Source organism: Monodon monoceros, unplaced genomic scaffold (assembly GCF_005190385.1).
Source record: "Monodon monoceros isolate NGI ecotype Baffin Bay Population unplaced genomic scaffold, NGI_Narwhal_1 Super_Scaffold_7, whole genome shotgun sequence".
NCBI lineage: Eukaryota > Metazoa > Chordata > Mammalia > Artiodactyla > Monodontidae > Monodon > Monodon monoceros.
Genome location: NW_021703784.1, coordinates 86,652,678 through 86,796,856, shown reverse-complemented (window position 1 = coordinate 86,796,856; position 144,179 = coordinate 86,652,678).

Below are 144,179 nucleotides of genomic sequence, written 5' to 3'. Positions count from 1 at the left end.
CCAATTTATAGTCCGTTTACAACCCCAGGACTTACAACCAGCATCTGAAGTGGGGAGTAGTCTTGTAGGATTAAGCCTTTTACCTGTCGGATCTGTGGTCACTCCAGGTAGTTAGTATCATAACTGAATTTTAGGACACACAGTTGGTGTCCAGAGAGTTGGAGGATTGGCTGGTGTGGGAAAAATGCACAACCATTTGGTGTCAGAAGTATTGTGGGTAGAGTAAAAGAAATAGTGTTTTTCTCTTAATACTCCAGCATGCTTGTTTGTAGAAATTGGAAAACTGTTTCTCAAATATTACATATGGATGTGAAAAAACTCTGTAACCGTGGGGCAGGGATTATACAGGAAATCTCTGTACCTTGCTCTCAGTTTTGTTGTAAGCCTAAAACTGCTCCAAAAAATGTAAACTCTTAAAACAAAGAACTCTGTAATAGCTAAAAAATTTTGCAAAGAGAACAGAGATGAATAGGTTAAACTCCTGGATTTCAGGATTTTCTAGAAAGCTACACTAATAATGATAGTGGACAGAAATAGAAATAGTGCATAGAAATAGACATATAGGTCAGTAGAACAGATTAAATTGTCCCGAAGTTAATCCACACAGGGAGTGGATTCCTCACAAAATTTCAAGGAATTCAATGGGGATAGAATGTTTTGTTTTTTTATTTGTTTGTTTGTAAACAAGAGGTGTTATAAAAATAATAGTGAAGAAAATGTTGCTTGAGGTAAATGTATTGATTAATAGAAAATAATTCAGTGTCCAGAAAGAGTCTACACATAGACTGTCAGTGAACAATGGTGCAAAGATAATTCAAACCAAAAATGATTTTACTTGCAACAAGGGTTCTGAAACAACATTTTTTAAAAAATTCACTTTTATATTACATCGTGCCCAGAAATGAACACAAAATGGGCCATGGCCCTAAAAGTAAAAAGTAAAGTGATATGATTTTTGCAATAAAATATAAGAGAAAAGCTTTATAACTTTGGGATAGCAAAGGGTTGCTTAAATAACATAAAACAACAAGCATAAAAATAATCAAAATAATAATGATTTGGACTGCATTAAAATAAAACTCTGGTCTTTACAAGATGCAATGAATAATATGTGATTAATAAAATTAAAAGGCAAACCACAAAAATACATATGCATATATACAGGATAGAAATATAACAAAGACTTATATCCGTAATATATAAGTAAAGCACTCTTAAAGCATAAGAAGAAGAAAAATGGTTACAGGATTTGAAAATATATGAATATCTAAGAGGTCATGAAAAGATGTTCAACATCATTAATCATCGGGAAATGTTGATTAAAACCCCAAAGAGAGGGCTTCACCGGTGGCACAGTGATTGAGAGTCCGCCTGCCGATGCAGGGGACACGGGTTCATGCCCCGGTCTGGGAGGATCCCACATGCCGCGGAGCGGCTGGGCCCGTGAGCCATGGCCGCTGAGCCTGCGCGTCCGGAGCCTGTGCTCCGCAACGGGAGAGGCCACAACAGTGAGAGGCCTGCGTACGGCAAAAAAAAAAAAAAAAAAAAAAAAAACCCAAGAGATAAGACTACTTACCTAAAAGGAAAGATAAAAATAAAAAATTGTTAATATTAAATTTAGGCAAGAACATTGAGCAACTAGAAATTTTATTCGTTGCTGGTGGGAGTGTGAAACTGTACGATCATTTTGATTCAAAGTTTACCAGTTACCTTTAAGTTATATACTTTTCATGAGACCTAGCAATTTCACTCCTAGGTACATGACCAAGGTGTATATATATATATATATATATATATATATATATACACACACACACACATATATATATATGTGCAAAAGAACCTGTTCATGAATATTCACAGCAGCTTTATTCTTAGTAGATCCAAATTGGAAATACTCAATTTTCTACCAAAAAGTAAATGGATAAACAAATCACTGTACATTCATATAATGGTACGCTACTCAGCAACAAAAAGGATAAAAACTACTAATACACAAAAGAATTTTATGAACAAAAAAAGTGAGACAGAAAATAGTATATATTTGTTCTGTGCTGGTCTCAGCCTATCAATAACCAATGCTGTGGTTGGATCAGCTCTTGTGATTTTTATTATGGTTGAAAGATGCCCTTCAGCAAAAACCATCAGGAAACTTTGAAAGAAATAGGGGTTTATTACTTACAAGATTTGGAAAGTACACAGCACACCTGGAGCCACACAGCAAGTTCATGGAGAGAGAGAGAACCCATGGACCTAGAATTCTGCTTTTATTGGGGTTGAAGGTGGGGACCCACCCAGGGTTTTTCAAGTTCATTCTTTGTCAGGGAATTAAAAACCTAAGGGTGGGAATTTAAAGCGTGGGAAGAGAATAAAACAGGTTGCCCAAATGGCCTCTTATTGAAATCAACCAAGATTTCTAAAACAAAGAAGCCTCAGTGGGGGCAAGTGGCCTCTTTATCTAGTGGAGTGGCTGGCCCTGTGTTCATTTACCATGGCCATCTTTGAAGGAAATATCTCTTTGTAATGGATTCCTCAGCAATTAAACCTGAAGTTATGCCCTTGTATTGCAAAAAATAAAAAATGTCAGGGCTTACACTATAATATTGTATGATTCTATTTATATAAAATTCAGTATAAGGCAAAACTAATCTATGTCAAAAGAAATCAGAATACTGGTTTTCTATGTGATAGGGATTAAGAGTGGTTTATACATACAGGATTATTCTGAGATAATGGATATGTTCTATTTCAAGATTGGTGGGATGGTTGTATCTGGGAGTAATTATCAAAAACTTATCAAACAGATGCGAAAAATGAATGGGTTTATTTTATGTAAATAATCTCTCAGTGAAGTTGACTTAAATAGCAAAGAATTAAATTTATATGTTATGGCATATTCGTTACAAGAACCATTATGGAGGATTATTGAATTCTGTGAACTGTAACAAAACTAAAAGCTCAATACAAGTATTAGCATGATGAGTATTTGGTCAATTAATTTCAAAATTGGTCAAAATCTGGTGTCATTAAAAACAATGCATAACTACTTTGAATACCTTGTTAGTTAAAATACATAGGATGATCAATAGCCAGTTTTTTTTATTGTAGGGAAAGATCTTTCCAGTGCACGTTTCTAGTGGTGTGGTTCTGCTGACTCCAGTTTCACTTCATTTTCGTACATAACATAAATTGTTATGTATAAGAAGATTATTAATTTGAATTTTTTGAAGAGGTAGTAAGAATTTGAAGGCATTACAAACTGAGGACAGAATCCTTCCAGATTTTTACACTATTTCCCCTCAGTATTTTACACTTCCTTCAACCATATCTAATTTATAAACTTTTCTTTAAAAAAATCTATTTACTTTCAAATTAGTTTTCATAGAAACATCAGAAATTAAAACACTTGACACATAATTCAACATTGTGAATAACGTTTTATTAATTATCTAATTATAACAAGCACAACAGACATTAAGTGGTTTAGAAATTCATGTCCTCTCTTTTGGAGGGAACAAAAGTACATAATGTACCTGAGTCACAGTTTTCATATATTTTGGTCTCAAGATCCATTACAGTCTTAAAATCTATTGAGGATCCCAAAGAGCATTTTTTTAAATGTGGTTTTATCTACCAATAGTATCTGTATTTGACATTACAACTGAGAATTTTTTAAATACTTTATTTATTTAAAATAAAAAACCTATTAATCGTTGACATAAATAACATAATTATGAAAGATAGTTGTAGTTTTCAAAACAAAAATAACTAGTGAGAAGAGAAACATTCTTTTATCTCTTTTTCTTTTTTTGCAAATCTCAAGTCTTGAAGGACTTGTTTAATAGAAGACAGCTGGATGTTCAGTCTGCTGTGATACGCTACTTAGGTTGAGGTATGTTTAAAAAAAAAACAAAACAGCCACACATACAGATATATATTTAGAAATGGAAGTAGTACTTGTAAAATCTGTTAATATTATTTTGGATATCATTGTTCATGTTATGAGAAAAAACACCAAGGGATAGTTTCTTAAAGGTTAGTTTTAATATAGAATCTGAGTCCCTATCAGTGAACTTTTCTTGCTGTATTACATTAAAATCCATTGAATAGATCTTTTACTCCTGCAAGGATCTGTACCAACATGAATTTTTCAATTAGAAAATATTGGTTCGCTGAGTTACATACAACTTCCAAATATTGATTCAATTCATTGTATCCAAAATTGCAATTGTTTAAAATCCCACAGATATTATCAGATACACCTTTAAGTACTGAGAAGTTGTCAGTCTCATATGGCAGATATAGGTCTTCCAAAATTCTAATTCTCACTTGAAATATCAAATTGTATCTTTGGTTTAAAAAGTCTACTGTTTTCCTTATGGGAATAGGCTGACTTTTTGTTCCTTTTTGGAGAAAAGTCCACAAATACTTGTCAATATGCATAGTTCCCCTCTCAGATGCTTTTTCAGGTAAAAACGGTGTTGTGTGAAAAAAGCAGCTAACTCAGCACGACTCAAACGACTGTACAAGCGTTTTTCCTATAGACAACCATCTACTACGGTTTTCAACAAAGTGCTCCTCATTTTGTAACACAAAATACTAAATAAAATAGAATAAAAAATAAAATGTACTAAAGTTTTGAGATTTCATAAAGTTAATATTATTCACTTTCATTAAGGACATTCTTGTGTATTACTGGCATAGCATTCTGTTAGTGTGTGGTGATGGAGAACACGGTGATTACTTAGCAGTCTGGTGTGGCTGCCGTGATTCTTTCTATGGCATTGTTTGACCACATTTGCTTTTGTAACATCAGGATAAATGTCAACACAGTGAAAAAAGGCCACTAATATCTTAGTGTTATTATGAAAATAACTATAATGTTTATGTTTATAAGCTCATTATCTCTTACTGATCAACATTGATGACAGTAAAATATCCAGGAGACCTTAGTTCAAACAAAGACGTAACTGTACTTAATTGAAGGAGGTCATTGTTAATCCTAGTCAATAAAATGGCTAATAGATAAATCCCTTTATAAAGATACCAGCTCAAATTCAGTCTTTAAAATGACACCTTCTCCTGAATATCTGTAAAGACAAAAGACAAAAACTTAAAAAAAAAATTTCATTTTTTACTTTAAAACTGAAAGTAACCAATTCTGTCACTCGAAGTTTCTTTAATGCAGTTTCCTCCAATACAATGCATTACTTCATTAATCTCATTGTTTGGTATTCTAAACCAAAATTCTATTATTATATTTGTTTGTTTGTACTGGTGCCTGCTCTAGGTAGAAAATTAGTTATTGAACAAATTCAATATATCTAGAAACAAATTAAATGTCCTGAATTTCCATTATGTTATTCGAGCAGAATTTTATTTTTTTTGCAGGTGAACTTTGCAAGTGTCAATGTCTTGAACTTCTGGGGCTGAATCACAGCCTCTTCATCCGCAAAGGGAGAGTTTATAGAGATGTAAGTACTTTGGCCTTTTGTTCTGTCCTGTGCTATATTCTGAGATATAAATATAGGATGGGAAAATAAAAGTTTGGCTCTAAAGAGAAGAATCTTTGCATTATGCTCATGATACCTAAACTACTGCCCCCCCGACATCAATCAAATGGGCTGATACAGCATTCTGTGCAAAAAATAGCCAACATGTTCATTGGAAATTCTCACTTCATAATTGCTGTGCAGTGACTGTAACAGCTCTCATACTTTATATGTAGATCCACCCTTGATGTAAGTGTAATCAGAACCCAAGCATTCACGTGAACCTGAAGTTGGTCTAAAATTCAAAATTCCCCCACAACTTTAGTGACATCATTCTTTAAGGTATCTTCCGTTGTATAAACAACTGTAGATGACTTAAAGGTACTTTCTGTTGATAGTCTTGGTTACCTTGCATGGCCATTTCCAGCATCCTTCAACTCCCATTTAGGTTTACCCTTTCTTCCCATTGCTTTTTATCTAAGAGTCAGGGTTTTGGGTTTTGGTTTTTTTGTTTGTTTGTTTTGGAAGGAACTTTCCCTCATTTTTCTCTATATATCTCTCAATATGAACATTTAAAATTTCTCCTTCACTGAAGCATTGAAAACCACACCCTGAAGGCAGCTGGGATAAAGTCTTCAGATCTCACCATGGACTCAATCTATAATTATGACCTATAAAGTGAGAGAGGTCAAGTGACAAATTGGCAGCCACCAATTACACCAGAGAAGTGGCAATTGGCTTGATCATTCACCGTGTGCTTTGCTGATGTGCAATAACCTTTGCAGATACATTAACCAGCCCCAAAGTAAAATGTTACAATTGACAGAAGCTTGACTGCTGTCGATTTCAGTGCTTTTCATCTGCAATAACATCCTCGTGAAAATTCAGTGGCAATTCTTAGCATTTTAATAGGAAACTAAACTGAAGACCATTTGAGTTGTTTCAATAAATTGGAAATTGTAATAGTGCATCAATTTCCTTCCATTTTTCTTGGATCTATACTGCTTTGTTATTTTGAGGTTAAAATCCTTTGTTCCTTTAACAATTATTTCCTTCACTTATTCATTACTTCAAAAATGTCTCAGACACTAAAACCTGTGGAATCTAGTAAGACGAGACACATGCCTTCAAAGAGTTTTAAGCTAATTGGATAATCAGTAGATAGTGTAAGTGCTATATGAAAATAGCACCTGCAATTGCGCCAAATAGCATCTTTTGGATGACTTTTGACAGATGTGACCCTTGTAACATCATAGCTATAAATTTACCTAATTAGCTTGTGTGGGATGAAAAAAAGAAACAATTTAAAAGCATCATTGTCAATATATTCACAATACTGGATTTAGCACCCCGAAAGTGCCCTGTTTTTAAAAACCTGTAATAAGTCACTTTTAATGTCACTCAATCCTCCTAGCCCTGCCCGAAAAAATACAGGGAACAAATTATTGAACAACCTCCCTGACAGTTCCATAGATTTCTGACAAATGGATGCTTCGGAGTCCCCATTGTTTACCATCTCCACATACAGAACTCAGTTAATGAAATGGCTAATTAGATTTCTGTAATCCTATAGTCATTGTGTGTGAGGTGACATTTTGTCGGCATTTCTCTTGTGGCTCCTTCAATGTGATATGGAACATTTTCCCTTAGCCAACTTGGCTTTTGTTTTTTTGGAAATGCAGTTCCCTCTGTCGGTGTAATGAAATCATTGCCCTCCCAAATACAGCTCCGCCACTCAGCACTTAAATAGAAAAGAATAGAAAAATGATCATCTCATTAGTCAAACAGGCCATGTTCAAAATCCACTTCCAAAATCTAATATTAGAATTGGATTGAGTTCAGAGTGGAGGAAGGACTTAGGTATTATTACATACTGTAGTACATATTCATTGACCAGCAGAATGTGGAAGATGAAGTCCTAAATTCTTATTCTTATAATCCATAAGTAAATTCTTCAAAAAAGCAGCGGCAAGGGGACTATTTTAGACAGATTTTTTTAGACTCTAACACCCATATTATAGCCAAGAAGTGAAAGGTCAGGACCAAAGAGACAATCCCAGGACCAAAGAGACAATCCAAGTACCAAATAAAAATTATTTAAAATACTGGGGTGATAAGTAGTACTACCATTTAGAATTTAATAATTATTAAGTATGAAAAATCATAGAGATTTTATGTGTTAGAATTTTAATTAATATAAGTTTATTTTCTAGAAGTTCTACTAACTTTTACTTTGAGCTACATTTCCATCAGGGTGGCAGAAATTTGGTATTAATCATGTTGAGAGTCCACACTTTTCTAGGAGATTGTGTCAAAGTTTATAGTTTTTAACTTGATTTGGGGATGAATGTTGGGTATAATTCTCAAAGCCAGCAATCCACTCAAGCTTCCACTGAGATATCTTCAATCTATTCAGACTTCAGGTCTAAGCCCAACACAAATTACACTTGAAATATTCCTTCAGGTCCAAGAATGCCACCCGCTACTTCTGTACTGTTCAGATGCATGGAAGCCATCTACTCACCTTCAGACCAGGCATAGGAAATATCTTTGATTCTAAGAAACTATACCTACCTAGATACAAGATGGAGTGCGTACATAACTTCCGTTCCTGTCGCCATAGCCACTTTGTTCATAAGCCCATTGAGCAATGACAGGGGTAGCTGAGGAAAGACTGGTAGCTACAGAACAGGTCATCCTATCCACTTGATTATTAAAATCCTCCTCTGCTGAGGCCATCCTTTCATGAGTTCCGACATAGGACATAAATATCTTCAAGTCTTTTGCCCATTCAGAGGGGTCTATTCACATATCTCTTCCCCAAATTTCTTCTATTACCAGTTTTCCAATCATGTTCCCTTTAAGTCCCTGACCTTCAGCTAAAACACTGGCTACAGCCCATGAATCAGTGTACAATTCCATGTCTGACCATTTCTCCTTCTAAGTGAACAACCACTTTGTTCCTTAAGTTCTATCCACTGTGAGAATTTCCCTTTATCACTATACTTCAGGGTTGTCCCAGAGAGGGACTTACAGTGCTGCAGCTATCTACTTTGGAGTGGCGCCTGAATATTCTGCAGAACCAGCTATAAACTAGGCCCTCTCTTCCTCTACCAAGTGATTGTAGGGAATTTCCCACAAGACCAGCGGTGCAGGCTGAGGGAACTAGAGAGAGATAGCAATGTAGCAGGAGTGGGGACCATGGGCATTTGGACCACTTCTTCATGTAAATAACGTGTGCCTTCAGGTCCTCTCAGGCTATTCATTATGGAGGCCAAGAAGTCCCATGATGTGCTGTCTAGAAGCTGGAGAACCAGTGGAAAGACAGAGGCATAATTCATTCTGAGTCCAAAGGCCTGAAGACCAGGGGAGCCCAACAGTGTAAATCCAGGTCCAAGGTGAAGGCCTAAGAACCAGGAGTGCTGATGTCCTAGACAAGAGAAGATGGACACCCCAGCACACACAGAAAGCAAATATATTCTTCCTCCAATTTTCTGTTCTGTTCAGTCTACCAATTCAAATGTTAATCTCTTCCAGAAACATCCTCACAGACATACCCAGAAATAATGTTTTACCAGCTATCTGGGCATCGCTGATCACAACACAAAAAAATATATATTTCAGAATCCAGGCTGTTCTCATCATCTGCATTGGGTAGTCCAAGACACTCCGCGTTGCCTAGAATGCATCCTACTTCAAGGTCATTATTTGCCCAGGAATGTTTTATGTGGTCTTTTTCAACATTATTGAATTTTTAATTTTATCCACCTGTTTTAAGACTTTAAAAGAATTGTATTTGGGGAAAAAATCTAGTGTACATTTAATTAAGCGGATTCTCAGAAAAATATTTAGACATTACTGTTCCTTATATGGCCACTGACATAAGTATATTCTTGATAAGATGACTTAGAAAATTGTAGAACAAAGCAATAAAGAAAATAATCCATGTAAAGGGGCTTAGTAAAAGGTCAAAAACAAAGTAATCACCCCTCCAAATTATTATTATTATTACTGTTTTGTTATCACTACTTTCTTTTAATAAACATTTTAATGAAGAAGACTACTAAACATTTTGACAGAGAAAACTCATTGAGAATTTTCCCCTTTACATTAACAAGGGGGAAGTAAGAAAGGAAAGGATTTTTTTTTAAATGAATGTTTATTTATTTTAAGTGGGCCATAAATATTGCTTTAAATTCCAAATGGAATTTTCAATATTGGCAATGAAGGAAAAGTATCCTTTTACTTCGGGGGGAATAAATATAACATGGGAGATACTTGAGAAAATCGCCTCAAAATTCTAGTACACAATTTTACAATCAGTTTTCAAACTACAATCACACTTAAGGAGAATAAGATTTGAAGAAAGTAAAGGACTCCAATTAAGAGTCATTACTATTCAAGTTGAGTAGTCAACAATCACTTTTATTTTGATGTATTTAGTCCTTGGTTCACTTCTAATATTTCTGAATATGCTGAAATGGACCGGCGAATAGCACAGAAGAGAAGCTACTTTAGTATCTGTTGAAGGGAGAAAAATTTTTTAAATGCCCTATTAAGTGATTATTAAATCTTTTAATTTCCCTGAATCATAATAGTCTCCAATTCACATACAAAAATGTGAATAATAAAGCCATCTTACCATTTGACATTCTTTCTAAGCCATTAACACCATTTTTTTCCTGTTGAGATTACTCCCATAACACTGGGGAAAACACTATTTGCAAATAAATAGTATGTCCTTTAAATCTCTACTGCTGTGCAGTTTAGGATAAGGAAATAAAGAATTTATCTCAAAAAATATTAATGGGTCTCTACTAGAGCTTATTTCAGATAAATTCCCATTACTTGCAAAGAGTTTCTGATATCTCTTAGGATAGTTTTAAAAAACATGATTATCTTTTTTCTTAGTGACAGAGTCATCTGTCAAGCAGCATCTCCAGCAATGGCATGTACCCTGAATACCTTAAAAATAGATCAGAAGTAAAAGCACGTGCAATGTAATGCCTTTTTGCAAATTGGGTTCCTTTTAACTAACTTATCTTCCTACCTTGATGCTGTGGCTTTTAAAGAGATTTATAAAAGGAAATAAGTGGTTTTATATTTTTTGAGATTTCTTAAGAGCATTTGTATCTTCTTTATTTGGGCTCTTGCATAAGAATGGAGTTGGGAAAACGTGGTAATGTGCAAGTAAGTCAAGTTATCCACACAATTTTTGCACTAAATAGAAAGTAATTTCAGGTGTGGCCACTTTTATGATTTAAATACTCACGATGTGCATTAAAATCCATAACCTTCTTTTGGATTGATCCAGACACAGATAAAATTTTAAAATAAGAGAGCATAAAAGAAAGAAGAAGTGAACAAATGAACTTCATATTAAATAATGTTGAATTCATCCTAGTCATCCTTTTTTGAGTACTCTATCCAAACTCTGTTGTGTAACTGTTACATTTGGTTTAGTGGAATGAGCAGAAACTATGAAGCAACACAGAGCTGAATTGAACAGAACTTAGCCAGACACTGGGCAAAATACTTATCCTTTAAAAACCTAAGTTTTGTCATCTACAAAATAAGTGTAATAATGGCTGTCTTATATATTCACTATTTGTATTGCATGAGATAATCATAAAATTACTGGGAAAAGATTAATGTAACAAGATTAAGAGCCAGAAATCAACCCACATAATATAGTCAACTGATCTTTTCATAAGGATATGAAAAGATACTCCATGTCATATGTCATTAAGGAATTGAAAATTAAAACAACAATATGATACCACTACACACCTAGTAAAATGCTGTACATTAAACGGGGTGCTGATGTGGAGCAACAGGAACTCTCACTCATTGCTGGTTGTAATACAAAATAGTACAGCTATTTTGGAAGACAGTTTGACAGTTTCCTAAAAAACTAAACATTTTCTTACCAAAAGATACAGCAATCACACTCCTTGGTATTTACCCAATGAGCTGAAAACATGTCCACAAAAAAAACCTGCACATGATTATTTATGATACCTTTATCCCTAACTGCCAAAGCTCAGAATCCACAAAGATATTTTTCAGTAGGTAAATGGATAAATAAACAGTAGTACATCCAGACAGTGAAATATTATTATTCATGGAAAAAAGCAATGAGCTGTCAAGCCATAAAAAGACATGAGGAAACTTTAATGCACATCACTAAGTGAGAGAAGCCAATCTGAAGAAAACTCTATACTGAATGCTTCCAACTATGTGATATTCTAGAAAAGGCAAAACTATGGAGACAGCAAAAGCTCAGTGGTTGCCAGGGCTTAAGGGCGAGGGAGGGAGGAACAGAGGATTTTTAGGGCAGTGAAACTATTCCGTAGGACATTATAACGGCAGAACATTTGTCAAAACTCGTAGAATTACACCAAAGGTGAGCGTTAATGTAAGCTATGGACGTTGAGTGATGATGATGAGTCAATGGAGGTTCATTGATTGCAGTGCATGTGGCACTCTGGTGCAGGAGGTTGACAGTAGAGGAGGCTGTGTGGAGGGGGCAGGTGATAACGGAAACTGCCTGGACTTTCCACTCAACTTTACTCTGAACCTAAAACTGCTCAAAAAATAAAGTCTGTTTATAAAGAATAGTTCTCTAAATCGGTAGTTATAACTAACTTCTTAAGATAAGAATATTAAACTATCAGAAAAAATTTATTTTTTTTCATTTGCTCTATTAGAAGGTATCATTTGGCCCATTTATTGGTAGGAAGAAAAGGATTTTAGTCTTCTGTGAAAAAGACCACAGACCTAAATCTTCTTTCTGAGTTTAGAAAGGCTTTGCAATCTCTAACCTGAAAACGGGGTTCTGAATTTTCTATTGATTATTATTTGTATGCCGGTTTTAATGGGCAATTGGCCTTTTGTTGATATAGCTTGAAGTGTTACTCGGACAAAAAATTGTAAAGAGTTCGATAAATCTTAAGAAGCCAAGGGAGGACAGGGAAAAGGGTAGCAGAGCGAAATAAAAGCTATGATTTCTGAGCAAGAAGGTTGCCCAAGCAAAAGATCTTTGCCTAAGTGGGGCTGAGCAGGAATGGTAAAACATCCACATGCACAGCAATGTTTAAAAATCCAAAGAGGTAGTAAAATCAAAGGCCTCACTTGCCAAGTGTCCAAGATGTAAACCAAGGGAATCCTACTGTACCCAGAGTTCTCACTCAATTATCAGTCTCCCTAGGAGTGGGACTTATGTCACAAAGCCTTACTTTGCAGCTATCTGCCAATGCCCAAGAGAGTATGTCCATTAGTATCTTCCTGGCAAGTGTAAGTTCAAGGACATCCATCAATAATAAGTGACAAGGCCCATACCTGTTGGTGGGAGTTTACCTGAGGATGTTAGAACACTTCATACTATGAGTGTAAATACAGATACCAGGCAAAGAAGGAGCACGGGACATAAATGGAGTTCACATAACATAACCAACTTTGTATAGGGCAGAAACTAACTCTAAAAACTGGTACTGTAAACAAGGGCAAGAAAATGTGCTCTTTAGAAAAGGAGCACTGCACTTGGATTGGAATTTCAGCTCCAAGACTTATTAATTGATGTCTCCATCCATCCATCCATTCATTCATTCAAAAAAGTATGTTCAATTTTCCAGACACTGGATTATATGACTTGAAGCTAACATTAGCCATTTTTCTAATCCTCATTTTTCATCATTTATAAGAAGGTTAATAATAATTGCCTGCCTAAATCAGTACAGTGATATTTTTAATTGAGTGATATAATATGTTGTCAATACTTGAAGACTATACACTATGAATATAATGGTTATTGTTGGATAATAATAGTCATGTATTCATCAGTTTCGATACAAACACAATTCACATTTAATCTTTATTTTTCCTAACTTGTGTTATTGATATACAAGTCACATTTTTCCCTAGTCTTGGAAGCTCATTTTTTTCTACGATTACCTGGAATTGAAAGAATCTTACTACATTTGATACTCAAAGTTTCTTTTAATTTTTTGTGAGAGTGAGGTAGGGTCAGGTGTTTATTTGTATTCAAGAGCACCAAATTCCATACGACAAATGACACAGTTGGAAACTGAAGTCCTAATTCTAGGCTACTGGGAAACACAAAAGAAGTGAAATTAAGGATTAAGGGCTGCCTGCTACTAAGCTGCAGAACACTCCTTGTTCTAGAGATGAAATGATTTAATTCAATTCCACTGCAGAATGATGTGAAAATAAAACTGATGGGAGAGCAAATGGAAACAGCTGTGTTTTACTGCAACACAGGCAGTCTGCACATTTTGCTGCTTATTTATAATGAAAACAGAAATTGTAAGTGACAGGCTGGGGATAGTTCATAAAGCAAACATTTTGAAGCCTTGGATGTACTATTGCTTTATGAAAGGCAAGCAGCTTTTTAACTTTTTTAAAAAATTATGCATGGTCACTGAATTCTCTTAAAATGATGGAAAACCTTTCATATCGAAAGGAAAATGCTTGGGATTAGAGTAAAACAAAGTTTCATAGAGCCCAAAATGTATGTTATAATTTTCTAAATTCTGAGCTAGAATAATTTATTGATCAGAATTTACCTGGTTTAGAGACCTTGGGCACTAGACCCTTGGAGTGTAGGGTCTCTTCTGCCCACGTGATGAGAAGTTCAAAATTAGGCAGAACAATGCTGATGCCATGATTCAATGATCTGGATAGTGATCTAGGAGGGAATTTGGCTCAGAAGTTGGTCAACTACAACCTTGCACTATGATTGCCAACCATTTTCTCTAATGGTCAGGCTTGCAGCTGAGTCTGGATGCATTCTTACATACTTTTATTATTCTGCAAGATTTGTTTTCCAAAGGCCTATTTATTCCCTCCTGCTTTGTCAAGACAGGTAGGAGGCTCTTCAGAAGCCACCCCTCCCTGCCCTGCCACACACACTAGATCTAAGTGATGTCTACTTGGTGATAAAAAATGACTACACTCAGAAGATTTTAATAACAATCTTAAAATCTTAACAATAATAATGTGAGATATTATAATCCAACTTGGATTTTTAAATGCAATCTCCTTCAGAGCAAAGTGGAGGATGGCTTAGAAAAGGCCTAGTATTTGAAGGTTGGAATATTTGTTAGGCAATTATTCACAATGAATCTTTTTTGAAGATTAATTGTTCTAGAAAGAAAGCATTTAAAACAAGTGGTATATAAAACTTTCATTTTTATGTCATTTTTAACATAGTCCATGTTATTAGGAATATCATTCTCTAAGAGTGGTTACTGAAAAGGGAAAATTTTTTAATTCTAGTTTTCAACCCACTGTGTCTAATGCCTTCTGTACACTCAAAAGGATAAAACTGGATATTTGTGTTACTATCTTTTCTTATATTCAGTGTGTAATTATCTTATCAATATTTCTTTGCCAAATAAAGTGTCTACATCTCGTAAGTTTTATTGCAGGCCCCTATAATTATTTTCTTGTAAATTAAAATTCCTTTTTATTTTGACCTCCATATTTCTTTGGAACTAAATTACGAGGATTCAAATTGAAAGTGTGAAGCAGTCATCCAGAGGAGAAAGATTTCAAATGAATCCATTTTATTTCATTAATATAGGGAAAATAAGGTTGTATAATAAAATAAATTATATTATTTAGGTAATTAGGAGCAAAATTTCACAGAAGGACTGTTTCCAACTGCTTATGAGACTAAGGATGACTCATTTCACCCTGATGGACCTCAGCATTTGAAACTTCAGAGCTCACAAATGTAGAAGTTCAGCCAAACTTCAGAAGGTTTTTCCTCTGAGGCCAGAGATTGTCTAACAATGTTTCTGAATGCTCTGCTCTAGTATTCACCACAAATCCATTAAATTTGTTAGATCTAAAAACTCTCATTTCTTTTCCTAGGCTGGATAGGATCTAAGGAATCTTCTAATTTTAAATATACATCTAATTCTAGTAAACTTTGTTCATTCTAGTAATCCTTGTTCATTTAGTCAACATTTATTTAAGCCTACCATTGATGCAAAATATGCAGGGCACTAAGATGAAGAAGGAGGAAGAAGAGGAAGAGAAGAATTGGTCATGGTCCCTTGTTTCAAAGAACTTATAGACTAATGGTGGCAGAAGCAAGAGAGACAGGTAAAGAATGACCACATGGCTTCCAAAGGACTAGCTAAGTATTTTTTTCAAATATCTGTATTTTTCCTTTCCTCAAAGGTTTATCTTGTTTTGTTTTCTTTTGACTTCTAAATTAGAAACAATTGTGTGCACCAATTTGCCACACCACGGTGGTTTTTCTTCCAATATATGGTGTACTATTTAACAATAATCAAAACCATGAGACTGAAGAATGCTTACAAGAGGGATACTAGAATTCACATCAGTTGCCATGATAGCGGGAATCTCTGTGACTTGTTTACCATTGATGAAACCTGTTTCAAATGTTAAGCCATCTATCATATAGATAAATCATTTCCACCATGTCTATCAACACAAAACATGAAGGAGTGAAAAGAAAGGGTAGGGGAGCCTGAAGAGTATGGTGTTTGTGGCAGAGAAAGAAGCATATTTCTGAGCCAATTAAATCAGTGTTGGAGCCATAAGTAAGTTAAATCACTGCCTGAAACTATATATTAAAATATGGAGCAATAACTGGTTGAGAAACTGGGCTTCAAACTTTAAAACACTAAGAATATAAACCAGAAGTTCTCAGTGGAGAGGTAATATAAAAATTACCTAGGTAATGTTTTAATATATTTAAAAATATGTCAATGTAATAGGGAAGAATAAATCTGACTCCATTTTGGATCTGTTTCTTTTACTTTAACCTTTGTATTCTATTGCTTTTGCTACAAGTTAAGAATGTTGCCCCTAGCCTGAAATATACAGGATAGCCCATTCTCAAGGCTCTGACATTTAAAGGTATAACGTTTTCCCATTAATATAAAGATAAAAAGTTGCAGAACAGAGAATAACATTTGTCTTGTTGGAGGTTTACAGGAACTTTATGACCTGACCTATGTGGACAGATGTAAGAACAAAGGATTCTGACACCAAGAAGTTTGCAACAACCAACAACACCCCTTCTGCTTTTAGTATAAAAGAGCCTGAATTCTAACTCAGGTAAGATTGTTCTTTGGGATAATAGTCCACCATCTTCTCAGTCTGCTGGCTTTCAGAATAAAGTCACTATTCCTTGACCCAACAACTCATCTCTCAATTTATTGGCCTGTTGTGTAGTGAGAAGTACAAGCTTGGACTTGGTAACATTAATAATGCTCAAAATTAATTGTGACAAATGGTGATCGATTGGACTAGGGTAGAGATAGCCACATCTTTTATTTATGTCAGTTTTAGATCTCTGTGTCAAAACTTATTCACACATTGAGCTGACAAAGCAACAGGATTAAAATCATCATGATAACTGTGTTCTTCTTAAAGCATAGTTTATTTATTGAATTGTTGTTGTTGTTCAGGGTGATTGACTTTCCATTTTATAATCACCTGGACATACTATGTCCTGTCTTTGTAATCTGGATATATTTTCCTTAAGGAAATGCTGATGAAAATAAATGATATTAAGTTATCACGATCTATTGAGCTAGTGACTATCTTAAATTGCTGCAAAAAGACAAGAGAAGAGAAGAAAAGAAAAGGAATGATTATTGAGATACACAATAGTAGGGTATGTATTAATTAGAAGTCCAATTTCTGAAGTTAGATACAGGTAGGTTCTAGCCTCCATTCTACCACTTATCACTAGTATGATTGACCTAGTTACTCAAGCACTCCAAACTTTAAATTTCTCATGTGGAAATGGAGAGAAGTATAAACCCCATTAATTTTTTGTGAGGTTTACGTGTATACTATGTATAAAGTATTAATGCAGTGCATGTCCTCAAAAGAGTGGTGACTGTAATTTACTCTCCAATAATACACCTCCCAATAGTGGAAATTTGGAGACAACAAAAATAGCCTTTGACTCATCCTCTACAGTTACTCAAAATAATCATTTCATCAACCTTAACAGTGCATGATATGTGACTGAATGTTTCAGCAAGAATTACAACATTTTGGGAGGGTTTTACTCTATGCTATATCCATTAAATTTAGGAGAAGTGTCTGTGTTTTTGTAGTCAGGACAGTAAATTCCCTTATCTTGCACAATGCATTTTTGGACAAAATATCTCATAATCCCGATATGGTTTCTTTTTTTATATAGATTTTTTTAAAATTTATTTATTTAATTTATTTATTTTTGGCTGCATTGGGTCTTTGTTGCTGCGTGTGGGCTTTCTCTATTTGTGGCAAGCAGGGGCTACTCTTCATTGCGGTGTGTGAGCTTCTCATTGCGGTTGCTTCTCTTGTTGCAGAGCATGGGCTCTAGGCTTGCGGTCTTCAGTAGTTGTGGCTAGTGAGCTCTAGAGCGCAGGCTCAGTAGTTGTGGCACACTGGCTTAGTTGCTCCGCAGCATGTGGGATCTTCCGGGACCAGGGCTCGAACCCGTGTCCCCTGCATTGGCAGGTGGATTCTTAATCACTGTGTCACCAGGGAAGCCCCCCAATATAGTTTCTTAATCTTCAAAATGGGAATAATCACACCTAATAAACTTAGATGAACTATACAACAACTGATGTAATTCTTTTCCACCGACAACTCCACTTTAGAGCAAATGGACTGTAACTTTCTGATATCATTTTTTACTGTGAAAGGATTTTCTGTGGGTTCTTGGATTTACAACAACACTAATTATTCATTTTAGCACATAGGAAGTGTTAACAAGTTCAAGGACAGTATTAGCACTGTACTTTAGCAGCTGGTTTCTTGCTGCTCTACAAATATATATATATATATTTATATATATTATATATAATACATATATTTTATATATATATATATGCTTTAGCTTCACTAGACTCTTCAGAGAATTTTGTCAGTCCAGTCGATTTAACTTCAACTGAAGTTTCCTCTCGAAATGAATGAAAGATGAAATTCAAATTACCTATTGAGTATAGCTGCATGATTTATGAAGAAATCACATTAAAAAAAACTAAATCAGTTAGCATAAGGCTGAAACAACTAACATGGAAAAAAAAAAACCCACCACAGTTGATTAGGAAGTTATTCAGTCTTTTAACAATATATGTTTTTCTATTAATATAATTTAGGGCCAGGCATGTATTTTGACAGATTTTTTTCAGTCTGTCTATATATTTTTTGCATATTCACTAAAGAATTAACATCCCCCATTATTTTTCTTATTGATCTAGTTCATTGATACCACATCCACAGTGGATATGTCAGGTTGATGAGAGCAGCTGTGGCAAACCACTATTTCTTTCTTGTTTTGAATGTACTGATTCAGCCAACTGCACTGTATGATTTAGGAAAGAAAAATACCCTCTGATGGGCCTAAGACTGCTTAACAAACATCACTGCAATTCTGAAAATGTTTTTACTGTCTGTTTTGTGTCAGCCTCTGCCAAGAATACCTATACCTATACCTATAGTATAATCTTAAACCTCAACACAATGGGAGAAACACTACAGCTTAATATCAAATGAAGTGATCTTGGATTCTTTGTGTCTATTACAATACACTTTTCTACTGATGCATGCCTCACAAGTTTTATTTCACTTTTTGGCCTTTAACAAAAAGGGATTTTGATTGTTTTCCCCTTCAGATGCAGCTGCATTTTTACTTCTACTCTTCTTGCAAGCGATTCAAAATGCTCCTCAAAAGAACTGAAACTTTCAGAGGAAGAAATGGGAAATTCAAGAAAAGGGTAATAATAATTGAGGTGAAGCTCACCCTCACACACACACAAAACATAAATATGTACATATACATACATGCAATTATTTGCTTTATTAACAAGCTCTACTCTTCAACATCATTAGGTGTTGAATTTTCTACAGATACATTCATGGATTTAGATTTACTCTTTTTGCAAATTATGATATTAAGAAAGTAATATTACTATGATACCAATATGAAAGTTACTGGTGATTTATATTATTTTTGTATCTGTGTACATTTCCCCATGAAATATCTCTTCACTTTTTCACTCATTTGTTCATTTAACAGTTATTTATTAAAAGCCTAATGTGTTGTACTAGGCGCTACACAGATCCTGGATAGATAATAAGCAATATAGGATATATTCCTCTTATTCTCCTGGGGTCTTATTCTTTGGCAGGGTATACAAATATTCATCCAATAATCACAGATATATGTAAGTACAGATGGCAGAAAATGCTATGAAGGAAGAGTAGTCATTTTCGTAGGAGCTTTTAACAAAGGAGCCTGATCAGGACATGAGAAAGTTTACTCCAAAAATAAATAAATAAAGGACATCAAAGGATATAAGTGGATGCTAATCAGAAAGACAGGAGAAGTTCATTTTATGTGCAGAAATTCTATAAACTTATATTTTTAAATGCCCTGTAAAATGGTATTGGTGGATTTGAGAGAATAAAAGATAACTGGCATGGGCTAGAAAGAGAGGAAAACTACCCAGAATGCAATTTGAGAAGGTGGCAGGAGGCCAATCATGTAGGAACTCATAGGCCATGGTAAGGATACTGTGTTTTTCCTATAAGCAAGCAGAAGGCACTGAGAGGTTTGAATCAGAGGGTTCAGTTGAGGTGATTTATATGCATGTGTATTTGTGTGTGTCCATAATATTCATTTTTTGTTTGTTTTTTTTTCAAAGGACATTTGTGTTTCAGTAGGGGGAATGTATTTCTTTCTTATAAATTCATAAATAATGACTTTTTGTTTCTCTTTACATTTTAAAATTCCATTACAATTGCTTTCTTATTGGAAAAGATTTTGAAAGTATAATATCATATATTTTAAAACTATGAATATATAACAATATGAGTCAATACATAATAACCTGCCAAAACACAAAGTACCAGTCCCATATGGTTTCAAGGTGAATTTTAGCAAACATTTAAGGAAGACTGTATAAAATTTTCCAGAAAATAGAAGCAAAGGGAACACTTACAACTCATACTATGAAGCCAGTGTTACACTAATACCCAAACAAGGTAAAAACACTACACACCAATATCTCACATGGATATAGATGCAAAAATCCTACAAAACTGTTAGCAAATTGAATCCAGCAATGTATGAAAAGAATTGTACTAAAAGATCATGTGGGATTTATTGTAAGTATGCAAGTCTGGTTCAACATTTGAAAATCAGTTAATGCAATCGATCACATCAGCAAACTCAAGGAGAAAAGTCATATAATCATATTAATGGATGCAGGAAAAGGATTTACAAAATCTAACACCCATTCATGTTAAAAACTCTCAGCAAATTAAGAACAGAGGGAAACTTTCTCAACTTCATCTAGAATATCTGCAAAAAAGCCTCATGCTAACAAGATGGTTAATGATGAGAAACTAGATGTCCTTCCCCTAAGACTGAGAACAAAGTAGGGTTCTTCCGTCTCACCATTCCTATGCAACATTGTACCTGGAAATCCTAACTCAATCAATAAGAGAAGAAAAACAAAAACAACAACAAACGAAACAAAAGGTATACTGAATGAGGAAGGAAGAAATAAAACTGTCTTGTTTGCAGATAATATGATTGTCTATGTAGAAAATCCCAAGGAATCAAAAACAAAAAGCAAAACTCCTGGAACTAACAAGCAATATGAGCAAGGCCAGAGGGTATAAGTTTAATATACAAAAGTCAGTTGTTTTCCTATATACCAGCAGTGGATGATTGGAATTTCAAATAGACCCCGCACCATTGACATTAGCACCCTAAAAATGAAATACTTAGATAAAAATCTAGGAAAATATGTACAATATCTAATATGAGGAAAAATACAGAACTGATGAAAGAAATCAAAGAAGAACCAAATAAATGAATGGCATTTCATGTTTATGGATTTAAAAATCTTGATATTGTCAACATGTCAGTTCTTGATTAAAAGCATTCCTAATAAAAAATTCAGTATGTTACTTTGTGGATATCAACAAACTGATTCTAAAATTTATATAGAAAAGCAAAAGACTCACAATAGCCAATACAATACTGAGGAAGAACAAAGCCAGAAGACTGACATTACCCAGTTTCCAGACTTACTATAAAGCTACAGTAATCAAGACAGAATGGCATTGGTGAAAGAATAGACAAGTCAATGGGACAGCACAGAGAGCCCAGAAACAGACCCACACAAATATAATCAACTGATCTTTGACAAAGGAGCAAAAGCAATACAATTCAGCAAGGATAATCTTCTCAATAAATGGTGCTGGAATAACTGGACATTCCCACCAAAATAAAAAACAAAAAAACCCAAAAATGAATCTAGACACTGACCTCACACCCTTCACAAAATTAACTCCAAATGGATTGTAGACCAAAGGTAAAATGCAAAATTATAAAATTTCTAGAGGATAACATAGGAGAAAATCTAGGTGACCTTGAGCTTGGTAATGAATTTTTAGGTACAACACGAAAAGCATGATCCATGAGAGAAAAAATGATAAGTTTTAGACTTCACTATAATTAGAAACTTCTGCTCTGTAAAAGTTACTGTTAAGAGAATGAAAAGACAAGCCATAGACTGGGAGAAATCTTTGCAAAACCCATATCTGATAAAGGACAGGTATTCAAAATATATAAGGTACTCTGAGAATTCAAAAATAAGAAAACAAAAAACCTAACTAAAAATGGAGCAGGGCTTCCCTGGTGGCGCGGTGGTTGAGAGTCCGCCTGCCGATGCAGGGGATACGGGTTCGTGCCCCGGTCCGGGAAGCTGCCACATGCCGCGGAGCGGCTAGGCCAGTGAGCCACGGCCGCTGAGCCTGCGCATCCGGAGCCTGTTGCTCCGCAACAGGAGAGGCAACAACAGTGAGAGGCAACAACAGTGAGAGGCCCGCGTACCGCAAAAAAAAGAAGCAAAATATCTGTACAAACACTTCACCAATGAAGATATACAGATGGCAAATAAGTATATGAAAATATGCTTGATATCATATGTCATTAGGGGATTGAAAATAAAAACAATAATGAGGTACCACTACATACCTGTTTACCTATTTCAATGGCTAAAATCCAAAATACTGACAACAATTATTCAATTGCTGGTGGGAAGACACTTTGGCAGTTTCTTACAAAACTAAACCTACTCTTACCATATGATCCAGTAATTACAGTCTTTGATATTTACCCACATGAGTTGAAAACTTATGTCCACATGAAAACCTGTGCATGAATATTGATAGTAGGTTTATTTATAATTGCCCAACATTGGAAACAACCAATGTATCTTTTAAAGGGTAATTGAAAAAGAAAAACTGTCATTTATTTTTTCCGTAAAGAGCAAAGTGAAAAAAAATCACTTGGATTTTGAAAGAGGTGAGCAAATATCTTAAATCCTATCAGTCCAATGAAAGTAATTAATATGCAAGAGGTTTCCTAGGATATGAACATTCAGACTTGACGTTGAATTGTTTATAGAGATTATTACTTTATTTCTGAAAGGTAAAAAGGGCAGCACCTTTTATAATTATTATTATTGTTTATCTTATATTGAAGTATAGTTGATTTACAATGTTGTGTTAGTTTCATATGTACAGCAAAGTGATTCAGTCATACATATACATATTTTTCTCAGATTCTGAGACTATTACTTTGCTTAAAACATATAAATGTTATAATTTGTCAAATAAGACTAAAGATTTTTTATTATGTAAATGTACAATATACTTTATACCTGAGTTTCCTGAGAAGATAGTAATGCCCATTCTTAGAGTCATCTTCATGAGTAAAAGGGAAGCAGTATACCTAATTAGTACTTGTCTTGGTTTCTTTCACTGCTCCTGTGTATATCCGAACACCATGCAGAAGCACACTTACATACTCAAACACGATCTTATATTCCTTATAGTTTCAGAATTGTGGTTAGGGGAAGAAGCACAGCCCTCAGCTGAGGTAGGGGTCAGCTTAATATAAATGCAGTGGTAATTAGACTGAAAGCGCTCAGATCTTGGACAATCAGCTGTAGAGGGAGGTTATACACCACATGCTTGGAGAATGCAGAACACTTCACAGTTCCATACCACATGTAAACTCTATGAAACCGGCCTCTGACATTCTTCTATTCACAGAGGCTCCAGAGAATTGGAGGGGGTGAGCACTGTGGATGACTGAAAAGAAGAGGCGAAAATCTCCAACAGGGGGTGGTGGTCAAGCACTTTCATTTCCTGGGAACAGTATAAAAGATTTTGCAATCTAGATAAGCCTCTTTTCATAGATTGAATCCTCTCCAAAGGGCATGTGAACTGTGGGTAGCCGTCAACTCCCCGAGCCAGTTTATTTTCTAACTACCAATGCCTTGTGTGTCAAATACCCACTTTCATTTTCTCCTCTTCTGGGAATAATGTTCACGTTGTTCTGCTGTCAGTAAAATGTGCAAATGGAAACTGAGGAGGAAATTTGTTCTGACACCATAAACAGTGAAAAATGTCGGTCTGTTTATACTGATGAGGAAGATGATGTGTCTTCTGTGTCATTTCCCTCTCGGCTGTTATTACTGACATCTAACTTTGAAAGAACGGTCTGTGATAAATGATAGTGGTCGCTGGCATGCTTTAGAGAGGTGAGTTTCTCATTTTAGGCATGGACACCAGATTTGCAGATAGCCTGAGGGTGTTGCAAAGTACCATCCAGCCCTCTGTCTTCTAGTATGTTAAATAGCAGCCCTGGCATTCGTAATTCCAGTTGTTTATTTCACACTCTATCTGCTGCAGAACCATTCTCTCACTGTCCCCTGACCCCACATATTAAGATAAAAACATCACAGGATGAATACTCCACAACCTTTGTGAGGTCCAGTAATTTATCCAACACTCAAAAAAGAAAAAATGTTTTTTATGCACCTACTACCAAACAGGCAATGGGTTTAGCATAGGAGCTACAACAATAAAAGAAGTATAATCTAACCATATGAAGTTGACATCCGAGAGACAACAATAGATGATAACTGAATAGATTATTGATATAATGGTTATATATGTTATAAAGAAGAAAACAAAGAGCTAGAATAGACAATAATGACATAAATTGGGCAAGATTTAATTCAGGTGAGGGATCACTAAAATTCAGTTAGAGGGAACATTAAAGCTGAAAAAGAAGAAAGCAAAACAGAGAAACAGGGAGTAAAAACCTTCCAAGCAGAGGTAACATCAGGTAAACCATTGCTGAGCCAGGAAAGAGCTTAGTATACCTCACATCTGAAAGAAGATCAGTAAGGATGTAGTCCACGAGTGAAGGTGGACATTAGACAGCATAAGTTTGGAAACACAGAGGATCATGTCAGGAAGGACCGGTCAGATTGAAGGTTTAGGGACGAAATTTCATGATTATTTTCCAGCAGAGCATGGAAATATTTAAGCAGGAAGTGATTGACATACGTTTAGATTTTAAAAAATGAGTTCTTGCTACTAAGTGGTAAATAGAGGAGGGTGAGATTTGGATAAGAGTAGTTCATGAGAGTAGTTCATTATAAGAAATGAACATTATAAGAAAATGCTGGTTTGGATTTAAATAGTAGATAATGGGAGATACAGAGAGGACGACCCATTCAAGACCTACTTTGGAAGTTGAATTCATAAGATTTGCTGATGGACTGTATGTAAACATGAGGAAAATAAAATAATTAAATAAATGAAATTGATAAACTTTCCCCCAAATCCAGAAGTAGCAAAATTAAAACCACCAACTCAATAAATAGTTCTTTGTAAGAGTTTATTGTGCATATAAGAACAGTTCACAAACTGTTGGGAGCTTTCCGATTTAAAACCGATATGAAGCTCAGGGGCCTGATGTTACAGGATGGCTTATAAAGCGAAAATAAAAAAGTTGTTTAATCTTTACAGTGATTGGCTATTGCAGTGGCGGTTGCCAGATGGCGGGGGATTGGTTAAAAGTGAGTACCTTATACCATTTTTAGGAAGATGATTTAAGTTTCTCTTATGATTATCAGAGGCATGACAAGAAATAACCTAAGTTAAGTTTCACTTCTGTCCTAGTTTATTAAGCTAGATTTAGCTTTGCTTATGTGGCTTAAACAGTTTTGTCTCCTCAGAGAATTCTCAAGTCCAGCCTCAATTTGTATTTTTAATTTTAACAATTCCTACATTTCTGGCATGAGTAGTTGGGATATGGTGGTGTCATTTCCTAAGGTAGGAAAGCTTAAAACAGAGGCAGTGGGAATCAAACTCATTTTATAGTCAATTTAATTTTGAGGTAGCCCAGAAACATCCACTAGTATAACCAGTACAGTGGCATATCTTTGCAACTCAGATGTAAAGTTGAGTAACATAAAAGAGATTATTTATGTGTTTATGACAAAGCACAGCTTATGTTTATGTTGTTGAAATGCTACAGATACTGTCCTAAGTTTAAATTCATATTTCTTTAAGTCTATAAAAAAGTTGCATTTTATGAAATCATGACACTGTCCAGGTTTTTCTATTCAACCCTTGTCTTTTTACTGAATAATTGTACCATGTTTAGTTTTCTTTGGCTAGTGGAGGCAAAAATTAAATTTTAAAAGCTAGGACACAGGGGAAGAGAGGTGTTCTTTCTCCAGAAAAAATATGCACAAACCGAATTTTGCTTTGCAGTTTCTATTCCCCTCTAACAAAGGCACACTTCTCAGGAATAACACTGTATATAAATCCCTTTATAATACTGGTGCTTGAGGTAAGGATGTTCCAGCCAGATAAGTAGCAGCCGCCAACCGTGTTAGGAGATCAATGTGTTATAATAGATTTTGACTGAATATGGTAGTTGCATTTGGAGAAGAAATAGCATCTGAGTGTTTTTTGAGATAAAAGGAAATTTACGGTCCATCTAGTCTCAATTTTACAGAAGAAGAAACTGAAGTTCATGAAAGTTATATCAGTTTCTCAAAGTTATACAGATAATTAGGGGCAGATGTGGAACTTGAACTCAAGTCTCCAGACCGGAGGCCCCATAGTGAACACACTGATTGACCCAGCATGCATTTCTATCTGATGGAACAGCCATTTCATGAGTGAGCTCCTACTGATCCTGGCTGACTTTTGGTGATACAGTTGCTTAATTAGAGTTATAATCCTTGCTACAGGCAAAAAAAAAAAAAAAAAAAAAAATCTCTGAGGGCCTAAGGGAGGTCTCTTCAGAGTTTAAGAATATAGGATCTGTATATCTTCTTTGGAGAGATGTCTCTTTAGGTCTTCTGCCCATTTTTGTATTGGGTTGATTGTTTTTTTGATATTGAGCTGCTTGTAAATTTTGGAGATTAATCCTTTGTCAGTTGCTTCATTTGCAAATATTTTCTCCCATTCTAAGGGTTGTCTTTTCATCTTCTTTTACATTTTCCTTTGCTGTGCAAAAGCTTTTAAGTTTCATTAGGTCCCATTTGTTTATTTTTGGTTTTATTTCCATTTCTCTAGGAGGTGGGTCAAAAAGGATCTTGCTGTGATTTATGTCATAGAGTGTTCTGCCTATGTTTTCCTCTAAGAGTTTGATGGTGTCTGGCCTTACATTTAGGTCTTTAATCCATTTTGAGTTTATTTTTGTCCATAGTGTTAGGGAATGTTCTAATTTCATTCTTTGTGGCACATATACACAATGGAATATTAGCCATAAAAAGAAATGAAATTGAGTTATTTGTAGTGAGGTGGATGGACATAGAGTCTGTCATACACAGTGAAGTAAGTCAGAAAGAGAAAAACAAATACCATATGCTAACACATATATATAGAATCTAAAAAAAAGGAAAAGAAAAGAAAATGGTTCCGAAGAACCTAGGGGCAGGACAGGAGCAAAGACGCAGATGTAGAGAACAGACTTGAGAACATGGGGAGAGGGAAGGGTAAGCTGTGATGAAGTGAGAGAGTGGCATGGACATATATACACTACCAAATGTAAAATAGATAGTGAGTGGGAAGAAGCTGCATAGCACAGGGAGATCAGCTCAGTGCTTTGTGACCACGTAGAGGGGTGGGATAGGGAGAGTGGGAGACGCAAGAGAGAGGAGATATGGGGATATATGTACATATATAGCTGATTCACTTTGTTATAAAACAGAAACTAGCACACTATTATAAAGCAATTATACTCCAATAAAGATGTTAAAAAATAAAAGAAATAAAAAATAAAAAAAGAATATAGGATAATCTTTGGGGCTGAGGCAGATCCAAAAACATTTTTACTTCCTTCCACTGCACTAGTTGCCATTCCTTCCAGGTTTTGAACAACAGCTTCTTTGCCATTGTGACTCTGAGGTTAAGAGTATCAGGATTTAGAAAAGCACAAAAATCAATCATCTCCACCTTGCACGTTGCTGAGGGTTTTTGAAAATTTCAGATGTTGGGAAGAGCTTTGGATACAAATCATAGTACATAAATTTAGACATGCAAGAAATATGATTTATTTATTATAATTGATGACAATTTTTGTTAAGAACCTCAATTCTGACACATAGTGAAAATCCAATCTTGGTCACTTGAATATTTCTACCCATTCTCTGAATAACATACAGGGTACAGTAGCTGACTCATGGTACTGGGGAGGGGCAGGTGTGGAAGTTGCGGAGGTGTGAGGTCGAAGGTGTGGTGAATTGGAAGAAGGGACATTCTCTTTCCATCTTGTCTTCACTAATTGGTCCATGAAGATTTCTCCTAAATCTTCCTGCTCCTCACCTGATGCTGAGTATCTCAATGTTATTTGAATTGCATTAATCATATGACAAAACTGGGTCTCTCAATGGTGAATGTGATCTGGTGGCAACACTCCCAATAACTCTTAAACTGTTCACCAGACAGCCATTTCTACTATGGGATCACGTGTTTTTTTCAGGTTATATCATGCAATCCTATGGTGGCCCAGTTCTGTTCTTAAGCTTCCAAACCTGTGTGTGTGTGTGTGTGTGTGTGTGTGTTTCTCACCACCATCCCTAGGACTTTCTAGAAAGAAGAGCCTGGTGAACAACCAGCATCTAAGTTCTTTAATTCTCCTCCCACTTCTTCACTGATATCAACTGAAATTGTCACTGAGCCTGAGGCCAGCATAACCTGGCACCTCATCTCTTCTTCCAAATCTGTTTTATAAGCTCAAAATTCATCAGGATATGAAGTTTTGCAACCCAAAAACCATTTCCTTATTTTTCAGCAAAAGCAAATCATTTGAAGAGCAAAAGACTACCTAAAAGCTGAGTTTTTGTTTCATTTTTGTTTGTTTTTCCACATGTTCTCAAACTTCTACTTGTTTAGAAATATTCAATGGAATATCTTCATTTGTGGTCTAAGTATGTTAATTTATGGGAAGATGATTCTTTCCCCAGAAGTGTCACTTTGGTGACCTGCTGTGCTACAAAGAACTTAAACTTTTTTTTAATTTTAGAAAATTTGTAAAGATAGTACAGAGGTTTCCTATGTACTCTAGACCCAACTTCTCCTCTTGTTAACGTCTTATATCATTATGGTGTATCTGTCACAACCAGTGAACTGAAATTGGTACATGGTTATTAACTAAACTCCATACTTTGTTTGTATTTCCTTAGTTTTTCCCTAATATCTTTTCATTTTAATTGTTCCAGGATCCCATAGTACTTTCAGCCGCTGTATCTCCTTTGGCTCCTCTTGGATGTAATAGTTGCTCAGACTTCCCTTGTCTTTCATGACCTTGACAGTCTTGAGAAAAACTTTTTGTCTTCCTGAAAAAGGAATTTTGTAGCTCAAAACCTAGATTTGTCTGGTACTTTTTTCATGGTTAAGCCTAGGATTATGACTTTTGGGGAGGTCAAATGTCATTCTCAGAACAATATAGCAAGGATTCCTTTATCAGCTCGACTTGTCACCGATGATGTTAGCCTTGACCACCTGGCAAAGACACTGTTTGTCAGGTTCCTCTACTGTAATGTTGCTCATTTCCCCACTCTTTCTGTACTGTATACTTTGAAAGAAAGTCACTACGTGTAGTTCACACTTAAAGAGTAGGAGACCATGCTCCACCTCACTGAGAACAGAGTAGCTACACAAATTATTTGAAAATTTTCTCTGTGGAAGATTTGCTTCCCCTGTCTCCATTTATTAATTGAATATTCTTATACAAGTATGTATTTATGCATATTTATTTTATAATCTATAATTTAATACTACACTCATTATTTTTTTGCTCAAAAAGTTCTAAATTTGAGCATTGGGAGTCCTTTCAGTTGGCTCCTGTGTCCCTTTGTCATTTCCACATCGTTTTACTTTTGGAGCACTTTCATATCTTCTGAAACTACAAGATGCTTCAGGCTCTTCCTGCATAGTTCCCTTCATCCATTTCTGAAATTGGCCATTTCTTTAAGGAGCCTTTGTTCCCTTCATTGGTTCTAATATCATTGCAGAATGATATTAGAAACTAAGCTCTGGGTTCTGGGTATGCTCATTGCTATAGGAATGTCATCTCATTGGCTCTCTTAGCATTCAGAGCTAGGAAATATATGCACGCATACTAACCTATGTATATACAAATATTTAAGGTTATATCTGTATATTTTCTATCTATTTCTATCAATGTCTCTATTAAGAGCTAAATATGAGTTTATACTGATGTCTCTAATTCTAATCCAATATCACATAGTTCATTCAATAATGGCTTAGTGTCAACACATAAAGGAACACTATGTAACAAGTAATGGGAAACACAGTACTTAATATTATGTGTGGAGGATACTACATTGCCTGTATCTGAGTCAGCTTCACCTAGTAGCTAAGAGCAGAGATTTTGGAGCTGCTATGGCTATATTTGGATACTAGCTCTGCCAGTTACTGGCTGTGTGTCCTTGTGTTTAACTGTTGAATCTTTCTGTTTTTCAGTTGCCTTGCTTGATACATGAGGATGATAATAATACTTGATTCACAAGGGTATGTGGGAGGATACACATCACTCTGTCATATGTAAAACTGCTTAAAATATGACTTTCTGATCTATTGTTCATAATACATATCATATTAAAATTTTATTATTGTGTCAGAATATGATAGTATTCTGTTATTATATCAAAGCTTGTTTGAGATGCACAAACATGAAAGTGAGCTCCATGCATTGTGATATATAAGCCACTGTTCTATTTTTATGGTCTTGGCCTCATCTTAGCAATCAGTGAAGTTTAAGGAAAGAGAACTGATATGGTGTATACAATTATACTGATACAGTTAAATATGCACAGGCCTTTAAGTGATACAGTTTTAGGGCTTTTCCAAATAAGGCTCAACTAGAGTTCTCAAACAGTCTTGGTACAAATGGGACTAGGAACATACTAAGTATTCTAGCAAATAATTAAAAAAAATACTTTGAGGAAAACATGGAATGTTCATTATTAAAGGGAATCATATTGTAGGATGACATGAAGAAATGCAGGTTTTATGATCTGGATAATTTTTAACATTATTTTATAAACGCATGTCATCAACTTACAAACTTCCTGCACCCACATACACTTAACACATTGTTAGCCCTTCTCTTATAATGCACATTTGGCTGAAATATTAATGAGTTTTTGATTCCACAGCACAATTCTGTTCACTGTTGCAAATAGGTATATTTTCACATAATTTCAGTTGTCAAAATTTGGAGGATGTTTTTCTGGTTTTTTTTGTTTGTTTGTTTTTGTTTTTGCGGTATGCGGGGCTGTCACTGCTGCAGCCTCTCCTGCCGCGGAGCACAGGCTCCAGACGCGCAGGCTCAGCAGCCATGGCTCAAGGGTCCAGCTGCTCCGCTGCATGTGGGATCCTCCCGGACCGGGGCACGAACCCGCGTACCCTGAATCGGCAAGCAGACCCTCAACCACTGCGCCACCAGGGAAGCCCCCTGGGTTTTTTTTAATCTACATATTTTCTGCTTCTTGAGTTATGGATAGGTGACTTTCCTAGATGCATGGGCTGTTGAATTAGAGAGAAACAAGTACAAACCCTACTTGAATTCTGATTACCTGTGTGATTTGGCAGGATATTTAACCTCTTTCAGCCTAAGTATCCTTACATTTATAATGGGAAAATTTGCATCCATTTTATAGGGCTGTTCAGAGGATGATATAATGCATAAAACAAGAGCATGGAAACCAGCACATCATAAGCACAAAATATGTAACTAATATCACATCACCTCTATTAAAGAACTTAACACATTGCATTGTAATTGTTCACTTATTTTTCTCCTCAACTGGTCTGTGAACTATTTGAGGACTAGAGCAACTTTTGCAGCAGGTATTTATAAAATCAAGGATCACAAATTTAAAAGTCATTAACCATTTTAAAGCTGCTAAGGGGTATTAAGCATTCTCCTACTTTCTTATAGGCAGTACATTGAACTTAATGAATCCCCTTTGCAATTTCTCTAGTCTTTTGTGAAAGTCTATTTTTAAAAAAATATGTTGGCTACCTCCATGCTCAAGAGATCTTTGATTCTTTTGCCTGCTTTTTGTTTTGCTCTGGTCTTTTCTCTCACTATTTGCTATTACAGCACTTCTCTTTGTGGTACTGATGTGCCTGCATATTTTAGTCTTTGCTCTTTGTGATCACTTGTTTCTTTTAATCTGTTCTACACGTAGAGAGCAGATTATCAATCTTGAAAGTATTGCCTATAATATATTATACTGATTCTGGATTTAAATATTCACATATAAATATGCCACGAGCATGAGTTTTATAGTATAATCTTTGAGGCATCCAGTTTTGCAACGAGTATGCCTTTGATGTTGTTTTCTTTATGGTTCTCAGTTGTTACAGAGGTACTATTTGGTTTGAAAGGTTGGTACAGTAAAGGTGAGATATTTATTACTTATGCCATAACTGTAGTAAAATGGACTTTTTTTTTACCCATTATGTCATGTGTTGACACTAGGATATATATCAAGTATCATCTCATTCAACTTCATTATTTTAGACATGAAGAAGTAGATAAGTTAATTGACTCATGCAAATGTATACAACTAGTTATGAGAATATATGAAAATTGTGCTAATAGATTTTAACTAATTCCAGGTAATTTTGTACTATCTTATATCTAATAACATTTTCTAGTGCCAGAAACCCTATTTAATGACAATTTATAATGGTATATCATGGTGATTAAAACATATTTCTAAAATCCAAAGGAAATACATTTGCAGTAACATGTAGCATTGATCAAGATAGCTATCAAAATAAATATGAAAGATGAGTTATTTAAGCTTATTTTCTGGTTTTGTGGTCTTGGAAGGTTTTTTCTTGGGATTCTAGCATCAGGTCAGCCATGCTTTTCTATAGTAAATTGGTCATTTTCATTTCAAAGTCTATAAACACTTTCCAGGTGTTGGTTGTTCCCATGCATAAAAACTATGGGAAATGGAAAAAGAAGAAAGGCCCTTAAAAAGTTCATATTATAATTTTGACCCACGGGCTTAGCTCTTCAAAGCTTGAGTCCCTAAGAACATTTAAAGTATATTCCCTCAACTTATGGAGATTTCCGGTGGCTTCACTGCACTTTCTATTTTTCCCAGATGTGTGTAGATCATAACAAAATCAGGAAATGGACATTGATTTCCTGCACTTTTCTTCATAGTATCCAAGCTGTGCTATTCTATTCTGTGGCAATTGTATGATTTGTAGTTAGTAATGTGTAAACTTTAGATTTAATACTCATCGGAACACTACTTCCATGTAAGTTCTGATAGGTGAGGGATATGAGTTAGGCAAGAAAACTTGGATTTGCAAACCAAATCATGGATTAGCAAATCACATTTTCTACAAAGGCAGCTGATTGCTTCATTGGCAGAGGAGAGGTTTTTTTTTGAAAGGTAAAGTGTAGTGTGCCATTTTGAACCTTTTATGGGATTTTGAAACAATGTTGGCTTTTAAACATTTAAGGAAAAAGATACTCTATATTTTGGTTCACTATCATAGAGAAATTTTCCAGAAATCAAAGATAGCAGGGCTCATTTGTAAGTTACAAGAGACTGACCAACATGTTCCAGCATATATATAATAATTACTATCTAAAGAAAATCAAAGGTAAGCAATATATTTGAGCTATTACCACATTATTCTGAAAATTAAGTAGTATAGAATTAATGGTTTTATTCAAAGGAAGGACAATTCAGACATCAATCATATAGGCAGCATGAGTAAAGTCAGCAAGAGATAGGAATGTAATGACTTCCAGCAATGGCCGTCATCATAACATTTGCACAACTTTAAAAATTCTATACAGTGTGGGCTAGAATGATAATTCATAGTAGTTCTTACACTTTCCAGTATAAAGATCTGCATTATCACATTTGATCCACACAAGGATGCTGTATTGTCAAGCGACAGCTTTGTAGCTTCTTAGTATCACCATTTTCAGGTAAAGAATACTCATCTGGAGCTAGTTGATGATAGAATTTGAACTTGAACCTGGGTCCAATAGCTCATGCTATTATATTCTATTTCTCTGTCTCAAGGGAGAATGGTAATTCTCTTCTGATCGTTCACATTAAATAATCAAGTTTAGTTCCATATATTTTTAATATTAGATATACATGCAAACATAAATACAAATTGATATTTTTTTCAATAAACTAAATTTTAAAATAGCAGATTTTTCAAGGTCAAGGTTAAAAAGTATCAAATAGCACCAATAAGTCTTAACATTGAAAATCACAGTCCCTTGAAGCCCCACATGCTAGTTTTGTTCCTCAGAGGCAAATATTTTTAGCCATTTTAGTTTACCTTTCTATTCTCTCCCATTCATTGCAAGGTGCATTTTCATCCAGACCATCTTCACTGACATTTGATTTGGATTGCTGCTTTTTAACTTTTTCTCTTAGCTCCACCCATTTCAGCATATGGGCCAGTAATGCCCTAAGTCCTTAATCTAACTCAGGTTTCCAGCAAGCCAAATTCTAGCCTGTAGTATCCTCAGTACTTCAGGTTTCTACTTTTGTTAAAGAAAAAATTTAGTCTTGTAAATGTTTTCATCATTTGTTAATCTGACTGTATAAGTAAAATTTATAACTCATGCTAAGTTCTTATGTACAAATCCTTTAAAGTCAACTTGAATTAACTTATACTTATCATTGGAAGCAAGTGGGTCTAGAAGTTCTGGTATTGAGTTTAGAAGTAAGGACTATACTTATGGTTCTGAGATGAAGTAGAATTCAAGGTGCTAAGAAACTTTTAAAAGAATTAAAGGGTCCATAGGACAAATAACCCTGTGCTAGTCATTTGTCCCTCTACTCTTTTTTCTCAGTCTTGCAAATCCCCGCTGCAGAGAGCCACAGGTATATCAGTACAAAGGCAAAAGGCTGCAAATACAGTAGCCCCAACACACATTAAACCACACATTTTATCATATACTCATCACAAAAATCAGATATTTCAAAATCATTAAATTGTTTTGCATCTTAAAGGCATTCCTTCCTTCATCCCCCTTTTGATCATGAAAGTTCTCAAGATCCAATCAAGACAGTTTTTCATTTTTTTCTCGTTTCAGTCTCTAGCAGCAGTTAGAAACCCTTGCTCGTACTTTGGAAGGTGTAGGCTAATATCGGAATAGGTTTATCAGTAGACATTAAAATTGAAAAACGCAGGTGTGCTCAAAGTGAAAGCCAATTTCATTAGGATACCCAGATACAGAGATGGAGAGACTGCGGCAAAAGATAGATGGCTTGTTCTAGGATACATAAATAGTAATGTGCCGTGGAACCCTCTGATGTTTCTGTGAATCACTTGAAGGCGATTCATTTCTAGTAATGAGTCCAGTGGGATTCACACCCTAAAAATGCAGGCTGGTCTAAAAATGAAAACACCAGTTGTTGTTGTTTTTCTTTTTTCGATACGCGGGCCTCTCACTGTTGCAGCCTCTCCCCTTGCGGAGCACAGGCTCCGGATGCGCAGGCTCAGCGGCCATGGCTCACGGGCCCAGCCGCTCCGCGGCATGTGGGATCTTCCCGGACCGGGGCACGAACCCGTGTCCTCTGCATCGGCAGGCAGACTCTCAACCACTGTGCCACCAGGGAAGCCCAAAACACCAGTTTTTTGAACTCACAGTAGGTAAAGTTAGGAATATATAGATTGTATATATTGGGGCGGGGTAATTTCCTCCTCTACCCCTCTTTAAATCTTGTGGCTGAACTAGTAATAACATTGACACAAGACAGATTAATAGGAGAAAAAAACACAGATTTTGATTCATGTGCCTGGGGGGTGTCTCATGGAAGCGGGACCTAAGAAGTGGTCAAAGCAGGAAGCTTTTATAGTTTTTTAGAGAAAGAAACAAAACTTTTGTGACAAATTGACAGGACAAACTCAGGTTTTGGGTGCCCAATTAATGAAGAATCTAAACAGAGTTTGGCCTTGGGGTAGTAAATGAAAAAAGTAACAAGGCTTGTTAATACAGGCTCCTTGACCTGAATTCCCTATCTGGTGATGAGGATGTCTCTTTATGTCCTGGTACAGTTCACATGGAAGATTTATTTCTTGTTTTCAGGGGAACAGAAGGGAGGGTGGGTGTCCATCTTGGGTTGACCATTTCTTAAGTAACTTTAATTTAAAATAATCAATATTCCACTGAGGCACATTTTCAGGCAACCCATCCTGAACCCCAACAGCTATCTCCATGGGAAAAAACCACGTTTCTCATATTTTTCATCTCATTTTTTAAAACCTCATAAAAATGATGGATATACAAAATCACCATTAGGAAAACACTACAGTAATAATTGTTGCAGGCAAGATTGATCTGGCAAGATCAACGCAGGAAAGATCTGTGAAAGCTCAAATCTACGGGTGAACATTCCAATAGAAAAATACACTGCGTGCTCTCATAGTATCTCCTCTAAGATATATATTAATTATAAAGAAAACAAAATGGCAGCTTTATAGTAGTGAAAGCCAGCAATCATCATTTTAACCAAATGATCGAGGTTAATATTAACAGTAGACACAGAGACGTTATGTGTCCCCTGATATGAGGCACTGAAAAGGGCGTAACACTTCCATGATATTCAACCTAATCATGAGACTACCAGACACACTCACATTCTGTATGATACCTGACCAGTAGTTTTCAAAATGTGACAGCCTTGAAAGATATAAAGAACTGAGAATCTGTCATAAAGTAGAGGAGACATGACAATTAAGAGCGATGTAGGATTCTCGGAAACAATAAAGGACATTAGTAAATAAAACATAAATGTGAGTTTGACATTTGTAGAAAAGAACATTAGTAGAAAAACTAGTAAAATGTGAATTGGAGCTGTAGTTTAATTAATATGATTGTACAAATATTGCTTTTATGGTTTCAATAACCACGTTATAGTTATATATATTAATGTCAGGGATACTGGGAAAATGGTATATGGGAACTCTCAGTATGACCTTGTAGTCATCTGTAAGATTCAACAAATATAAAATTATTTCAAAATAAAAAATGAAAAAAATAATATCCTAAATATTCATAAATAACACATAATGTTATGTTTTAATATATATTTTATATACTTTTCTATGGAGGGATATTATGTATTTAAGGAAATACAGGAATTATAAATATACATCTCAATAAGTCACCACAAAGTGAGCACATCCATTCAACTACCACACACATCAAAAAATAGAACAATATCAGCCACCTAGAAGTATGCCTTACAGCTCCTTCAAAAACTACTCCATCTCTTCTCCCCAGAGTAACCCCTATACTGTCTTCTAATAGCATAAAATAGTTTTGGCTTTAAATTTTATATAAGATAATATAACAAATTACAACCTGTTCAGTAATGAATGAAAGTTTTATTTGTCCTATATTCTCACCAACACTTGGTTTTGTCTTTTTAATTTTATCCCCCCCTTTTTTTTTAATCCCAGTGTTCCACATGGCTTTATGATGTCTGTATAAAAACTTCAATGAAAAAAGGGAATTCATGTAAACACTTTTAAATGATTCAGCACATGGAGTGACTTTTATGATAATCACATTCTAAAATCTCGTTTACAGATCCCAGAGGAAGCCAGATCTTTCCCCAGAAGATTGATGTTACAAGATAAAGTGAAGCAATAACATTAAACGCAACATGACTTGGAATTGTTTAGGTGTTGCATGCTTTTACTTGATGGTAAAATTCTCTCACCCATTTATGTTCTGAACATGATACAAAACGCACAGAGAAAAGCAGAATATTCTACCATGATAGAAAGCATTAATAAGTCTTTTAAAGATACAGATATATTGCATCCATTTTATTCTGATACTTGATTACCTTGATTGTTCCATGTATTATAGTTTTCCAAATCGAAATAGAGAGAAATAGCCCTATTTATCAATGCCATGTATTGATACTTCTGAAAAACTTTTATAAAACATTTAAAAATATTTATATGTGACTTTAACCTTCTCCTAATAACCCAATAAAGCCTTCATGGATATATTACAAAGATTTGCTGTAAAACAGAACTATTCTTTTTGTAAACAAATTTGTCTGAGTTAGTGCAAGAACGACTGATAAAGAACAATTAAAATGATAAGGCACATTTAAGTAAATTTTCTCATACAATTTATATAGGTATTTTTAATTATTTCACAACAATCTTATGAGATTCTTTATTACATTCTCAGCTGTATATTCAGCCCCAGAGAGAGTTATACATGTCAATATGTAATTTGATTCAATTATGTTTTATGAGTTCTTATAACTCTATAATCAGAGTATATGGTCTATCATAGTGTATTATTTTGCCCACAAAAATAAAAGAGAAGGAAAGAAATCAAGTTTTTGTTGGGTCACCATATAATTATGCACATTTTATAGCTAAGAAAACTGAAATTACAGGCAAAAGGCTATATGGCTATCATATGGCAAAGTTTCAGCTCGAAGTAAGCTCTTTTAATTAAAATGCATTAACATAGTATTTCCACATGCTCATCACTACATTCATTCTGCAGAATACATTCTTATAGTTATATTCCCCTGGAAGTAATGGGAAATCACAGAATTGTGAACTTCATCTGGCTTCTAAAACTGTGTTTCTTCCTGTCTACTGTCTTCTCCTCCTTTTTCCTTCCCCCCATACTCCTCACCTTCCTTCCACCTCCCAGTTTTTCCTCTTCTTCCTCCTCAAGTCACTAAGAGATAAACATTTGAGATAAGGCTGGCAGTCAGCAATTGTGTCAAGTATTTTCAGGATATGACTCTATTAGTGCTACCAAACCAGAATAAAACTGGTATTTCTCTGCTCAGTCCCACAAGAAGATTCATAGAAATTTTGGTCCTATTCTGATCCTATTGCTGTTACAAGAGCCAACTCTATAGTGGTCTGTGAGACAGGGGAGAGTTAGAATTGAACATGGTAAATCTGGCAGGGTTGTACTTGACCCTTCCATACGTACCTAGCTATTGAAATAAGATTTGGCTATTATTTGCCAACCCAAAACCAATGGTGGTATACCATCTTCTTGTTACTGCTGCTCCTGCCAATATTTCAGGTTTTTATCTCTGAAAATTTGACACCAAGGATCCACTTCCCTTCTCACCTGAACCATTTTATTCCCACGTATATGTGTGTTTTGCTTAATTTAATTTTAGTTTGACTTGTTTTTGAGAAAAGGGTTTTATGTATTTATTTGTTTTGTCAGTGAATGCCAGTATGTAAATAAAGATTAGGTTTGCCTGCATGTATTAGAAAACTCCAAAATAAACAAAATGAAATTTTATTTCTCTCTCATAGGTGATTGGCAATCAGGGATTGGCCTAGCAGCTCAACAATATCAACAGTGACATTCCTTTTTAATATCATGCACTGCTACACTGGAAGCTACCATGTGGCTAAATATGGCTTTGGAACTGATAGACAGCAAAAAGAATAAAGATGAGGAATCATGTGCTCTCTCTCTTTAAGGACTCATGTTGGAAATCACAAACAAACAAAACAACCTCCTGCTTATTTCATCTGCCAGAACATAATCACTAAGCCAAACTGAGCTCCAAGAGAGTATAGTAAAATAATCTCATAATTGATTCTACAATAGTCTATCAATTCAAATAGTAGCTGTAGTTGACAAAGTTTGTAATTATTTGTCTGTGTGTGTATAATTATATATATATGTATATATACACGTATGTGTGTGTGTGTGTGTGTATATATATATATATATATATATATATATATGTATGTATATATATTCCAAAATGGAAATAAGTTGGACTAAGTATATCTTACAATGTGCAGATTTTGGGGTAAGGGTATCAAGCACTTCAGTATCTGTTAAAGGAATATTTCCTTAAGTCAAAATAATATTGTCCACGGGGAGGTGCAATTGAAAATATCAAGCATTTTAAATTGGCTAACTAAAAGTAAGTGCAACTTTTTACAGCAAATTAAACTTTTAATAATAAAAGGAACAAAAAAATTCATTCTTGAGAAAAGTACCAGTGATTCAGTATCAGATGACACAGCTTTAAAAAAATGTGGAAATAAAAAAAAAAAAAAATGTGGAAATAATAATTAAACCTATTTTCAATCATTAAAAAAACATAAGAATAATATTTCACCTGTTTTAAACATTCAAGTTATCAATAAATCTTGGCATTTAATATATGTAGTTGTATGTTTTATTTTAAGTTGTATATTAGTTGGAAAATAATTTTTGAAAATAACTATTCTAGGGAGGCATCACATAACAAAAATATTTTGTTGGTCAATAAATAGTTTTTTTCTAAAATTATATTCTTTTATTTATTTTAAGAATAAGCTTTCATTCTAAATGTAATAGTTTGCATCTACCAACTCCAAGCTCCCAGTCCATTCCTCTCCCTCTCCCCTCCCCATTGGCAACCACAAGTTGGTTCTCTATGTCTATGAGTCTGTTTCTGTTTTGTAGATAGGTTCATTTGTGCCATATTTTAGATTCCACATAGGACAAGTAACTATACTCAATATGCTGTGATAACCATAGTGGAAAAGAATATTAAAAAAAAAAAGAATAAGCTTTCACTCTCAAAAATGTCCAGGAGAATAGATTGTGTGGTGTTAGATATTGTTCAGTGACAGTGTTTTGAGTCAAATTTTGTGTTATACCTATTTTGAATGATTTTCATATATTTAGATAAAATATCACTTGTTTAACTATATAAAATCAGGCCATTAGTCACAAAAATGGACTTTTATGAAAGGTCTGCTTGAACTCTCAATGTTGACCATTTACTGAGGAGAACAAATAAGCCTCTTATAAACTAAGACAGAATACAAGTTTCTATATTCCACCAATATGTCCCATTCAAATTTATATATTTGTGCATCTGCTTTTAAAATATAAATAAATAAGTAATGTGCTATTTCTCAAAATGTGCTAAGTACTCTACTTTGTAAAATTTTTTTTAAAGGAAAAAACAAATGCCAGACACAGGAGCAAGTTTCTTCTAAAATAAAAGGTCTGTGTACATGTACTGCAAGTAATTAATGATTACTTATCAAATGAAAATGTGTTAGATTAAAAGGGGGGACAGATTTTGGAGGAAGTTAACCAGGTTAGATACGAAACAGGAGTGTGTGTGTGTGTGTGTGTGTGTGTGTGTGTGTGTGTAGGATAAGTAAAATAGAATTGAAGGTTAGTTGACTTTCTTATAACTTACATATATTTAATTTGTACTTCATCAGTTGCCTGACTTAAAGTCTATAGTATCGATGAAAAATTAATCAATCAATCTAAGAAAGAAATGGAAAATTTTATTGCAATTGCAAATTGAGGATTATAATCCAGGAACAGCCCCTCAGAAAGCTCTGAGAACTGTTCTACCAGTTAGAGCTCAAAGTTATGTAAGTTTTTGAGACAGAGGGATGTACATTAAATAATGTGTTATTGCATATATGTGGAATCTAGAAAACTGGTACAGATGAACAGGTTTGCAAGGCAGAAATGGAGACACAGATGTAGAGAACAAATGTATGGACACCAAGGGAAAGTGGCGGGGTAGGGGGATGAATTAGGAGATTGGGATTGACATAGATACATTAATTTGTATAAAATAGATCACTAAGAAGAACCTGCTGTATAAAATAAAATTTAATTTAATTTAATATAATTTTTTAAAAGTGATGTGTTATTGGCAGTTTGCACAATCCACATCTATAAATACAAAGTGGTGGGCCATTGTGACCCCTTACAAGATCAAGAAGAAATGTTATCTTTCAAGGAGTTGTCTTGTTGATGCTAGGAGAATGTTGCTTTTTATGGCTGAGCAGGTATTTTTGCCAACGGGGGAGGTTTGGTTGATGCATAAGGCAGATACACAATGCTCAGTAGAGGGGAAAGAGGAGGCTAAAGGTCAGAGAAGATATTTTATGTTTGAATTTTTCTTGTCTTGCCATAAAATATAAATTTTATTTCACAATATCATAGTGAAATAGTCCTTTGTATACAAAACTGAAAAAACCCACTAATGAAAAAAATAAAAAACTAGAGAAATAATAAGAGAGCTCATATTTTTGAAGTTTGCCAGTTTCCTGTGGTAATAGCCACACATTTTAACCACAGCTACTGATGTATCACACATAATATTTGATATAATTTCTTTTTCTTCTCAATGATGCCATAATCCTGAAATTCCCTTAAGATATTTTAAAATTTCTTTTCCTAAATGAAATTTAAGGCCTGGAATTTTCTTTCTCAATAGAACAAACAAAATGCAACTATATTTTCACTTGATACCACTATTGTATAATATTTGGCACAGCTGTTACTGAACTGAACTCAACGCGCAGCAAAGCCAATCTACTGACGTCAGATTGTGGTGAAGGAAAGTACAGCATTTATTGCAGGGAACCAAGCAAGGAGAATGGGTAGCTAGTGCTCAAAGGACCCAAACTCCCCTATGGCTTTCAGGCAAGGGTTTTTAAAGGCATCATTAAGGGTGAGAGTTGCAGGGTGCATGATCAGCTCCTGGACATTTTTCTGATTGGCTGGTGGTGAGGTAACAGGGTGATGTTTCCAGAATCTTAATCATCAGTCTTCTGGTTCCAACCAGTCTGAGACCTATGTGCTTGCAGTCAGCATGTTGTCACCATCCTCCACTGGATAGGAGTGTCTTAGTTTCCACAGAATAACTCAAAGATATACCTCAGATTGAGGTTCTGTGGCTCTAATGATCTAATCATTAACTGCTTGAGTCTGCTCTTTGGGACTTGGGGAAGGCCAAACAAGAAGCAGAAGGCATGGAGGGGATTGCACCTGCCGGGTCCTGCTGAGTTTCAGTCACCCCTTTTCTTTGATACACCTCCATCCAGAGGGAAACAGGGGTGGGACAAGAAAGGGAATAAAGTTTTGGCTAGAGAGGTTTATTATAACTCTGCAGAGGAATTCAGTTTTAGGGTGACTTGGTTTCACAACAAGGTAACTGTACAAAATTAAACGTAAATATGGCAAAGCAAAAAAGAACACTGACTTATTAGGTTCAGAAAATTGAAGCAAAAGGCTAGTTTTACCACCTAGTTTATAATCTATGTCTACATACTTCACCTTTTCTAAGCCTGACATTTTCCCACAACACAGAGAAAATAATCACCTTCTAATATTGTTTTGCAAACACAAATTACTGTGTATGCATTTGTGCAATTTACATAGCGTAAACACTATAAAACTAAAACATTACAAATGTCCTAATAATTTAAAGAATATGGTGGAAATAGAAATTTCAAATTTTCAAAAAAGGAAATTCTATTAAAAATATATAGCATTTTCCCCCAATTGAAGTAGTAGTATTTTTAGCAACTGTTAGTTTTAGGGAAAATATGTATAAAACAACACCATTAGGAATTTTCTTTTTTTTTTACATCTCAAAGATACTATCTAGGAATATCCCCCAAACTAATGTTCTCTTTAACATTGATATTTCAGATGTTGGACAAGGTTAAAAGTAGGCGATATCCCAGAGTTATCTAATTACATGTGCAATTGTGAATTTTTCAGACGTTTCAGGAGTAATGGTGATTTCTTAAAAAAAAGAGTAATAATTCCTCCAAACAGAATGCAATTTAAAATGCAATTTCCCCTACTACCTTCCTGGTCACTCAGTCTTATAAGGAAAGTTGTAATGGGATTTATGTGAAGATGTTGCTGATGATGAGAGAAGAGAAAAGGCAACACTTCAGAGCCGGCCCCATCTGTACCATCTCTGCCATGCTAACTGCAAGGGGAAAAAAGCATAACAACTAGTTTTTATTGGTAAAGTCAGCAGATGTGACCTGAAGACAAACAGGGAGCAGATGTGAGGAGTTAGTTTGCTTTTCCATTGACAAATGTGGCCATAGCCATCATAATTGGGAAAATGCTTCAGCTGCAAAATCCGCTCTGTCTCCTAAGTGCCAAGTTTATGTTATTTACTTTCTTCGCAGTTCTCGGAAGCATAGAGAGCATACCAAAACCCTCTCTGAACTATTATCTGGGAATGTAAATTTAAACAAAATTCATTAAAAAAAAATGATTGAAAAGGCATATGTTGCCTGTTACATGGATTATAATGAAATGCACTCTATTGGAGTTTCTTCATTAAAAAAAGAGAAGAAAGGAAAAAATAAGAAAAACAAAGAAAAGATAAACATGTTTGGCAGAACTGGCATGGGAAAAATTAGGAAGGTAAGAGTTATTTTGATGGAGTTGGGAGATAAGGAGTGTCAAAAAGGAAAGCAAAAAAAAAACTCTGTCATTATACTTGGTGGGCCATTTCTGAAGGTGATATTTATTTCCTTGGAAAGTTCAATATGTTCAGTTATAAGCTTCTGACCCTTCCTTCTAAATATTGTAGGAAGCTACTGATTAACTATGCCTCTGTTGTTGTGGACGCCTGGTTGCAGCCTTTTAAGGTGGAGAAAAGGGAGCTATACCTCCCTTGCTTTTGGAGAAATCTCTCAACTCAAACCACAGAATTAAGGGAAAAATGGTATCAATTCTGAAAGCCAGGTCTGGTTAACTCTCACCCCAATTCTTTATTTTGTCTGAGTGATACACTAGACAGGTAGGTAATTCAGTTAATAGCATGACAATGAATTATTTATCACCTGTTCTTTTTCTTTTTTTAAAGCATGCACCATATAAACCTAAACAATAATTAAAACACCAAGTTTCACTTTTTCTACATTGAGCCTATTTTTTTTTAATTATTCTGGATGCAATGAGTAAGATTCCTGCTGTTTGATAATCCAAATTATACTGGCAACCATTTTACTTTTATATGCTCCGTAATAAAGTAATCCCTTCCAGTCACTTATCTTACTATTACCTACCATGTATACAGTCAAACTCAGTGTAAGCCTCCAGCAGCCAAAACGCTGTCCAGAGACCTAACTAGAACTGACAAGTGTATTTTCTAATTCAAACTGCATCTGCATGTAAGAAGGATGTGATAGAACAATCTCCTGGTATAAGATTATGTTTAATTTCTGTAAATGAAGCTAAAATTTAAATGAATCATGACATCCATTATCCATAAAAGGGGGCAACAATGACACTTGCTGTCGATCTTAAATTATGACTTGTTATTAGTTTTGTGGACCTCTGTTTCTCTAAATATAAAAAGAACGTTGTAATACCTAACTTGTCAGGGGTTGAAGAAGATGAAATCATGTCATATTTGTGTAAAGCATCAAGTCCAGAGGAGTACTTGGTGTACAGTAGTGCACACATGGAGTCTGACAGCCTGATTCTGACCTTTACTAACTGTGTGACTGGAAAAGCTCCTTAACTTTCCAAGCTTCAGTTTCTTCATCTGTGGGATATTAACTACATCTTATAATGGTTGAAAATTAAATAAGATAATCAATAAAGTGGTTAGAATGGTGCCTGACACATTGAAGAGGCTCAATAAATATTAGTTAATCTCATTCTCTTTTTCTTTAACTCAATCTCTATTAATATCCTGGAGAATTTAGAGTGAATGATAATACGTAATTGACCCATTACACCCTGAGAACTTTCTGACATTGATTTCTAGATCCCAAAGTCTGAGGCTGCCCCTGAGTGTTTGTATGTGTGGATTTTGTGCTAATGCATTGCGACCACGTTTCATAAAATCTTTCTCTGCTCCTCTCCACTCCTCTACAAGGTAGGCACGTTTATTCAAAGTCCTTGTTTTATCCTCCTATCCTCCAGAGCCCTACTATTTGTTCTGAACTACAGAGAAATTATATTGTAATATTAAGCAGCTCTTACTTAATACAATTAAAATTCATTGCTTTATAAAGTTAACTTCGAATTCATTATTATATTTTATGGGGGAAGGGACTTAAAGAGTCAAAGAGAGGAGAATATGCTGTATTTGTTCTCCGAGTCCATCCAACACCCTGAATCACTCTATGTGAGCGACAGCCAATGATAATTTAAATGTATAATTAACTTTTTAAATATATAAAGAACTTTCCACATAATAATAGGTCTTAGTATAAAGAAATACTGAAATTCTAAGTTTCCTGGATATGAGAGATAGAAGAAATTAGAATATGAGGGTTAGTGAGTTACTAGCTAAATTACTCAGAATAAGTTACATGGCTCCTTTGAACCTCAACTTGTTTATCTACAAATTAGAGATCGTCTAATTTATAACGTCTTCTAAGTGTGCTTTCATTGAACATATCGGCACCTGTTCAGTTTTCCCTCCACTCAAAGTCCTCCCATCATCCTTAGTGACTTCACCTTTGATATAGAAATCTCAAACTGCATTCTTGCCCCTCATTCCCAACATCAGTAATCACCTTCTTTGTCACTACAGACCAGCCACATTTCATTCTGTCCTCATCTGGATCTTGTCATCACTTGAAATTTTTTTAACCTGCATAATAACTAAGTCATGTGAGTTTCTGACCACAAGCTATATTTCTTCTATTATTATTATTATTATATTTCTTCTTCTAATTATTATTCCACAACTGTTTTGACTGTTCATCCATATCTACAGGGTTCATAGTTTTGGGAAATCAATTTTTCCTTGTATTCTATGATTCCTCACCTTTCTTAAATTCCTTATTTTATCAGCCCAGATCACATGGCCTATACTTTATTAAGACCTTTGCCAATACTATAAATCATCTTGATATATATTTTTTACTTTTATACCCATCTAGCAAAATGCCAAAATAATATTCAACTCTTCTATACTTTCTTTATGTATGTGTTTAAATAACAGGAGCTATTAGGAAAGTCAAAAATTTAGTGTTACTATAAATTCACAATTATTAACCTCAAATATACCCTCAGATTATGTGCAAATACTTCTTTATACTACATAAAAACCCAGTCTTGAAAATGAACATGATTAATATTTGCTAGTAGTCACCTCCCTATTGGTATAAAATAGATAGGTAAACAGAGAGGTGATATATAGATGAATATATACATAAATTTATACCAGGGAAATAATTTTAGAAAAGTACAATCATACTACACATTACATTTTAGAAAATATTATTGAATTTAAATACACATGAGTTTAACCAAAGATGAAGAAAATTTAATGAATTTGAAAGAGATCTGAGACTCTAAGAAATTTTACTAAAGATATGGCTGTCGTCATGGATTTTGAACTGTAGCTTTAAATTTTAGGTACTACAAATCTGCCTTCCCCTTCTTCACAAACAACCCATTTCCTGTCAGTTATATTACTGTGTCCTGTTTGAATGTGCTTTTGTAACCATAATTCCCTAGTTGTTTAATTTCAGCTCTACACTTATATGAATAAAACACTTAACAGCTGTCTTCTTACCTTGATGACATTATTACTGAGATCTTTGTTATTTATATCCTTTTGCCCAGATTGTTTTGTTAGAGCTGTTTTTGTTTAGTTCGGTTTGGATTTTTTTTTTTCTATATCTTAAAAAGTGTTAATGAGGGCTACAATGTCAATATTCTTGCATTTTCAAAAGTTTCTTTCATTAATCCTCATACATTATCCATATCCTCACTTAGGATAAAAGTTACAAGAGGGCAGGGAATTTTCTGGTTCACTATTCAGTTTCTAAGACCCATAACAACACTTTGACGTATTAGAAGCGCCGTAAATATTTATCAAATGAATGAATGAATAAAATAAAACCACAGTCAGGACTTGGGATCATATCAGGGGCATTTTCCAAAATGTTCAGAATGACTAAAGTCACATAGGATAGGGAATTGGTTATTTCATTAAGATATTAAGTGACTTAAACCTTAGTAGTTTTTGTTTAAAGTTTAAACGGTTCATAGTTAAGAAAAAAAAGATGATATTTTAAACAACTGTGGCAGAACACTCTTTGACATAAATTGAAGTGAAATCGTTTTGGATCCATCTCCTAGAGTAATGGAAATAAAAACAAAAGTAAACAAATGGGACATAATTTAACTTAAGAGCTTCTGCACAGCAAAGAAAACCATAAACAAAACAAAAAGACAACTTACAGAATGGGAGAAAATATTTGCAAATGATGTGACTGACAAGGGATTAATCTCCAAAATATGCAAACAGCTCATATAGCTCAATATCAAAAAAAAAGAACCAAATCAAAATAACAGGCAGAAAACCTAAAAAAGACATTTCTCCAAAGAAGACATAAAAATGGCCAAAAGGCACATGAAAAGATGCTCAGCTTCACTAATTATTAGAGAAATGCAAATCAAAACTACAATGAGGTTTCACCTCATACTGGTCAGAATGGCTATCATCAAAAAGTTTACAAATAATAAATGCTAGGAAGGGTGTGGAGAAAAGAGAACCCTCCTACACTATTGGTGGGAATGTAAATTGGTACAGCCACTATGGAGAACAGTATGGAGGTTCCTTAAAAAACTAAAAATAGAGCTACCATATTATCCTGCAGTCCCGCTCCTGGGCATATATCTAGAGAAAACATAATTTGAATGGATACATGCACCCCAGTGTTCATAGCAGCACTATTTAAAATAGCCAAGACATGGAAACGACCTAAGCATCAATGGACAGATAAACGGATAAAGAAGATGTGAGATATATAGACAGATAGATTGATATATCTATCTATCTATCTATATATATAGATAGATAAAATGGAATATTACTCAGCCATTAAAAGAGAATGAAATAATGCAATTTGCAGCAACATGGATGGACCTGGGGATTATCATAATAAGTGAAATAAGCCATACAGAGATAGATAAATATCATATGATATTACTTACATGTGGAATCTTAAAAAATTATACAAATGAACTTATTTACAAAACAGAAATAAACTCACAGACATAGAAAACAAACTTATGTTGATAGATAAATATCATATGATATTACTTACATGTGGAATCTTAAAAAATTATAAAAATTAACTTATTTACAAAACAGAAATAGACTCACAGACATAGAAAACAAACTTATGTTTACCAGAGTGGAAGGGGGAGGGATAAAATAGGAGTTTGGGATTAAAATATACACACTGAGGAGGAGCTTCAAGATGGCAGAAGAGGAAGATGCTGGGATCACCTTCCTCCCCACAGATACATCAGAAATACATCTACATGTGAAACAACTCCTACAGAACACCTACTGAACGCTGGCAGAAGACCTCAGACCTCCCAAAAGGCAAAAAACTCCCCATGTACCAGGGTAGGGCAAAAGAAAAAAGGAAAAACAGAGACAAAAGAATAGGGATGGGACCTAGACCAGTGGGAGGGAGCCATGAAGGAGGAAAGGTTTCCACACACTAGGAAGCCCCTTCGCGGGTGGAGACTGCGGGTGGCAGAGTGGGGGAGATTTGGAGCCACAGAGGAGAGCGCAGCAACAGGGGTGCGGAGGGCAAACTGGAAAGATTCCCACACAGAGGATCAGTGCCGACCAGCACTCACCAGCCCAAGAGGCTTGTCTGCTCTCCCACCGGGGCGGGCGGGGCTGGGAGCTGAGGCTTAGGCTTCGGAGGTCGGATCCCAGGGAGAGGACTGTGGTTGGTCGTGTGAACACAGCCTGAAGGGAGCTAGCGCACCACAGCTAGTCGGGAGGGAGTCCGAGAAAAAGTCTGGAGCTGCCGAAGAGGCAAGAGACTTTTTCTTGCCTCTGTTTTTTGGTGAGCGAGAAGAGGGAATTCAGAACGCTGCTTAAAGTAGCTCCAGAGATGGGCGTGAGCCGCGGCTATCAGCAAGGACCCCAGAGACGGGCATGAGACGCTAAGGCTGCTGCTGCAGCCACCAAGAAGCCTGTGTGCAAGCACAGGTCACTATCCACACCTCTCCTCCCAGAAGCCTATGCACCTGCCACTTCCAGGGTCCCGTGATCCAGGGATAACTTCCCTGGGAGAACACACGGCGTGCCTCAGGCTGGTGCAACGTTACACCAGCCTCTGCCTCCACAGGCTCGCACCGCATCCGTACCCCTCCCTCACCCCGGCCTGAGTGAGACACAGCCCCCAAAGCAGCTGCTCCTTTAACCCCGTCCTATCTGAGTGAAGAACAGACGCCCTCAGGTGACCTACACGCAGAGGCGTGTCCAAATCCCAAGCTGAAACCCGGGAGCTGAGCGAACAAAGAAGAGAAAGGGAAAATTTTCCCAGCAACTTCAGGGGCAGCGGATTAAATCTCCACAATCAACTTGATGTACGCTGCATCTGTGGAATACCTGAATAGACAACGAATCACCCCAAATTGAAGAGGTGGACTTAGGGAGCAACGATATATATATATTTTCCCCTTTTTCTCTTTTTGTGAGTGTGTATGTGTAGGCTTCTGTGTGTGATTTTGTCTGTATAGCTTTGCTTTTACCATTTGTCCTAGGGTTCTGTCTGTTCGGTTTTTGTGTGTGTGTGTGTTTTTTTATTACTTAAAAAGTTTTATCCTTAATAATTATTTTTTAATAACTTTATTTTATTTTTTTAATTTATTTTATTTTATCTTCTTTCTTTTGTTCTTTCTTTTCTCCCTTTTATTTGGAGCCACATGGAGGAGAGGCTCTTGATGTTCCAGCCAGGTGTCAGGGCTGTGCCACTGAGGTGAGAGAGCCAAGTTCAGGACACTGGTCCACCAGAGACCTCATGGATCCACATCACATCAATCAGCGAAAATCTGCTAGAGATCTCCATCTCAATGCCAAGACCCAGCTCCACTCAATGACCAGCAAGCTCCAGTGCTGGACACCCTATGACAAACAACTAGCAAGACAGGAACACAACCCCATCCATTAGCAGAGAGGCTGCCTAAAATCATAATAAGGCCAGAGACACCACAAAACACACCACTAGACGTGGACCTGCCCACCAGAAAGAAAAGATCCAGCCTCATCCACCAGAACACAGGCACTAGTCCCCTCCACCAGGAGGCCTACAAACACACTGAAACAACCTTAGCCCCTGTGGAGAGACACCAAAAACAACAGAAACTACGAATTTGCAGCCTGGGAAAAGGAGACCCCCAAAACAGTAAAAGTTAAGCAAAATGAGAAGACAGAGAAACACACAGCAGATAAAGGAGCAAGGCAAAAACCCAGCAAGCCTAACAAACGAAGAGGCAATAGGCAGTCTACCTGAAAAAGAATTCAGAATAATGATGGTAAACATGATCCAAAATCTTGGAAATAGAATGGAGAAAATACAAGAAACTTTTAACAGGACCTAGAAGAACTAAAGTGCAAACAAACACTGATGAACAACACAATAAATGAAATTAAAAATTCACTAGAAGGGATCAGTAGCAGAATAACTGAGGCAGAAGAACGGATAAGTGACCTGGAAGATAAAATACTGGAAATAACTACTGCACAGCAGAATAAAGAAAAAAGAACGGGCTTCCCTTGTGGCGCAGTGGTTGAGAGTCTGCCTGCCAATGGAGGGGATGCAGGTACGTGCCCCGGTCCGGGAAGATCCCACATGCCACAGAGCGGCTGGGCCCATGAGCCATGGCCACTGAGTCTCTGCGTCCGGAGCCTGTGCTCCGCAACGGGAGAGGACACAACAGTGAGAGGCTTGCGTACCAAAGAAAAAAAAAAAGAATGAAAAGAATTGAGGACAGTCTCAGAGACCTCTGGGAAAACATTAAATGCACCAACATTCGAATTATAGGGGTCCCAGAAAAAGAAGAGAAAAAGAAAGGGACTGAGAAAATATTTGAAGAGATTATAGTTTAAAACTTCCCTAATATGGGAAAGGAAATAGTTAATCAAGTCCAGGAAGCACAGAGACTCCCATACAGCATAAATCCAAGTAGAAACACACCAAGACACACATTAATCAAACTATCAAAAATTAAATACAAAGAAAACATATTAAAAGCAGCAAGGGAAAAACAACAAACAGCACATAAGGGAATCCCCGTAAGGTTAACAGCTGATCTTTCAGCAGAAACTCTGCAAGCCAGAAGGGAATGGCAGGACATACTTAAAGTGATGAAAGAGAAAAACCTACAACCAAGATTACTCTACCCAGCAAGGATCTCATTCAGATTTGACAGAGAAATTAAAACCTTTACAGACAGCAAAAGCCAAGAGAATTCAGCACCACCAAACCAGCTTTACGACAAATGCTGAAAGAACTTCTCTAGGCAGGAAACACAAGAGAAGGAAAAGGCCTACAATAATAAACCCAAAACAATTAAGAAAATGGTAATAGGAATATACATATTGATAATTACCTTAAATGTAAATGGATTAAATGCTCCAACCAAAAGACATAGATTGGCTGAATGGATACAAAAACAAGACCAGTATATATGCTGTCTACAAGAGACCCACTTCAGACCTAGGGACACACACACACTGAAAGTGAGGGGATGGAAAAAGATATTCCATGCAAATGGAAATTAAAAGAAAGCTGGAGTAGCAATTCTCATATCAGACAAAATAGACTTTAAAACAAAGACTATTACAAGAGACAAAGAAGGACACTACATAATGATCAAGGGATCAATCCAAGAAGAAGATATAACAATTATAAATATTTATGCACCCAACATAGGAGCACCTCAATTCATAAGGCAAATACTAACAGCCATAAAAGGGGAAATCGACAGTAACACAATCATAGTAGGGGACTTTAACGCCCCACTTTCACCAATGGACAGATCATCCAAAATGAAAATAAATAAGGAAACACAAGCTTTAAATGATACCTTAAACAAGATGGACTTAATTGATATTTATTGGACATTCCATCCAAAAACAACAGAATGCACATTCTTCTCAAGTGTTCATGGAACATTCTCCAGGATAGATCATATCTTGGGTCACAAACCAAGCCTTGGTAGATTTAAGAAAACTGAAATCATATCAAGTATCTTTTCCGACCACAACGCTATGAGACTAGATATCAATTACGGGAAAAAATCTGTAAGAAATACAAACACATGGAGGCTAAACAATACACTACTTAATATTGAAGAGATCACTGAAAAAATCAAAGAGGAAATCAAAAAATACCTAGAAACAAATGACAATGAAAACACGATGACCCAAAACCTATGGGATGCAGCAAAAGCAGTTCTAAGAGGGAAGTTTATAGCAATACAATCCTACCTTAAGAAACAAGAAACATCTCAACTAAACACCCTAACCTTACACCTAAAGCAATTAGAGGAAGAAGAACAAAAAGCCCCAAAGTTAGCCGAAGGAAAGAAATCAAAAAGATCAGATCAGAAATAAATGAAAAAGAAATGAAGGAAATGATAGCAAAGATCAATAAATCTCAAAGCTGGTTCTTTGAGAAGATAAACAAAATTGATAAACCATTATCCAGACTCATCAAGATAAAAAGGGAAAGACTCAAATCAATAGAATTAGAAATGTAAAAGAAGAAGAAATAACTGACACTGCAGAAATACAAAGAATCATGAGAGATTACTACAAACAACTATACGCTAATAAAAAGGACAACCTGGAACAATGGACAAATTCTTAGAAATGCACAACCTTCTGAGACTGAACCAAGAAGAAATAGAAAATATGAGGAGACCAATCAGAAGCATTGAAATTGAAACTGTGATTTAAAATCTTCCAGCAAACAAAAGCCCAGGACCAGATGGCTTCACAGGCGAATTCTAGCAAACATTTAGAGAAGAGCTAACACCTATACTTCTCAAATTCTTCCAAAATATGGCAGACGGAGGAACACTCCCAATCTCATTCTATGAGGCCACCATCACACTGATTCCAAAACCAGACAAAGATGTCACAAAGAAAGAAAACTACAGGACAATATCACTGATGAATATAGATGCAAAGATCCTCAACAAAATACTAGCAAACAGGGCTTCCCTGGTGGTACAGTGGTTGAGAGTCCGCCTGCCGGTGCAGGGGATGCGGGCTCGTGCCCCAGTCTGGGAAGATCCCACATGCCGTGGAGTGGCTGTGCCCATGAGCCATGGCCGCTGAGCCTGCGCATCTGGAGCCTGTGCTCCACAATGGGAGAGGCCATAGCAGTGAGAGGCCCGCGTACGGCAAAAAAAAAAAAAAAAATACTAGCAAACAGAATCCAACAGCACATTAAAAGGATCATACACAATGATCAAGTGGGGTTTATCCCAGGAATGCAAGGATTCTTCAATATATGCAAATCTATCAACGTGATACACCATATTAACAAATTGAAGGAGAAAAACCTTATACTCCTTTCAATAGATGCAGAGAAAGCTTATAACAAAATTCAACACCGATTTATGATAAAAACCCTCCAGAAAGTAGGCATAGAGGGAACTTACCTCAACATAATAAAGGTCATATATGACAAACGCAGAGCCAACCTAGTCCTCAATGGTGAAATACTAAAACCATTTCCACTAAGATCAGGAATAAGACAAGGTTGCCCACTCTCACCACTATTATTCAACATAGTTTTGGAAGTTTTAGCCACAGCAATCAGAGAAGAAAAAGAAATAAAAGGAATCCAAATTGGAAAAGCAGAAGTAAAGCAGCTACTGTTTGCAGATGATATGATACTATATGCAGAGAATCCTAAAGATTCTACCAGAAAACTACTAGAGCTAATCAATGAATTTGGTAAAGTAGCAGGATACAAAATAAATGCACAGAAATCTCTTGCATTCCTATACACTTATGATGAAAAATCTGAAAGTGAAATTAAGAATGCACTCTCATTTACCATTGCAACAAAAAGAAGAAAATATCTAGGAATAAACCTACCTAAGGAGACAAAAGACTTGTATGTAGAAAATTATAAGACACTGATGAAAGAAATTAAAGATGGTATAAATAAATGGAGAGATATACCATGTTCTTGGATTGGAAGAATCAACATTGTGAAAATGGCTCTACTACCCAAAGCAATCTACAGATTCAATGCAATTCCTATCAAACTACCACTGGCATTTTTCACGGAACTCGAACAAAAAAATTCACAATTTGTATGGAAATACAAAAGACCCTGAATAGCCAAAGCAATCTTGAGAAAGAAAAACAGACCTGGAAGAATCAGGCTCCCTGACTTCAGACTATACTACAAAGCTACAGTTATCAAGAAAGTATGGTACTGGCACAGAAACAGATATCTAGATCAATGGAACAGGAAAGAAAGCCCAGAGATAAACCCATGCACATATGGTCACCTTATCTTTGATAAAGGAGGCAAGAATATACAATGGAGAAAAGACAGCCTCTTCAATAAGTGGTGCTGGCAAAACTGGACAGCTACATATAAAAGAATGAAATTAGAGCACTCCCTAACACCATACAGAAAAATAAACTCAAAATGGATTAAAGACCTAAATGCAAGGCCAGACACCATCAAACTCTTAGAGGAAAACAGAGGCAGAACACTCTATGACATAAATCACAGCAAGGTCCTTTTGACCCACCTCCTAGAGAAATGGAAATAAAAACAAAAATAAAGAAATGGGACCTAATGAAACTTAAAAGCTTTTGCACAGCAAAGGAAGCCATAAACAAGATGAAAAGACAACCCTCCGAATGGGAGAAAATATTTGCAAATGAAGCAACTGACAAAGGATTAATCTCCAAAATTTACAAGCTGCTCATGCAGCTCAATAGCAAAAAAACAAACAACCCAGTCCAAAAATGGGTAGAAGAACTAAATAGACATTTCTCCAAAGAAGATATACAGATTGCCAACAAACACATGAAAGGATGCTGAACATCATTAATCATTAGAGAAATGCAAATCAAAACTACAATGAGGTATCATCTAACACTGGTCAGAATGGCCATCATCAAAATATCTACAAACAATAAATGCTGGAGAGGGTGTGGAGAAAAGGGAACCCTCTTGCACTGTTGGTGGGAATGTAAAGTGATACAGCCACTATGGAGAACAGTATGGAGGTTCCTTAAAAACTAAAAATAGAATTACCATACGACCCAGCAATCCCACTACTGGGCATATACCCTGAGAAAACCATAATTCAAAAAGAGTCATGTACCAAAATGTTCACTGCTGCTCTATATACAGTATCCAGGACATGGAAGCAACCTAAGTGTCCATGCACAGATGAATGGATAAAGAAGATGTGGCACATATATACAATGGAATATTACTCAGCCATAAAAAGGAATGAACCTGAGTTATTTGTAGTGAGGTAGATGGACCTAGAGACTGTCATTCAGAGTGATGTCAGGAAGAGAAAAACAAATACTGTATGTTAACACATATATATGGAATCTAAAAAAACCAAAAAAAATGGTCATGAAGAACCTAGGTGCATGACGGGAATAAAGATGCAGACCCACTAGGGAATGGACTTGAGGATATGGGGAGGGGGAAGGGTAAGCTGGGACAAAGTGAGAGAGTGGCATGGACATATATACACTACCAAACATAAAATAGATTGCTAGTGGGAAGCAGCCGCATAGCACAGGGAGGTCATCGTGGTGCTCTGTGACCACGTAGGGGGCTGGGATAGGGAGGGTGGGAGGGAGGGAGATGCAAGAGGGAAGAGATATGGGGACATATGTATATGTATAGCTGATTCACTTTGTTATAAAGCAGAAGCTAACACACCATTGTAAAGCAATTATACTCCAATAAAGATGTAAAATAAATAAATAAAATAAAATAAAATATACACACTACTGTATATAAAATAGATAACCAGCAAGTACTTACTGTATAGCATAGTGAACTATACTCAATATCTTACAATAACCTATAATGGAAGAGAATGTAAAAATAAATTCATATATGTATATAAAAATAACTGAATCACTTTGCTGTTCACCTGAAGCTAACACAACATTGTAAATCAAATATATTTCAATAATTTTTTTTAAGAAAGGAATAAAAACAGAAATGGCTCCTGTTTAGAGACAATTGCTGATAGTAAAGTTACCACAGAATTTATAGAAATATCAAGAGTATAAGAAAATAAGAAGCAGAGTCTAAGGAGATCTTAGAAACAGGAGGTGATTGAAGCAGTCCCACACTTAAGGTTATATGTTTTCTCTGATTTTGCAAAAGTTAATAGAGGTTACATCAAACATATCTCAGATGGTATTTTTCTGTACAATTAAAACACACTATAGGGACAGCTTGCAGGAGTATTGGTCACTTGTTCTAAAAAGGAAAGCACTTAGAGTTAGGTCTATTATACTCTCCACCCATGAAATAAGGGAGAATATCCTCAGCATTTGTTCTATAAGAGCACTTACATTTTATGGCATTTTTTATGAGTTAAATGCATATTTATAGACATTGTCTTTATCACAAACATGTCAGGTAGAGTAGCTAATGACATTTCACAAGTAGGGTTATTGAAGCTAAAATAACTTTATATTTTTAGCCAGGAAAATGTACCTATTAAGTATGAGAGGTGGATTTTATATTCCAGTCTTCTAACTACATGTCAGCTCTTATACTTCTGTGAAATTTCTCTTCTAGTTTACAAGTAATTGATGCCAGTATCATGTTTTTATGATCACCAGGTTATCAAGTCAAACGTGTCCTTGAATGTATATTTCAGGTGTTCTTAATAAACATCAAGGACACTAAAACAAAGAAATAGCAGTTAATATTAGACAAAGTTGGGAATGTAGAATCACTTGAAAATAACTAGGATATACTCCATTGTAAATAGATGCTTGAAATGATGTATTTTATTGTGATTTTTCTACACAGCACATATTTATTGGATCAGACTTAATTACATATAGATGTATACATATACACACATATATATGATGCATATTTGAAAACAACAAGCAAAGAGCTATTTTTGAGTGTTTATCTTGGTCCTCTCATCCACCAGTGTCTACACCAAGAGCTCTACCCACCTACAGAATCTGGAAATCCATCTTCTGGCAGATACTCTAATGTCAGGCATGTGCAGCTAGAAGAAAGTTCCAAATCCAAGGGTCATTAAACAAAAGGGGACTTCTAGGAACATTTTGTCAAAGTAGTGTGTGTGTGTGTGTGTGTGTGTGTGTGTGTGTGTGTAAATATATTTGAAATTAAATGAATTACTTCTTACTTGGCCACATTTAATTAGAAATTGGGCAAAGCAACAGAGTTAACAGTATACTGAAATGGAACTCCCCAAGTACTGTTATTAGAGGATTATTTAATCTGTTGCAAAAGGAAAAGAGAAATAAAATTTACCTGGGAAAGGTACCATCTTATGAGAGTCAGGAAATTCTTTGAGATTATTAAAACAACAAGTACTAGAGTGATCATTTTAATTGTTTTTCATCGTATATCCATATTTTCAATCTTCTGTTAAAGACACAGACGCAGGGCTTCCCTGGTGGCACAGCGGTTGAGAGTCTGCCTGCCGATGCGGGGGACGCGGGTTCATGCCCCGGTCTGGGAGGATCCTACGTGCTGCGGAGCGGCTGGGCCAATGGGCCGTGGCCACAGAGCCTGCGCATCCAGAGCCTGTGCTCCGCAGCGGGAGAGGCCACAACAGTGAGAGTCCCGCGTACCGCAAAAAAAAAAAAAAAAAGACGCAGACATAGAGAATGGACTTGAGGACACAGGGAGGAGGACGGGTAAGCTGGGACGAAGAGAGAGAGTGGCATTGACATATATACACTACTAAATGTAAAACAGATAGCTAGTGGGAAGCAGCCACATAGCACAGGGAGATCAGCTCGGTGCTTTGTGACCACCTAGAGGGGTGGGATAGGGAGGGCAGGAGGGAGACACAAGAGGGAGGAGATATGGAGTATATGTATATGTATAGCTGATTCACTTTGTTATAAAGCAGAAACTAACACACCATTGTAAAACAATTATACTCCAATAAAGATGTTTAAAAAATCTTCTGTTAATAAGTGCAAAAAAGATTAGCGAATGGTTTAAGTAGCCACCGTCATATGATAAAACAAGGCTGTAACAACATTGTCCAAGATTTTTGTTACTGTTTTCATTTTTCTTTTGCAGCACTTTTTTTGTTAAGAGTATCACTAAAGCCTGGAACTGAAGGTTTCATTTTATTGCAGTCCACAGCAGGTGGAATGACCAGAGTAGAGTGGAAAAAGAGACATCCATGTGAACAACTTCACCAAGGTTTCTTTTTCATTCCATCCACAATCGTGCTGCTGAAATATGGTCTGACTGCTTTGCCATAACATGGGGGAAAGCGACAGCAGAACATGATTCAAAGCAAAGTTTCACAGTCTCATTGACGTAAAGAGTAGAAAAATTTGTCTTTTGGATTGTTTACTGTTCTGAATAGCAATCAATCACTTGCACTTGTAGGTAAAAGCTATCTGCTAAATATATCATAAATGCGTTCCTGTAACTATTTATTAGAAAAAAATAGATCTTGTGGTCAGATTTTAGTCTCTAGCAAAGTTCTTAATTCAATCTACACTTTGCTTTCCTTAAATATAAAAAGTGGGGGCTCAATCCTTAAGATTTCCTCTAGTTCTAATAGGCTAAGCCTCTATATAGTTTTCATTTTACTCAAATACTAAATTCTAATGATTGAATCCATCAGAATTTGATGTTATTCTTATTTCTACACTATTATTCTCTCAGATTAAGTAATATCAAATCCCTCTTCTAACATTATTATTATTAAAATTGTGGTAAAATATACATAGCATCAAATTTACCATCTTAACCATTTTTAAGTGTATAGTTCAGAAGTGTCTAGTATATTCACACTGATGTGCAACCAACCTCCAGAACCTTTTCACCTTGCAAAACTGAAACTCTATATCCATTAAACGACTCCCCACTCCTCCCTCCCTTGCAGCCACCTTCTACTTCTATGATTATGATTATCGTAATAGCACTTAACATGAGATCTACCCTCCTAACAAATTTTTAAGTGCACAGTACAGTATTGTTAACTACAGGCACAATGTTGTACAGCAGATCGCTAGAACTTATTCATCTTGTATAACTGAAAATTTATATCCCTTGAGCAGCAACTCTGCATTTCCCTCTCCCGCCCAATCCCTGGCAACCAGTGTTCTACTGTCTGTTTCTTTGAGTTTGACTACTTTAGATACCTCATATAAGTGTAGTCTTGCAGTATTTATCCTTCTGTGACTGGCTTATTTCACTTAATATAATGTCTTTCATGGGCATCCATATTGTTGCATATGGCGCGGTTTCCTTCTTTTTTAAATAAAACTGAATAATATTCCATTGTATGTATATAACACATTTTCTCTATCCATTCACCTATTGATGGATGTTTAAGTTGTTTCTGTATCTTGACTATTGTGACTAATACTGCAATGAACATGGGAGTATGTATACAATTCTACTTTCTATTTCTATGAGTTTGACTACTCTACATATATCGTATAAGTGGACTCATACAGCGTTTTTCTTTTTGTGACTGTTTTATTTCACTTAACATTTGATATTCACCCTGCGTTTTATATCTCCTGAACAGTAGCCAGGTTTTAACATGTTGAAAACAAAACACTGCAACCCTTAACTTGGTGGCGTACAACAACAGTGGCTTTTTATTATTATCGCTCAAGGTTTTGAGGGTGGACTGGACCCAGCTAGTCAGTTTCTGCTTGAGAGTCTTTCATGTGATTACAGTCAGACAGTAACTGGGGCTGGATAATCTCAAAGGCTTCCGTGCTTACACAAGGCTTCCAATGCCGACTCTCAGCTGGGGCTTCTGACTTATCTGTTGGCCAAGACATCTGTATTCAGACTTTACTGGTGAAATAAGTTTTGTCATAGCACAGCAGCTGGGTCCCCAAAACAAGTGTTCCAGTAGAGTGAGATGGAAGAGGTATGACCATGTATCGTTTTACCCTGGAAATCACAAAGCGTCACTTCTGGCACACCTATTAGAAGTTAGGCAGTTGACGGTCAAGAGGAGAATAATTAGACTACCATATGCAAGAGGAGAGGAATTCGACTCTAACTCTCAATGGGAAGAATGGCAAAGAAAAGTGACAACATGTATTCATTTTACTGTCTTCCTATATATTTCTATTTCTCCTAATTGTGTTGTGAGATGTATAAAATTATAAACATTTGCCTGACCGTTTTTTCTTTTGCGATACACGGGCCTCTCACTGTTGTGGACTCTCCCGTTGCGGAGCACAGGCTCCGGACGCGCAGTTGGAGAGACTAGATTTGGCCCTTAGATAGCTTAAGTCATTTCTTCTATGACTCACGATTTAAACATGATTGTCCAAAACTGATACCCCATTAAATTTATCTCTTCAGAAGAAACCTGTAAAGCTGATTTTTTAAAAAGAAAATTGTGTGTAAGCTCCTCATTTTGCTTTTTATTTTAGGGCTGGAGCCATATCCTGTGTTTATCCTAAAGCTTCTGTGATGACCATTGGTCTGATATGACATGATATTCACCTCCCTGCAGCAATATTTATATTACCTTTCCATTAATATTAACCGGACTCACTACTTACAACTCCTCCTCCAATCCTGGCCAAATTTAAGGTTGCTTCTGGTGATATGAGTCACTTTGAGAAGCTCCTTGGAATTATTTGGCTTAGTTAGTTAACAGAGAGGAGAAGTGATAGAGGCAGTGATACAGGGAAAACAACATGGGCTGTGCCTGTCACATCACATCACTCAATCAGCAGTAATGCATCTAATCATCAATATTATACTTACACCTTACTTAGCAATAACTTCAAGAAATGGCAAGGTAGTTTTCCAAAGTAATCCTCTTCCTTTCTTTCAAGTCCGTCTTTTTTTTTTTTTAACTGTGAGACTATTACCATGAGATTTCTAAGTGCTCTTTCAATCCAGAGAGTCTGAGATTAAAGGCAGATTCAAAATTGAAGAATAAATAAATGACCAATATTCCATTACTCAATACGCAAACTTAACACCAGGTTAGTTCATGAGTGCAAAACTTATAGAGGACTTGATATTTCTAAAAGTAAGCATTAAAAATGTCAAAAATTATTTCCTGTATAGACACACTCAGGAAAGTGCTGGAGGATGTTCTCCAGAGAGAGAGAGAGAGAGATGGACAACTAAAAGATGAATTAATGTGGTCCAGAAAAAAGACATCCAATACAGGAGAATAAAAGCAAGGGAGAGTCTCAATGTAGCCAGGTGAAAAGTCTAGAAGTGGGTTGGAAGAATCCAAGAGAGATATCTTGGGGAAGGGGGGAGGGGGAGCATGCATATTTATATATATAACAATATTCTGGCAGCTTTGACAGTTTGGAAACTGAATTCAGATACATTTAACAAAGCTCTTGGAAGGAAGATTCACACAGCTGAACTCCATGGATACATTTTACTTTAAGAAAAAAAAAGTCTTTTCTCCCTTCCTTTCTTCCTTCCTTTTTATACCCCTCTCTTTCTCCCTCACATTTTCACACTCCTGCCCCCTTTCTCTTTATTTCTTTTTCTGTATTTTGGTTTACACTGTAAAGGGAAAGTAAAAATATTGTGAATTCAAAGCTAATCTAGATCAACAAGCAAAAACACATGTGTCTGCTTAGCTAACAGAACAGAATTTATACTAGCAGCTGTATAATATCACATAGAATATTGAAACATTACTTTCTGTGATTTACCACAATTTTCCTTGTTTTACTAAATTGCTCATGTTGATATTTTAATCCAATAATTCATATTTTCCCAAGGCAATTTATTATATTCAATTCAAGTGAGGCTTTGTGTCAGCATAAATAATTTTAGGTTGAATGCTCTTCTTTCCTGTATTTGGTTAATCAGATTTTATACTTAAAAATATAATTGTGATAATGGTTTATTTCAGTGCAAATAGTATTTTATTCTAGTTTTATTGCCATCAGACACACTTTTAGCATAACATTTTCATTATTTAGATATAATACTCTATCCATAGGTGTAATTTTCAAAATATATCATCCATTTCTGTTATTTCAATGTAGAGTCATCCTTGTGCCTTCTGTTCAAACCCATTCACCCTTTCTTATGAAGCTTCCTGCATTAGTTCATTGCTCAATTTACTTCATTTCTGTGTTTTGATCTCACTACAACTTCATGTTATGTCATCTTTCACTTCATTTTGGTCATTATGGGTTACCTTTCCATCATCTCAAATTCAATTCATATCATTCGGAAGCAGGCACTTGTCAGTGTGCATCCAATTATAATTTTTTTCTTTTATTTCCTGTTATCTTGAATTCAATTACCCTTGTTTATTTCTCATCTATTTATATTACTTTCAATTTGATTTTCTAAGGTTCTGATTCTGGTAATATTACTTTACAATATAGTGTTTTCCTGATTTCATATACTTGATTTTCATTTTTGTTTGTTCAGTTCAGTGTATACACAAATGCACACACACACACACACACACAAACTTTCTTCTAGAGAAAACAGCTTAACATCATTTTATGCCTTTTGGCATTTACTTATCAATGTTTTGACTGAAACAATATTTTTAGAGTTTTACTCTTAACGTCATCTTTTTAACAGTGATTTGAGTGAATTATTCTTGCTAAATTCTTCTCGTGTTATTTTAGTTAGCAATTCTGTTATTACAGAATTTGTATAAATATACTTATTTTTCATTCAAATCTTTGAGTTGATATTACTCTATTCCATCTTCTGTTTGAACTAGCACATCTGGTTAAATTTCACAACAGTTAATCATTGGTGAAGATATCATTCTATTTTCAATTTAATTCTAAATTTTCCTTTCATATTATTAAATAAAAGTCTAATGGTGATTTTAGATTGTCTGCAGTCTCTCAGTTTGAATCAGGTGAGTAAAATTATAGTTTTTCACATTATTATTTACAGTAGAAAGTTTTAATCATACTTGATCTTTGAAGCCATTTACTCAATGTTATTATGTACCTCAAAAAATAAGGGCAAGGTGTTAGGTTTGTGCAATTATGCTTAATAATAAGCATGATCTCTTAAATTCTGCTGCCAGAAAAATTAATTGAAAACTTAAGGCACTTGCATAGAACCTTATCTTTGCTCACGTTGTGTTTTTTTGTGAGCTTCTTAAAATTTCCTAGAAAAAGTGGTAGATTCATACACTATTTAAAATAACTTTGTCTTATGGTTATAACACATTATGCTCCATTTGTTAGAATTTGTCAAGTAGAAGAGACTTATTTTGACCACATTTTCTCCCTTTTCAAATGGAAGTTCTAATACTACATTTTCCAGAAAATGGGCCTGAGTTCCTCATGTAAATAATAGAACCCTAGCTTAGTTGACATTATTTCATCTCTATATCAACTGGTTCATCTAGAGCACTTCTATTCAATAGAACTTTCTGTGATGATGGAAATGTTCCCGAGACTGTCCAAGATGGTAGCCTCTAGTGATATAAGCACTTAGGATGTATTTAGTAAAAATGGGAATTCATTTATTATGTTATTTAATTTTAATTAATTTAAAATTTAAATATACATATATGGCTAGTGACTTCTATAATAGAACTGTAATAAAGGAACACACTTTATTTTATAGCATTTGGGATCTTAGATATTTTTCAATATGTGCTATTGTCAAGATATCCAACAGGGTCAAATTACATGAAACCAGATGAAATATCATAATATGAATTTTCAATAAAAATGGCAAATTAAGAAAAAAGCTTTACATATGTAATTCATAGACTTGAAGAGAGTTGTTTACTTTTGCTTACTCTGAAAATTTGATAGCTGATAATATTTGTTGATTAACTACAAGGTAGGGCATTTTCTCTGAAACAAGAAAATTGGAATGAGACAAGGACAAGAACAAATTGTAGTCCTGGAGGGACAGACAAATTAAACCAATGTTTTATTACTGGACTGAACTGAGAATCAGCTAAAAACATAGGGAGAAGAGTTAGGGGAAGGGGTATTTCAGAAAACATTCAGAGTACCTTCAACTTGTCCTTACCAATAAGTTACCTTCATCAGTAAAGGAATAGTAGAGAGTAAATGTATTAAGCCACAGCTGAGTCTTGGAAATTAACTGAATGCTACTTTTTAAAAAATTATTATTATTTACTTTCACAGTTCCATAACATATATGTGGTACAAAAAGGTCTATTTCTGAACAGAAATATCAAAAAATATATAAAGGCATAATTGACATTTCTAACGAAAACTACTACATTTCATGTTTCACAATTAATATGAAGCTAATTTTACTTCAAAAATTTGGTGTTCCAATATGATCCTTATAAATGCAAGACAAACTAACACAGGGCAGGTTTATTATAAATATGTATCCAATGACCTACTGAAAATTTGGTAAGAGTCTCGAACAGGAAAAAATAACAAACAGTCTCATCCAATAATTACGCAAAATATCACCTTGAAGAAAACTTTTTATTGGTTCCAAATGGCCATTTAAAACACCTGAGAAAAATTTAGAACTTCAAAAGTTTAGGGACAGGGCTTCCCTGGTGGCACAGTGGTTAAGAATCTGCCTGCCAATGCATGGGACACAGGTTCAAGCCCTGGCTGGGAAGATCCCATATGCCATGGAGAAACTGAGCCCACAGGCCACAACTACTGAGCCCACAAGCCACAACTACTGAAGCCCACGTGCCTAGAGCCTGTGCTCTGCAACAAGAGAAGGCACCACAATGAGAAGCCCGCACACCGCAACAAAGAGTAGCCCCCACTACAGCAGGTTGGTCAAACTACCAATGGCATTTTTCACAGAACTAGAACAAAAAAATGTCACAGTTGGTATGGAAACACAAAAGACCCCGAATAGCCAAAACAATCTTGAGAAAGAAAAACGGAGCTGGAGGAATCAGGCTCCCTGACTTCAGACTATACTACAAAGCTACAGTAATCAAGACAGTATGGTACTGGCACAAAAACAGAAATATACATCAATGGAACAGGATAGAAAGCCCAGAGATAAACCCACACACACAGGGTCACCTTACCTTTGATAAAGGAGGCAAGAATATACAATGGAGAAAAGACAGCCTCTTCAATAAGTGGTGCTGGGAAAATTGGACAGTTACATGAAAAGAATGAAATGAGAACACTCCCTAACACCATACACAAAAATAAACTCAAAATGGATTAAAGACCTAAATGTAAGGCCAGACACTATCAAACTCTTAGAGGAAAACAGAGGCAGAACACTCTATGACATAAATCACAGAAGATCCTTTTTGACCCACTCCTCAGAGAAATGGAAATAAAAACAAAAATAAACAAATGGGACCTAATGAAACTTAAAAGTTTTTGCACATTAAAGGAAACCATAAACAAGATGAAAAGACAACCCTCAGAATGGGAGAAAATATTTGCAAATGAAGCAACTGACAAAGGATTAATCTCCAAAATTTACAAGCAGCTCATGCAGCTCAATAGCAAAAAAACAACCCAATCCAAAAATTGGCAGAAGACCTAAATAGGCATTTCTCCAAAGAGGACATACAGATGGCCAAGAAGCACATGAAAAGCTGCTCAACATCACTAATTATTAGAGAAATGCAAATCAAAACTACAATGAGGTATCACGTCACACCAGCCATCATCAAAAAATCTAAAAACAATAAATGCTGGAGAGGGTGTGGAGTAAAGGGAACCCTCTTGCACTGTTGGTGGGAATGTAAATTGATACAGCCGCTATGGAGAACAGTATGGTGGTTTCTAAAAAACTAAAAATAGAACTACCATACAACCCAGCAATTCCACTTCTGGGCATATACCCTGAGAAAACCATAATTCAAAAAGAGTCATTTACCACAATGTTCATTGCAGCTCTATTTACAATAGCCAGGACATTGAAGCAATCTAAGTGTCCATCCACAGATGAATGTATAAAGAAGATGTGGCACATATATACAATGGAATATTACTCAGCCATAAAAAGAAACAAAATTGAGTTATTTGTAGTGAGGTGGATGGACCTAGAGTCTGTCATACAGAGTGAAGTAAGTCAGAAAGAGAAAAACAAATACTGTATGCTAACACATATATATGGAATCTAAAAAATATATATATATGGTTCTGAAGAACCTAGGGGCAGGAACAGGAATAAAGATGCAGATGTAGAGAATGGACCTGAGGACACAGGGACGGGGAAGGGTAAGCTGGGGTGAAGTGAGAGAGTGGTATGGACATATATGCACTAGCAAATGTAAAATCGATAGCTAGTGGGAAGCAGCCACGTAGCACAGGGAGATCAGCTTGGTGCCTTGTGACGACCTAGAGGGGTGGGATAGGGAGGGTGGGAGGGAGACGCAAGAAGGAGGGGATATGGGGACATATGTATACGTACAGCTGATTCACTTTGTTATACAGCAGAAACTAACACCCCATTGTAGAGCAATTATTCTCCAATAAAGTTGTAAAAAAAAAAAGTTCCTTTATTAAAATAGAAAGAAAAAGTTGTGCCAATATATTAATAATCAGGTATACCAAAATAAAATCCAAATGAAATAGTATTGCACAATCTAGCCAAAATAAAATTTTAAAACATAAAATAAGAACTGCTGGTGATATTGTTTTGTTTTCTTTTCTTGTCCTCAAAAGCATACTAATGGAAATATTCTGTGGCTTTAGAAAAGTTTCTTTACTTCTCTGTGCTTCATTTGCCTCTTTTTTAAAAGTTAAATAAGTTAATTAAACCTCATAGGATTCTTGTGACAATTAAATAAAATGATACACTGAAAAAAAAAGGAAGTGCTGGTGAGATTATAGATCCACAAGAACTTCCTTGACAGCTGTTAGTGTTGTAAATCTGTACACCACTGTGGAAAACACTAAGACACATTTCATGAAGTTAAATATGCATATCACTCAGTATGCTATCACTCAGTAATTTCATTCTTAACTGTGCACACTTAGGGATATCTTGCATATTTGTGCCACAAGAAATGTACAAGGCATCCACAGCAATCCAAGTATCAATCAGTAGTAGAATGTTGGTTATATTCAAAACATAGGATTTCATAAAACAACATGATGAATCTTACAAGAATAAATGAAATAATCAGGCATGATTTTATATGTATAAAGTTCAAAACAGGCAGTAATAAATAATGTAATTTTAGAAATACCGTTATCACAAAAGTCAGGAAGATGATTATTTTACTTTGGCTGGGGCCAAGTAATTTGGAAGAGGCAGACAGAGGGCTTCTAAGGTATTGGCAATATTCTTTTACAAACCAGGCTAATTATTATCTAAGTGTTTACTATGTAATAGCTCCTTCCACTCTACCTACAGGTTTTATACACTATGTGATATTTATGATAAATTTTTGCAACAAACATACAAATTATGAAGAAATTCTAAATTATAAAAAAGGGAATTATCTATTCCACATACATTATAAGAGACATTAGGAAAAGAAAATGGATGTGGAGTTAGATCAAACAGGCTTCAAATCATTTTTCTATTACTGTTTACGTTTTGACTTTGAGGGCATTAGACTCCTCATTTATAAAAGAAACATAGGTCATTTTAAATGAAATCACCTAAAATGTTTACGTTTTGCTATCTTCCCAAACATACCTGTTTTTAATGTTTGTTAATAGCACCAGTATTTCTTTCTCAATTTCTCAAGCCAGAAATAGTTTAGTCATTTTCCCTCATTCTTCACTTCACTTCAATTTGATCTCCAATTCCAAAGCATGTTACCACCTAAAGTTTCTGCACATGTCTTCTCTGTTTCCTTCATGTCACTCTATGTTTAGGCTTCTGTAATCTCTAAACTTAAATTATTTTGATGGCTTTAATTTTGGTGTTCCTGGCTCAGGTCTCATCTTCTTCCTTTTTTTTTTTCCATCACTGACAAACAGAATGACCATTTTCAAAATAGCATGTCTATTCATCTATTTGCCCTCCTTAAATACTTTCAGTGACTGATCATCACTTAATTTATAAAATCATATTTCTACTCCATTTATTTATGTATAAATATCTATGTATCCATCTAGTCATTCTTCCTTTCATCCATCCATGTATCCATCCATCTAAAATAAGAATGGCTTTTTACTCTGTCTAACCAAGCATATTAGATATTTTTAATCCAACTATTGAGGTTGCCATAATCTAATAAAGAATACCTTCATTAGTCTAAAATATTATCTCTGAAATCTTATAAATATCCATTTTATCTCTGTAGTGCTTTTTCCTGCAGAATATTGAAATATTAATATCTCTGTCCATGCCTTTGTATATACCCTCTGTCTCTATAGTCTTTCATATTGGTAAACACCTTTTCAAAAATTAGTTCTCATCTGCTATAGGATGCCTTCTTTGATTGCCTGGGATAACATTAGTCCTACTCAGTTCCATATTCCTGTAGAGATTTCTACCAATAAATCCATTTTATTATGTTTACCTATTTGTTTGACTAGAATATCACAAGCTTTTTTTTTTTTTTTTTTTTTTTTTGCGGTACGCGGGCCTCTCACTGTTGTGGCCTCTCCCGTTGCGGAGCACAGGCTCCAGACGCGCAGGCTCAGCGGCCATGGTCCACGGGCCCAGCTGCTCCACGGCATGTGGGATCCTCCCGGACCGGGGCACGAACCCGTGTCCCCTGCATCGGCAGGCGGACTCTCAACCACTGCACCACCAGGGAAACCCTATAACAAGCTTTTGAGAACACAAACTGGGAAACTTTTCTTCATATTTCCACAAACTATATAGAGAACTAGAATATCGGAGGCGTTCAATAGATGGTATGCAACCTAGTAGAATGGCTAAGAGCTCTGGATGGGTCAAATTACATGGATAATTCTACACATGACTAAGGTAGAACTAGATGCCTAATAATTTGGATGATTTTTTTAATTTCCTTTTTTTTCTCATTTACTAATCTATACTGTTGACTAGTGAATGCTTATTTTCAAGCCTTATACATTTTTCTATTCCTCTCTTTGGAAGGTTGCATGGCCTACTCTCTTTCCTGTACAGTTTGATACATCTGGGAAACTCAATAAATACTGGAAGAATCACCATATATAATGAGCCATAATCCCTGTTATTTTTCTTTCTCTCCCCAAGACAACTCTGTAAGCAGAATCTTCAAGGGACATAATTTCATTAGCAATGACAGTTAAGCTTACACTTTATAAAACTTTTCTATTTTCCCTGTCTGTGAAATTTATGAGATACCAAATGTGTTTAGGAAAGTAATTTGATGTAACACTCTGGCTTTAATATCAGAAGTGCTAAAACCTCTAATTGTATTTCAGGTAGTAGATCGACCTGACCTTCTATAATAGAAACCTGAAAGATAAGAGGTATTTGTGTACTGTTTATGTTCACATTTTTATACATTCCCAATATAATCTTTATTTAAAGTGCCTATGCAATGCTACACTGTGATAAGATAGAGCCTTAATTCTGACTGTAACAAATTCATACTCTTATATTCTAACTACAGCAACCAATAAGGTTACGTTACCTGATTTGGATACACTCTGAACTATGGATTACTTTTACCAACAAGCAAAGATCTCTGAATATAGTCTATTTGTCACCCACTGATGAAATTTCAGAGTTGAACAGACTGGAGAATATCACCATTTTCTTCTGTCTATTGCATCTTCTTATGAGTACTTATAAAATTAACTAGGAGAAGAGCAAAATTTTAAAAATATCTATTTTCTATATTGGCATGGTTCTCTTTCATACAGGAAAATCATATCATTATCCATTCTGCAGCAAGTGGATTTCCTCTGATTTTTACTGCGCTTTTCTAAAAAAGTTCTACTTAGAAAATTGAAATAGATTTCTATTAATACCCCACCCACAGTACAGCCATCTAGTGATGCTTTATTTCAACAGCATATTTGGACAGAAAAGACAGCTTGTCTTTCCATCATATAACTTAGAAGATTAAAACACTGGATGATTTAGATAACCTGTATTGAGATGTTGAAAAAAAATGAGTAATGCAACCTACTTTGCATTCACAATCCACCTAAAACATATTTATTTTCTCTATGAATGAAGCTAGGAATCATTTCCTCATTTCACTGTGATGATTATGAGCTTTTTACACAACCAAATTTTCTACTGATTATAATTTGATGAAGAAAATGTCAGAAAAATTAAATCAAATCAAATGGCATTCCTCAAGAAAGATATACATATACATAAAGCACCATTCTCCTCCCCCATTCCCCTGCCTTGGCTATGTTGCTAAGTCAAGTTCCTAGAATAGAAAATAATGTTACTGAGACCATGGCTTATGGGTATGGAGAAGATCATCTACTCTCTGTGTCTTTTCAAAGCCTTTGCAAAGGCATTTGTCACTGTCAAACCTATGAATATGCATGCTTTGGTTGAGGATGAGCTACAGCACAGCTATTCACCATAGTTATAAATCAGCTGCTCCTTGGAACATCATTTCTTGTTGCTACATAGAAGGTTAGCAGAAAGGGAAGGTGTTCTCCCTGCCATTTCTTACTTCTCCCAGAAATCTGTTCCTTTAGGTGACATTTAGAAAAGAAACTGCTGTTCTGTTAATGCTTTGTGAAAAGTATTAACTGTCAGCATATCTGTACTCAGTTCCTTCATCTGTTTCTTTTAATTCAATTTGTCTTTAATGTCCCAGTCCTCTAATTATCACCTGTGTCATCTAAAATTTAATAAGTGAAATCATGGGTTATGGTTTTGATCTTTACTGGGCGTCTTTATTAAGAGTAGAGGTAAAAGTCTAAATAATTTTCATGTTTTTTCCTTGATTTCCTCGGTGGATAAAATCCCAAAAAGGAATGTACAGACTCTCTTGTTTAGAGAGTACAATTTCATGAATTCTGCTGCATTTCTGGATCCCAAAAATGTATGTGACAAATAAAAGGTGCATTATGTTTTTAAAAAATATGTAGGGAAAAGCAGTCTAACTAATTGCATCCATCATTTGAAGAAAATTCATGTACTTGCCAAATTCAGTGTTTTGGTACTCACATTGCAAGAATGGAAGTTAAGAGCTCTTCATTTAAATTCTACATGATAATAATACTTTAAAGTATTTATTATAAATGCACATGGCCTTTCTTTCTGTTATTTGGGGATGTATAGGAAATTAGAATATTGTACTTAGTCAGGTAAGATTTAGCACATGAAATACAAATTTCTACCTCAGCTGAGAGTACAGGCCAAGGAATGTATGTACGTTACTGTATTTAAACTTCATTTAAACCGGGATCTCTTCTGATCCAATTCTGTAAGGAATGCTGCTTACACTTTATGAACACTATTTTGGCAAACAGTGATATTAGGTTAGCTGAATTCACTTCCTTTAGGTCTCTTTTCTTATTAGGATTCAGTTATTCTGCTATTGATCCCTTCTAGAGTATTTGTAATTTCAGTTATTGTGTTGCTCATCACTGTTTGTTTGCTCTTTAGTTTTTCTAGGTCCTTGTTAAACATTTCTTCTATTTTCTCCATTCTGTTTCTGAGATTTTGGATCATCTTTACTGTCATTACTCTGAATTCTTTTTCAGGGAGGTTGTCTATTTCCTCTTCATTTATCTGGTCTTGCAGGTTTTTACCTTGCTCCTTCATCTGTAACATAATTTTTTGTCATCTCATTTTTTTTGATGGATGGGGCTGTATCGCTGTCTTACTGGTTGTTTGGCCTGAGGCATCAAGCACTGGAGTTTGCAGGCAGTTGGATAGAGCTGGGTGCTGAGATGAGGACCTCTAGGAGGCCTCACTCTGATTAATATTCCCTGGGGTCTGAGGTTCTCTGTTAGTCCAGTGGCTTGGGCTCACAGCTCCCACCACAGGAGCTCAGGCCCGACTCCCAGCCTGGGAACCAAGATCCCGCAAGCCACGTGGCACAGCAAAAGAAAAGAAAAAAAAAAATGGAGCAGTACGATAACAAAGAATAAAAAATAAAATAAAATTAGAAAGATAAAAAATATATTAGGAAAAATAAAAATATAATTGAAACAACTACAACAAGGTAAAACAGAACCACAACAGAAAAAAGAAAGATAAAAAAGAGAAAGAAAAAAAAAGAAACAAAAGTGCTATTTTGTACTGTAATGCAATTACTTTTCTAATCGTGGTCTAGTCTACACAGTATTCACCTTTTTTACTATAATATTTTTAATTACATGACATCAAATGCTCACCAGAGTGGCAAATGGAATCATCAATGCACCTTTGTCATGAGATGCAGCCATGTGGAGTTGTGTGATACAACGACTTAATGGACATGGAGTTAGGAAGTACGTTTTTTTTTGGAGTAAATTTGCTTTACAATGTTGTGTTAGTTTCTGCTGTACAATGCAGTGAATCAGCTATATGTGTACCTATATCCCCTCCCTCTTGGGTCTCCCTCCCCCCCCATCTAGGTCATCACAGAGCACCTCCACAGTACTCCTCTATACCATATATACCAAATTTATTCCTCTGTTTGTTTTATAATCATTTCTTTTATGTAAACTATGAGTTTCCTTTGCTATGCAGAACAAATATTGGTACTTCCGTGAGGATTTTCCTGACTGCAATCTACAGAGAATTTTCATTTTGTATATACCTATAGGGTACCTTCATTTTCCCAGCTAGAAAATATACTTTGCAAAGATTATTTTATATTCCTTTTATAACACTCACAGTATAATAAATAAATATTAGTTGATATGTTAGGAATAAAAGAAACTGTAAAAATGACCTTTTTTAATAGTGGCAATTACTTCTCATTCACATCATAGAAAAGTAGACACTGAATTTATAGACTAGAAAGATTTACTAACTCACATGGAAACACCAAACGAATATTTGTTTTTTACCTCAACAACTACTGTGTTTGCTGAATACTGATGACCTTGAAATATAGTTCTCTAGTTTTAATAAGACAGGTAATTAAGTCAACTTCAAATGTGGCTTTGCACAAAAAAGACAAAGTGTCAGATTAGGAGAAACATCCTTATTTGCACCTTAAACGCATTTTTTAAAACCAATTAGCCAAAACATGTTTTCATCTATTCGCTTAATATTTTTAATAAATCGTAAGCAATCAACTTCAAGTCAGAGCAGAGCATATACGGAAGTGAGTTATCTGCTTCTTCGCTAATGAGATACTTAATGTGGACTGGGCAAAATGCAAAGACTTGGTCTCTGTAAAGCAAAGTACAGATGAAGGATGAAGACAGTTCATTTCCTAAATAGCAAGAAAATTCTGCCTGACTGATACTTTACTTTGATCTGAAGTTTCTCCTACAAATTCATAGCACCCCCTCCTTAATTTACATCCTAAATATAAGAGCAAAGTGCATTTTTCTTTGGTTACCATCTTCTCCTACCTGTCACCCTTTAAATTTCCTTTCAAAGAAGACCACCTAAAAGCCAATGAGTATTTGCATTTTTAAAGACCAATAAACTTCTTTATCATTAGAAATGATATAAGTGCTTTTCTTTTTCTAGATACTGAAGCTTCTGAGACAAAGCTTTATTTCTAGGTCTCTTCATCACAGTGTTCCATTCTCTCTCTCTCTCCCCTTCCCTCCTTCCCTGCACTCCTCCCTCTCTCCCATCTGCCCCTCTTTCCCTCCTCCTCTGTTTTTCCCTTCTTATCTTTCTTTCCAAATGATAAAGAAAAAAACTAAGAATAAAGTTTCAGTGGAAATTTTGTTTCAAAATACATCAAAATCATATTTAATGGTGAGAAAACATGTCTTGTCACATGTAAAAGGGAAAAGCAATTCATTTAAAATAATAGTTATGTTGAAAATATGCTTCAACGTAAGAGACTAAAACAATTCTCTACCTTAAACAACTATTTTTATCCCAAAATTCAAATGAGAGATAAATGTAAAATGGAAAGATTAATATTTTAATCTTTTAATATTTAATCTTGGTGAGCCAGAGTAATAACATCTTTTACTTAAATATGTTCTATTTATCTGTTAAAATATTTCCTTAAGTCGTCTTTATATACGTTAATTTTCATATAATTTAGTTTCCAAGTTGATTAAATGTTTTTTCAATAATGAATATATAGCTCTCCTTCCATCGAAGCTAAAGCTAATAATAAGCTGTCACAAGGGATCATTCATTTGGGAGTGACATATCTGTACCTTGCAGAGTTAAACTTTATAATTCACTTTGCCTTTCATTAGTTATTTCTGATTCCATATTTTATTAACTTTCCAAGATATATCTTTGCACTCCATAGAGAGCATGACATACACATGATCCACTAAAAGAAATCTGACTGTTAGAGGTTAATGGAACAGTAGAGATCCAGCTTCACTTCCAACTTTTGCAGACAAGGATGATTCTTAGAGAGTTAATGGTTTTCCCCCAGGTCAAGACAAAAGAACAGTCAAACCAGGTTGAAATTCAGGGGAAAAAAATGGGAACATGGGGAAGAGGTACTCCAAAATGTCAGCCATGTTTGAAAATCATTTTAATGCTAGTTATGATCTGAATACAAGATAATCGAGATGGAAAATAGGAAGTTTTAAAGAAACACTAAAGAATAAAGTGGATTGTGATAATCATTTCACAATGTATATGTATATCAAATCATCAAGTCATACACCTTAAATATATATCATAGTTATTTGTCAACTAATCTCAATAAAGGTGGAATAAAAGAGAATAAAATGGATATGATTAACATTATATCATATGAGAAGGTGGGAATAATAAAATATACAAATTAAAATATACAAATTAATAACAAAATATACAAAAGTAAATTTAATCACGCAAACATACCTCTTACTGAACATATTCAATGATGATTGTTCACTCTAGAAAAGAATAGGTTAAATAAGGATTTTGTCCAGTGGTTTCAAATCTAATTTTTGGATTCACTGTCTTTATGTAAATGTTAATTGAGTTATAATAAAAAAATAATAATGACAATAATAAAATACTGGTACAAAATTCTGGTCATGGCAGAGGTGAAGACTTGCTAATAATAAACTACTATTTAAGCACATTGCATTCATTCCCTTGCTTAATTCTTACAACACTTACATGAGAGAAGTACTATTTCTGTCCCCATTTGATTGTTCAGAAAATGGAGGCTGCACAAGAAGTTAAGTGATTTCCTCATTCAGACTCCCGTAAGCAGCAGAGCTAGGATTGGAATTTAAGTAGCTTCACCTATGATCTCAACACAACAGCAGGTGATGAGATGGATTTTAGTGTATCAGCAATTCTGAGAGCACACACAGTGTGCAATGCACAGGAGCTGAGAACTGTTGATTTCTACTAATTTTAACTGATAAAAATTACATATACACAACACTGTATAAATATGTGCATATATATATATTTAATTATAACATTCAATTTGGGGAATGTTTTTTACTCAGCGTTAGATGATAAAATAACATTTTTTAAAAAAGCTTTAATATAAAGGAGTAAATATAAAGGAAAAGGATTTACTGTCAGTGAGACCTGTTCATGAGAACCAGTTACAAACTGACTCTAAGTTTAATATTGACCTTTAAAATAATCTCTAAAGGTTACAAGACAACCATTAAGAATAATATTTCTAAGACTAGATTATAATATTAACTATGTATAAGGCTTTGGTTTCAAACTTAAGTATCCCTGAGAGTGGTAGCATATTCATTCTGAAGCACACAATGCCCAATGCCAGATATTTGGTAGAAAGTAGCAGGCCAAGTACTTTTCAAAATTTCAACTAACAGTGTCTATGCATATTAGATACCAAGCTATTTGAATTCAAAATTGAATAGGGAACTATCCATACTCTACAAAGTTAATTGCTTAAAAAAGACAGACCTGCGAGGAAATTATTGCACTGTATTGTGAGAGCATTATTAATAGACCAACATAGAAATGGTAGTGGAAAAGCCATGAGAGTAGGACTGAAACTCTAGGACAAATTCACAAAGGAGTCAACATTTATGTCAGGGCATGAACAATGAGTAGAAACAACCTGGAACATGAGATTTGAAGAAGGATACTCTTGGCAGAGGAGGGAAGAGATACAAACATTCTACATGTGCTTTATTCGTCTTGGAATGAGATGATGAACAGTCAAACTGGAAAGTTCTGCTGGGTTCAGAGTTTATGACAAATCTAATGTGAATATAGGATCCCTCAGCATCTAAAAGTAGACAACTTGTATTACAGCAAGGGCAAGAGAGCCCAGGAGCAAAAGTATAGGGGACCAGTGAATTGTTTATTACGAAACTTAGGAACAGTCATGATACTTGAAAGTTTGCATTTGGACTACAGCATGTATGTTATATATTTATACATTTTGTTTTAGCAAAAATGTTTGAGAGGCCTATGATAGGAGCTTAATTCTTAGGTAGAACAAGTAATCACAGGCAGGAGGCTCTAGTTGTAAGAATAAAAGAAAACACAATTTTCTCAAATGTAGTTCACCATCTACCTTCCCCAGCAGAATCACAGCATGTGAAAAGATGAGTGCATAAAGATGTAATACAGCAAATTACTATGGATCAAGCTTCAATTCACATATACTAAGAAGTTTAGAACGTTGATCTTTTATTCCAAACAACAAAAAAAGGAATTTAAAGAGCAATGCTTTTGCATAAAAAAAAGATAATGAATAATAGCTTTCAATTGTAGGAATTAGTCTCTACTGAATGTCATCAATATCAAAATATGGTCGCTCAAGGACATCAGGGGGGAAAAAAGAAACAGTAAAGCAATTAATTTGACTTTCTTCTCATTAGGTTCTCATAATTAAATTTTCAGAATTAAGTGCATTTATGTGATGGTCGTGCAGTTTTATTTGGATAGTAAAAGTGACTTTGTTCTGTCTTAAAAAAAAAAATTGGACTCTTCATGTAGAGCATTAAAATCAAATAAAATTTACCTGAAAATGATTAAGGAAAATATAGTTCCCAACAATGCATATTTTAATGATTTGTGAATGTTTTATATTTTCTAATATACTAAATTTCATTTAGTTACAAAACAAATAAAAATAAATAAGTCTGGTGACTTTTTTTTTTCTGTTGGGCAGCCTGGGATTAGGGAGAGTGGTTGATATAAATAAAGCTTTTCAGTCATGAGATTAATTCAGAGACTGTTTGATATGTTTTGAGCGTTTGTGGATGAAGATAAAGTCAATTATTTGAAAACTTAACATCCAACAAAATTCTACCTTAGGTTTTATTGGAAAGTATTATTTGGGGGGTGGTTTAAAAGACACCATCTGAGCTTTGAAACAAGTATATATATAAATGATCAGGGTTAAAAACCTAGAGAAATTTGTAAAAGGGAGATGAAAATGCCATCTTCATTTCTACTGAAACTGGTAGCTGAGAATTTGGATTAAATCTGAGGAAAATGTGCTCTCTAGCACAGAAGTCCAGAATTTGACCCCCTTTACATTCATAGCAGGGAGCAGAGTACAATACGTGAGGCAGGAAATGCGCCAGAAGTCATATGTGGTGGAGCTTCCCACAGATGGGAGGAAACAGCAGGTGTGGGGAAAAAGACCTCACACCTCTGCAAACATTATGCTGTTAAAATTAGGTCTTTTGACAAGATAATCCAAAACATGACTAAAATTGGTAGAAAGTAAATTGTGTCAACCTTGGTCATTATGGTATGATTTGCAAAAATGGGAACTCCGTCCAAGAAGATTATTGGAATTGCTCTATAATGAGAAATATTAAAACAGTATTTTTAGTGGTTTTAATGCCTTCAGTTTTATAAGCTCCACAATCCACTGTCCCCAAAAAAAAAAAAAAAAAGAGCTATAATTCTAAAATGCCCTTTCCCCATTTCAGTTAAATGGTTCATTGGCCTCCCCAAGATAAAATCCAAATTCTCCTACATAAAATATAAAGTGCCCATAATTTGGTGGTTTACCGTTTCCAGGCACTTCTTAATTTTCTTCAATACATATTAAGCTCGTCTTACTGAACTTCTTTCATTTTTGAAAATGTGTCATGCCCTTTAGAATTTTCAAGACTTTAGGTATGCTATCCCTTGGGGCTAGAATGATGCTCTGTGGTTTCTTTATTTGGCTACACCCTATTTATCCTTCTTTCCAAGTTTAGACATCAATTTTCTTTTGAAACAAGTAAGATATAAAAAAAAAACGGGGCAGGGTGAAAACGAAGTATTCTTCTCTGCCCAAGTTTTGTTTATTCTGTCCTCACCTGTTTTTCTCTGACACTTTACATCCCTGCTACTAGCTTACAGCCATCCTGTACTGTAATGCATATTTACTTGTATCTTCCACTAAATACTTCACAGTATTCAGCAAAGTGTCTGAAATATATTAGGATCTCAATAATAAGTTTGAAATGCATGAAAGACTGATGGAATGTGTACGTAAATAAATGAGGGAGGGAAGACTTAGACATTGAAGCAGAGAGTTGATTTCATAATTTAACTAGAATAGCATTTTCCAAAACACTTAGCTTTCCTATGTTATGTTTTAGAACACAGGCATCCATGAATAAAGTAAGTACATGGAGATCTGATGGATTGCTGAAAGCTGAAATCTGGCATCAGACTTGTCCAGAGAAATGGGACAATCTTGTGTGAGGCATATTCTCCATGGGTTTTACAAAGAACATTCATATAGTTAACGTTGGGGCTCAGGGCAGGCCAACCAACATGCCACAGTGGAGGCATATTGATTATTTTGAACTAAAATTACCTAGGAAATAACCAATGCAAAGAAGGAAACTCTGACCCTCCTCTGTCCACCTGAAAACAGGAAATAAATCTCCCATGAAAAAGGTACCCTCCTTGTACCAGGAGGTAAAAAGGCATCCTTGTGGTCAGAGAAAAGGAATCCAGGGCCAAGAAAACTATATAAATAAACCGTTATTACTTTACTAATTTACTACCTCAAGCCCAAACTGTTCGGTTTCTTCATTAATTTAGCACCCAAGCCTAAGTTTCATTGTCCTGGCAATTCCTCACAAGTTTATTACTTCTTTGTCTAAAAAGTATAAAAGCTGCCTGCTTCGGCTATTTCTTAGGTCCTATTTCTCTGAACCCTCTGTATGTACAAATCAAAAATTTTTTTCTCTTGTTAATCTGTCCTGTGTCAATGTAATTATTAAACCAGCCAAAAGAATTCAAGAAGGGTAGGGGGGGAAATTTCCCTCTCCCTGACTCAGGGGCAAGTTTCATTAGGTAATGAATTCTTGGTTTGAGTGTATCAGTTGCTTGCAACAAAGAGTGCTGTGGCCCTTGAAATGTTTTTATATAAAACTTCACATAAGACTGAAAAAACATCAGCTGGTTAGCAAATACAACTGGCATTTTTAAGAGGCATTCAGGGAAATTCTGGTGGCAGTTTCTAGGAATCCAGTGACTTGAGGCACATGATGGCAGATTCTTCAGCTATAGATGGCCTGAAGTGAGAAGCATATTATAAAGACAGAGTCATTCAGAGAAGATAAAGGAGAAATTGAATTAGCCCCACCAAGATACATGGTGGAGACTGGGACTCATGAGCTAGGCAGAAGCTATTTAAATGAATGAATATGGGCACAAGAAGTGTGGAATAAAACGGATAGGAGAAAAAGAAGCTGGTCCTCAAAAGGAATATTGAATGCATATACAAACATCTACCTTTAAATCTCATGGACAGAATAACTGTAACCATAATAGAGAAGAACAAACCTGAAATATACCTGATAGCCCGTTCTCAAGGCTCTGCCTTCCAGGCTTGACCTTTAAAGGTATAACACTTTTCATTCACATGGAGATTAAACGTTGGGAAACAGAGAATAACACGTCTTGTTGGAGGTTTGTAGGAACAATGTGACCAGACTTACGTGGACAGCTGCAAGAACAAAGGGTTCCAACACCAAGAAGTTTGCAACAACCAGCCACACCCCCTCCCCGTTTAGTACAAAAGAAGCCTGAATTCTAACTTGGGGAAGATGGTTCTTTGGGGCACTAGTCCACCATCTTCTCTTTCTGCTGGCTTTCCAAATAAAGTCGCTATTCCTTACCCCGTCACCTTGTCTCTCGATTTATTGATCTGTTGTGTGGTAAGCAGTGTGAGCTTGGACTCAGTAACATAACTAGTTAACTGCAGCAATAATTCTCAGTGTATTTTCATTCTTACACTCATGTATACCCATACAACCTCTCTGTCTTCCTTCGATGTTCCTCTACTTCTTTCCCATTTAATATTACCTTTGACAGTCATTTAAACCAGCTCTCAACCCTTTGGATCACCTCACACCAAGGTGATTTTGTCCCTCTGTCAAAAGGTAATTGGCAATATCTCAAACATTTTTGTTTATCACACTGGGTTTTTGGTGCCTCTGGCATGCAGTGGATAGAAGTCAAGCATGCTTCTGAAACATTGTACTATGCATAGGACAAATGTTACTGTGACAAAAATTTTCCAGCTCCAAATTTCAGTATTTCCAAGGTTGGGAAACCCTGCTATAGATGATGAAGAGTGAATGGCCTAGCAATAATTTTGGGGGGGGGTTCCAACCCTTTCCCCATGGAATAAATGGTTATATATTGAAAATAATTTGAGAAGAAAAGAGAATAGTTGACATTTGAGAACAGTGTTTATTAGTAATGCTTATAAAGCTCTGAATCAATTGAATTATTGAGTTTATCATGAAAATAGCAAAAATCAAAGCTATTGGAAAAGAGAGTATAAGTCAGAGACTATTTTTTCCCCACACCTTTATTAGCCCATCAAAATAGTGAGTTTCTATCCAGGGGAATAGCTAATAATTTCACAAGATAAAAGGTTTTGTCCTATTATGGCATTATCAAAAAGAGAGAGAACAGAGTACAATGGTAATAAAGCAATAAAATATGGAGGAAAAGCATAAATAAGTATAATAAAAAGAGGATTACATTCATCTATGTGGATCAAAAATCATCTGCCCTGTACTGATGTGTGCATTATGCCAGCAGGAATTTCCAGACAAATTGCTGCATCTTTCACAGATTAAACTAATGCTCCTGACTGACTGAATGCAGTTTATTGCCAGGGCGTATGATGTAGAAATACTTAGACTATGGAAATCAGACAGATGGCTTGGCAAATTAATCCATAAGCAGCATGCCATAAGGTTAGTCAATGACAGTGACAGAAAAGTGTGGTCGTTGATAGAGATAATCATAGGAAACGTGAAGGTGATAAACATCATGAAGAAGGGATGGGGAAGGCAGTCTTTAATTTTTATTATAAAACAACTTGATATGTCTGTTCTAAATGTACTTTATTTTTTTAAGTGTCTGAAAGAGAAGAATTTTACTATCCAATAACAAACAGGTAAAAACTAAGATATTTGAAACTTTGTGACAATAGAGACTTGTCATTGCTCCAAGCACTGAACCAGGGTTTAGAACAAAGGGCCATTGTAGGGATCAAAATAAATTATTATTTCCATTGTAAGTGTTAGAGTAACTTTATGTGGGACTTTGTATAATTTTAAATTGTCACTTGTAATCCATGGCTTTTTCTTCCCCAAATTCAAAGAGTTTATTATTTGTGTGATTAAAAATTTTACTTAAAAATTAAAACAACAGACACATAAATATTAATACATGAACACAATCATTATTATTACCTTTTTCTAAAAATTTTATCTATGCTCATAAACACGATCATGTAATATATGCTATGTAACCTGAGGTTCTCACCTAATGATATGTGGAAAAGATGAAAAGTACAAAGGCATTTTTAATTAAGTATACTGAAACAAGTTCGAGTGAGATATTTTCTATTTTATCAGTGAAATATGAAGTGAATTCATGTCCTGGGTATAAGAAGAAAAGTAATAGCTTTGGAGATTAACAAGAATCTTATTTGTAGAGCAAAATGATTCTTTTTTCCAAAGGAAAGATGTCTCCAATAAGACAAAAACCCAATATATATGAATATTTTCTGATGCTATGTGCACATTGCATATGTCTGAAACAGGCAACTGCCTGTTAAGAACATTGTGTCAGTTTTTGATACAGAGGGACTAGAACTGAGTGAAAGAACCCCAGAACTGAGTGACAAAAACAGAACAAACAAAAAAAGACATTTATAATTGCTCACTAGGCTGGAAATTCTTTTCATCTAGGCCAGCGTGGCTGGGCCTGCGTCTTTCATATTAGCACATGCAATGTCTGGTGACTGGCTCCATGGCAGCTAAGTGAAGAGATGACTTGACCATGTATGTCCCATTATTCTTTAGACTAGTTCTGGCTTGTTCATGTGGAGTTCTCTAAAGCAACAAGAGAGCAAGCCCCAATGGGCAAGTACTTTTTATGGCTCTGCTTGAATCATGTTTGCTAAAGGTCTATGGCCAATTCAGATTCAAGATTCAAGGCATGTCTCTCTAAAGAAAATCACGTAAAAGTAGATATTTTATCCTGAATTAGGTCTAAGCTACTTTAACTATGAAGAGGCTGCCTTAATATACACGGATGTTGTCTTAAATAAACACTTACATTTCTGAGTGAGTTTAAAAAAAAAACAGTCAAAATACAAAATCTAGATCTAAAATATTGACTCAGTGTAGAGATGTACTTCCTTGAAATTTATCTCTGATTGACATTATGTTCAATGTACCCCCTTGTTGATTATTTATAGGGAAACTGATGATTGGAAACTGCCAGATTCCATTCCCAAGTAGTAAATGGGTAAAGGAATATTTCAGAAAGATCAGAGTTGGTGGATGCTTTTTCTTGATTAACTTTATTTCATGGGAGCATCAAGTGTTAAATTGATATAGGGAAATGTGACTTCTATGACATCTTTGGACCATATTCTTCTTTGCAATGATGTACATGGATTTCACTTGATCCCATTAAATAGAAATGGAAAATTTCATGCATAGATTCAAATCTCTAAACCAAAAAATAAATAAAAATAACAAAAACATTTCATCTCAATTAATGTTGCTTTTGTGCTAGATCCATGTAATATCCATGAAACATTGCTCACATCTACACATAATTCTCTACTTTAGAAGTCATTGTGTAGTAGGTGAAAATATGTAATGCAGCTCACAGTAACAAAATATTACTGATGAATTAAGGGACATAAACACTTCAAGCTATAACTGGGAAAAATTGGCAGATTTTAAAACACAGAAATTAAATTTTCTGAATAAAGGGATACCACTAACAAATTCAAAATCCAAAGAGAGAGCAGGAAGCTATCTGAAATAAAAATAAATGAACAATATAGAAAACTGTTAACATATGTAATATATAAAGAAAACTCCTGTACATTGATATTAAAAAGCAAAAATTACATACCTAATTAAAACAAACCCAAAACAAAAGAAACAAACCAACAAACAAAGTGGAGAAGAATTTTTGGCAAACAGCATAGTCTTTCAAAGGAAAGGCATGGAAAGAAGGAAAAAAGAAAGAAAGAAAGAAAGAAAGAAAGAAAGAAAGAAAGAAAGAAGGTAAAAAGGAGGGATTTATAAAAGAAGGGAGGGAAAGAAAAAAGGGAGGAAGAAAAAAGAAAATTAACAGATAAATATTAAAACATATTCAACTTCACTTGGAGGCAAAAATAGACAAATGAAAACTATTGTAAGACAATATTCCACTTTTTTTGTTTGGCAAATAGTAGAAAATAGTATTTTAATAATATATAGTTCTGACTATTTTGGGGGAAAATGGGTACTTTCATGTAATGCTAGTGGGATATAAATATAGACCCTACTTGGGAAAAATGTGCTGAAAGTATTGATCAAAAATCAAAGATGAATATAAGGCTTGGCTATTTGCTGGTGCCATTTGTAGTAGGTAAATACTCCTCACAAAAAAGTAAATTTGAAAAGCTATCCCGAAACGAGTTAACAAAATTTTATACAAAGCCATCAGAGAGCTACTAAAGCAATGGGTTAGACAGACCAAGATTCCAGAAAGGGATAACCATCTGGAAATGACATAAATTTCTGGAGCTTCATTTTCCCTGGAGACTTTGATTCTGGGCATCACACAAGATGGGAGATTCTGGCTCTGGCCCCAGAAGAAAACTACTTCAGGTGCATGGGAAAACCACGTGAAATTTTGATGCTATGATCAGGATAAAAAGAGAAAAGAGAAAGCGAATGTCAGTGGTCAACATCAAAGAGAAAAGGGAAGAGTAGATAACTGAGCCTGACATGTGGCCAATTATCCCCTTGAGACATTGACTGAACTCTGCAGTTGTCTAGGAAAGGAGATGAGATGCTAATGTGAAAGCATACTAAAAAGCAGAGTAGAGATTTTGATAGTCTCGCCATGCTAGGAAGGTAAGAGATAAATGTTCAGGACGTGCCAGGAGAGGGTGATGAATAAACTTGATTCTTGGTAACCCTGGAGGTTTATGCTCTAAGAACAGGGAAAAAACAGAATTAGACTAAGCCTTACCAAATCCGCTACCCATACTCAACTGTTGTTCTGTCACTTTTTGATTTAAAGTGATTGGTCACCTTTCCATCTCTAGCAAAGGATGAGCTCTCTCTGGAAGATTGTCACACTGTCTGGAACCTCTACAAGTTCTTCTTCAAAAAATAAGTGTTAGGCATGCCAAGAGAAAGAGCATATGACAAACACTAAGAGAAAAAATAGACTACAGACAATCCAGATACAGGCAGGAAAAACAAACAAACAAACAACTAATTACTATCCACTATCATTTTATTAATTGCTATATTACTTATACAATTTATGCTTTGCTTTGACATCATTGGTATATACTGAACAATTATTTTTCTCTTCCCCTGACTCTAATGTCTGTTATTAGATGTTTAATCAGTATTTAAATTATAGGGTATCAAAGGAGGAGCATGACTTAGCTGGAAAAGGAATGAATATCATCTGGAGATTCTATGAGTCTTTTTTTTTTTTACATCTTTATTGGAGTATAATTGCTTTACAATGGTGTGTTAGTTTCTGCTTTATAACAAAGTGAATCAGTTATACATACACTTATGTTCCCATATCTCTTCCCTCTTGCATCTCCCTCCCTCCCACCCTCCCTATCCCACCCCTCCAGGCGGTCACAAAGCACCGAGCTGATCTCCCTGTGCTATGCGGCTGCTTCCCACTAGCTATCTACCTTACATTTGGTAGTGTATATGAGTCTTTATATCTCCACTTTTGGGAAGAGTACTGGCATGTCTTTAGTCTTATGTGAGATAGTTCCATTTAGTTAACCAAAGAATTATTTTATTAGTGTTTTTATTCAGAAATGAAATATGTTTACAAGGGGCATGTAGGAATGCTTCATTGACAAAGGGATGGACTGTGAGAAATTATTTGCTTCAACTTTTATGATTCTAAGCTGTTTGTAGCTGTCAGATGTTGTTGGGTAAGAAGTGGTGATTGACAGGGCAACTTCCAAAGACACAGAAACTTCTACAAACATTGGCAGCTATTCAGAACTAGTCATCACCTCCCTTTGTGCTTGTAGTAGTAGATTCTCATTTCCCCATGACTGTTTCTTTGTCTTCTTCAGTGCTTAAGATCTTCATCAGAGTAAATTGTTTCTGATCTTTTGGCCACAGCCATCCAGACATTCTCTAACTCAACTCCAAACATATTTGTGTAACCTCCAGTTCCTACATGCAATCCTTATTTCCATCATACTTGCAGTGGCTCTTAATTTCTTACTGAATCCAAACAGACATAATAATCAATTAGTTGGATAAATGAACAAAAGTGGGTCTTATGTGAACCAATGAAGGGAGTATGCTATGAATCAATGATTATGATTGGCTCATGTAGGACCTGACTGAGGTTCAGAGAGGAAAAATTACATCAGCCAGATATGATTATAAGTGACCTTCAAATGATTTCCTTAATTGAATTAACAGTGTTTACACAAAGATTATAGGAAATAAAAATTTCAAAAGAGGCACATCCGATGCAGTCATTTTAAATTAGGAGCAAGACGAGGGTAACCGCTGTCATCATTTCTCTGTTCACCATTGTGCCCGAATCCCTTGTCAGTACAACACAGCAAGAAAAGAAGTGATATAGAAAACTTATGTGGGTAGAAAATCTGGTGAGTAATTAGATTTAGGTAATGGGAAGATGAGAAGACAGTCTTTGAATTGTTCATCAAGTAAGTAAGTAACAAATGCACAAACTGGTTTAGAATGGATTATGGGGTGTTGCATTTTTGAGTGGAGAGAAGGTTTGGGCAAGTTCTTTGGGAGAATGGGAAAGTGAGTAAACTAGCAAATTGTAGTTGGATTTCAGACAGTACTGAGAGAAAACCTGAGGTCTGTGGTTAAATAAAGAGATATCAATCACTGGGTTTACTTTTTTCTCTTTTTTTCTTCTCCAGCTATATTCAACTGCTTGGATACACGTGTGGAGATATGCATGGATTTAACAGGTATCTAGTTAGGTACTGCAACAATAGGGTAGGGCCAGGACATTGAAGAAGTGAGCGGAGTAATGGATATTGGATTCTAAATTAGGTAAGGAGAGAAGTGAGGATGAGAGGGAAGATATATTACAGAGGGGAAAAGGAAAGGAGAGGAGTCAAAATATAAGATTGATGTATTTGAGGAAGTAAGCTTGAAGGACAGGTAGCCATCAAAGAATAAGTTAAAAAAGTGAAAATAAGTAATTGGTACAGCTGTTAGTAATGGCAATACCATTGTGGAGGTGCTTGCTAGAGCAAAAATGAAAATCAGATTATTGGAGGTAAAATATTAATGAAAACTGATAAAAAATGGAGATTATATGGATCATGAACTCAACAAGAATGATGACAAAAGTAGTGATTGAGGTAAAGACAGTGAAATGTATTAAATTCTTCAATGAATGAAGGAGAGTGACTAAGAGGTCAGTTGATGATAATTTTATGTTGAGGGGTTGAAAGAAATCATTATTTATTTATTTGAGGAATGGAAAAGATGGCAATAAATTGGAAGTGAAAATGAGGATCAAGGACAAACCCCCTACCCCATGCCTTATAGTACATGGGGTGTGGAAGGAAACAAACTTATCAGGAATAAAATATCTTACAACATATTACATAAACTGTAACTATAATTAAATCTGTAATAAATATAGTGTTTTACATTCCATATGAAAAACTTTTCAGTGTCAGATTTATTTGGAAAGTAAAAAGTATATATTCATAATTCCTTTATCAAAACCATTAAAATAATTTTTATACTGTACTCTTTTAATGTGTCAAAGGCCAGTAATATCCAAGAGTTTTATTGCTCAAATTTTAATCTTTCTGTGAGTTAATTCAAAATTTTATAAATTTAAAAAATGCAAATCTCTTTATCTAGATATATAACAAATAAAAATTAATTTAATCATTAAGAATCTTTGATCACATGTAATTCTTTCGTATTAGAGAATTATTTTGAAGCATTTTTTTCCTTGAAAACTTGTTTCATACCACTCTTTATTTTACCTTGCTTCTTACTTCCACAAGTATAACATGAAACAAATACAATGTGTCTAAAGATAGGTATTCTAGAAAAGAATTATAGGCCTTGAATAATATTTCAGCTGTGTCTTAAAAACAAACAAAATTTGAAGCTGCTAATTTACACAATGCAGGTGTGAAATAAAATTCATATTTTATGGCAAGACAAGGAAAATATAAACATAAAAACTCTTCTCTGCCCTTTGGCCTCCTCTCTCCCCACTGTCATTCATTGTGCATCTGCATTATGCATCGACCAAACCTCCCTGTTGGCAGGAATACCTGCTCAACCATAAACAACAGCATTCTCCTAGAACCAAAAAAAGATAACATTCCTTCTTGATCTTGTAAGAGTCCACGATGACCCACCACTTTGTACTTATAGATCTGGATGGTGTAAACTGTCAATAATATGTCATTTGATGTATATCCCTCTGTCTCAAAAAACTCTTATAACTGTCCTTTGACTTCCAACTGGTGGACCAGCTCTCCCAGCTTTCTGAGATGCTGTTCCTGGGTTATAATCCTCAATTTGGCTCCAATAAAATTTTCCATTTCATTCTTAGCTTGACTAATTAATTTTTCATTGATTTTTCATTGACACAGGAAAGAAGATTTAGAAAAATACTTGATGTTTTTCTTATTTTCAGCTCATTTCCTTTAACATGATAGAAGTATGAACAGTATGTATTTTTTAAAAACTGGATGGATATCATGGGGCTATTGTTATCAAAAATAAACCTCTTTTCTTTCAGAATTATTCAGAAATTTAGTTGGGAGCATTCTGTGGAGAGGGTGAGGATGGAATCAAGGGATGTGAACAATACAATCTGTGTTTCCCACTGTTATATACTGGTCTCAGCCTAACCATAACTGGTGTTATGGCTGGACCACACCTTCGGGTTCTTGTGACTGCAAGATGCTCTTCAGCAGTTACCATCAATAAATTTTGAAAAACAAAGGTTTATTACTCTCAGGTTCTGAAAAGCACAGGGCACACCTGGGGCCACACAGTGAGGTCCCCAGGAGAGAGGGAGAGGGAGAGGAAAGAGGGAGAAGGGGAGAGGGAGAGAGCACACTCAGGCCTGGGGGTCCTGCTTTTATTGAGGTTGAGGGCGGGGCTCTAGAGTTTTGTGGGCTCATTCTTTTTTTTTTTTTTTTTTTGCGGTACGCAGGCCTCTCACTGTTGTGGCCTCTCCCGTTGCGGACCACAGGCTCCGGACGCGCAGGCTCAGCGGCCATGGCTCACGGGCCCAGCCGCTCCGCGGCATGTGGGATCTTCCCGGACCGGGGCACGAACCCGTGTCCCCTGCATCGGCAGGCAGACTCTCAACCACTGCGCCACCAGGGTAGCCCTGGGCTCACTCTTTATTGGTGAATTTAAAACACAAGATCAGGGAATTTAAAGAGCTGGAAGAGAAAAAACAAGTGGCCCAAATGGACAGCTATTGAAATCAACCAAGATCTCTAAAACAAAGGAGCTTGTGTCGGGAGATGGCATGGCTCTTTATCTAGTCTTGTGGCTGGCAAGGTATTTGCTGGAGATTGATGGGATGCCTCTTTGAAATAAATGCTTCTGCAAACAGAGCCGAAGTCAGACTTTGCTTTACAAAAAGAAAACCAGTCGTCAGGGCTGACACTACATCCACTGGAGTTGAAACTTTGTAGTTAATGGCAGTTAAGCAAATTGGTTTTGTGGTCTAACCAGAATAATTACCATTTTTTTTAGCAGTAAATATATGAAAGCTTTGCTTAGCTTTGTGACTGCAGAAATGCCCTGAATGCCTTTATTTTGGATATACTTTCCTTGTTGGAGTTGCCTAAATGCTGTTGGAAAGCTGTACCAAATAAACTATTAAAACAACAAAAACAACTAATGAGGGCAATGCTGATAAATCAGACCCATGGGTTGAAAGAAATTGGACATTGTTTATATCATTGCTGCAAAAAGGAGACACAGAAATCTATTCCTTTTAAACGTTAGTTTGAAAGCAATATTTACCTCATAAAACAAATGTTTAGTGTCTTCTGATAAGTAACTCACTCATAAACACGTACATAATACATGCATAACTGTCACAGAGCTTTCTGTCCCACTTGTAAAATGATCATATGAATGAAAATTCAAGACTGAAATTCAAGAAAATTCAATGAAAGCTACATTTCCTAATGTTAACTAAAGTAGCTTTAACCTTGACTTTCCAAAGTCTGTGCAGCTTTATGACAAGGCTATACCTTCAGATAAAAAGGTGCCATTCCCTATCTGTCTTCCATCATACTTCAAAAAATTTAAAATCTTAAAGATGGACTTGAGGGTCTTATATAAATGGAAGAAGAAATACACAAGTATGTCTATAATTACTTTCCTATCTCACAAATTGTCTTCCGAAATCTAATACGATAAAGCCCTTAATGTTTTGGAAAATATGTTGAGTACATGTTCCAAGAGTCAAAAGATTTTGGATTTGATTATTGTTTTACTAACCTTTTTATTTAATTAAAAAAAATTTTTATATAGCAGGTTCTTATTAGTTATCCATTTTATACATATTAGTGTATATATGTCAATCCCAATCTCCCAATTCATCACTTTCTAACCTTTTTTAATGAAAGTGTGTATGTAACCCCGGGAAATAAATCATATAGTATAAAAATGATAATATGAGGAGAAGATGAAAAGAAAGAAGGCTGGGGATTCAAAATCCAGTCAGAACATCACCTTCAAAGTCTGCAAGCAGCAGTCCATATTGGTATTCTAGGAAGAAGTTTCAAACTATTAAATGTTTTACAAATAATTGTGTCTGGTATTACTAAGAATTTGTATCTAGTTGGTTAGCTTCTTTTGGTGGTTGGAGATGAACTCAGACAATGCCAATTCAAAATTTTGCCACTTCAAATTCTTAACCATATTAACACCACCCCCAGGGCCCTAGATTTTGTAATATGTGCTCCTGTGTTCAAAGATGCAACAGCTGAGGTGACCCTTAATGAAAAAGCAGGGGTGAGTAGTGAAGCGTATGGATAATGTAACCAGACAAAGTAGATCGAGTAGGCATGGGGTGGGGTGGTGGTGGTTGTACCCCCATTTAGCTGTCTAATTGGTGGCATAAACAGCTTCAAGGAAGCTCCTTCAGGATGGCACAATGCCCTAGACAAGTTCTACTCCAGAGTTCTTCATACCCTCGTCAACAATTTTCTACCTTACCTGTTTTCTTGACTATTCTGACACATTAGCTTATGTCCCTAGCATCAGGGGAAGACTATGTGCTACTTTGCAGAAATCATTTAGTCATATATCAAAAAGTGAAGTCCGATAAGATTCAGAATAATGGTCAGTAAAACTAAACTTTCTAAATTATAGAAAATTACTGTGGTTGTCCACTTCTTAGCATTTATATACATGATTGTTAAACCATCTATGTTTTATGGTGAGCAAACAGAAAAATGTATTTTATTGAAACCAAGAATATTATGCTAGGGACTTCCCTGGTGGTGCGGTGGTTAAGAATCCACCTGCCAATGCAGGGGACACGGGTTCAAGCCCTGGTCAGGGAAGATCCCACATGCTGCAGAGGAACTAAGCCCGTGTGTCACAACTAAAGAGCCTGTGCTCTAGAGCCCGCAAGCCACAACTACTGAGCCCACGAGCTACAACTACTGAAGCCCGCGTGCCTAGAACCCGTGCTCTGCAACAAGGGAAGCCACTGCAATGAGGAGAGTAGCCCCCACTCTCCGCAACTAAAAGAAAGTCTGAGTGCAGCAACGACGCCCCAAAGCAGCCAAAAATAAAATATAAATACATATTTTTTTTAAAAAAGAGTATTATGTTAGGTTATAGTAATTCCTCATAGTAGCAATTAATTCTGCTCTACATCGTCTTTAATAAGAAATTAAATTATTTTGTTAAGAATTACTCTGTAATCATTACACACAATCACAATCACTCAATCACAAGGTGCAGAAATTAGGTTAAGCAATATCTCCTGATCTTCACTGATTTCGCCACCACCAGAACAATTCATGACTAAGCAGTTGGAATGATTCATGAATTAATGTGGTATTATGAGTGATACAGTCAGAAACACAAACATTAATGGGTTTGGCTCTTCAGTTTTTCACTGTCTACACTAAGTCTTACAGGACTGCAGGTCGCCACTGTTGAGAAGACTGGGAAACCTTGGGTTAGGAGAGTATGTAGATTCACCTGATGTGATGGAATACTATTTAGAAAATATTTAATGTTATCCCTCTTTCTTAACCACCAGCAATTTACACCTGTGCTTACAAACACACACACACACACACACACAGGCATGGATACTCATACACGCAAACATGCACACACATACACAAACACATACCTACACAGCCTTTCACTTTTGTTTGTACTCCTGAATTTCCTCCCATTGGAAAATCTTTTAGTTCCTATGCTTTGACTTGTGGAAGAACTGTTTTAACAGAAGGGCAGCAGAAGGGCTTTTGAATTTGAGGCCATGAGTAGAATAAAATTCAGAGAAAAACATAAAAAGAGTCTATAAAATATTACCCAGACTAATAAAAAATAAATAAATGAAGTCCTAGACAAGGTGGGAGACAAGTAAAAAGAAAAATGGAGTGAATAAATGCTGACAGGTTCCTGAAAAGGGACTCTGTTTCCCAAGCTACATCTACTCTCCCACACTTCTCTTCATCCTGACTCAAGCTTGGAGGAAAGTAGTGGTAGAAACTACTTGCTTTTGAAATCCAAAGACAGGAGATCTTTGCTCTCTCTCTCTCCAATAAAGCCCGGGAAGGAGGGAAGACCTCACAGTGGAAATGGCTGCATGACTAGTTCAATCTCATTGATGTTTCCCTATGGCTCTAGCAAGGTGTGGAGAAAGTAGGATTACTTCTATGTATTCAAAAGCAGCATGGAAATGGTGAAGGATTATCATAATACCAGGTGACAAGACAGTAGAATAGATTCCAACTACCTAGGAGAACACAAGAAATCCTGAAAACTAGGCTGCTTCCTAGAGTCACTCCACCACATGCAAGGCTTGACTTTTTCATGACAAGAATATAACATCTCAGCAGATATCAGTGGACAATGCATTGTGTCATTTAATTGTTACAAAACCACTAGCACAATTCATAGATGGCAGAGCTAGAATTCAAACTTAGAACTCTCTAATCATCATCATACGATGATGTCTTAATAATCCTGCTATTTGAGCTCTGTTCTGTTTGTTGATTGAATACATGAATGAATGAATGAGTATAATTTAATAAATTTTTCTATAGAGCAAAGATACTAAATTAATTAAAGATTAAAGATACTAAGTAATTAAAGATTACAAAGTAACTTCAACTCAGTTTGCAAGTGATTTGATAGAAATTTGATTCTGGATGTAATGCAATAGTCTAGTCCTTATTGGAATTTGTGTCAGGTAAATGCTGCTTTTTGGCTGTGTTAGGAGGTATGTACTTTCTCTGACCCAGTGTAAGGTTATGTGTCAAGAAGTTATGGCCACATTCTGGCACCCATGACTCTATAAAAATTTTCATTTTATGTTAAAGTTAGTAATGCATACACCCAATTAGGTTCCATTATCCAAATTGAACTGTTCTTAAAAGCTTTCTATAATATAACAAAGTTCAACTCATAACTGCAAGTCAGTTTCATCAAGGTTATATGTTTGTTGCTTTGTTAAAGGAAAAATTTCTTACGTTTTTGAATTATAGGAGACTGGTAACACAGGATTATTTATAACAAAGCCAGAAGCAATTGTCTCCATGGAATGAAGAGAGCACATATTTTTATCTGAAGGAGGCAAGCTGTTTTTCCTTTGATAAAACATACATAATCATGCAATAAACACTGCCGCTGACTGATGATTTAAGTGTATTTGAAAATGTTACTCTTGGATATCTTTTTTATATTTTTAATATTATTATTTTTAAGATATTACTATGAAAGGTTTAGATTTAAGTGAAGATACTCATCTTTCCAAAATTTCATTATAAGTCTATTTCTAATATGCTCTTCCTCTTTCCTCCCAGGCATCCACTCCTTTTTATAGCAACATTTAATAAACATTATTCCTATTATACAGAAAGTGAAAATAAGGCTTTAGAGACTTTCTTTTTTAAAATAATATTTTTAAAAAATTATTTATTTATTTATGATTTATTTATTTATTTTGGCTGCACTGGGTCTTAGTTTCGGCATGCAGGATCTTCCTTGTGGCACATGGGTTTCTTAGCTGCGGTGTGCGAACGGCATGCATGTGGGATCTAGTTCTCCGACCATGGATCAAACCTGGGCCCACTACAATGGGAGTGTGAAGTCTTATCCACTGGACCACCAGCGAAGTCCCCAAAATAATAAATTTTATTCATTTACATAAATTTAAGAAAGCGTCCTCATTCTAGTTCAAATGATGAATATAAATTTATATTAATTATAGTTTTAAAACAAAACCATATGCTAATTAAGTTAATTTCACATACATAAGAAAGTTCTACTCAAACACAATGGAAATCTCAACCATACAATGAATAGTTATAACCTTAGAAAGTATATGTGTTCTTCAAGTGCCTTTTCTTATATCCTGCACAATGTGTAACCGGTTTGAGACAATCACAAGTTTTGTTTCACTTTCAGCCACTATACTTTTAAGCATGTATGCTTATAGCCAAGAGGAAGATACAGGAACAAGTTGGTTCCTGTTAAAGAGAAAAGCACAACAGCCATGCAAGAAGCATGACAAGAAAACTTGGGACATGAACTGACAAAGTGTGAAATGTAACAGTGACAAAGATGAAGAGTTTTGACATAAATGACAGCCCATTTCTCACTTATATCTGATGTCTCAGGCTTCAAATCAGAGGAAAGTTATTTTATCATGGAAAATTTGTAGGAGCTAACATCCAGAATGGCTATCATCCAACAGAAGTGATGGAACAGAATAAAGTAAATCAAAGATTAAAGGATTAGTACTTAAAACCAGCTAATTAAGCACAGAGGCGTACTACAGGCACTAAGCTTCCTATTTTATTAACTAAAACAAAAGTGATTTTTTATTTAATACTTATATTTTAATTCTTGCTAAATGCATGTAATGATTTTCTTGTATTTGAACTTCCAAGAATATTCATACAACAGAAATAGTTACCAATTCTGTGTACATGGGGAGAAGAAGTAGTTTTACCTTGTTATTAATTTCTATTAAATTAAAAAGATTCATGTGACAAAGAGGACCTTAACATTCTCCTCAGCTGGACTAAACTCTAGATAATCTTCTTCCTGTCTACAGGTCCCCAACTTCCCTTGTCTTAGAGCATTTACTTGAGAAAACTTATGATTGTAAATTCTTTCTCTGCCTCTTTGATATCTTCATTTTTGTTTCTTTGATATATATGCAAATCTTTTAAAAAATCCTCTTGCCAGTTTTATGACCAGGAATGTCTTTCTTAAGGACCTAGGAGCAATTTCTTTGAAAGGTAATCATCAAGAAAGATTAGTGCCTGTATCTCCCAGTCTCTGTTAAAGAATCTAATTTCAATGGGTGCAAATTAGCAAACACAGAAGGCCCTAATCATAGAGAAAAGCATTTGCAAATTCAGGAATAACTCAATGTGCTCCACACATCCCATTGCTCAACCTCACCCTAAGCATTCTACTAGCTCACCCACCCACCTTAAAAAAAAACAAAAAATGGGAAAGGGAGAGCGAGGGTAAAAAAAAAAGAAAGAAAAGAAAAACAAAGGAAGTGTAAATCTCTCACTTTTCCTCTCAGTGGAGTTGAGCTCAGAGTTCTGTCCTCTCTCCCCTATTGCAATATCCTTGAATAAAGTCTTCCTTGCCTAAAACTTTGTCCAGTGCAATGTTTGTTTTGACACATGTGTAAGCAGCTCCTTTGCCCCTTTTCTCTTTGTTCATCCTTGTTTTCCTTGGACCTTAATCATAAAGGTGAGATCATTAGGCAACGTGTAACTTAGCTCCTGATTTCTGCTCTTCTAAGTATACTCAACACCTTACCTAACCTGTTGAATCCTTGCTGGATTAGAAGGAATAAGAATGAAGAATTAAGTAGTTAAAGAATGACTGACTCTACCCCTAGTGTCCCCTTAGTAAATTTTTTTTTTTGGCTGCGCCACTCAGTTCCCCAACCAGGGATTGAACCTGTGCCCCCTGCACTGGAAGCCCAGATTCTTAACCACTGGACTTCCAGGGAAGTCCCCCCTTAGTAAATTTACAGGCAGACCACGTAGGCAAGAGAACATCCAATTACAGGTGGACGATGAGAGCAAGACAGCGTCCCAAGGAGAGATGGGGAGAAGTCAGCAGGCCTACATGCAACTGAAAAATGACGAAGAATCTGACCTCCTGCCTTAATAATTAACTGAGATTGTTTCCCCCTTTTCCCTTTAAAAATTGTCATGGCTGAGCAGAATCTTTGGAGTTGGTCTCTGGACATAAGTCCACCATCTCCCCAGATTGCCTGCTTTTCTGAATAAACTACCTGTCTTCTCTACTGAAGCTTGCCCCTCGATTTATTGGCTGTTGAGTGGCAAGTTACAGAACCTGCATTTGGTTACACATGCATGCATCCACATTCTGCATCTTCATAAAAAAAATGCAGCCATCATTCACTCATTCTTGATTCAGAACAATAATTTATTCATTAATCCTGTAAATATGTTTTTAATATTAAGTGCTGGTCTTTGGGATAGAAAGAAGAAATATTTTTGCTCCTTATATTTTAATGATCAAAAATCTTTTGATTCTATTAGCAAAGTACAAGTGAAAAGTAAAGATTTCTTTGGAAGAGAAAGATTTTTACCCAATCTACAGACTCAAGATCTACCCAGGAGTTTTCTGTTTATTTTTGTTTATTTCTCTTGTTTGCTCATTTGTTTTGCTTGGTTGTCTTCTCTAATTTGGAATCCTGAGAAGAACCAAAACCCTCTTAACAAAGCTGCAAACTGCAATTGGAGATTGCTGTTTCTTTGTTTGTTTTTAAAATGATTTTGGTACCAGTAGAAGAGCTTTTATTCATTTCTTTTTGTAGTTATTTAATCATTTGCTTCATTTATATTCCTTCAAGTTATTAGCATGCAAACACACAAAGCTGAATAGGTGCTTTGACTTTCTTCTCATCACTTCTTAGAGAGGGAGATCTAATTTAAGTTTTATGTGTAAATGATCTCGGAGAGGGAGCAGTGAGCAGTGGCTTGAAGCGAGATCTTAGTTCCCTGCCCGGGAATTGAACCTGGGTAGCTGGATGGAAACCAGGAATACTAGCCACTAGACCAGCAAGGGTTAGAGGCTAGAAGCAACTTTTCCCTGGCTCTTGCCTCCGTTTGAAAGCAAGAATGTTTCAAGGAGGTAAAAACAGGTGCGAGGTTTATTATTAGAAACACAGCATAACAAGTGAGGGAGCACACAGAGAAACAGTTTATTTAAGGCAGAAGGCAGGCAGAGATACACACCAGGAGAGAAAAGGTGTGGGCGTCCCCCCTAATAAGGAGGAGTGCAGTAAAGAGGCTGTTAAGTCATTTATATAGGACAGTTCTTCCAGGTCTTTGTTTACCTTTGGCCAATTACCTGGTTTCTTTTTCCACACCTGACCCGCCCTAGGGCCCTCCTCAGCATGTGTGCACAACTCTTTTCCAAGATGGATTCCAGCCCAGAGGCCTATGGGGGCCTTGGCATCACCTATTATGGGGTGGCAACCCTTCATTTTTGACCCCCAAGGAACCTTTCTGCACATGTGCAGTGTCTCCCTTGCCCCAAGGATGGGAAATATGTTTCCTCTTGATCTTTTACTCAGACAGGGTCTAGCCCCTCTCTGTCCCTGCTATAACTGTTATATTAAAGTGTCCACAGGAGGCAAAGTCCAGCTATTTACTCTGTTCTTGTTGTTATTTCCATCTCGAAGTGCAAACAGGAGGTTGGTTGTAAATATCTAGCCTGGAGCCCACCTGCCTCCTTCCTCAGGAAATGTAAACAGGAGGCTATTGTAAATGCCTAGCCTGAAACCCCTCTATCTCCTGCCTCATAGGTTGTTAATGGACCAGTAGTCTGCTACCCCAAAACATCCGCCACCTGACCCTATGGCCATTCATACTGATTTGGGAAGAAGCAAAGTGACTGATATTTTGGATTTGATACAACCATAAAATTAGATATTTTAGATATGTATATTAGAGCCTAGACCTTATCTCTGGAGTATATAACCTGAGTTATCACAATATCCCATCAGTTATCAGAATGGCAGGTAAACTTGCTTAGAGAAGTAATGGACATTACTGTAGAGGATGTGGCAGACATCAAAGAGGTGTACAAAATGAGAGCACTCCCCAGGTAAGCTTTTGGTGGAGAGTAAATAAATATTTAATTTGGTAAAGCACATTCACCATGACATTAATTCTAGGATAATAAACAAATCCATTGCAAAACCACCGACAAATGAAATATTTCCTTCTGTATCAGTAGACAAAGGACGTCACAGTCATCAGCCATTGCAGCCTCCACCCCCACACCCCGATGGTGAGTCCTGAGGGGACTCAGGAAGGAAACAAAGGATCCCTGCCATCTAGCAGCCATCAGACTGCAGCCGCTCCACAGGTGCAGCTTGAGGAAACTCTGGTTGTGAAAACATAGGATACTGGCCCCAGATAGCTGAGATGCATGTCAAAGGAATGATTTCAGTGAGCCCAGACTCTTGCATCTTCCCATACATAGAAAAGTGCTCAATTCCTTAACTTGAGATATTTGGTTTTCTTTTATTAACAGTAATCCTTTGTTCTGACTCCCAGGTGTTGTTGCAAAATCTCCTATACATCCTGGCTTCCCCCCTTCCTCTTTGGAGCATTTTTCCCAGGATTACTTGAGATACTGCCTCCTGAGCTTGAAGTCTTAAGAATGTCCGCCGAATAAAATATAACTCTCAACTTTTAGTTGATGCTTTTTTTTTTTTTATTCGACACCATAATGAGACAAACTGCTACAGTCAACCTATTAATGACAGCTATTTAAAAATATTAAGAAAGACTCAGGAATTAAAGAGTAGATTTTGATAGGGCCCTAAAATAAATCTACTACCCCATGTACATTTGATGGTGATTCCCTAACTGAAGGGTGAAAAGGACAACTTCAGTGGAATCTGTGAAACAGGTCAACACCTCTGGACCAACCAATCAGGAAGAATTAAAACACAAAGGCCATTCACGCAGATAAAGAGTCTAACAAAGTTAAGGATTACAGAAATTGTCTCCTGTGCAGATTCTGATTATGTGGAACTTCTGGCTCAACAGTGAGAGAACCGAAGCACACATAGAAAAAAAGAAAAGTTGTTGAGACCTAGCGGTTCCATCTTGTGGATTTTTTTTCTTTTACATGTAAATAAGAGAAGCACAATAAGAGTATGAAAAGATGATCATTGTAGGATAATTTTTAATAGTTAAAAGCTCTAAATTACCTAAATGTTCAACAATAGAAGAATAATTATGTAAATAAAGGTTTAGTTATAATAAAAGAGAATACTAAGCAGTTATTCAAGATCATGTTTAAAAAATTAATGACACAAAAATATTCGTCATATAATTTTAGGGGACAAAAGCAGTAGGCAAAATGCAATTTATGCCATTAGCATGAGTATATAATATCATGTATATATACATGTAGAGCAGTATTAAAATTTGTGCTACAATCAAAATATTACCCTTCTCTGTGTGCAGAGATTATAGATTTTTTTTCCCTCATGTCTCCTCTACTTTTCAAACTCCCTCCACTAAGAAAATAATTTTTATTCTTAGAAAAAAAAACCCTAAAAAAATAAATAACTACAAAATGTCAAAACTAAGACTTTGTTCTACTTGTAAAATTAGCCTGTTATCCTGTCACAGCTTCATAGATGCTATAGGAAGACAGGATTCTGGGTCAGAAGCAAAGGACTTTATTACTCATGACACAGCAGGCAATGAATTTCACATTCACATTGGTTCCCTTGCCCCCAGTGTTCCACAGTGGTGAGGCAGAGAATGACGTTTTTAGACGGGAGCTTAGGGATCCAGTTTAAAAATATGGAAGCTTTGGAGCATCTGGAAAACCTTCCCAACCTTTGTCCTAAAGGGAGACATTATCATAACCTTCAGGAACAAATCTCCTCTCTGCTGCAGAGGGAGATACTATCTCTTACCTTCCAAAGCTCTTTGCTATAAAAGCATCCTTGAAAAGATAGTTTGGAGCAAAGCTAGCAATGTCTTTTGCTAAGATTATGTGCAGAAATGTTGCAGGAAGGGGGGGACCCTTTCCAGGGCCCAAGAGTGGGCTCTTGTCTAACACTCAGAAATGAATTGTCCTAGGAGACACATGTGCTGACAAAGCAAGCGATTTTATTGGAAAGGGGTGCCCGGGCAGAGAGCAGCACGGTAAGGGAACGCAGGAGAACTGCTCTGCCATGTGGCTTGCATTCTCAGTATTTATGGTAATGGTGTTAGTTTCCGGGTTGTCTCTGGCCAGTCATCTTGCTTGGCCCATAGTATGACTCAGGATTTTCCAGGTGGCATGCGCATCTCTCAGCCAAGATGGATTCCGGCGAGAAGGACTCTGGGAGGTTGGTTGTCTTCTCCCTCTTTTGGCCCCTCCAAGTTCTCCCGGTTAGTTTTCAGTGGCAGCACCATGGTCCTTATTGGGATCTCCTGTTGTGAGACAACTCAGGCAAGCAGGCCACCATTGACAGGGTGGGTGGTTTCAGTCAGTAGTTCCCTAAGAGAAACATGAGAGACCCACGGGAAGTACTGACTCTCATCACAAGAGAAATTTCCAAACTCAGCCTCTGCTATTTCCTTTCATTCTAAACTTGTTGGCAAAGGCAACAGTGCCTCTTAGACATTATTGTTTTTTAATTGGAGTATAATTGCTTTACAATGTTGCGTTAAGTTTCTGCCGCAGAGCGAAGTGAATCAGCCACACGGATACACACACCCCCTCCCTCTTGGACCTCCCTCCCCACTCCATCCCACCCAATTAGGCCATCACAGAGCACGGAGCTGAGCTCCATGTGCTACACAGCATGTTCCCACTAGCTATCTATTTTACACATGGTAGTGTATTTCTGTCAAACCTGATCTCCCAGTTCATCCCACCCTCCCCTTCCCCACCGTGTCCACGTGTCTGTTCTCTACATCTCCCTTTCTATTCCTGCCCTGCGAATAGGATCATCTGTACCATTTTTCTAGATTCCACATACAAGCGTTAATATATGATAGTTATTTTTCTCTTTCTGAGTTACTTCACTCTGTATGATAGACTCTAGGTCCACCCACAACTCTACAAATGACCCAATTTCATTTCTTTTTATATCGGAGTAATATTCCATTATATATATGTACCATATCTTCTTTATCCATTCATCTGTCAATGGACATTTAGGTTGTTTCCATGTCCTGGCTATTGTAAATAGTGCTGCAATGAACATTTTGGTACATGTGTCTTTTTGAATTCTGGTTTTCTCAGGGTGTATGCCCAGTAGTGGGATTGATGGGTCATATGGTAGTTCTATTTTTAGTTTTTTAAGGAACCTCCACAATGGGTGTATCAATTTACATTCCCACCAACAGTGCAAGAGGGTTCCCTTTTCTCCTCACCCTCTCCAGCATTTATTATTTGTAGATTTTCTGATGATGGCCATTCTGACCTGTGTGAGGTGAAACCTCATTGCTGTTTTGATTTGCATTTCTCTAATAATTAGTGATGTTGAGCATCCTTTCATGTGTTTGTTGGCAATCTGTATATCTTCTTTGGAGAAATGTCTATTTAGGTCTTCTGCCCATTTTTTGATTGAGTTGTTTTTTTTATATTGAGCTGCATGAGCTGTTTGTATATTTTGGAGATTAATCCTTTGTTTGTTGCTTTGTTTGAAAATATTTTCTCCCATTCTGTGGGTTGCCTTTTTATCTTATTTATGGTTTCCTTTCCTGTGCAAAAGCTTTTACATTTAATTAAATCCCATTAGCTTATTTTTGTTTTTATTTTCATTACTCTAGGAGATGGGTCATAAAAGACCTTGCTGTGATCTACGTCAAAGAGTGTTTTTCCTATGTTTTTCTCTAAGAATTTTATTGTGTCTGGTCTGACTTTTAGGTATTTAATCCATTTTGAATATATTTTTGTGTATGGTGTTAAGTAGTGTTCTAATTTCATTCTTTACATGTAGTTGTCCAGTATTTCAAGCACCATTTATTGAAGAGGCTGTCTTGTCTCCATTGTATATTCTTGTCTCCTTTGTCATAGATTATGTGGCCATATGTGTGTGGGTTTATCTCTGGCCTTTCTATCCTGTTCCATTGATCTAGATTTCTGTTTCTGTGCCAGTACCATACTGTCTTGATTACTGTAGCTTTGTAGTATAGTGTGAAGTCATGGAGCCTGCTTCCTCCAGCTCTGTTTTTCTTTCTCACGATTGCTTTGGAAATCGGGGGTCTTTTGTGTTTCCATACAAATTGTATAATTTTTTGTTCTAATTCTGTGGAAAATGCCACTGGTAATTTGATAGGAATTGCATTGAACCTGTAGATTGCTTTGGATAATATATTCATTTTCACAGTATTGAGTCTTCACATCCAGGAGCATAGTATATCTCTCCATCTGCTTGTGTCATCTTTGATTTCTTTCATCAGTATTTAATAGCATTCTGCGTACAGGTCTTTTGCATCCTTAGGTAGGTTTATTCCTAGGTATATTATTCTTTTTGTTGCAATGGTAAATGGGATTGTTTCCTTAATTTCTCTTTCTGATCTTTGGTTGTTAGTGTATAGGAATGCCACAGATTTCTGTGCATTAATTTTGTACCCTGCGACTTTACCAAATTCATTGATTAGTTCTTGTAATTTTCTGGTGGCATCTTTAGGATTTTCTATATATAGTATCATGTCATCTGCAAACAGTGACAGTTTTACTTCTTCTTTTCCAATTTATATTCCTTTTATTTCTTTTTTTTCTCTGATTGCTGTGGCTACGACTTCCAAAAGTATGTTGAATAATAGTGGAGAGAGTGGACATCCTTGTCTTGTTCCTGATCTTAGAGGAAATGCTTTCAGTTTTTCACCATTGAGAATGATGTTTGCTGCAGGTTTGTCATATATTGGCTTTATTATGTTGAGGTAGATTCCCTCTATGCCCACTTTCTGGAGAGTTTTTATCTTAAATGGGTGTTGAATTTTGTCAGAAGCTTTTTCTGCATCTATTGAGATGATCATATGGTTTTTATTCTTCAGTTTGTTAATATGGTGTATCACATTGATTGATTTGCTTATATTGAAGAATCCTTTCATACCTGGGATAAATCCCACTTGATCATGGTGTTTGATCTTTTTAATGTGTCTTCTTTCTGTTTGCGAGTATTTTGTTGAGGATTTTTGGGTCTATGTTCATCAGTGATATTGGTCAGTAGTTTTCTTTTTTTGTGATATCTTTGTGTGGTTTTGGTATCAGGGTGATGGTGGCCTCATAGAACGAGTTTGGGAGTGTTCCTCTCACTGCAATTTTTTGGAAGAGTTTGAGAAGGATAGGTACTAACTCTTCTTTAAATGTTTGATAGAATTCGCCTGTGAAGCCATCTGGTCCTGGACTTTTGTTTGTTGGAAGATTTTAAATTACAGTTTCAATTTTATTACTTGGTAATTGGTTTGTTTATATTTTCTAATTCTTCCTGGTTCAGTCTTGGAAAGTTGAACTTTTCCAAAAATTTGACCATTTCTTCCAGGTGGTCCATTCTATTGGCATATAGTTGCTTGTAATAGTCTCTTATGATCTTTTTTCTTTTTGCGGTGTCAGTTGTAATTTCTCCTTTTTCATTTCTAATTTTTTTGATTTAAGTCCTCTCCCTTTTTTTCTTGATGATTCTGGCTAAAGATTTATCATTTTGTTTAGCTTCTCAAAGAACCAACTTTTAGTTTTATTGATCTTTGCTATTGTTTTCCTCATTTCTATTTCATTTATTTCTGCTCTGATCTTTTTGATTTCTTTCCTTCCACTAACTTGGGGTTTTCTTTATTTTTCTTCTTCTAGTTGCTTTAGGTGTAAGGTTATATTGTTTGTTTGAGATTTTTCTTGTTTCTTGAGGTGAGCCTGAATTGATATAAACGTCCTTCTTAGAACTGCTTTTGCTGCATCCCATAGGTTTTGGATCATCGTGTTTTCATTGTCATTTGTTTCTAGGTATTTTTATATTTCTTCTTTGACTTCTTCAGTGATCTCTTGGTTATTTAGCAGCACACTGTTTAGCCTCCATGTGTTTGTGTTTTTTACAGTTTATTTCCTGTAATGGATTTCTAATCTCATGGCATTGTGGTCGGAAAAGATGCTCTATACAATTCAATTTTCTTACATTTTCCAAGGCTTGATTTATGACCCAAGATGTGATCTATTCTGGAGAACGTTCCATGTGTACTTGATAAGAAAGTGTATTCTTCCACTTTCAGGTGGAATTTCCTATAAATATCAATTAAGTCTCTCTGGTCCATTGTGTCATTTAAAGCTTGTGTTTCCTTATTTATTTTCTGTCTGGATGATCTGTCTATTGGTGTAAGTGAGGTGTTAAAGTCCCCCACTATTTTTGTGTTAATGTCGATATCCCCTTTTATGGCTGTTAGCATTTGGCTTATGTATTGAGGTGCTCCTATGTTGGGTGCATAAATATTTGTAAATGTTATATTTTCTTCCTGGATTGATCCCTTGATCATTATGTAGTGTCCTTCCTTATTTCTTATAACAGTCTTTATTTTAACATCTATTTTATCTGATACGAGTATTGCTACCTCAGCTTTCTTGTGATTTCCATTTACATGGAATATCTTTTGCCATCGCCTCACTTTCAGTCTGTATGTGTCCCTAGGTCTGAAGTGGGCTTCTTGTAGACAGCATATATACTGGTCTTGTTTTTGTATCCATTCAGCCAGTCTGTGTTTTTTAGTTGGAGCATTTAATCCATTTACATTCAAGGTGTTCATCAATATGTATGTTCCTTGTCCTTTGCTTTTCACGGGTAGTTTCCTGCATCTCTTACTCTTCAGAGGAATCCCTACAGCAGAGGGTAGATTTGATGCATCACAGAACACATAATATGATTGGAAGTCTCTACCTACCATGAGATGTGATGAAGTTGCCCTGGGTAAACAGCTCATTTCAGTGAGTCAGAATATAAAGATGCAACGTTTCCACTTCCAACATCACTGAGATATATTCTGAGAGGACTGTCCATGTCCATAAAATAAATAACAATAAGCAATTAGACAAAGTGAAATTCTCTGCTCTGATGCTGGCTCACAAAGGTATACCGTCTCCTTCACCTACAAATGAGAATCTCATGTTGATCAAAAGGAATCCATCTGATAACTGAGCTTATTACTAAATCTCAATTCTCTCTGATATTCAAGTTGAATTCTTGCATTTCTTGAATCTGTGCTTCTTTATTTCTTCTTTATTCTAGCTAAAGATCAAAGTTAAGGTACCAGGAGTATCACAGATAAAAGTCACACCGTTTACTTACCTTAATGAAGCCTAGTCTTTCTGAAACTGAGTTCCTCTGCTGAGTTTATGATTAACCTCTCTATCCAAAACTTTATTCCCTTTCTTGTCCCACATCTCTTTCCTTCAAGATTACGTAGTACCAAAGAAAAGGGGCATTGAAACCTGGCAGGACCCTGCGGGTCCCTCCCAGATACAAAAGCCTTTCCATGTCCCTCATTTCTTATTTGTAGGAAAAAGGATTCGGTCTCCTAGACCTTCCCTGAGTTTAAAAGGGCAGATTCAAACAGTTATAATTAGGGAAGTAAGGGAAGACAGAAACAAAGGAAAAGCAGTCAGAAACAATAGTGCAAGGAAAAAGCAGAGTCCTAGTTCCTCCGTAAGGGGTATACAAAACAATTTGACACATATCTTTAAGTTTTTCTATGGAACTAAGGCCCCCACCCAGCGGGAGGATGGTAACTTTAGACTGAGTATGAGATTCCTGGAGCAGCACCCTGTTACCTCACCATCAACCAATCAGAAGAACTTTACACACCCTGCAGCCCTTACCCCAAATTTTGCCTTTACCCCAAATTTTGCCTTTAAAAATTCTTGCCTGGAAACCAGCATCAGTTTGGGGTCATTTGAGCATGAGCTGCCCATTCTCCTTGCTTGGCCCTTGTAATAAACATTTCTCTGCTCCAAATTATTGATACAATGTTTAATTTGTCTGTCCTCACTGTGCATCATACACATAAACTTCCGTTTGACAACATAACTGTAACCAAAATGCTACTTGGCCCAGTGATTTTTTTTTCCTCTATTACTATCTCTAACTTCACCAGCATTCTCTTTAAAAAGAAATCATATCTACAAAAGTAGTTAGGCTAAGACAAAAGAGGATGTTGCAGGTAGTGGTTTGGGACTTCAAAGAGTAAGAAGGCAATTGACATGGAGATGGAAAAGCAAATGTTTGGTGAATAAATGTTTGCTGGACCTTGCAGAGACAATGGGATACAGAGTGGAATTTTAAGAATGAATTTTGCTAGGTACATTTCTGTCTATACACCTGGCTCATACTATAGTTATCTATGGTGATAGCTCCCTTCCTGGAACAGGTGCTCTATTTACACTCTTTAGGCAGTTAGAGGAAAGGTCAAAGTTTCTTCTCAGTCTTTTGAGCCTTGCAGTTTGGGGCCCTAAATAATCCACATGGCAAAGAGACATTTGGGAGTGGCAAATTTTGTCCCCCTCCAATATCAAATCATCACATTATACACTTTAAATACCTTACAATTTTATTTGTCAATTATACTTCAATAAAGCTGACAAAAAAGAGAAAATCATCTCTAAGTTTCCTAGAAAAGTCCATAAACAGAATTAGAATACTAAAATCACATAGCTTTTCTAAAGTAGTCACTGAACTTAGTGATTTAATGGAAAAAAAGTAACAACTTACTATCATGGTAACTTTCAGGATTTGCAAACACTAATTCATGAGGAAAGTAAAAGAGAATTAACACAGTCTATGGTGATTATGTACTAGCTCTTTTTCACATCTCTGTTTAAATCTCCTATTAAATAAATTCTTTGCTTTAAATCCAGTTAACAATTTCATTTGTACACAAAGCTTTCCTTTCCCCTAATCTATTCGCCTCTCAATGTTTAAATAAATGAAATAAAATACACCTCCATGCTAAGAATACACCACCATGATGGTGGTGTTGACTTAAAGAAAAAGGCACAATGTAAGAGTTGTGGGTTTAAGTTTTATTCAGGGTTGTACTGAGGATTATCACCCAGGAGACAGCCACTCAGTAGCTCTGAGTAAACTGCTCCACAGAGGTAGGGAAGGAGCCAGTATATATATGAATTCTTTTTGGCTGGGAAATACATGTAGCCAAGCATACATCTTACTGCTAATTACAAAGGAGAGATATCTCAAGTCAATGATTTTAGTGCTTTTCTATGTATGGGAAGATGCAAGAATCTGGAGTCACCGAACTCTTCCTGAGATATGCATCTTTTAACTATCTATGAATCCTTTTATCCAAAGCACAGAATGCTTCATCCTGTTTTTTCATCCTAAATTCTTCTCAGGCCACACTATAAGTGGGCAGTTGTAGTGGGTTATGACTTAACCCTTGTTTAAAGGGATGATGAGTGACACTGTTCTTTTTTGGTCTACAGGGGGCACATAGGCAGGATTTTTTTTAAAAGTTATTGTTTTTGACATTTATAAAAAGTCAATAAAAGTGTTATAGAACAAAAGTAGACAATAATATTCTTTCAGACTGAAGTAAGAAAGTGTTTTTCCCTTTGCAAGGGAGAGCTTATCCCTACATTTTAAAGAATAGTGTGATCTAAATATTTTTTATTAATAAAGCATGGTTTGATATAATATAATAGCAATTTAGTGGCAACAAGAGGAAAATAGGTAGCTTATGTTATTCCAATTTTTAGTCCCTTTATGCAATCAATTCACAAATATTGAGTGAATGCCTATAACTTAACAGACACTCAAATTTACATACTTATTATAAGCTATTTAACTTTAGGCAAAGCAGTGTAAGTTTTATGCTTTAGATTCCTCCTCCGTAAAAATGTGGTTAAAATAGTATCTACCTCATATGGTTGATGTTAGAATAAACAAAGTCAATATACGTATAAATATTAGAGCAGCAACTAGATAATATAAAAAACTCAATAGTATTTGGCTACTGTTATTTTTATTATTACTGCTTCTCTCTTGGAGTGCTGTTATAGACTACTCACTAAACAAGCCCTGCTATTTCCTCTTCCTCTCCACTTTTTTCTCTATAGCTTGTTTTACCCAAGTAATCCTTCTAAAGTACAACTCAGAATTTTTTAGCTCAAAACCCTTCAATGACTCTCAGCCAAATTCCAATGTCTACCATTTAATCTCTATTCTTTCCATAGTCATTTCTCACAACTACCCTTGCCTACCATTTTATGAGCCATAAACAAAACAAAACAAAACAACAACAAACAATAAAGTCAGAGTCCTCAGATTTTCTGAGGCCAGGCAGTTCCCAGAGCTCTCTGGGCATGTCACTTGAATGTTCACCTCTACTCAAGGGTTGGTGGAAATCTTCCATCCTTCAAGTCTCATTCTAATCAACACTATTGATTACTGGAACTATTAATGATCTCCACCGCTAAATACAATCTAACCCTCTTTTGAGCCTTCTAAATGCTCGGCTGATAACCTCTCCTGAATTACTTACTTTATATTATCTCAATCATTGGTTTATTTATTTAATTTCATCTACCTGACTGTAAACTTGAAATAGGAGACATGATTTTTTTTATCCCTAAAAATGCCTAACATCAGTTCTGACATAACTTAGATTTCTCAATACATATTTGTTAAATTTCTTGGAATGGTCTTAAAATACCTTAAGGAATAAAAGTACATACTATACTATTTATATATACCATCTCTTTTGACTGAACAATAACGAAATGTGTCATATATGTAAAATATACTATATATAATAGTGTAATACTATTTTATATACACACACACACACACACACACACACATATATATATATATATATAGAGAGAGAGAGAGAGAGAGAGAGAGAAAGGAAATGTAAAATATGCCAGAACTACTGATGTTAGGTATTTTTAGGAACTAATAATATTGTGTTTCTTCTTTTAAATGTGTAGTTAAGTAGATGCTTTTAGATAAATACACCAATGATTTTATATAGATCTACACACACATATTATATCTAATATATATTATACATATATATTACACATTTTATATATACAAATGTGCAAATACATACCTCCAAATACATATACATGCCTCTAATATTTGCCTACTAGCCTTTGCCTGCATTCTACAGAATGCCAAAGGAGCAATTCTCAAAATACTGAAAATCAGTCCTGTGAAGCAATGGGATCATTTAACTCTGTTAAATTAAGATTTCAGAGTGATTTATCTCTAGCATCAAGTCACTCTCAGATACTTTTACTTGATTGTCATTTGATTTGTCTTTTAACATTCTTGTCCATTGCTAAATATGTAGCATTTATAAGTTTCCTAAAAAAAAAATTTCCTATAACATTATTTTAGTTTTCCAGCCCTTTGCAGAACCCATAGTGGTCTTCAGAAGGATTCAGAAGCAGTCATATGTATGACTTAGAAGCACTTGTAAAGGTGGCAGGTGGATGACCGCAGGAGTCAAGTTCACCTTGGAATGGACTCTCAAGAGTTATAACTCTCCATCACAAAGAAAATAACCCCAGGGCATCATTGCAGCTGCCCCCAAACTGTGTGGTAAGCTTATAAGATGCAGTGCCACAAGGTGAGAATGGAAGCTTTCAGAAGTGTAAGATTGCTGATAAAAGAGAGTTGATGGCACTGGGGAAAGGATGTATTTTCAAAGTATAAGTAAAAATGAACAGTGCAAATTATACCTTAGAGGATCTAGAGTTCAAAAAGAGCCCTAACCTAATTGTAAGTGAGGAGACAGAGTAGTTCTAGGAGCTATTTTTCTAAACATATTCATTTAATACCTTTAAATTAATGTAAAAATCAGAAAATAACTATTTATGATAAATAGCATTTCTATTATTTCTGGAGCCCAGACAGTAAAACTTCAACATTCTTTCATTTAGAAGACATCTTTTCAGCCTTCAAATATGGTTGAGAATGCATTAGGATACAATTATGTGATTCTTCTTCTAAATCATTCTTTGTATTTTGTACTGCAAAACTAAGACTTGCAGAGGGATATATGATACTATTGTAGTGCATTGAATATGCTCTAACTTTAGCATACTTCATAGCTATTTTGACACCTATAGCAAGCCCATCATTCATATTTGCACAGAAATCTAGAACAGTGTTCAGCAACCTTTTTTCTGTAAAGGGCCAGATAGTAAATATTTTAAGCTTTGCAGGCCATATTGTCTCTGTTGCAACCACTGAACTCTGCTATTATAGTGTCCAACCAGCCATGAACAATGTGTAAATTAATAGGCCGAGCTGTGTTTCAATAAAACTTTATTTACAAAAACAGGTAGTGGGCTAGATTTGGCAGGGCCATACTTTATCAACCCCTAGTGTAAAACAGTCTTTTAAAATTCTAGTTACAAACTGAAGAGTGTTCTTAGGATGAAATTACATCTGTTTATCTGCATTATTTTTCCTTCTTTTTAATTTTTTTTTTGATGTGCACTATTTTTAAAGTCTTCTATTGAATTTGTTACAATATTGCTTCTGTTTTATGTTCTGGTTTTTGACCCAGAGGCATGTGGGATCTTAGCTTCCCAACCAGGGATTGAACCTGCACCCCCTGCATTGGAAGGCAAAGTCTTAACCACTGGACTGCCAGGGAAGTCCCTATTTTTCTTTCTTGTTCTCCTTCCTATGACCTTATACTCTAGTCACAGGATGTACTTGATGTCATCCTTGTATTGACTGCATTTTCTTGTATTTGAACATTGAGCCTTCCAAGAATTCCTGTCTTAACATACTCCTGCCTGGAAATCTCTTTCATACTCAAAGACCAATTCTAACATGCCTCTATCTCCCCTCAGCGGTGTCAGTCTTCTGACCTCTTAAAACCAGGCATCTGCAGATTCCTTAGAACAATCTCAGTTTATTCTCTGCATTATAATTGTTTATGAATATGCATTCAGATAAGTGGATTCAGTTCAGATTGTTTTTCCTCTGAAATTCACCAGCACAGCGCTTTGTATGAAATGTTCAGTAAACAGCTATTCAGTGGATAAATGCCTAAACAAGCACTTATAGTTGGAAGGGAAAGGAAAAAGATTTAAGGTAAATGTCATGGGATCAATTTGGCTAGAAAACTCCAAATAAGTCACAGGTCATTTAGTCTTTACTTCCATATTAATATAACAACATGTCCTACTCATATTGGAAACTTCCAAACTTGGCTGAGAACCTTGGGCAACTGAAACCATATGCCTGAATAAGAAATCTTGTCATTTATTCAAATTGACCCATCAGTTTTATTTAATAATTTAATTTCTCTTATAAAGTCAAACAAAATATGTAAACAGCTTTTAAAACAAACATGGGTGATTGCTTTCTAATGATATCTAAGTTACTAAATTGATATTTTATTAGCAGTTCAATATTATCATAGATGTATTCTTCTTTGGGAATATGAAACCAGACCATAGAAATTTTCAAATTATCAAATAAACATTAGTTTACTCTTTCCAGTGCCATATGTTTATTCACCAACAATCTAATCAGTTCTTTCTCAATTTGTAACTCAATGACAGAGACTCAATTTTCAAAAAATTAAATTAAAAAATCATGAAAGTCAAAGATGTATAATCCTTTGGTGGGAAAGGCTAATTCCCACATCTTTCTTTCAGGAATTCTGTCATTTAACTTTTTTTCTCCATGATTTTCTATCTTTTCCTAAGAATAATCCTAATGCAGCAATTTTTTTTTTTTTTTTGCGGTACGCAGGCCTCTCACTCTTGTGGCCTCTCGCATTGCGGAGCACAGGCTCCGGACGCACAGGCTCAGCGGCCATGGCTCACGGGCCCAGCTGCTCCGCGGCATGTGGGATCTTCCCGGACCGGGGCACGACCCGTGTCCCCTGTATCGGCAGGCAGACTCTCAACCACTGCGCCACCAGGGAAGCCCTGCAGCAATTTTTTATTATGAAAACTCAACTGTATTTACATAAATACAGTTTATGTAAATAAGCTTTGTTTTTGCCAGTCATGTGAAAATGAAATCTTTTTCTGTCTAATGTGTTTTAGGTACAGATGTTTGTTATGAAAAGGAGCCACTGAGGGCAGTGATGAACAAGGCAGAGTCAGTTGGTAGCTGCAACTACAGAGAATCAGACAAAGCTCTTCATCCTGGATTAAAAATCAGGTCTTAAAATACCAGATGAGTACAGAGTAGTATTCAGGGGGCAGAATTTTGAACACAAGCTAATATGTCTCGGGTTATTTATAAGGGTCTAGAATCTACAAATTTATCATAGGTAAAGGGGAAATAGTTGTCTGCATTAAATGGGATTCTCTGGATGCAAGTAACTGAACCAACTTGATGAAGCGGAAGCAGAAAAGAGGAATGTATTTTAAGGGTACAGGGGCTGACTCCTAGTGGTCAACAATAGGATGGCAACAGAATCCCAGCAAAGGCCTAAAAATGAGAACTGGAATTGGAGGAATCTTTAGCTCTGACTCTGCCTCTCTTTGCAGTGCTTCCAAAGTGTCTTCCAGTATATGTATTTTCCTTGCTTTTCTTCTTATACAGAGTTGGTAAAAGAAGCCTACCCATCTTTCCTCAAGAAACTATACCAAACTGAATTAGAATTTCCTCATCTTAATTCCAGCTATCCAACGTGATAATTCACTTGTCCAGTTAAAGTCAGGTGTCAATACCAGGCTCACTCAATCATGCCTGACAGGAGACCATCCAGGTGAGGAAAAGGGAAGGTGGGGCATTCAAGCTGGAATGAAACCCCCCAAATGTATTTACTCTGAAGTCTTAGAGTTCAGAGGAGTGCATAATTCAGTATGGAGCACATTATCAAGCAATCTGATAGAAATAAAAGCTTCTGGCTGAAAATTTGGAAATGGTGACCATAAGCATAAATAAACTTATGACCAAGAAATTACATTTTTAGAAATTCTGAAATGAATTTTGCATAAAATTCATTTGCATAGAATGTAAGTCCAATGATGTTAATCACATCTTGTTTATAAGAGGAAAAAACAAGGTGAGCCAAACAATTGGGCTTTTAAAAATTATGGTATATCTTGAGAGTGCTGTTGGTTAAGATGATACTGAAAATTCAATATGACGTGAGGATTATTATTTATTTCAGTAAGAAAAGTAAAGTAAATTTAGAGAATATTTATATTCTATGACCCCAGACTGGAAAAGGTCTTATTTAAGGCTCTATAAAGGTTTTATTTCCTGGATATAAACAATTGTTAATTACAATGTTTCTATTATTACCCTAGGAATGCCTATATACACACCAGAGCATTTTAAAACCACAAATTATATCCCTCATTTAGTCGTTGATATGCAATTGTTTGAGGAAAAGTTGTATTTGCTTAAGTTATATGTGAATTCCTTAGCCTTTTATGAATTTATTCATTGCCATAAAAATCAGTTAGTCAGAAAGGTCCAAACTTTTTCAGGGCTACATACCTTACTGCAAGAGTATGAAAATAAAAATTTTGATTCTAAAATTTTGAAATGCAAATTCATTTTAAAGCTTAGGCTCTTTAGCAATCCTATGATCCAGAAAATGCCTCCCTGAGAAGATGAAAACTAAGGTCAGAGAGTTCAACATTGTATGTTTAGTAAGCAGGATACTGAGACAAAAGCAAGAGCCTATGCAAAGTTCCAGGGACAAGAAGAAAAAAAAAATATATATATATAAATATATTATATATATATTTAGTAAATATATATAAATATATTTATTTATTAAATTGGCATTTAAATGCAAATGATAACAAATCCATTAATCCTTTCCAATACAAATAAAGGATTGAATGAATGAATAAATGAAAGAATGAGGGAAAGACAAAGAAAGGAGGAAGGAAGGAAGGAAGGAAGGAAAGAAAGAAAAAAAAGAAAAATGAAAGAAAGAAAGACTAATCTCCCATGCATAGAAATGTAATCTCCCTACATTGTTGGTGAAAATGCAAATTGGTGCAGCCACTATGGAAAACAGTATGGAGGTTCCTCAAAAAACTAAAAATAGAGTTGCTATATAATCCAGTAATCCCACTCCTGGGCATATACCTGGACAAAACTATAATTCAAAAAGATTCATGCACCCCTGTGTTCATACCAGCACTATTCACAATAGTCAAGATATGGAAACAAATATCCATCAACAGATGAATGGTACATCATGTACTGGATGTGTACATATATACAATGGAATACTACTCAGCCATAAAAAAGAATGGAATAATGCCATTTGCAGCAACATGGATGGACCTAGAGACTATCATACTAAATGAAGTAAGTCAGAAAGAAAAAGACAAATACCATATGATATCACTTATATGTGGAATCTAAAATACGACACAAATGAACTTATCTAGGAAAGAGAAACAGACTCATAGACATAGAGAACAGACTGTGGTTGCCCAGGGGGAGGAGGGGTGAGAGAGGGATGGATTGGGAGTTTGGGATTAGCAGATGCAAACTAGTATATATATAGGATGGATAAGCAACAAGGTCCTACTGTATAGCACAGGGAACTATTTTCAATATCCTGTGATAAACCATAATGGAAAAGAATATGAAAAAGAATATATATGTATAACTGAATCACTTTGCTGTACAGCAGGAATTAACACAACATTACAAATCAACTATACCTCAATAAAATAAATTTAAAAAAAGAGAGACTAATCTCCCATGCAGAAGAATTCCAAATAATTTATGGAGATACTTTGCTTTTAAGGAGGTGAAGCATAACTCTCCATTCCCTGAGTGCAGGTGACCTCCTTCTGTTACCAGGTTGGCATGCCTTGTATCAAAATAGCTTCAACCAAGGAGGACAACGGAAGCTGGGAACCAGCAATCTCAGTCTTCGTGATAACAAGCAAAGAACTACAGATGACTGCTTTTGGTTTAAATGCAAAGCAAAATTTATTTAAAGCATAGAGTCAAAGAGTGGGCTGTTTCTGCGAAGTGAAACCTTAAGGACATTTTTAAGGAACAGTCTGCAGGGTGGCGGGGTGAGTTACAGGGGAATCATTATTTGACAGTGCCGAGCTGCATAACAAGTTCACTATTGTACGTGCTCTCACCCTTGATTCACTAAGAAACGCCCACCGGGGGCGGGGCCGGCAAAACCACATGTAGATTTTATTATAATGATGGTATAATGAGTTTGGGTTTACTAGTCTGTCTGGTCTGGGCATGTGCAGCAAGGGAAGTTCCCTCATGTTATTGTGCCCCCTCTTTATCAGGATAAGTTTGCTCACCACAAAACCCTAGTTTCTCCCATTCTGGGTGGGGTCAGGGGAGGGTCCCCAGATGGTTGGAGTGTAACTGGACTACTCCCCCCTTGTCTTTTCACCACTGTCGCCTTCTTGCTGCTATTGTCAGGGGAGGGTCCTCAGTTGGTTGGGGTGTGTCTTTTTGCCTCTGTCACCTCCTTGCTGCTAATGTCTGACTAACTAACACTTCCAAAGACTACAGCATGGAAAGGGAAGAAAATAAAATTAGAGACTAACTTTCTTCAGTAAAGAAACATGGCACACACTATCTCAAGCCAGGTGAACAAGTTTAACATCAGCAAGGATAAGTTAAATTGACAGTGTGTACTCGATATGATGTCAAGAAAATGGTACTTACCTCCGTGGTTTTGCTCCCAAACACCCAGAGCCTCAGACTAACCATGAGAAAAACAACAAGTGCAGACTGACATTCTACACAATACCTGACTAGTACTCCTCAGAACTTTCAAGCAAAGTCTGACAAATTGTCTCAGCCAAGAGGAACCTAGAGAGACGTGACTATTAATGAAACATAAAACCCTGGGTTGGGGCTTCCCTGGTGGTGCAGTGGTTGAGAGTCCGCCTGCCGATGCAGGGGACACGGTTTCATGCCCCGGTCCGGGAAGATCCCATATGCTGCAGAGCGGCTAGGCCCGTGAGCCATGGCTGCTGAGCCTGTGCGTCCGGAGCCTGTGCTCCGCAACGGGAGAGGCCACAACAGTGAGAGTCCCACATACCGCAAAAAATAAATTTAAAAATTAATTAATTAAAAAAACAAACAAACCCTGGGTTGGATCCTGAGAACAGAAAAGGGGCATTAGAGGAAAACGGGGGAAATTTTAATAAAATACAGACTTTAGTTGATAATAATGTACCAGTAGTGGTTCATTAATTGTAACAAATGCACCATAGTAATGTTAAGATGTTAATAATAGAAGAAACTGGGTGCGGGGTACATGAGAATTCTCTATACTTTCTTCATAAAAGTTCTGTAAATCTAAAACTGTTCTAAAATTTTTTAAAATGTTGTGTTTAAAATGGCATTTAAGACAAACTAAAAGAAGGAAACTGTGGGAGTGCAACATATAAGAGAGAGACATTTATTCCCAAACTATTTATTGAATGCCTACCTTTGTGGCCAGTGAGGATTACAATTCTTACTCTCCTGGAGCTTAAATATTTTTAGTGTGAAATGGAACAGTAAGTAACTAAGCCAACAAAGAAAGAAAGTAATCATACATTGTGGTCATTCCTGTTGAAGGAAATAGGCAAAACCCCTACACTTAAACATTATAGTGACCCAAATGTTATTCCTTTTTTAGTACTTCAGCCCACCTGCAGTCCATCTCTCTTCAGTAATTTCTGGTCAATGCTGACAGCTCAAGAGATTTTCAACCAGCCAGTGTTTACAGATGCTGTTCCATGGTGGTGTAAAGAAATTTCTAATTGTCTGTAGGTGTGTTTCCATGTACTTTAAAGGAGATGTGGAGGGGGTGGTATTCTATTTGGGAAAACAAGCACAGAAAAGAAATGGTGAGAAACCTTGAAACAATGCAAACATGAATGCTAATTTTTTCCTCTGTAGAGAAAAAAACTGTGAAATGTGTTTTTAGTTTTTTCATTCTTATAGCTTCTCTAACAAATGTTTAGGATGTATTTTGCTCTTCCATGCTTCCTTATATATTTTAACAATATATATTTTGGAAGCATAGCCACATATATCCTAAAACATGTTCATGGTTGTTTTTAGAAGGAGGATTTTTCTTGTCACTTAAGAGCACAATTTGAGGACTATGGATCAAGAATGTAGGAATAATGAGAAGCTATCTAAACTGGCTAAATTGGAAAAATCAACCCTAGCTTTCAGTTCAGTATTAGACATCACAGCTGCAAGACCCTCATCTCTATCTGTTTTTAAGATCCTTGAGTTTATTTATTGAGATAAAAATATGATTTCATTTTTATTTGTCTTAAACTTAGCTTTTGTTTGAAACTGACTTTACCAACTCAACTTTTGTACTTACCTGAAATATCTGTGATTTGCAACTTAGTTTCACATAATCAACAATATAAAGCAAAATTAGTCGACTGGCTGTATTTTTTCCATGATTGTTCTCCCATTTGGTACTGTATTACACTTCTCTTTAAAATTCTCATGTCAAAATTCTCATGCTTAAAATAAAGTTATAGGTAAAAATAACCATAAATAAAGTGATCATCCAGTTTCAGAGATATACCAATCCAATCAATTCTTGTGTCAATTTATGTCTGGATTTTAACTGATCTAAGGTTTAAAGTTTTGTTGTTGTCATTTCATTTCTTTTGCATTTTTTCTTAAGCTTATGAGGTCAAAGGTAATACCAAAGAGACTGTTTGAAGCTTTTGGGTCTCATAACTTTCTGGTCTTCATCAAGACCAGGGAGCTTCTAGAGCCTTTGGATGGAGGAGAACTAGCTAGAAGGCACTGCAGCATCTTAGAAAGCTCCTGATTGACTAATTTCAGTTATAATTGGGAGTTGGGCACATTTTTCAAGGTGACTGAGAATAAGCGAACATCTTGGTGAGGAAATTTTATGACTGCTAAATCCCAAGTGAGAGAGTAACTGGTTCAATGATTGAAAGAAATAAAAACAGAGAACAAATAAGGTCATGATTTAAACTATTTTGGAAAATATGTTTTTAATAGATATTCAATCAATTTGAAAAAATAAATGAATGAGTTAGAATGAGAATGAGAGAGGCTTGTGGATAGTGCTATTTCAAGATGGTTTTATACAAAGAATAATCCTTATTATTCTTATTCATCCAATTTAATTTCTGTAATAGAAAATGAAAAGCCCCAAGTGGACATCTGAGGACTATCTTACCAGCATTCACCCTTACTTCTCTTCTTCTGAGAACTTCTCTCTCATTTTTTATGTCTGATTAACTTAGACGCCACCCTGTACATAAAACCTGGGCCACAGTCATCAGGAGTAATTATTAGAAACTTACCAGAGCAATCAGACTTAATTTTTCCAACTAGAAAATAGAAAGAGGGAGTTATTTTCTTTGTGGTGTGTGACTCATGGATGGGAAAAAAATCAGGAATACAAGTTCTCTGAAAAGTACAAAATAGTCTATCATTTATTTATTTTTATTTATTTATTTATTTATTTTTGGCCATGCCAGGCATCTTGTGGGATCTTAGTTCCCTGACCAAGGATTGAACCCGGGCCCTCAGCAGTGAAAGCACAGATTCCTAACCACTGGAGCACCAGAGAATTCCCCAAAATAGTCTGTCTTTTACAAAAATAATTTAATATAATATGAGACGGGTTAAAAATAAGAAAATGAAGATAAAATATACTGGTGACAGCTGAATCCCTGTTCCTGGATATTCTCAAAGATCTTACTGCATCAATGGCCTTCCAGTGGCTTTGTGGCTCCTTGTTCAGTGACTCAATAAATCATTTTTATTTTACATTATTTGAGTGCTCTTTCTACTCAACCACCTCTTTCTTCTTCTCCTTTCTCTCTTCTTCATTTCTGGCATCTAATGTATTTGAAGTATTTATTATACAGATTCGTTTAACTTTATTAATCTTCTCGATTTTTCAGGGGAGGGAGGTTCTTTATTTCATTGATAATATAAATAATACAGATAATACCAATGCTGTTCCTTCTCATTTCTTTGTTTTTGTTATATTGCTTTTTTCCTAGCTTCTTTATTTTAGTGCATATGTTATGAAAAAATAAACAACTAAAAAAAGACTATTCTTGCTTCTGATGAATATCATAAACCATTAATTTCTGTCTAACTCTGCTTTAGCTGTATCCCACAATATTGTGACATCAATGTTTTCATTATCATTTAGTTCTACGTATTTTTAATTTTTAAAAATATTTTTCTGTATAATTAAGCTACATCACTGTATAACGTTGGTTTCTAATACAGGCAACTTTTAGATCTCTTTTGATTTACAATTTATAACTGTTATTTTATCAGAGACTAATTAAGATCTTCTTTTACCCATGCCCCATGGGTATTCAAAAGTATGCCTATTATCAGGTATAGAATTCTAAAAAAAAAACCCTAAATTCTCAATGTTGTATTGCTATTCAGAAATTTAACCTCTCTACTTTTTTTTCCTTCTCCATCCATCCACTAGTTTCTTACAATGGGGTTTTAAAAATTTCAAACTACAGTCGACCCTTGAACAAAATGGGTTTGAACTGTGCTGGTCCACCTATACTTGGATTTGTTTTAAACAGTAAATATTACAGTACTAAACAACCTTCAGTTGGTTAAATCCATGGATTCAGGACCACGGATATGGCAGAACCGCATAGGGCCAACTATAGGCAGATTTTCAACTGCTTGGAAGATCGGCATCCCAACCCACACATTGTTCAACTGTATTTCAGAACTCTTCATTTATCTGCATTTCCGTGGAGCTCTGCCAGTTGACACTTTAGGTAAGTAATGAAATTTTGTAATGTGCATTTACTTTTATAACGGCTTTATATGCTTGTTCAGTTTTTGCTTTCTTTAGTTTCATTTCCTTTTGCTGATTTCCCCTCTTTTTTATCTAAATGGAATATTATCACATGATACAATTAGAAACCTCCTTTTGTTTTGTTTCATATTTTCCATCTTTATCCTATGTCCAAGTTTTCAATTTTTTCTAATTTTATTCTGTGAATTTATTTTTTCATCTTTTGACAACATAGTGTTGAATCTTTTAAAATTAATTGGAGCGCATTTTAATTTTGATTTCATGAACTTGCCTATTCTATCTTTCTGTAAGTAACGGTATATCGAGACTTATGTCTGAACATTATTTTTGTTCCCATTCCTTACCTTGCTTTTCTCCCCTTGCCTATTGATTAATGCTAGTTTTTCCTGTCTTAAGATTCATATTATTTTTTTCTCTGTTATTTTCTGAAATTAATACTTATAGTCATTTTACTCACTGATTTGTTTATACATAAAATCTGTATTGTGCAACCATGTACTTACTAGAATACATTCTCATTTCGCTTGTAACTATCATACTGAAATATCATTCATTTTATTTTCTGAGTTTTTATGGATATAATTTCTTATTTTGAAATAAGAGCCTTTTGGACAATAATCAACTTTTATAAGCTCTTTGATCAACGTTTAATCCCATACCTCTTTTCACATTTCCTGAATTTAATCATCCATTTTAAACACTTCATTGAAGAGTATTTTCAAAATGGATTTCTATTTGCTAAACATTCAGAAGTTTAGGATGCCTGAGAATATTTCTATTACACTCTCATATTGAAAAGAAAATTTTATTGGTTATAAAATTACAGGTTAAAAATTATTTTTCATCTATCTATTAACTAGAGTAGGCTACACTACATTTTTATAATAAACTACCTTGAAATATCACAGTAAAGTTTATTTCCTGGTCATGTCACAGTCTGAGGCAGATTAGGCTGCGCTCCCAAGCATCCCTCTCCATGCAGGATCTAGGACAGAGAGGGGAGAAATCTTCACTTTGTACTAAAGTACTGCAGGAGCCTAGAAGAGTGCCAAGCACTTAGTGAGTGTTTAATAAATACTCATTATATTAACTAGTGAATGAAAAGTAAAGGAAACTATAGATAGATAAAGTTTGTACAGTTGTGGCTACTACTGAGGGAGTTAATATTTATAAAATAATATGTGGTTTGTTTAATGTGTCAACATATGCTAAGGGGAATCGCTGTAGGACTTTCTTCTAATTTAGAACACAATTAGTTTGCATCTTTAATTGAGTGTGAAAAGATGTCTAGACACATAAATATGGTGGTGTTTTTCTTAAGAATGTGAGAACACTTCTTAAAATACTAGTTAATTGTTAGATGAGAAAAGTTGGGGAATGTAGAGCATAGATAAGTCTTATGAGTTCTCAATTTCTCCATCTCCTTTTAATTTCATCTAATTAAAAGCACATCTCTCTGTGCTCCATAGTTTACTATCCAGTACATTTTCTATAGAATTATTGTGTAATATTTATTTCAGGTTTGTTAAAAATCCAAAATAAGGTGTAGTTAGTTATTTTTATCGTTGAATCATGTTTATACACTTTTATTTCTAATTGTTTTAAACTTAAGTATAACTCATAAAGAAATATGCCAGTTTATGAAATATATATTCACATAAATAAATTTGTTTAGCTATAGAAATTTACTACCTAACAAAAAAATCACAATCTTAACCATCAGACCTTTTATTTTCTACACATAGTTGTACATTAGAAAGCTCAAAATGTGGAGTTAAGAGAAAAAAATACAGTTATATTTTCAAAGAACTTTATAAGGATTATTTTCTCTCCACATCCTATTAATACCTGAACACTTTATCAATAAGTCATTGCCCAAGGAAGCACTGGAATGCCCTACAGAGGCAACTTTCCTCTTTTATGCTTCTGACCCTAATCCGCAAACTGCTGCTCCTTTAGCAAGATGAATTTTCTGACATTTCATATATCATTAATTCTTTTTCCATCTTGCTTAATCTTACCACCCTTGGTAAGTTTTCAGATCTTTTAAATTCAGACACATGCAGTTGCATGATAAACGGAATAAAACACATCAGGAATCTAATTTTTCCTGACAATTACATTATGTCACCACTAGCATTGGAATATTTTACATTTCCATGCTTTGTCCTGATTTGACTGACACACAACGTACTAAATTGCCTTAGCTCTTGAATATATTTTCTTGATTATAGCCCCAAGAACTCCACCACCTGATAAGTGCATATGCTCTGATTTTTAGAAGAAAATATTCTGGCAATTAAAGAAAACCTCTCTGTTATCCTTACTTAGCAGTGGCAAGGAATAGCCACTATTTATAGCTATTAATTTAGGATTGGAGCCTTAAAACTTATTGGCTTATAAATACTATAATTCAGTTTAATGTTTGGAGTAACAAAATGTCCTTATTCTACAGCATTTAGCTTTTAGTTTAGCTAAAATCCCATAGTATTTAGTGTCTATAAGAATTACTGACTAGAAGTTTTCTTTTTAAATGTATGTTCCCATAGCTTTATGTTTCTGATACATGCTATTGATGATTATTACATTTTTTTCCACCAACCTGGATATCACTGCTGAGGGCTCCAGACTCAGACATCCAATTACTTACCTATCATCTATTTTTGGAAGTCTAACACACGTCCCAAATTGAACATAGCCAGGAAATCTCTTGTAGGCACCTTCAAAGTTTTTTTGTTCTTCACCAGTCTTCTATTAATCAATAAATATCACCATCATTCACCTGGCTACTCAGTCTAAATGTTTAGGAATCACTGTCACATTTTTTCTTTCCTTCTCATGTCACATCCGATTTATTAAAACAAGCTTACCTTAGAGATATTGTGGGTTTGGTTCCAGACCATGACAATAAAGCAAAAATCACAATAAAGTGAGTCACACAAACTTTTTTGTTTCCCAATGCATATAAAATTTATATTTACACTATTCTGTAGTTTATTAAGTATGCAACATCATGTCTAAAATACAACGTACATAGCTTAATCAAAAAATTCCTTAGTTGAAAAATTCTAACCATCAACTTAGCATTCAGTGAGTCGTAGTGGTAACATCAAAGATCGCTGATCACAGATCATCATACCAAATATAATAATAAGGAAAAATTAGAACTATTGGGAGAATCACCAAAATGTGACACAAAGTGAGCAAATGCTGTTGGAAAATGGCACTGTAGACTTGCTCAACGCAGGGTTGCCACCAACCTTCAATTTGTAAAAAAAAAAAGTGCAATATCTGCAAAGCATAATAAAGTGAAGCCCAATAAAAGAAGGTGTGCTTGTATTGTTGGCTCTTCTTTCAAAATATACTACCCATCAGACCACCTCTTTCCATCTGTTACCACCCTAGGCTAAGACACAATCACCGTGCTTGTGAAATACAAACATAGTCTCCTTAGGGGTCTTCTTCTTCCACTATTCTTCTTTGAAAACTATTTTCAGCACAGCATTCTCAGTGATTGTTTTCAAAGGCAAGTAACATCTAATCCCTCCCTTGCTCTATCCTATCACACTTAGAAAACGTCAATTCTTCATCTTGGCATACTGTGGCTGACTCCATCTACCTGCTACTTACCTCTCTAAACCCGCCTCTTACCACTTCTTTTATGGCTTACATCTCTTCAGACTGACTCTCTTGATGCCTCCTCAAATGTACCTAACTTATTCTGTTTTAAAGTCTTTCCGCATTTTCCCCTCTTCCTTGAATGTTCTTTCCCTAGAAATTCACAGTCACACCCATGTCTTTCAAATCCTTGCTCAGCTATATCTTCAGTGCATGCCTCCCTCCCTCCACTACCCTTTTTTACAAAGGTAAATCAAGACTCTTACAGAAATAGAACATATAAAAGAATAACATGTCAAAGGTTATATTTAGTTCATTAATTAATGGGGAGACTAGTAAAATGTTACAAGTAGTTCAAAGGAAAATTCAAAGACTCATACCTATATTTAGGCAATAGGGAATTCTGAAGTGAATTTATAAATAGATTCCAAAGCAGTCTATCTACAGGGCAAGGATCAACAACATTCCACCAGACACATTCTCTGTGAATTTTTATGAATTCAATTTTTGTTATTATCAGTTTTCTCCATTTTAGAGTTGTAAATTAGCTTAAAGGCGATGAAAGGAAGAGATTCCTTGGAAGAGTGCACTGGACAGGAAACTCAGTAATCCTTTTTCCACTTCAAAATCTTTAATGACGTTTACTGACACTTGCCATACTCCTATTCCTTTACTTTTTATCACTGAATTTATTACTCCATGAAAATGTGGTATACATTCACATTTTCATTGTCTGTCTCTCCTTTAGAAAATAAGCTCCATGAGAGCATAAAATTGTAAAAGTTTCTGGCACAGAGTGGTTGTTCGTAATTTGTTGAAGGTTGAGGGAATGCATGCATTTCAAAACAGATCGTAAAAACTATCTGTTAATGGATATATTTTTAAAAAAGGTAAATCATGACTCTCATCAATATCAATTGAATATATGTCAAAGATTTTATTTAAATGTTTAGTTAGCCAATAAGATGCTAAAGCTAGTTCAAAGGGAAATTCAGAGTAAGCACCATACATGGGAAAGCAGGAATGCTGAAATAAATTGGTTATGGATATAAAACTGGCTGGAGGGGGACCAATCATACCTCAATTGGACACATCATTTGCATTACTATGAAAAATAATCACTGGCATTACTATCAATTTTCTACAAGTCTAGAGGGTTTTAAAATAGCTCAAATATAATGAAATACGCAGATAACCTGGAATACTAGATGGGACATCTGGTAATCTTCTACCCCATTTCAAAACCTTTCACAATTTTTTCTAATGTAATATGGACCATAAACATGTAAGGATAACATTAGTATAAGTATTATCCCTAATTGGGAAACATACCTAAACTCTGAATGCTAGCCCTTAACCTAATTTTTTGTATTTCCATTATTGTATATCAATTATCAGTCAAAATCTAACCACGTGATAAGCAAAAGAAATGTACTTTCTTACCATTAATCTTGCATTTTTAACATACGTTTTGCTAATTATCTTAGCTGTCTTAGTTTATAGAGCAGGTAAATCAAGTGTTCTAGTTTAGATCTCCATAGAGACTAATCAGCTTTTCTCTCTTCCTTAGTCATATTATTAAACCTTAAGTCAGTTTTCTCCCTTACTTATAGTAGATTTCTTGGCCACAAGGGAAAAGATTCCCATCTTTAGCATGAATCCATGCTCTTTGCTTTAATTGCAACTAATGGTATAATGTGAAGTACTGAGCCAGAATTCTGGAAGTGGTTCCCCTTACCTGTTTACATGAGCACCAGAATCTCAATTCTAATAAGAAAGTGGGAACCATCTACTGCAAAAATTTATATGTGAGATAATAAATAAGAGGTTTGGTTAAACCTTCATGCATTTGATACAAAATAAATTTATTATATATTTGACTGTCCATAGGTATAGATAATTACCAATAGAGAATTTCTTGTCAATTCTGCTATTTCTCTCTGGTGTATATTTCAACTGTCTGGTGATAACTGTGGTCCACCCTGGATATTAATCTGTTTCTCATGCTGTTTTTGCTTCACGTGGCCTGAATAAAATGTCAGCATATTCGTTCAGGCCCTTCTTGCTTGTGTCTTAGATTTCGTTTTTACATTGACTCAAAGTAGATCCTTAGATCACCGAATACTTAAGATGCCTGTAATGGCTGCTTGATGATATAAATCTGCCTCTTAATGTGGTCACTGTACAGCCCTCTCTTTAAAGAATTCCATTCTTCAGCAAGGTCGCCTCTGTTCTCTTAGCAAGTATCACAGTGCTAAGGGGCTAAAACACTTTGTGAGAAGAAAGTTAACCTGACAGGACCCCAAAGTTAAAATAGAGATGTGTGAGCTGTGTCAAACCATTTCCTTTATAATGCCATTAAATGTGTCCCAACTAACATCAGTGGCTCAGAACACTACAATTAAAATATTTTACACTCTGTATAGTACAGTTTACACTAGCACATCTTACGAAGTATTGGTCATTAACACAATTTACAAATATAGCACAAGGTATCTTACAGAACACACTCCATAAATCCTGAAAATCTTTTTCCAGAACCACATAAATTTGTATAGTATTTCAGTAATCTTTCAATATTATTTTAGCTTGCTTTTCACTTCTCTTAGATATTGGAAAGAACATCAATAAGAGATTTTCCTTGCCCTTGGATCTGTTTAATATTGGCTTTAATCAATAATATGATACAAAGTTAAACTGTACCAATAACATGTTATGATTAAATTATTATTGGATAGTAACTGACGAAGGCCAAGGGCAATCAGAGCGTTTTAGCATTGGAATATGATCTCTATCAATCAGTAACAAAATTGATGCATGATAATAATTATAGAAATTCAAAGCAAAATCACAGTAAGTTTCCACTTCACACCCATTAGGATGGTCATTATCAAAAATCCAGAAAATAACAAGCATCAGTGGGGCTGTGGAGAAATTGGAAGCCTTGTGTATTGCTGTTGGGAACATAAAATGTTGCAGCCACTGTGGAAGACAATATGGCAGTTTCCCAAAAAATTAAAAATAGAATTACCATATGATCCAGCAACTTCACTTCTTGGTATTTACCCCAAAGACTTGTAGCAGGGACTTGAACAGATATTTGTACATCCTTGTTCATAGCAGCAATATTCACAATAGCCAAAAAGGTGGAAGCAATCCTAGTGTCCATTGACAGATGAATAGATTTTTAAAAATGTGGCATATACTTACAAAGGAATGCTGTTATCCTTACAAAGGGAGCAAATTCTGACATATGCTATAACATGAATAAACCTTGAGGACATCTTGCTAAGTGAGATAAGCCCGTCACAAAAGGGCAAATATTGTACGATTCCACTGATATGAAGTACCTCAAGTAGTTAGATTTATAGGGACAGAAAATAAAATGTTGGTTACCAGAGAGAGGGAGGATAGGAGAATGGGGAGTTATTGTTTAACAAGTATGAAGTTTCCGTTGGGAAGCTAAAAAAATTCTGGAGATGGATAGTGTGATGGTAACACAACAATGTGAATGTACTTAATGCTACTGAACTGTACACTTAAAATGATAAATTTTATGTTATATATATTTTACCACAATAAACAAAGAAAAATAGGCAAAAAAAAACAATTGATGCATGGCCAGGGCTAGAAATAGAACGTACCCAGGTATTGACTGTATGTATGTGTATGTACGTATATGTGTGTATGTGTATGTGTGTGTGTGTGTGTGCGCACACATGTGCTCATGCAATTCTTTGACTCTTCTTCTACTCTTTGGTCTTCATTAGAAAAAATGTGTAACAATGCCAACACATTTACCTAAGTACATGTTGATTTAGTTTTCTATTTTATAATCGATAACACTTTGCATAATTATGTATCTGTGCATAAGTTTATATGTATAAACATGTGTATAGATATTGTTTTATATTATATAGATACAGTGGGTTAATCAGAGTTTCTAAAGGTGGTTTTTCAATAACAATTTATCTAAAACTCTTGGAAGTTATTTGGAGGACCTTTACATAAAAAAGCCATATACTAAATGCATCAAGGAGCATCTGATTTTAATGGTATAGTTCTCAGCATTTTAGCTTTTCTTCATTGTTCCACTGACTTTTTTTGTCCTTCATGATGTATGTATGAGTGTGACAGTAAGTATGGGAAAGAATACCATGTAATAAATACAAGATGCTCTGTAAGTAAAAACACTATAATGATGAAATATTAACTCCTCTAGGAAGTCTTGGCTGACATTCTCTCTGAAGTGGCATAATCCTTTTTACATACAGCCACTTACCAGTGGGCCTGTGACCCTCAGAAGAGAAAGCTCTTTGGAGTGTAGGAACTGGGCTAGTACATCTATTTCCTAGCATGCTGCCTATACTGGACTAGGTACTCAATCTATATCCTCTGAGAAAGAGGAAAAGACCACATAAGCAAATAGCTGAGAACAATTTTCCTAAAGAATCAACCTTACAATCAAGATGAGAACAACTATTAGAACTGATAAATTTATATCCCCATTGAAATAATTCTGCCTCACAGTCATTTGAACAAAGGTAGATAAAACATCAATTATTAAAATTAATATAAGTGGACTAGGTACTACACAGGAGTAAGGGTCAAAGGTATTTTTCCTAATTCAGAATGAAATATGACACATTCCAGGTTAATTTTACAGTATGTATTCTATGTAAGGTGTACACCTGATGGGATAATGAAGAGTCCTGATAGCTACTAAAAGCAAAGGAAATAGGATAAAGGCATCTCAAGGGAGCAGAGCATACAACCAAATGTGAAATGATCAGTGAGCTATAGAATAAGTGGAATTTGGAAAGAAATCATGGATCAGTAGTAATCGAGTTGGCTCTTTCTTTGTCATACTCTCTACTGATTTCATTATTAAGGAGATTGTTAGACACGTGTTTTTATGGCAGAGAAGTTAATGAAAAGATGGTGGTAACAAACTGTAGTACCAGCACTTGAGGAAATATATGTTTGAGGTAGAAAACCAAGTGTTTAGTTCCTTGATTTGATGTAAAGAAATTTAATTTTCTAAGAAATAGAATACCAACCTGATGCTACAAAATTTCTGAACTATAGCATTCTGCTCTGAGTTGTGATAGATTTTACAAGGTAGAGTTAAGCAAGTATTATGTACCTAAAATTATTCATATGTGTTTCTTTTGTCCTTATCCCTCTAGATATAAAGATACTTTTGTATTTTAATATCTCTATCTCAGCATCTTCCTTTTATGGTTGCATGCAAGTGTGTGTGCGTATATACATATAAGAGGTCACGTGACATGTCTGAATATACATATCTATAAGTTATATCTTTCATATGTATAATATGTGCTAAACATCCTACGAAGGGATAAAGGAAAATATGATATAGTCTGGTCTCATGGAACTTGGTGTCAGTGTGGGGAGTTGAATACATTCGAAAGTATTACAGTGTGCAGTAAATGAGTTTGATAGAGATTAATGTAACAATCTATGGAAGTCCAGGAAAAGGAGTGCTGCAGGATATTTATTGAAGGGAGGCAAGGAAGGCTTCACAGATGTTAAAATACATGAGTGCAGTCTCCAAGAAAGAGAAAGTACACACAGGGCACACAATGAAAAGAGGCAATGTCAAGTAAGAGAGTAGCACCTGCAAAGACACGGAGGGGCCTGAGAGTGAGACATGCTTGGAAAACCACACGCAGGTTGATATGACGACCTAGTCACAGATATATATAAGATTTAAATAAATGCATGCATATTGTTTTTTTCTCCATGTTTGGATACACACTCTTCTCTATTTCCACCCCCCTTCCAGTAATTGTAAAGGAAAAAAAACACTTAATTTTCAAGGACATGCATAAGAAACATGACTTCTGCTTCCTCAAAGCAGTAAAGCAACAGAGCAATGTAATTCAATCCGACAGCTACAGGAGACTCTACTCCCCTTCATTACTCCATAAAACATTTTGCCTATTTGTGAGGAAGACATTTCACTTTCAAACTGAGATTCCAAACTGCTCTCATGAAATAAAGGTGCTTCATGCTTGAATTTTATTTATTTATTAATGATAGTCACAGTTGTCACTTCTCCCTTGTCCTAGGAGTGGGCTATTTCCTCCCTCCTTCCCCAAGTTAGAAAAAAATCACAACAGGAAAGTGAAAAAAATCAAATCAAATCATGATTTACCAGTTTCAGCTCTAGTCACAGAAGCGTTTTATCATTCTTTTTTAAACACCCTAAAAAGCATTTACAACTTCAATGATACCCAAGGTCATGTGAATCTCTGCAGGCTATTTTTGACAGAAGTTTTGTTTTTTTTTTTAACCAGGTCTGGCAACAGAGAACATAGCACTGAAGCTCACACCTCACAAATGTAATTTGGAGTGTTAATTGGAAAGAACCTAGCTGACCCTGTGATTTCTGCTCTCTAAGAATTGGTGACAAGATGTCTCATCCTTCCTTCTGAAGTCTGGTGGACAGAAATGATGAGGCTCATAGGGGATTTAGCTGGGGAGGAAAGAGATACAGAATATGGAAGATAGGAGAAAAGAAATGTAAGGAATAAGTTTTGATTGTTTGGTTGAAAAGAAATGAAAACAAATTATATCACCATTGAAATGGTCTAAGAATGGTTGGGACTAATCCAGTTTCTGTTCGAGATGTCTTTAAGATAGTTAAGAAGGAAACCCAGAAGTTTTGTGGCAGAAAAGTGAAACAAAACAAAAAGAAATGGACTTGTAGCTTCTCAGTAGGAATAAAGTAGGGAATAAAGGAGGTATCTAATTTCTGATTGCAAAATACTTGGTCTGTAGTCTAAAAATAAGAGTTAACACTTATTAACGACAAATGTCCGTCACCAGTCTAAGCACTTTGCAAGTATTAACAATTTAAATCTCTCAAAACCCTACAAAGTAGATTACCAATATCACCCCCACTTTCCAGAAAAAGAAACAAAAGCACAGATGGGGCAAGTATTGGGTTGTCCAAAAAGTTCACTTGGTTTTAAGGAAAAGACACATTTTTCATTTTCACCAGGAATTTTATTGCATAATGTGTTCACTATCCGAACAAACTTTTTGGCCAGCCCAATACATTTAATTTCCTGTGGCGCCACAAGCTGGTAGGTGGTGAAACCTGAAACCAATCACAGGCAACTTGGCTTGAGCAACTGCCTGAGGTTGATCTCAATGAAGAATCACTACTACTTCTTAATATTCTAAAACAAGGACAGAAAAACTCTTTATGAAACAAATATATTTTAATGACCTCTTTTATATTTTCATGACCTCTTCCTCTAGTAAGACTGGCAAGGAATTGGAATTGAGTGGTATGAAAATAGCTATTTGAATACCAACTAAGCTTTTGACACTGTTAGACACAGTTGGGGGTACAGAGGTTGATCAGTTAGAGCTGTTGAGGATTTGAGTTCAGAAGACTGAAAATTACCTTTGATGCCTCCATGGTAGAGTTTAGAACCTTAGCATAATTGAAAAGCATCAAGCATCTTCATAAACCAGCTAGTTGGATGATTACTCAAGTTGTTAATATTGTCATAAACACCTAGCATCAATATAGTTGATAGTTTGAATCCTCATGACAAAAGTCCGTTCCAAATAGATATCTAGTCTAGCCAGAATATCTTCAGTGATTGAGATTTGCTATCTTCCAGAGCAATACTTTCCATCTTTGGAAAGATCTGTTTCAAATTCTTTATTAATTTGAACTGAAACCAGTTCTCCTGTAGCGTTTAAAACTGGCCCCAGTTCTAATTCCTGTGAATGATTCTTCCAGGAGGATCAACATAGTCACCTTATCATTGTAATAAAATATTGGAAATGTTTGTCTTATAAAATTCTCGTTAATTAGTAGTTGATACTGTTGAGAAAAATCACCATTTGTAGAGCAGAAAATGGTGAATTATTTAAAGTGCTGAATAGTACTTTTCAATTAAAGTAGCCACATTCTCTTCTCTTTCCTTGTTGCAGATTCTGAAATGCACTTATTTTACATTTCAGCCTATAAATGAGGGAAAGAATGTTTTTAAGGAAACAATAGAAAATATTTCTAAACAGGGTTGTTTTATTTTCTGGGGCCATGTCCTCCAAATGACACTCTGTTAGGGAGGCTGTCTTTCTTTCTTATCCCACAAAGTTAGATATGCTCTACCATCCAGACCAGGCAAGCATGAAGAGCTTAATTTCCAAAATTCTATAAAATATGATACAAGGCAGAGCTAAACAGAAATTTCCAGGGCCCAGAGAAGGGCCTTCTAAGCAAACTAAAAGTGCATGAGTGCCTTGGGGTGCTGAGCATGGGGGTGGGGGTAGAGTGGAAAACGTCATGAATAAGGAGAAGAAAAGTAACCCAAGGACAGAGACAGAAACGTGCTATTTTTCTCCCCAGGTGAACACTTTTCTCACTCATAAAAGTAACCTGTTGAACGAAAGAAAATTTACTGTGTAGAAGTCATGGCCTATGCAAGGGGAAGTATAATTGTTTAGATCATATGCTCTGCAAAATGAAATAATAAATTGACAAAATTTCTCCCAAAAGACTTCTATCAGTACTGACTACTAAATAGATTGAGAAAATCATTCCTGTTCTTGGTCTTAAATTTTTATAGATGCTTCTAAAATGTTCATTTAGCTCACCTTTGGTAAAAGATTGAGCAGAATGATTTATGAACAGGGTTGATTTCCATACAACTGATGGATGATTTTTTCACTTAATGATCACTGGCAAGCAGCAGCTACTATAAACCTTCACGTGTCACTAACAGGACTCTTTAGCTATTATATTGTAAAACACAATTTGTGAGTTTTTTTTAAGACATAAAGCATTAAAAAAAAGAACTTTACTTTTTCCATGTACTAAGCATTTTAACCTCAGATCATGTATCCAGATACTTGACTGTTGTGTTTTCAGATAGTATGAATACAGGTCAGGATGGGTAATATATTAAGGATGGATAAAATACTAAGCTACATATAATTAAGAAAGAAAATCTGTGATGAAAACAAATAGAAACATTTCCTTTAAAAAAATTACCTACATAAATGAATGTTATACCCAAGGAATTGATGTTTAATAATAATAATAAATGCAGGTTTCATTCACCAAACACCACATACTATATGTTATTTTCAGGTGTTGTTTCATTTATTTTAAATATGTGATTTTAGGAATTTGGATTTAGAAATATTTTAAAAATATTCTCAATATATTTGGCTATTTTTTTATACAGAGGATTTAAATCCGCATGACTTTAAAAATCCAGGGAGCCTGCTAGATATCGTTCTCTAAATCAGTAATTCAGAGGCCTTTGCCAGATTTACTCCTAAGTCAGTGATTTATGGTGGGTATGGTGAGAAGGGTTGGTGCTTGACATTGTTTTCCATTTGATAGAGGGCATCATGACACCACCATTGGTTATATGGCTGTGATGTCTCAATATTCTCATCTGGGTACGGAGGAGGTTGGACTAGCTGATCTCAAAGGACTCTGACAACTCATACATTATACAATTCTATAAAATCAGAACATAAAATGAAACACTACACAAATTTAAAACAGAAACGTGCGATGACTGGCATTCCCTCAAAAAACCTATTACATCCACTTTAAAACTTCACCTTTTAGTGAGTGTATAGGGATTTAGAATGAAATTTCTGAGTATTAGGACCCAAAATACAAGGCCAAGGGGAGGCCACTTCCTGCTTTCCGTGTACATCTACTTAACTATGGCAGAGCATGGTTATACATCAAAGCAAGATGGTCATTTAAAATTTTACTAATAGAAAAAAGATCAATTTCTTTATGCTGTGCCCATTTCCAAGGTGAGGGCGAAATGATTGGGAGCTGCTGATTTTGCACATAGTAAAGACTGATATACCCCTCAAGAAATGGGAGGATTAAGGTTTCCACTCATGCATGGTACCATTCATCTTACAATCATTTTAAACTTCCAGATATCAGAGGATGCCTTTTGGGGGAGAAATAACTTTGAACTGAATAATTTGCTGTTAAGACTCCATCTATTTCTTCGTGGTTGTCCATTTTATTGGTATATAGTTGTTTGTAGTAGTCTTTTATAATCCTTTGTATTTCTGTGGTATCAGTTGTGACTTCTCCTTTTTCATTTCTAATTTTATTGATTTGCATCCTCTCCTTTTTTTTCTTGATGAGTCTGGCTAAGGGTTTATCAATTTTGTTTATCTTCTCATAGCACCAGCTTTTAGTTTTATTGATCTTTGCTATTGTTTGCTTAGTTTCTATTTTATTTATTTCAGCTCTGATTTTTATTTCTTTCTTACTACTGACTTTCAGTTTCCTTTGTTCTTTTTTCTCTAGGTGTTTTAAGTGTAGGGTTAGATTGTTTATTTGAGATTTTCTTGTTTCTTGAGGTGAGATTAAATTTCTATAAACTTCCCTCTTAGAACTGCTTTTGCTGCATCTCATAGGTTTTGGGTCGTTGTGTTTTCATTGTCATATGTTTCTATGTAATTTTTTATTTCTTCTTTGATTTCTTCAGTGATCTCTTAAAGTGATCTCTTTTTCAGTGATCACTATAAAGAATATCAGCACTAATAAGGAAATACATAGGTTTACATCATTTGCCTATATCATGGCCCTGTCCCAATTCATTCTTCCCTTTAAAACAGGTAGTTATAATCCTGTCCAAATGACTCTGAATTTTAAATATGTGGTTTGCTGATTGACATTTATTTTTCTCTAAACTCAGTAAAATGGCTATAGAAATTGTAATTTGTGATATTTGAAATATTTTAAAATTTATTCATTCTCTGAGTAGAGAAATACATGGGTAAAGAAGAGAGATCCTGTATATAAATATAATACTAGTTTCAATTTGATCAAGAAGTTTCCACTTAACAGTCAAAGCCCTCCTTACCTCAGGTCCATATGGTACATATTCAGTTTCCCATATATTCTCATTAAAGAGCTGCCTAGGCAAATGCAACATTCTTTACAGATAATGAACTGGACTTTGCAACATGAATGATAAACAGGGGTTAGTTCAGTACTTTACATAATATCAAAGACTGTGAATAGAGACTAGATACTGTGCTTTAGACACTACTCTAAATACCAAGACATTTGAGTTATTAAACACTATATAACCAAAAAGAAGAGCAAAGTGAACCTGTTACAAATTTCTTATGCATAGGGGGAGGATTATTTATTAAAAGTGTTACTTTATCTGCAAAATTTGCATTGGATATTCTGATAGCTTCATTAAAAGAACAAACTGCTATAAAAAGAAGAAAGTGGAATTCTTTTATATAAGAAATTATGTTAGAGATACATGAATCATTAAAGATGTAGTTCATGGTTTTTCATCATTCTTAAGTTCTTCAGATGTTAGTAATCCAGCAACTCTGATTGCTGCAGTACCCCTCCTTGGCTTTGGGTCTGGAACCTCCAGAGCATTCAGGGTGTTTAGAAACCCTTTTTTTGCAGTTTTCCTAGACATTCATACTTCATATGAGTGTCTTTGATCGCACTTGGTCTTGAGCTCAAGATTTTATTTTTAATCCAACTCTGAGTACTTTAAAATTGAAGCTTTTAGAACAAATTAAATTGACTTCACATATAAAAAAAGTTTTCCAACAAGTGTTGCCATTTATTTCAGATTTTCCATTTAGCAGAAATGAAATTGTCCAGTAGCTCTGTGTCTATTCTATTTGTAGTGGGTGTTTATGTGTATGTGCGTACACTGCTTTCTTATCCTTTACATTTTTGAAAATTCAGAACTGCCAGCTTCTGGGAATTATTTCATCTACTTTCTCCCCCCTGTAATCTAACAGCATCTTCTATAGGGAAAGCTTTATATTTTCCATAGCACTAGCACCACTTGTCTTAAATGTTCTGTTGATAGCAGCACATGGTAACTCTTATTGATGGGTGAATGACTAAATTAAGTAAAAGTGAATGCTTGACAATAATTTTTTTCTGATTTACAATTTACCTGCATGAGACAATATTCAGAAAGACAAAAGAATTTTTTCAATGTAATTTTACCTTTCACAACATGATTTATAAATATAAATAGACACTATAGTGACTTCATTGGTGTTTGTTGTCTGTTGATAAGAACTATGAATAGATATTCACTAATAAATTCACAAATAGTTCTCTTTTTCTCTTCCATTTTTTCTTTCCTTGTCATATTGCACTTAAAAATGAACTTGTTGGTATTGCTAAATGAGTCACTTGATCCTGGTAAACTAGTTTGAGTTAAGATACATCCACTTTGGGAACGTTAATTTATTGGAGCAGGAATGTCCATTGATTTCACTCTGCAAATGAGGTGGTTTTCAGGACTGGAGAATATCATCACACACACACACACATAATCATTGAGTATATCATTCACTTGAGTGTGAAAAGAATTATTTAAGCCTCATATTTTTAGAAATGACAGGACAACTTAATCACTAAAATAATACATATTTTCAAGAGAGCATGCCTATAAATATCTTAGATAAATGCATTATTAAGTAAACGAAATAATGGCCATTTGCCACTATTATACCTTAGTAGAGCTTGTAAAATGAATGTCTTGCTTTTAGCACTATTAATAATTTACATCAGTAAGTTTATGTGAGACATTTTTGGCTTTAGGTAGTAATGCCAACAAGAAGTAAACATGAAGTCTGCTTTGGAAAGCGTTGTAATTTCTAAAGATCAGATTTTGTTATTGATGTAATATGATTCACTGGAATCTCATTTTACAGTGGTGCAAGGACAAGGAAAGGAAAAAAAATAAAGGCTATGGAAATAGCAGGCTTGGGCAAAGCAACAAAATATACAAAATACATTTAATGTGTTCTTCGTTGGAAGGAATAGTAATAGATGCTATTTTCCATAAATTATGAATCTGACTAGAAGAGGGAAACTGGGCTTTACTTGAGGCCAACCTAAACCAAGCCTTTGTGACTAAGGAGATCTTAAAGCTATGCAAATTATGTGTGTGTGTGTCTGTGTCTCTGTCTGTGTCTACTCTCAAGAGCTGAGATTCCTCTGATCCTCCTACTGTAAGTAGGAAGAGGAGACCTGGGGAAATTCCTTCAGCTCCCTTCCTCCTTCCCCATGTTTTAGTCTTCCCACATATAGTATTTGCTGATTTAAATGGAAATTTATATTCATTGACATGGATAGACAGTTCTGATATACAAGGGGAACTTTAATAGTGGACTCACATCAGACATCAGTAATGGAACCACACATAATGTGTGAGCATATGTTTATGCACAGATAGCCTAGAAGAATACCCATGAAACTTCATAATAGTTGTCTCTGAAGAGGACCTTAGGGTCTAAGAAGAAAAAAGTGGGAGAAAGGCTTAGTTTTTTATTTTTTTTACCTTTTTAAATTTTTTAAAATTTTGTAATATTTAAAGGTATTACCTATTCAAAAGTTCATGTGCTGAAATTGTTTGTGTGTGTGTGAGAGAGGAAGAAGGAGAGAGAGAGAGAGAATATTACAGCCTAATGCTTCTGGTAAAAAGCAACTATTCATTGTAAAAAATGACTAGCACACATTTAAAGTTTGCCTCTTCACATTAAAGGCCCAAATGTTACATACTAAATTTGGTATTTAAAAATATTAGTTTGAGTATATACACTACAATTTCCCACCTTCTTCTCCATTTATCTCTTGGTAATTCTCTTCCAGTTCTCTGTTGGATACAAATACCAAGAGAATAACTTGGTTTGACATGCAGAAGAGATTGCAGAAATTAGCTTCTTTTGAGAAGCTCGCTTCTCTCTGGTAAGATGATAAATTGTCTGCACATCTGGCCAGTAATTTCATTTTCTTTCCTCCCATTGAAAATATTGAAGTTACTCAATCCCCACATTCATTTCCATTTGGGCACTGCTTCAAAGACTTTGAAAAAATATATAAATATTGCTCAGTAGTGAGTGTAGATAGAAAAACATTACTGTATTTGAATATTGAGTATGGTCTAGAGAAAATTCAAGAGTTATTTCAACTGGGCAATACAAAAGGAGAAGACAAAAGGAATTCAGGCAAATACCACCTATGAGAAGAAATATATTTTCTTTAACTCAAATAACAGAGTAATTTTAACATTGTGCTGGGCATATAATCTATTAGGAAACAATTTATATGATAACTCATATTCCTTTCCAGGCACAGGCACCAAGGGATCTTGACAAGATTGCTTCGTAAGGGTGTTCACTGATCAACTGAAAGGCATGTTGCCCTGAATCAGGAAACTCTGACAAAATTCTGTTTCTGAATGGGATTGTGGCATCCTGGACAAGAAAGACAAAACATTAAAAGGTTGTTCAGCCAGTGGGCAGAGCGGAATGGTTGTAAACAGGCCTGCATCTTCCCCAAAAGAGAAGCTCACCTGGAGTTATGAGATTATTTACAGAAAACAGTGCAGTGACTGTTATAGTGAAATGACACCTTCTGATCTTGGGACCATTCTCAGGTGTTAACAAACTGTAGCCTTTAAGGTTAGGTAGGTTCTACTTTTGATAGACCTTAGAGCAGCAGCAGCAATAGCAATAGCTAACATTCATTGAACGTGCCCATTTGCTAATCACTTGAAAAACATTATCTCATTTAATCCTTATAAGACGCTCTTAAGGGAGTGCTGTTATTACCTCCATGGTACAGATGAGGAAACGAACATACAGAGAAGTTAAGCAAATTTCACAAAGTCTACATGATGAAAAACTGATCGACTAGTAGTATTTGTCCAGAATCAATACCCTACATCACTATGCTCTACTGGTATTTGGTAATTCCCAAGTTGAAAAACCTGAGTCTATACACCTAATATGCTTAGCAGTTGCAGTCTGACCTGAGAACAACAGGTTCTTTCAACTGACCTGATAATTCTTAAGTAGAATAAACTCACTGGCCCAAGATTGCTGTTGTTTGTAGATAAGCTGATCTACCATTCGAACTTCAGCCTCGTGTATTTTCAGATTGACTAGGGTTGCACCTAATCCTTTGTATCTCCACCTGAGCCCAACTTGCACTGCAGCTATGACAGATCTTAGCTGATCGACCTGGACACCCCTATACATTACAAGTCAAAGCAAAAGGAGAGATATGCGCCCTAAACTCTCTCACTCATAGAATTTGACCAACATTTATGGAATCCAAACATGATATAATTTTGTGCCTGGGGAATTTTGGGTAATATTGTCTCAGAAAAGTGGAAGTTCTTGACTATTTTTTTTTAAATGATGATCCTTCTCTCATGAGGGAAAAAGATGGATTTGAACATACACCACTAGAAGCTCATGATACCCCATGATTTAGACTACATTCCCCAAACATCATTTATTTGTTGCAACAAGGGTAGGAAACTAAAGCACAGGATATATTAAACATTTAAAAAAATATATGTCATAATAATTTTGCATGTTTGTCCCTTGGAAATAATTCGTTCAATCTCTCATACATAAAAAAGGGAGACTTGATCACCAAATTCGGTGGGGGAAACAATGACCAAAGTATAGTCACAAAGTTCTATTGAAGTTGAATCTCTCTCATCCTTCTTCCTAAGATGGAAGAAGTCTATACTTCAGGAAAAAAACTAAAGAAGGAAGTCTTACCAGAAGACTGCCAAGAAGCCAGTGAAAGTACAGTTACTAATTAATATTATCATAATTAGAATTTTATAAATCCATTTTGACTGATTTCCTGGCAGTTTGACCATTTCACACATGACATTATAAAAAGAACAAATTAATTAAGACTTTAGGCAAAAAGAGGGTAGTGTTTTTTTTCAAAAAGTTAATTGGAAAAATTTAATTAATAAGCATCAAGAGCACTGTACATGGATAACTGATGCTGAAATTGTGATATTTTGAATACCTTTCTCAAAAAAGGTTAGTGATCTTCTTTTTTCTGGGAAATGTGGAGATCCAGCTGTAAGCATTAATGAAGCCATTCTAGGTTAAGACAGTCTAGTTAATGTTAATAGCTAAACAGGTGTTCATATTTCATCTACATAAGGTGGACTGTGGACTTCATGTATTACAGAATTTCAGCAAAAATTCCATGAGATAATTTAAAGGAATGCCAAATTTTTTGAAGGCAAACTCATAAAACTCTACATGGGGATCCCTTTTTTGCTTCACGTGTATCTGACTTGAAAATATAGACAATTTCTCTTTCCTAATTCCTTGGAAAAAATTTCTGCCATAAGTCACGTGTCTTCTTTCCTACGAGTGTGTTGTTTTTAAGAAATAACAACCATGTGGTTACTTTCCCACAGTTGATAAATGTCTATCAAAAACATCATAGTTTGCAAGGAAAAAGGTTGTTTTTCAAAGGCTGCCGAAACAGGAGAGAAATCCCTTAAAAAAACAATTCATCAATATATGTGACATTTCCCAAAGAATAGAAAATTAAAACTCACAATTTAATTTTTAATAAAAATATGACTCAGTCTGCACTGAAGTCATCATGGAAGTTTTATTAATATTTTTAAACAACAACAGCATCAAACAAAAACCTAGAAGGCACTGTAACCTAATAAATTCTGTGAGGATCCAAATAGAATTCTAGCCATAAAAAAGAACTGATTCACATACTACCATTTATTAGATGTCCATGAAAATATATGGGTAAATAAATAACGAGGCTGAAGAAGTTTAAGCAGTTGCTCTTGATAAAAAGACTTATAAGCTGCAGACCTAAATTAGAATCTGATGTTTTCCAGCTAATCCCCTCTATACTCCCCTATGTTTAGAGGCAGTACAGCTTTATATCTATAGAAAAAAAATATCTACCCTTAAGTTAACCCTAAATTAAAAAAAAAAAATTCTTTTCATTTTAGGAGGTAACTATCATGTCAATGCTTTACTCTGAAACTAATAACTAAAAGAGAAGATCTGACCATTTTTTTTCTGTCTTTTTAACAAAGGTCTGTAATTCATTACTGGTTGTTGAGAGAAAACTCTTTTTCACAAATTAATGATGCATAATAAATATGCAAAATAAATATAAAATAAATGATACAATTAGAAGTATCATCTTTTTGCAAAATCCAATGATATAATTGCAGCATAGACAATCAATGCACAATAAAACCATTGGGCAGAGGAGACCTTCAAGAAGGTGGAGGAATAAGACCTGGAGATCACCTTCCTCCCCACAAATACATCAGAAATACATCTACATGTGGAACAACTCCAACAGAACACCTATTGAATGCTGGCAGAAGACCTCAGACCTCCCAAAAGGCAAGAAACTCCCCAGGTACCTGGGTAGGGCAAAAGAAAAAAGAAAAAACAGAGACAAAAGAATAGGGACAGGACCTGCACCTCTGGGAGGGAGCTGTGAAGGAGGAAAAGTTCCCACACAAGAGGAAGTCCCTTCACTGGCAGAGACAGGGTTGGCGAGGGGGAAGCTTTGGAACCGTGGAGGAGAGCGCAGCAACAGCGGTGCAGAGGGCAAAGTGGAGAGATTCCTGCACAGAGGATCCATGCCAACCAGCACTCACCAGCCCGAGAGGCTTGTCTGCTCACCCGCTGGGATGGGTGGGGGCTGGGAGCTGAGGCTCAGGCTTCAGAGGTCAGATCCCAGGGAGAGGAATGGGGTTGGCTCAGTGAACACAGCCTGAAGGGGGCTAGTGCGCCACAGCCAGCCGGGAAGGAGTCCGGGAAAAAGTCTGGACCTGCCTAAGAGGCAAGAGACCACTGTTTCGGGGTGTGTGAGGAGACGGGTTTCAGAGTACCACCTAAACGAGCTCCAGAGGCTGGAGTGAGCCTCGGCTATCAGCATGGACTCCAGAGACAGGCATGAAACACTAAGGCTGCTACTGCAGCCACCAAGAAGCCTGTGTGCAAGCACAGGTCACTACCCACAACACCGCTCCCAGGAGCCTGTGCAGCCCGCCACTGCCAGGGTCATGTGATCCAGGGACAACTTCCCAGAGAGAACACAAGGTGCACCTCAGGCTGTTGCAACGTCATGTTGGCCTCGGGCACCGCAGTCTCACCCCACAGCCTGTACCCTTCCCTCTGCCTGGCCAGAGTGAGCCAGAGCCCCCTAATAAGCTGCTACTTTAACCCCGTCCTGTCTGAGCTAAGAACAGACGCCCTCAGGTGACCTATATGCAGAGGTGGGGCCAAATCCAAAGCTGAACCACAGGAGGTGTGCGAACAAAGAAGAGAAAGGGAAATTTCTCCCAGCAGCCTCAAGAGCAGCAGATTAAATCTCCACAATCAACTTGATGTACCCTGCATCTCTGGAATACTTGAATAGACAACAAATCATCCCAAAATTTAGGCGGTGGACATTGGGAGCAAGTGTAGACTTGGGGTTTGCTTTCTTCATCTAATTTGTTTCTGGTTTTATGTTTATATTAATTTAGTATTTAGAGTTTATTATCACTGGTAGATTTGTTTATTGATTTGGTTGTTCTCTTCCTTTTTTTATATATATACATATATATTTTTTTTTCCTTTTTCTCTTTTTGTGAGTGTGCATGTGTATGCTTCTTTGTGGGATTTTGCCTGTGTAGCTTTGCTTTTACCATATGTCCCAGGGTTCTATCTGTCCTTTTTTTTTCCTTTATTACTTTTTAAGTTTTTAAATAACTGTTATTTATTTTTTATTCTAATAACTTTATTTTATTTGTTTCTTTTTTTCTCCCTTTTCATCTGAGCCATCTGGATAACAGGGTCTTGGTGCTCTGGTTGGGTGTCAGGCCTGTGCTTCTGAGGTGGGAGAGTTGAGTTCAGGACATTGATCCACAGAGACCCCCAGGCTTCATGTAATATCAAACAGTGAAAACTCTCCAAGAGATTTCCATCTCAACGCTAAGACCCAGCTCCACTCAACGACCAGCAAGCTCCAGTGCTGGACACTCTATGCCAAACAACTAGTAAGACAGGAACACAATCCCACCCATTAGCAGAGAGGCTGCTTAAAATCATGATAAGGTCACAGACACCCCAAAACACACCACCAGATGTGGACCTGCCCACGAGAAAGACAAGATCCAGCCTCATACACCAGAACACAGGCACCAGTCCCCTCCACCAGGAAGCCTACACAAGCCACTGAACCAACCTTAGCCACTGGGGGCAGACACCAAAAAAAACGGAAACTACAAACCTGCAGCCAGTGAAAAGGAGTCCCCAAACACAGTAGGTTAAGCAAAATGAGAAGACAGAGAAAAACAGCAGATGAAGGAGCAAGGTAAAAACACACCACACCAAACAAATGAAGAGGAAATATGCAGTCTACCTGAAAAAGAATACAGAATAATGATAGTAAAGATGATCCAAAATCTTGGAAATAGAATGGAGAAAAAAAAGAAACGTTAAACAGGGACCCAGGAGAACTAAAGAGCAAACAAACAATGATGAACAGCACAATAACTGAAATTTAAAATACTCTAGAAGGAATCAAGAGTGGAATAACTGAGGCAGAAGAATGGATAAGTGACCTGGAGGATAAAATAGTGGAAATAACTACCACAGAGCAGAATAAAGAAAAAAGAAAGAAAAGAATTGAGGAGAGTCTCAGAGACCTCTGAGACAACATTTAACGCACCAACATTCAAATTATAGGGGTCCCAGAAGAAAAAGATAAAAAAAAAAGAGACTGAGAAAATATTTGAAGAGATTATAGTTGAAAGCTTCCCTAATATGGGAAAGGAAATAGTCAATCAAGTCCAGGAAGCTCAGAGAGACCCATACAGGATAAATCCAAGGAGAAAAATGCCAAGACACATATTAATCAAACTTTCAAAAATTAAATACAAAGAAAAAGTATGAAAAGCAGCAAGGGAAAAACAACAAATAACACACAAGGGAATTCCCATAAGGTCAACAGCTGATCTCTCAGCAGAAACCCTACAAGCCAGAAGGGAGTGGCAGGACATATTTAAAGTGATGAAAGGGAAAAACCTACAACCAAGATTACTCTACCCAGCAAGGATCTCATTCAGATTTGACAGAGAAATGAAAATCTTTACAGACAAGCAAAAGCTGAAAGAATTCAGCACCACAATACCAGCTTTACAACAATGGCAAAAGGAACTTCTCTAGGCAAGAAAAACAAAAGAAGGAAAAGACCTACAATAACAAACCAAAAACAATTAGGAAAATGGTAATAGGAACATACATATCAATAACTACCTTAAATGTAAATGGGTTGACTGCTACAACCAAAAGATATAGACGGGCTGAATGGATACTAAACCAAGACTCAAATACATGCTGTCTACAAGAGACCCACTTCAGCCCTGGGACACATACAGACTGAAAGTGAGGGGGTGCAAAAAGATATTCCATGCAAATGGAAATCAAAAGAAAGCTGGAGTAGCAATTCTCATATCAGACAAAATCGACTTTAAAATAAAGACTATTACAAG